The following is a 144179-nucleotide window of genomic DNA, read 5'->3' as shown; positions in this document are numbered from 1 at the left end:
GTTTGGGGTCACTAAGATTTTTTTTTTTTTAAATGTAATACTTTTATTCAGCAAGGATGCATTAAATTGTTAAAAAAATACAGTAAATACATTTATAATGTTGCAAAATATTTTTATTTCAAATGTTTTTAAACTTTCAATTCATTAAAGAATCCAGAAAATGTGTCACGGTTTCCACCAAAATATTAAACAGCACAACTGTTTTCAACTTGGTTAATAATAAGAAATATTTCTTGGGCAGCAAATCATCAAATTAGAATGATTTGTGAAGAATGACACTTTGCCATCACAGTAATGAATTATATTCAAGTTCATTCTACATATTTTACAATATTACTGTATTATCGATCAAATAAATGCAGCCTTGGTGAGCATGACTTTTGTTTCAAAAACATAAAAAATCTTACCAACTTTTGAATAGTGTATATAATTTGTAAAACGTTTAAATGCAGATTAAATTACAAAAGAAATTCAACTTTAATTAATGATCTACATTTCACCATAAAAAGCCAGTAATTCTAAAAATGTTCAAACTTTTCCAAACCTAAATATAAAGTCTTATATTTTAATACCAACCTAAACTGCCCATTTTGTATTACATATATATTGGAAATTAGATTATGTATAAACATAAAATGAACTGAACACTTGTATTAGTCATTTATTCGTTTGTGTTTTAAAATAAACAATAAATGTCTAAAATGAAGGGATCAGGGATGACATGATGGTTCACATTCAGACTGAAGGGTTCGAATAGCAGATCTAGGATGAGAAGCATCAGCGTGACATCGGGCCTCTTGGCTCTTGCATCCGGTAAGCACACATATAGAAGATCCCTGCAGAGAAACACCAGGAATGATAAGCAACAATAATTACTGAGAGACATTGACCATGTGTTCATGAGACATTGACCATGTGTTCATGATGTAAATTTTCAGTTTTTTTGTATTAATGCTTGTTCTTTAAAGGAATATCCCACAGAAAATATCATTGACTCGTACCTCAGTTTGTAAAAACGAACACTAGACGTCTATGGGACGCCTAATGAACGTCTATTTTAAATTGCACTTATACTGCACTATTTTAAATGTGCACTTTTATACACACATTTTTCTGTACTAGCCAAATATGCTCTCAATAAAACTGTAACTTAGTTAATCACACGCTTTGTCTAGTGTACCTGAAAAGAATGTGAGCACCACAGAAACCCAACCCATTATGTAGGACCAAGAGAACCGCCAGTTCCCATATCGTTTTCCATAGTAGTTGACTGTCATGCCAGTGTAGACAGCCATGGCCAGCAGCACAAAGAAGCCTGGAAGGTACAGCCACAAAATCCAACTCAGGTTCGCAAATAAACTGTGACTTCAGATACATTTAAGGAATAAATAAAACACTCTTACATGAGATGAAATAGAGAATTCCTGCAGAAAAGGTTTTGTCAAAGCCACCAAAGGGGGAGTAATTGATGAAAGCCATGACACCGATGATGATGCCAAAGAAGCAAGCTAGGATAGCCAGGATCATGAAGGCCCGGGTCGCATCCCAGTATGCTGTTCCAAATCAACCAGATACTAGTCAGTCAGTATAAGTACCTTGTACAACATCCTAATGGATACATTTTTAGTCCGTGATGTGATGGTCTCACCGATGCTGTCTGTGTGCGTCATGCATTTTCCAGGCATACAGTAGCGCCACAGACCCTGATGCATGAAGTTGCTGGACTGGCGGTACTGCATCCAGTAGTCTGTGGCGGTGGAGATCACCAGGAGTATGTTCCCTATTCCTGCGCAAAACAATCCACCTCCCATAAAGCTGTACATCTTGCACCTACAAACAAAACAAAACAAATAGTCAATGCTAAAATGAATTCATCAAGGTGATATATTTTTAAACACAAGATTGATCAATCATGGATTTATTAACTATTTTTGAAATACTAGAGTATTGATAATATATCAAATTATCTTTTATTGTTATGTTGGTAACACCTTACAATAAGGTTTCATTTGTTAACATGAACTGATGAACTGCATTTCTACAGTACTATTTATTAATCTTTGTTAATTTCAACATTTACTAGACATTATTAAAATTAAAAGTTGGATTTGTTAACATTAGTTAATACACTGCACTGTAAAAAATTTCTAACCCTCCCAAATCAAAAATTTCAAGTGACCGATAACATCTATATTTTTCAATTGGCCGAAGTGAAATTCTTGTTGCAATAGTCTGTTAACATTGGCTCAATGAGAAATAATACGTCAGACTAATTGAAAAATTTAGATGTTATCGGTCACTTGAAATTTTTGACTTGGGGATGTAATTTTTTTTTACAGTGTGTGAACTATCATGAACAAATAATGAACAGCTGAATCTTTATTAACTAACTTTAACAAAGACCAACAAATACAGTAACAAACTTATTGCTCATGGTTATAGTTCATGTTAGTTAATACATTAATGTTAACAAATTAACAATACATTTTGTCGTGCTTTTATTAGTTTTCTTTTATATATATATATATATATATATATATATATATATATATATACAATTTTTTTATCTAATATTTATACTTTATTTCAGCTTCATTTCAATGAACGAATTTTAATTTTTATTTTAGTGAACAATAACAATTTATTAGGTTTTCCATCAGTTGTTTAAATAGGCTAAATTCTGAATAAACTAATTTTAAAGTCATTTTGGTTTCATTTGTCCATGAATGAATGATGCCCAAAAATGATACCCTTATATTTTTCTGGTATACTGTAAATAAAGATAAACTAGTTTCAGAACACTATTTACAAAAAATGTACAGCATTTAAACCCCATCAAATCATCTGCGACCACAAAAACGTTATTGATGGCCTAAAACCAACTTTTGTAACCGAATAACCCGAATAACAACCAAACATATAATATGAAAAAGAATAACCTACCTGTTTTTTCCTTCCCCCAAAAAATATTATTAGACTGAATAGTGTGAAGCTCAATTAAAGCCAAGGCAGGCAGATTTCCATGAGCTATTGGCAGTTATTTTTTGTGAGGGCACAGGAGCTGAGAGCTGAGAGGAACAATAGAGCTGTCAGACCAGCAGCCAATCAGAGAGGCCCAATGAGTGCTTAAGAGAATCTGCTGAAAATACAAAACTATTTTGCAGTAGTTTTCACTAATACTGATGACAACGTACTTTCAATTCACAATATAGACGCATCATAGAAAAGTTGACCGCAAACTGACAAGCAGTTTTTCAGGTGATTCAGAAAAAAAACACAAAAAAAACATGACTAATTCTTGTTTCCCATCATAATCATTTTATTTTATTTTATTTCTGTTAATTTAAGGAGGTCCATAAAACAGATTACGAAAGAAGAATTTATAATAATTTGCCATAATTTATAAATATTTATTTATTTTACAGAAAGAATATGTGAATAATTTTAAGGATACAAAAAGACACCAAAACATGGCAAAAAATGTATTTCCCCTCCAAATTAAATATTTATGTATTTACACCGCCACAGTTTTGGGCCTTTATTTTAAAAGCTTCTTCAGCTCCATGTCTTCTTAGACATTAGATGCCACCTAGAGACTTCACATTACAGTAATGCAGTAGACTAGAACATAGAAAGTAATGAACAGATAAAAATAGAGCTCATCTGCCGACAGGAACTAATAAAACATAAATCCTCTGCAGGACATTGAACATAATAGCAGCTGGAATTTCATAAATGAACCATTTACACCTTAATGATATTTTCCCTTTCCGGAAAGAAGATACAGGTTTGACTTTTTTATATTTGTATTTGTGAAAGGATTAAAGAGCAGTGGCACCTTATTCATACACATTATTCATATGATCCAAAACAGCTTAGATTAAAAACAATGTGGTTAAATGGTTTCTAGTTGATGAGGATGCTGTGCACATTTTACCACCAGCAGAGGGAGACTTTTCACCATATATACACTCTCAGGAAAAAAGGTACAGAACTGTCACCTTGTTTTCTGAGAGTGTAGGATAAATAGGGAGTGCGCAGCTTATACATCTGTGGCCAAATGGCAAAGGGAATCCCTGCATGTCCTTTTTTACAGCATCTGTACTTTTAACTGATAGTAGTGCTTCAAAAAAAGTTGCTGCCTAATCAACTTAGATGTTTAAGTCATTTCAACCAGAATTACATTAAACTGACTTGAAAAAAATGAGTTGAATCTTGAAAAAATGGCTAAAAAGCAATGTAAAAACATACGTTGTCATAACTTATTGATCATACAGTGCACCCAACATACCGACACTGTTTTCCTCATAGTGTCTCTGTAAGGGATAGGCCTACTTTTATGTTTTCTGTCTCCGAACAGATCTTACCTGTAATATTTACAGATCAAACATGTTTTGGCTCAGTCAGGTATCCAAAAGTTATGGTGTTCATTTCACTGAGGCCTACCCCAAATTAATGAACATACTGTTTACATAGGGGAGACCGGGGACAGTTGCAACATGGGGATGTTTGCAACATGTCATTTTTCTCCAATCAGAAACAAGCTAGAGTGATGTCACTCATACTGAACATGCACAGTTAGACCCTCCACCCCACCAAGAAGACAGTAGACATATTCAACATCTGCTGCTGCATTTATTGAACAAAACTTGTTTTGGAGGTATGAAAGTAATTTTTTTCATGAGATATATTTTGGTCATACTGTCCTGACATTTTGTATGAATTAATCAAAACTTACTTAGTTTGAATTATTGTTTTGTTGACTTCTAAGTGACATGGTTAGCATGTGTCAAAGTCAGTGTGTCTAGCAGGCGTATGATGTTCTGTCATGGTTGGGGACGGTTGCAATATGTTATAAATTGCATGTTTAATAAAAGTTTGTTGCATTGCAAATTGTTAAATTCTTCCTGTCTGACACTGAAATATGGAGAGATTGAATAGCATCTGTAACACCTGCACACTGAATCTATGTAGGCCTATGTTCTACACATGAACAAACAAAACTCAATAACTGTTATTTGATAAATATGACTAAATAAAGAAATTATAGGCTACAATAATATTATTGAAATAAATAATACTATAATGTTATAGTCGGCCTAAAACAGTTAATATTTTTCAGAATTCTATGCTCATTGAGACAAAAAGCTTAATTAGTGAAATTTAAGGTATTTTTAACGTGTTGCAACCGTCCCTGGGTTGGGGTCAGTTGCAACATCTGGCTTCTTCCATTCAAATAAATACTGTGAACGATATGTCATATATAATCATCTTTAAATGGTATGGGTAATTAGCAGACAGATGCAAGTTTAAAATATACAAATTTGGTTGGTCTAGTCCAAATAGTCTCTGAGTAACTGAGAGAAATGCAAAAAGTGTTGCAACTGTCCCCGGTCTCCCCCTATATAGGTCAACATTATTTTTGAGACTATGAAGGCCTGAGACTTGAGTGCGGAAAGGATGTTGTATTTTTGTGTGGCAAATCCCAGAAGCTAGTTAGCATTTTAACACTTATTATCCTGAAGTCAGTGGGTTTTTTATTTTTATTGGGTTTAAAATATGGTCTGCGGTTACAACAATCTAAGATATTTTAATGTTTTATTAAAAAAAAATAACAGTCAAATAAAATACATCAGTATTACTCTCCTTTTACTTGTCTTGAAAAAGGAAGTTGCTAACAAGTGGTTACAGTAAATGGGAATGGAGCTTGTCCGGTGTCGGACATTAAACACCATCGGGCCAAACAGGTGTAAACTCATCTACACATTAGTCTGCTTTCACAGACTCATTGAGCGCTCTTGGGAAAAAAATATAAATACAATTTTTGTCTGATTGTTTCAGGAAAAGATTCAGATGGCAGTGGTGTAAAGTATTTCAGTAAATATAATTAGTTACTGTACTTAAGTATATTTTTGGCTACTTTGGAGTTTTACTGAGTATCAAAGATATTAGCAACTTTTACTCTCTTCTTGACTACATTTTAAATGTGTACTCTTTACTACAGAACATTTGTGATGAGTAGAGCACTTACTCGTTGCATTTTACATGGCACCTAACTTTTTCTTCAGCACTTTATTTCTGCTATAAAGAAGCCATTAAAGGCACTACATCTTGTGCGTTTTGCCCTTACTCACCCAAACTTGTCAACAAGGCTATACTTTACACAAATGTGTGTGCATTAGTGTAGTTGCTGAATCACAGGTGTTTCATATGAGATGGGGCCGAAACCAGCACATCCAGTGCAAGTAGCTTCACTCTCAGAAAAAAAGGTACTTTTTTTCCTTTTAGGTACTAATTTGTTCCTTTTAGGTACTAATGTGTCCCTTTTAGGTACTAATATGTACCATTAAGGTACCAATATGCACCCTTTAGGTACAAAAATGTACCTTTTAAAAATGTACAGCCCCAGTGACAGCTTTCATACCTTTTTTTCTGAGAGTGTTTGATGATTTCATTTTACTTAACGTTATTTTATTTATCCATTGTATTAAAGCGATCTTTTGAAGGATATTGGTTTACTATGGCCTTTTAGAGCACTTGAGCTCAACTGAGACTTGAGTGTTTGTAGACGTTTAAGAGGCTGTTGTGTCGACCTTGATTTATTGCAATATTGAGGTGTTCAGTTTTATTTTAATTTTAGAAAATAAACATGTGATTTGCTCTCCTTACAAATCAACTGTTTCTTGTTTTTCCCTGGCATCTCTCTTGGGTGCTGAAGACTAGTGCATCTTTGAGCCTACATTCACTATGAGTAAAATACTTAAGTATTGTTAAAATCAGATTCTCTAAGACTTTTACTCAAGTCGTATTGAAATTGGTGACTTGTATTGGAGTCATTTTCACTAATGTAGGCCTACTTTTACTCAAGTAGGTAGGCTACTCTTTTCAGGTCCTCTTTACACCTCTGCTAGTCAGAAGCTTAAGATGGTGAGTGGTGACATTGAAGTCATGCGACCGTGGTGTAGTTGTTTGTTTATAGCCTATTTTTAGGTTTTTACTTCTGGGAATTGTATTTAGGGTTAAAAAATTAATAAGTATCATAGAATATGTAATCACTGTACATTACACTCAAAATTTTATGTTGGATTTAAATCAAGAAATGTGAAAATGTAATAGAATAATAAAGTAGGGTTCATGACTTCAAATAGACAGGATGATTATTAGGTCTACTGAAATACTATTTATACTCTTCACTCCTTTTGTGAAATAAGATCCCATCCAATGTTGTACTTTATATTGGCCTATTGTTTTATCTGTTTTTTTTTTTTTGTGAACATATAAAACAAAATTGTATGTACCTGCTTTGTAAAAAAGAGATGGATGCAATTTTTTTTACTATGACTAGTAATTATAATAAATACACATACACAAACTAGACAAGAAACAGAGCGAATGAAAGGGGCTTTTTAAATGAATGATTTGTGGCCATCGAAACTAGCTCCATGGGGTACAAGAGAGAAATCGGAGCTTATAATGTATAATGCGGAGTTTGTGATGCAGAATTAATTCACTCCTCAATTATACAAGCTTCATTTTATTTGTTCCCAGGGGTGAAATTGTACAAGGCAGGATGCCCTCAGCATAGTAATGCATCCTGACGTCAACCTTTATGTCATAGGCATTAATTTTGAAATGACGCAACAATGGCTAAATGATCACATGCGGCGTAATCCTCCTGTGTTTTGTCTGAATGGCTTCTAAAGGTGCTGAAAGCTCACGTTTGGGAGTGCACACGCTTCCTTTCAGAGCGCTGAGGGAACTGCGGCAAACAACGCTGTGTGTCGGATTCATTAGGCTAAACGTCACTGTGGATCAGTGCTGCTGGCTAACTAATTGGCTAATTAGATTTGTGCTCGTCTAAATCCATTTTACAACTGAAACAATGGCTTCAAGCAATTGAGTTTCCAATCTTCTCCCAGTGCTTTTTCAACGGTGCAAAAATGAGCTCGAACACTGAAAAAGCAAGTAGTGGTAATCAGTAAGAAAGAAGGCCTCAAGAAGACATTCTGAAATATACCTGGTTGAGGAGAGACCCCTGACATGATTGTAAAGCGATTTGGGTGTACAGTACATGTGAAAGCGCTATTTAAATGCCTCATTTATTCATTCAAAACACTTTACATATAGAACATTATACAAATACATTTAAATTAACTCAAATTGTTTCTCTTCAGGTTTATAGCCTAGATCTTAATACATATTTATACATCTAAGCCCAAAGTATACTTCTTTTTTACGCGTACAGCTGAATGCGGAGCCTTTCAAAAGTATAGTCCGTCGCTGCGTCCGAAATCGAATTTTATTTAACTTATTTCTTTTGGCTTTGGGGTAATGATAAACTAAATGATAGATTATTAAATAAAATTATTAAATTATATCGTTTCAAATTATTTTAACTATAAATATAACAAATGATTTACTTTTGCAAACAACATGCATAAATGTATGTATTGCATAAAGTCTTTATCACGAGGTATGTCATTTTTCTCAAACAATATAAATGGATCCGTAAGCAGGAAAATAAACAAATGCCTGTACCTTTTAGGAATATTTTCCCTCACAATCTATTTGACATCAAAAAGATTAAAATGGTAATGTCAGGTGCTGAATTTTTCAGCATGAACAAATTTGACTTTCCTAGCAATACTAAGTGACTAGCAAATTCAGTGCCAGAATGGGAAAATTGTGATATTTTCAGTCTGACTGTTACTTCTGCCTCTAACTGGAACTGTGTTTTTAGTTTCAAATTTCAATAATAAATCAAAAGTAACAGTCATTTACATTTTAGATAGTGATGTAAGTTCATTACACACTCTAGAGCACATTTCCCCATATGTCTGAATTAAGGCTCTGTCTGTCGTTTCTCCTCATTAGTCTATGATCCAACACAGGCCTTGCTGTACTCCGGTTAATCCAAATGAACTGAAATGGGAAATTACTCAAAGTTAGAGTCAACCAGCCTCTCTTCGTTTCCATTTGTCTTGTGGATTGAAAATCACAGTATAAAACCCTGATCCACAGCGCTCAAACATAGTAGAAGTGTTTAAATCAAGTAAAGTTACCAGTGGAACCTGTGCCAATATTACTCCAGTAAAAGTACAATTACTTCTTTTAAATTACAAAAGTACAAAAGAGCTTACTTTTTAATGTAAGCATTTTAAGTAAAATTACTGATTGATGGATCATTTATTTATCATTTACATCAAAGTCAGCATGAAATAAAAATTCACCTTCTCTATTTTCTCAATACATGACAACCTGTCACTCACATGAGATCCACCAATAGCAAACCAAACCCAATCATTTTCCAATGGACAAAATCAAGCCCCGCCCCCAAAATGTTCTTGTTCGAGAAGCCGTTTCACTCTTGAAAAGACAATCCAAACTTCTGTTTCATGCTGACTTTAACAACAAAGGCCTATATTTCAAGTCTCTTCAAGTGACTGAGTATAAGGACAGGCTGATTCACTCAATGACCCAAATTTAACAGCATAACCGATAACTTTACACGTATCCCAGCAACGGCCCATCATCACTAGCATACATTTTCAAATGTTTTTAAACCCAGAGGGCCCCACAGGGTTTTAAATATCACATGCGAGTTAATTAAGGCTGTGTGTTGCCGACTTGTGTGATTTCGAGTGTGCCTCGGCAGCAAGAGGTGAGTGGGGTCAGAATCAGAGGCAGAGAGACATGTAGAGATCAAGTGTTTGTTAAAATTTCACAATGATCTCTAGAGAAAGGTCTCAAGTGAGACACATTCACATTCTCCTCTGGTTCACATTTTTGTGGATGACTTAAGCCACAATACTATAATTAGGCCATAGTTAATGTGCTCAAAACAGGCTGGTGTATTCACTAAACATGTCGTCTAATTCTGCACTTGTTTCTAAGCGACTGAAAGTCTTATTTGCAGTTGTGTTGATGCTCTTGTGCTAATGGTGTTTTGTCCTTAAAAAAGTCTAACAACTCCAACACCAAAATAACAGTCTTTTGATTTATGTGGCAGTTAAGCCATTTCAGGGAGTAAATTCAATTCATGAAGAGAGGAATTCAATCACTGGCTTGTAACTTTCCATCTAAATAAAATAAGTAGGTATTTGGATGGTCACGCGAGACTCTCTGCATTGGGCCATAAATATTTGCCCATTTGGTTTTAGTAAAAACACAAAGATAATTAAGCAATATTACATTATTGATAATGCTGTTGTCAGACAGTTCAATAAACAAGAATTTAAGAGTTAGTAATGTTCCTTTTAGGCACAATATTGCCAGTTACTTTGTTTTTGCTCTGCCAACAAAACTAGTTCCAAAAGAAGCGAAAGCAAAAACCGTTGCTCGTCTCAGAACAAATGAATGAATCAGTGTGTGTGAACAAATTGGTTGAGTTAATGTTTCAATGACTCATTCATGAAGATAGTCGCTGAACTTGGAACTGCATTTTGGCATACTATCCTTACTAATTTACCATCTTTGGCATGAAATAATGATTCAATGATGACTCACTCATAAATACAACATTCACTTGTTTTGTTCATGAATGCATCAGTGTTTTTGAAGAACTGGTTGAATGACTCATTTAAAAAGACAGCCCGCTTGTCGCCACCTACTGGCATATCGGTGTAACTGTAAATAGCGATTAATGAAAAAAAAAAGCTTAATCACACTTCCAAACCAAGCACCTTTATATTTGTAAATGAGGCGAATTCGTATGTTAAAGATTCAACAAACTTGAATCACATGAATTCCAACTGAGACAAATGTTTCTCCCACGGAATTTCAACGTACAAAGGTAAAGTGATCGCACCTTATCAGTGGAATCGGTGCTCCTGTAATCCCGCTCAGCCAATCAAATTCGAAAACGAAAGACTGAGATTTACATTATTCATTTTCCATTCTCCACACACAAGTGCACAGTTATTGACAAAATAATACAATAAGAAATCCATATCAGCAACAGTACTATAAAACATGTCTTAGAACATGAATTTTATTGTTTTGTATGCAATCTGCATATGATTGATGCATTTGTGGAAAACAGTCTGACATGGTGCAAATCATGAGAAAAACCCTTCAGTGAGCACAGGGTAACAAGGTGACAGTCCTAGTGAGGATTTACAACAAGAAATATCTGGTATTCTACAGGTTTACTAATGTATAATGGTTTGTTCACATATCCTGATAACATCTGCTATATTTTTCACGAAAATGTTGAAACAGCTTTTTATCACATGTAGACATTGAGGCATACATGTATGAACCAGATACATTCAAACATCATGTTCATCTAAAATTTAGATTTGTGTTTTAGTTTTCATCATAGTTTTTTTTTTTTACATTTCATTTTCTTTTTAAACTAATAAATACAATAAATAATAATAAATAAAATAGCACACCATCCGGAATGCTTTTTCCTGACACAAAAAAAACATTGTAAAAATATATACATACAGAGGTAGGACAACAATGGATCGTTTAAGGACGTTTTCTAAAAAAATACCTAGACAAAAATCAGAGGGGTGAAGGACCAGAGCGTGGAGGCATATACACTGCATGGCGTATGTTGCATGTAGAGCGGTGAACGACAGGACAACTTCCTCTCCTCATATCATGTTCTGAAAATAAACAAGCCCAAAATGACATCAAATCATCATTTTGTTGCCAAGCAATCTAATCCTGGAATATGAAAGCACATGCAGTAATATTCTTACCGACAAACATGGGTAGTATTTTTATTATTCATTGGAAATATCAATACCATGGAGACATCGCAGTTCTTTAAAAAAGTGGAAATGTAATCATTTGCCGGATTCATTTAGAGTGTTTCCAGCTCTGCAAGCTCAGTGTCCTGAAGCTTATCGATTGCTAATTTACTACCACGCTCCAAGGCCCCCCCGCGCGTGACGAGCGACTAATGAACTTATTCAGACCATGTGCGACCAGATAAGACACACAGTCCCAAACAAACTCATCTAACCTGATTTCTCCTCCTTCCTGCCCCCAAGGAACGCAAGGTTGCGGAGGATTGAGAGGCAGAGCTTCTCACGAGGGAACAGTGGCTGGACATCTGACCGCTGGACAGCAGGTTTGCTTTGAAATACTGGATTAAATCTTCATCTATGCAGGAAAATATTCAATAGTCAAATACAAGAAACAAAAATACAAGAAGCAACACACAGAACCATATTTGTATATTTCACAATCACACGTTATGAAGAAAATTAAGAGTGATGATTGCCTGTCCTAAACTCCCATCCATGATCCCATAGTGCGGACAAGAATGCAAATGTGTACCTTGAAATGCAATGTAAGTCGCTTTGGATAAAAGCGTCTGCCAAATGCATAAATGTAAATGTAAATGTAGTGTTATTTTATATATATATATATATATATATATATATATATATATATATATATATATATATATACACAGTATATATATAAAATAAAATGGTAAAATAAAATAAAAAATGGTAAAAAAATTAAAAAAAATTAAAAAGCATTTAAAAATATATAAATATTTATATATATATATAATTTTTTTTTAAAATGCTTATTTTTTATTTTATTTTATTTTTTACCATTTTTTGTTTTATTTTACTATTTTATTTTAAAACTGCATCCTATATTTTATTGCATTGCTTTGTAGGTGTTTTGGGGCTGATTTTTAGTAGTAACAGTAGTAACCCTAAAGTCTGACCTTCCGTGCTCCACTGTGCAGCTGTTCTGCGGTCTGATCTTCTCTCTCTGTGCTGCCGGGCCGTCCTGCTCCCGCCATTGTCCACTATGTCTGTCAGGTGCTTGAGAGGGTCCTCTGTTAGAGGAGGAGGCTCAGGTGGAGGCGGCAGGTCTGCAGACACGCAGAAACCGAAAGTGTGAATGATCATTTATACACTCCATTATTACAGACAATGGTGGACAAAGTAAGTACACAAATTAAGCACTTGAGTAAAAATACAGATAGCCTAATAAAATATACCTCTAGTAAAAGTATTAAGTACTCCTTTTAAATTTTACTCGTGAAAAAGTACAAAAGTACTTGAATTTTAATGTACTGAAGTATTAATGTAAGAAAGTTTGTTTATTTTGCAAAATAAAAATAGGGGAAATCAAAATGTGTGAAAATGTGAGTTGACAAATATAAACATAAAATCAGAGACGTCACATAGGGCAAAATGTGTTAAAATTTTTAAACGAACACTATACAAACATACTAGTTTCATTATTCATTATTAGAAACTGCTACAGAGACGGGGGAGATTTATGGGTATTCATTTGCATTATCGGATCAGTCCAATTCACAAATGAATCATTCAGTGTGATTTGCGAACCGATTTAACAGGTTAATTGAAAATAATCAGTTTAACAAATCGGACACCGCTATCGCGTCTCGGGTGACGATTTAAATCAAAATAACAAGGAACGACATGCTTTTATGAAATGTAGTCGAGTAAAGATATTAATCTTTGGAATGTAGTGAAGTAAAAATAAATGTTTGCCAAAATAAATAAAAAGTACACTTGAAAAATGTACGTAAATTTAAGTAAAAACACCTTGTTACTGTCCACCACTGATTAGAGAACTGCTTTAGTTGCTTTCAATCAATTATTAACTATATGGGTTCTTACTGCCTGGTTTCAACACTTCTCGTCTCACAAGGCCATCATCCCTCTGAGATTTCTTCTTAGGCCTTGGCTTCTGAATTGAGGATGTAAATGACGTATATTCTCCTAATAGCAGTGAGAAAACAAAGATTATGTTCCCCTTTCATAATCATTAGCAATAAATGTAATAAAAACAGTCATTTTTGCAGTGTTGAAGGGCCTACAGTACTTGTACCTGTGTTGTTGGAGAATAGTTCCTCCATTTCTGCAATGTCTCTCCAGGGTCCGCTGTGGTGGGGAACACTGCCAATAAGAGACTCTGTCTTGGTAAACGGCTTTGGGTTGGAGAGAGCAAACTGTGCTTTCCTGTTGAACAAAGCACATTAACAATTTATTTTTTTGTTTGTTTTATGCCATTTTAGACTCTAAGGCTACTGTCATTGCAAAACATGGTCAAATCAGAAAAAAAGAACAAGAAAAAAAATAGTATTTAAATAATTTAATAAGTATTATTTTACACTACACAACACAGTATATACTTCTGTTCAAAAGTTTGGATTCAGTAAGATGTTTTAATGTTTTAGAAAAAAAGTTTATGTTCACCAAGGCTGCATTTATTTGATCAAAAATACAGCATGAACAGTATCAATTGTGATATATCTACAGTGTCAGTGTCTATTTGAATATATTTTAAAATGTAATTTATTCCTGAAATTTCAAGGCAATTTCAGTATCATTTACTCCAGTCTCCAGGGTCACATGATCCTTCAGAAATTTGCTGCTGTATTGTATCTATTTATTATTATTCATTGATAATGTTGAGCTGTCAAATTAAATATGGTTGGTCAACTTAATGAATATCTTAAATTTCACATCACTTCAAAAGACTTTTAGGATACGTTAGGATGCAGCCTGGATATTCTTCAAAAATTTATGTTCCACAGAAGAATGAAAATCATGACATGAAGATAACCAGCAATTTCTTTTTTTTTTGTCATCATGAAATCAAAATGGACAATTCAAATTATTGAATTTTACAGTATTTATAATAAATGATGTATCCATTGACATCATTATTATAATTCATGTGCCCTTGTAATCTTAAATCAAAATAACTTCCCCTCTATCTTGCAGCAACACCTCTTCTCTTCTCTGATGACATGTTTACTGGCGTGAGGGCGGGACAACCTGTCACTCACATGAGATCCACCAATAGCAAACTACAACCATCTAATCAATTCCCCATGAACAAAATCAAGCCCAGCCCTATTTGTTTTCTTGGTTGACAAGCCGTTTTACTTGGATATACGTCACAATATGGAAGAAAAGACTAAGCCCTGATGTGTGTATGTGTGTTTTTACCGTGGCAGCAGGTCTGGATGCTGCAGGCGTGGGTTAGCCGGGTATTGCTCCTCGCTGGGGGAGGGTGTGAGAGTTGCAGTGGACTGCAGACTGTAGGTTGTGGCCCTGTTGGTTTCCTCTCCCCTCAAAGGCAGAGTGGCTGCGTCCTCCAGACCCTCGATCAGATAAGTTCGCTCAGGCAGAGGAGGACACCACTCTTCATCCTTCTCAGGGCTATAGGGATTGTAATAGATAAGGATGCTAGTTAAACCTATAAACTCAATACACTACTAAAACACAAACTAAGGGTAAAACAAAGCAAGGGCCAAAAAAGCACATAAAAAGAACACATATCAAAAGACTCAGGACCCCTGATGTATCAATCACAGATTTCATTACACGATAAAAGACTGCGGTAAATAAAACCAGACTGTGGTCCTTTGAAAAATAAATAAAAATAAATCATATCAAAGAGAATCCGATGTGGGTACAAAAGACGACATTGTAAAAAAGCGTATCAAAAATTTGTCAAAGCAGTTTCATTCACGGAGGGTGATGATAAAAATTGCTTGTGAAAGGAAGAAAGCATTGAGGACAAAGGCTGGTATGCGTGGATTCGCTTCATTCCAAGCCGTGGCTATTCTTAAAGGTTCATTCTGGGAAGCCACGTCTGGTGACCTGCCTCTCGGCCCCGTCTCAAACAGCCAAAAAGGCTCGGCTCTAAGCGCTAACATCATTAGCCCCTGTCACTTTCAGCTGAAACATCAAATAAGATTAGATAAGACCTCAATTTATCGCCCAGACTACATTTTTCCATGTTGCACAGGTTCCATACTGGGTCACTTTTCAGAGAAGGAGAATTATATCCAAAAGTGTCAGAACTTAAAAAAAAAAAAAAGGAAAAAAAGAAGAAGAATGACAGCTACTGAAAAGCACATATATAAGCTTATGAAATCTTCTTGAACTTGGCTGACAGACTGTTACAAAAAAAGTATCAAAAAATAACATGGTATTACCATGATGTTTGGACATGTACAGTACTATGGTATTACCATGGTTATCAAACATTTGCCATGGTATTATCATGTTTTCTTTTTAAATTGCACTTTATCATTTGTTTTTGGACATGCATCATGGTACTACAATGGTTTTATGACATGGCACCATGGTTTTGGACATGCACCATGATAATACCATGTTTTTTTTTTTTTTTGATATGTACCATGGTTTTATGTTTTTTGACATGGTACTGTGTGTGTTTGGAAATGTACCATGGTATTGCTGTGGCTTTTGAACATGTACCACGGTACATTTTTGGCATAGTACCAATTGGACATGCACCATAGGATGACATTGTTTTTATGACATGGCACTATAGTTTGGGGCAAGCACCATGGTAATACCATGTTTTTTAGATATGTACTCTGACATGGTACCATGAGCTGTATCATGGTACCAGGAAATGTACCATGGTATTAATATTGCTTTTTGAACAAGTACCATGGTTGTTTGACATGGCACCATGGTACTACCATGGCATTTTGGCATCGTACCATGTTTTGGACATTTACCATAATATTACAATGGTTTTATGGCATGGTATTATGGTTTTTGACATGCACCATGGTAATGTAATACCAAGTTTTTTTTTTTTATATCTACTGTACCAATGATTATAATGTTTTGTGGCATGGTACCATGAGTTTGGAAATGTACCATGGTGTTAACCATGGTTTTTTTGGACATTTAACATGGTATTAGCATGTTTTAAAATGTTTAAACATGCACCATGGTTTCACAAAGGTTTTGGACATTGTACCATTATAATGCCATACTTGTCACGTTTGTTTTTTGAGATGCTTGAACATGTACCATGATAATGCCTTTTTTAATTTTTTATCGTAAACTACCATGTTTATTTGGACGTCTACCAATACACTGCCACAGTATGGCGGTGGTTATTACCTGTGTGTTTTGTCTGTGTTTTGAACCTCCTTGTTTTGTGCTGAATGTAGGGACAACACATCAGACCACTGGGGTGAGGAGGTTTGTCCCAGAGTCTTCTGCTTCGCCAGTTTGGCTGTAAAATAGCATGAAACAGTCACGAGGCCGAACTCAAGTCCATTTGCATAAAATTCAGCATCAGCATTTGTTGCAGCACTTGTTGATCCAATCTGTCTGCATAATTAATCCCTTAACCTTCCTGATTGAAATCAATGTCGCTCCTACCATTTTCGCCTCTTGGGTACTGAAGTTTTGCATATTCTGCTCCACTGTGGCTGGACTGAAGGCTCCACTGGTCCAGGTCCTGCTCCATGCTGTAGAGGTCAGTTTTGGAGAGGACAGGTGTGCTGGTGTACGGGTCTGGACCCTGAGAGTCCAGGCTGCACAGGTCATGCCCATCTGCATCGGTTGGGTTGATGGTACAGTATATGTCGCCTTCATTAGAGGCTGGGCTGTACTTCCCATTCTGGTTCAGATAATTTGATAATCCTGAAGCTGGAAAACAGATTAATGAGTTATGGGAGATATGATTTGTAAGTGTGACAGTACCATAATGTAGAGGACCGCCCATGACAGAGATCTTACTGTTGTAGTATTGATCTGTGGATTCAAGTCTGCCTGCACAGCAGTTGACTGAGTCTTTTCCATTTCGAGAGAAGTTGCTGGCGGGCCACGAGTCAGCCAGCCAAGGGTAACTACCCAAGTGGGACTCCAGCAAACATGGCCTGTCAGGAAAAGGAAATATTTTATGTAATATAGATTATTTTACATAAAATATTTGTATATAGTTTTATTAAATTATTTCGTAAAAAATTATAATAATAATAAATAATTTTTAAAGGGATAATATTAAGCCAAGCTTTTTTTAATATACTTTTTCGTGATCGCTTTCCATGTTCTATAAGATGTAATACTGTGAAATATTTACAATTGAAAATAACTGTTTTCTATTTAAATATATTTTCAAATGTAATTTATTCCTGTGATGGCAAAGCGTTACATGATCCTTCAGAAATCACTCCAATTTACTGATGCTGGTGCTTAAGAAACATTTCTTATTAAAACAAAAATGTGTAATATTTTTGCTGGAAACCATGATACACTTTTCAGGATTCTTAGATGAATAGAGAGTTCATGCTACAGACCTTCCATTTATAAGATCTGACCCATCACCATGAGAGAGTGCAACTAAGGAACAAAATATGAGAAAGAAATCATCACAAAGCTCATTTGAAAACATGGTGCACTGCTAGTTTTGTGCTAGCAGAAGGTACCTGCAGGCGTGTATGCAAAGGAAGTAGTATAGTGTCCAAGTTCTTTCCTCCTTCTGTGTTTGCAGTAGACCCAGGCGCTAAAGCCCATTAGAACCATCCAGGACGATACACCAATCCCGGCGATGAAGGCTGGCTGACGGACCACCTCTGTGATCTGCTCGGATAGGCTGACACTATCATCCTTCACCACTGACAAGGACTGATCTATTGCTACTTCTGATAGAAGATATAAGGAGGAAATGGAAAAAAGTGAATAAGAGGGATTATGTAAAATTGGAAAAGAGACAGAAGAGTAAATGCTTCCTGTCTTATACAGGAAACATTTTATCAAAATATATTTCACTCAATCTATCTTCAACTGACACACAACATGGAAATCCCTTAACATTTTCGATTTCTTAAAATAAAATATGAGTAAATGCTGAGATAAGAATCTGTCAGGTGGGATAAATGTCACCATCAGAGTTGTGTGGTAATTTTTTTCCCTAAACCTGCTGGAAAAATCCATCTTAAACTTATAGCTGTGTTTGGAACATAGTAGCAGGATTAATAGCTGGTTATTAGCTGAATTAAGCCAATGATTAGCTGGCAAAGCATGGCATTCGGTGATCCGTGAAGGTTATCAGCTGGTTCAATTTGGCCATTAGTTGGCCAAGCTGGTTATTAGCTGGATCAAGCTTGATAATAGCTTGCAATCTGGCAATTAGCTGGCCAAGCTGGTTAGTAGTTGGATCAAGCCTGTAAATAACTGGCAAAGTAGCCTATTAGCTAGCCAAAATGTATGTGTCTAAAGTTTTTATTAGTTGGATTAAATCAGTCATTAGCTGGTCAAGATGTTCATTCAATAATCCAAGAAAGTTATTAGCTGGCCAAGCTGGTTATTAGCTGAATCAAGTCTGATAATAGCTGACAAAGATAGTAATTAGCTAGCCAAAATGGTTCTTAGTGGGTCTAATTATTAGTTGAAACAAGCCCGACATTAGCTGGATCAAGCTGGTTTTTAGCTGGACCAAGCTAGTCATCAGCTGCTCTGCCTTCTTAAGCTACTATGACCATCTGGTAACTAGTTTGTTGACCAGCTTAAACCAGCTAGAAACCAGCTACTAGATTTTCCTGGGTGGAAAATATGGTGATACTCACTAAGGAGGATGAACACAGGTTGGCTATGAATGCCCACTCCTGCAATTGTCACCGCTGCAACCTGTACACGATACATTGACTCGGGCAACAGCCCGTCCAACAGCACCCACAGCACATCTCCATCCACGCTCTTGTTGACCACCTGCTGAGACTCGTTTCCTACACACCACACCTGTATGACACAGAACCAGACTTCAGCGTTACCATTTTACCTAGTGGCCACAGAGAGGGTGTCTGCATAAAGGCTTCACCGTTCTCACCCTGTACTCTAGTATGAGTTCTTCCGACACATCAGGGGGAGGAGGCTGCCAGGACACTCGCACGGTCGAACTGTTACTTAACTGCACCACGCTGACTCCCTGAGGAGGGCCGATGAGCACTAAAAGCAGAAATATGATGGGCAAATGACAAAACATTAACTTTACAGCAAAAGTTAGAGGGTAAAATGAAAGTCATACAAAGTAAAAGCTAAAGACTAGAGTATCAAAACAAGTCTTACCTTCATCAGGAGTGCGAACCACTGCGATTTCACTGTCAATCCCCTGGAACTCGTTGTAATACGGTCTCATTTTGAGCTCGTATTCCTTTCCTCTGTGTAGCTCTTTCAGGACAGCAGTGTGTGGGGAACCTGCTTTTATGTCCTGGATCATCCATGCGCTCCCCACAGGCCTGTAATACAGCCTGTAGCCTTGAATGTAGCGAGGGTGCCGGTCAAGCTGAAATAATATCATACATATACATATGATATCAGGTCAGGAGATTCAGTTTCATTGGCAATTTCAGCAGACAGTGACGACAAATCATGAATAATAATTTGTATATTTTATTGCAGATAAGTAATATGATGGCTGATATTATAAATGTAACCTATTAATGATCTATAATAATCAAAATATTAAGCCTGGTAAAAATGATTCAAAATGCATGTTCACATACATACGTACAGCACGTCACATACTCACAGTCCATGTGATCTGAATACTGGAAGGGCTCAAGACTTCCAGTGTCTGCAAACGAACCTTCACCCCTCCTAAATCAATCTGTACATGTGCCTGGTCTTTTCCCGGACCATCTGGGCCATCTGAAAATATATACAAAACATCATGCAGATATGCACAAATTATAAAATCAGCCATTACACACACATTACCAGAAACTATTCAAACCTTGTGTTCGGACTGGCTCTGAGATGGGGCTGGGGTCACTCAGGCCGTAGGAGTTGACCGCCCTGATGATGAACAGGTACACAGTATTGGGGTAAAGCCCAGACACTGTGTGCTTCTCCTGCCTCACAAGGTCAGCTACAGTTTGCCATGTGCTGCCCACTGACTGACTGGAATAAGACACACACAATTAACACTACACTAATTCACAAAACACATCTCCAGCTTTAAAAATAGAATGGATTAACCATATTCAAAGCTGTTGATTGTACATCAATTGAATTCTATACTAATATGCCAAGTTGTAGCTTGCAGTTAGGCTAAAGAGCTATATTACATGTACATTATTGAACGCAATTATTTAAAATGAGTTCTTTTTTCTTTAATCTTTGCTATTGATGCCTTTTTATAAAAGGACTAAATCCTTCAAGGCTGTGCCGCTCTGTGCCTTGCATCCTGCCTAACAACATCCCTTTAACTGTAGTAAAATCACTGTGAAGCTCAACCGTACACATAAAAAGAAGTTATTAGAATAATGCATGGGTTCAATTATACAACAGAGGATATGCATATTCAAAGAATTGTGATATTAGTGATTCTATTATGTGTTGGGGAAGCTACTTTGAAACTGTAGCTTGTCAAGTCAAACTATTCATAATTTAAACTATATTAAAGCTGCTCTTTAGTAGTAAAAAAGGAGTTAGCTACATTACAAGCTACTAACAAAGACAATGAAGCAATACTAGGGAGCTTTTTCAGATATAAATGTAGGGGTTTGAGGTCAGTAAGAATTGATTAAATGTGACAGTAAAGACATTTATAATGCTTCTGTTCCAAATAAATGCTGTTCTTTTAAGCTTTCTATTCATCAAAAAATCCTGAAAAAGATACAACATGATTTTCACAAAAAAATATTGAGCAGCACAGCCGTTTTCAACATTGATAATAATAATGCAATCAATACAGCAAATCAGCATATTAGAATGATTTCTAAATGATCATGTGACACTGAAGACTGGAGTAATGATGCTGAAATAAATCACAGGAATAAATTACATTAAAAAAAAAATATATATATATAACATTTTAATAACATCTTACAATATTACTATAGTTCATGTATTTTTAATCAAATAAACTCAGCCTTGCAGAGCAAAAGAGACTATTTTAGCAATCTTCCAGATACCCAAACTTTAAATATAATATAAAATGATGATTATATACAATTAAGTTTAGAGTAAAGACAGTTAAAAAGAACAGTATTTATCAATACAGAAATCAATGGTATAACTTTAAAACGTAATACATACATTTATACTAAACACTAAACTAATAAAACTAAACAACAGCCGTATAGCATACAGACAACATATAACTGAATAACAGTGTTAAATAACAGTATTTATGTTATGGTTTTGAACCAGTCTATTAAAATGAACCATCTGAATGAATTGACTCTCTAAACGAATCTGATTTCCCAACACACTTTGAGAGATAGAAACGTTCTAGTAGAGTCTGTTTGTTTATTCCCTCAGCTTGCTCGGTTGCAAGCCTGTGTGTAGAATATAAACACAGTCATGCTACACCTCTACTTGTCGGAAAAATAGCACGTTACTAGAAAAAACAGCTGAGCTATTCTCATGCAAATGAAAAATGTAGCTAAAAGCTTCACTAGCAAACTGAATTGGACACATTGGCCTTTGTTATTGAGAAAAAATGAGCATGGAGCAGGGTGTGAAGGACAATGAAGAGGATCTGGCCTTGTCTCCATGCACCGTGAGCACATAAGGGCTGCCCACTTGACTTCTCGGACTGTGCACATGACCCTGACCTCTCAACATAGCGAGCTGCAACATAAATCTGAGCGTCTCCTTAACAAGATGTCAGAGCAGAGCTAAATTATGACTAGGCCTCTACTCTCTGCCTCCCATGCTGCTCTCCTGGCGGGACAATAATAGAGCCTTCTGTTCATCTGACCTCTACAGAGCCTAGAGGGACAAGTTCTGCTGAATTCTAACTGTAGCCCCAGGGAACATCCAGCCTGGAAGAGAGCATTGCTTCACTCTCACTTCACCATAAACTTCCATCCGCTCTGACACTCTGAATGACGCCTCTAACTTATCCGGCACAATAATGAGAACGTCTGCCACTCACTCAACCCATCAAGTCACTGGAGAGGGTGCAGAACCCCATTCCTCTTATATTTCTTGTAAATATGCAGGAGACTTTAAATCCATGCAGGAACCGATTGAATGCATTTATGAATATGAGATAAAAGTGCAAAATTTGCAGTAGAGGAATGTTCCAGGCTCAGTACAAGTTAAGCTGTATCGACAGCATCTTTGACATGCTTTTAATTACCACCAATCTCGGCCCGCAGTTTGTAAATCATACATAATGCATGCAGGGTCAGAAATTAAAGGTGGCTCAGAGGAAAAAAATGCCCATGAAAAAAACAGAAAGAAAAAACAGGGACAAGAAATGCTCCGTAATGAGTTCCTCTGTTTTTCTCATTTGTAACATCTGACATAGCTCTTAAAATTTTATTCTAGGCCTAGTTATCCATAATATGACAGAAAATACGAGTTCATATTGATTTAGTTTTACTGGTGACACCCTAACATCCAATTATAAAACATATAAAAAGATGACAGAGTGATTTGATATGGTTAGAAATAAACACAACCTCATAAAGGTAAAAAAAAAATGCCTCTGAAAAAATCAAATCCAGGGGGCCAATATCGTCTGTTAATGGAAAATTGGATTTCTGACACTGAAAGTGTGTATAGTAATGCATTACAATGGAAGTCTACAGGGCAATGTCTTGCACTGGAATAAACCGTCTCATGATGCACATAAAGATACTAGAGAAGGGTTGTTTACACTGAGAAAAAAATCCAATAGGAATTAAATATCCAGAAGTTCGTCCACCTAGAAAAGTATTTCAAAAACCTCAAAAGGATGATTTATATATCATAGCTCATATAACACACTTTTCTATGAAAAAAACTGAAAGCTGCACATTTCTACTTTTAAACTCCTTGGTGGATAAAGAGAAAAAGGGAAATAAATGAAAAATATGATATAATATAAATTATATATTGTTTTGAGCCCTTTAAATGAAGGGAAAAAAATGAAAAGTTATTAAAAAGTAGTAAGTTTGTGTTAATGGTATCATATAAACCTGAAAGCCTCGATGATGTAGGAAGTGACAGCAGCTCCGCCCTCATGTGGGTTGGGCTGCCAAGTGAGAGTGACGCTATTTGAGGTCACATCTGTTACCACAGGCTTCTGTGGAGGACCAGGCAGCTGCAGGGACTGCGAGACCCGCGGGACAGAGGACGTTCCAGTCGCTAAACACAAGAAACAGAGTCAAATGTGACCGCCTGACTACTCCGTCAAGGGTGCATTCATGTCCAAGGACGTTTGACTGCACATTGAAATCATCAGTACAACGTGTTCCTTGAAGTGTCAGCCTTTTCAAAGTCTTATAAAGAGCTGTGTTACAGTGAAGAATGCTTGTATGCTACCTTTCACTGTCACGGTCGCACTCCAACTCGTCTCACCAGTGGAACTGGACGCGACACAGGTGTACGTTCCTGAGTCGGTCTCCTAGCAACAGAGAAGACAAAGTCATTTCTGAAAGACGACAACGATAATTGCGAGCATGCAATGTTTCTGAAGTAGTTCTACGCTCTCCAAATGATGCGGATCAAATGTATTGTTTCAGCCGATCAGTTTGCTTTCAGTTAGTTAGAGGTCAGGACCGTTAGAACTCCTCTGAGATCATTTTTGACATCCTCAATGCCTGTTTTATATTCTGCATACTGCAGTGTAATCTGTCAAATGTCTCAATTAAAATATACAGACCTGGTACCACAGATGGCATTCAGTTTATCGGAATGTTTTTGAAATCCGAAGCAAATAAAAGCTGTACGAGACACAGCTGCTTCTCTTACTTAAAAGAACTTTTGAATGACAAAGTCTTACATTTACATTTACATTTATTCATTTAGCTGACGCTTTTATACAAAGCGACTTACAATTGCTATATATGTCAGAGGTCGCACGCCTCTGGAGCAACTAGGGGTTAAGTGTCTTGCTCAGGGACACATTGGTGTCTCACAGTGGATTCGAACCCGGGTCTCTCACACCAAAGGCATGTGTCTTATCCATTGCGCCACCACCACCCCGTCTTTTGAACATTAATATCAGCATTGAACAAAACTATGAATTTCAGAACTAGCTCCCTTTCGGTATGAATTTGAATAGAACTGGCGACATGCTACAGGAATTTGAATTGGAACAACAGGAAAAGGAGTTTACTGAATTGCAATTAACACAGAGACAGAGGAATATCAATAGTTCAACACAAGAATGTTGAAGAACTAATTATGACTATTTATTATATACCCTGACAGGTGGAATATATTTTTCTCTTATTAGGCATTTTAATACCGTGAAACACATTCTTCACTTTCATTAGTTTTGAAACATAAAATCAAACAGTGCAACAAATTACAAAATAAATAGGCATCATTTTTGACTAAATTAGTGCATACTGGGAAATGATGTGTTGCTCCACTCTGGTCCATAAAAATGAAAGTTCATTTATTAAATAAAATGCACATAGAATTAAACACAACCATATTTAAATAATTGATAATTAATATAAATGTTTATGTAAATTATAAAATGTTTCTGGAAGTACTCCATATGCTATGTGTATGAAATTATTTTTTATAATATAATATAATATAATATAATATAATATAATATAATATAATATAATATAATATAATATAATATAATATAATTATTATGACCCTACTACCACTTCTCAATGGCACACAACCTTTCTTATACTGTTATATGTTATGATATATGATGTATGGTAGGCTACTTTAACATTCAAAAGAGCTCCACAAAGTTATATTTGCTAATTAAATATTTCAGTCCTATATTTGATTATTTGATAGGCTAATATATCTATTATGTCAAACACTATATCATGACATGACTGATTTGGCTGGTTGTTCAGATGTATGGAACCCAGAGCTTTAAGTCCTCAGCTATTTTTCCACTGAACCTACTTGATGAATGAATGCCAGAATCAATTAAAACAAATCTTACTCTTTACTCCGATCTTGGAAGGAAACTGCAGATTAGTGTCACTTCCACTTTATCAGCGTAATTTTGTGTGCGTAATTACATTTGAGCTAAATGTACGCAGAGCTTCTCAGAGCGATCAAATCTGTTGGTTATTGATTTATGAACATTACGCGGCTAAATGTGTTTTGCATGCGTTGATGGAAACCCTGCCTCGAGTATAAGAAACGCTCAAGTGGACACCATTATTTCAGGTGTGCTTGTGAACGTCTCACTCAGTTTGAAATGTTTTCTCAGAGCCTCTCTGTCCAGGGAGATTTTGCCTTTCACAGCCCTAATCAAAGCAAACAATTCACATCTTTGTCTGAAGCGTCTGTCAAATACCTTCACACCGCTGATGTGTAAAGTGCCGTTTTCCATTAGGCTTATGTGAATGTCATCGCTCAGAACGCTTTGCCCATCCTTCTCCCACCTGACGCTGGGGATTGGGCTGCCCATCACATGGCACTGGAGTAGGGCGCTGGAGCCTAAAGCGAGCGTCTGGTTGGCTGGACCCTGTCGGATAATTGGAGGGACGAGATCTGATGGGCCTGGAGGATAAACAGCAGAGTGTGTTTGTGAGGAGTGTGTTTGCATCTGTTCAGTTGTCTAATAGTGCCTCTGGCATCCAAAGATCAGCCTTACTTACTTGTACGGCTAGGGAAGCGCAACTGGCAGTCAGAGTTAATCACACTTTGAGAACACAATGGCAAAGAAGATGGAGATATTCTGGAATTGGGGTGATGGGTCAGGATGTTAGACTAGAAGACTACACTGTGTTTCTTACTTTGTAAATTTTTCTTGTTTTCTTGTAAAAATATCTAAACATTCTTGAATCAAGATACATTTACTTGAGATAAACAAAATTACTAAAGATATTAAGGGCCAGATTTACTAAAAAGGGCAAATCCCATAAAAGCGCCCATGGGAGTTGAAAGTTCTGCGGGTGATCTACTGACAATGTGCAAATTAAAGAACACAGACACAACTGGATCATTTCCATAATGACCAATGCAATCTATCAAGAGCAGCGCAAATCTGTGTAGGATCGCAAACAAGCAAAGCCGATGAAAATCAGGTGCGTGTGATCTACTAACAACACAGGCGAAATTGGGTTAAGACATGCTTTTTTGGGGCATTTAATAATGGCACAAATACCAGTAAATTGACTAGCACCAAACCTTAGTAAATCACGTTGCATGATTCATTTAAATACTCTCCTCCCATCATTTTTTTGTCTGAAAGATAAACTCCAACAAATGCATTTGTGATAAGGACACATACAAAAATAACTGTCCATGCCTTTTCATTGCAAACATTTCACAGCGTGTCTTTAGTAAATCCTGTCATTTTTTTTAACACCAAAAGAGGGTTTGCACTGATGCAAGCTGTTAGTAAATCTGGCCCTAAGTCTTGTTTTTTGAAAAAGTCATTACATTTAAGCATGTTTATGCTTAAAACAAGAAAAAAAATCAGTCAGGGGAGTCAAAAAGATATTGGCAGATATTTAAATTTTTTAGAAAATGTAATTTTTGCTTAAATGTATCTTGATGTAAGATTGTTTAGATATTTGAACTTGAAAACAAGACAAAAAAACGCAGTAAGAAAATTGTCAACTATAAAATATATATATTTTTAGGGGGGTGAATTACGAGATACTGCAAAAATGTAAAAAAATAAGTTAAGCACACTTATAAGCACAAAGTAATATACACATCAAAATTGAGAGCTGTGTACACTGTGCGTTCACGCTCAGGCGGTTTGTTAATACTAGGGGTTTTCTTCACAATTATCTCCGGAGACGCCATTTGCTGGGTGGGATGAACAGTAATCCCAGATACTCACCAGCTTCCACTTCCAGCAGAGCCTTGGCGAGGACACTTCCTGCCACGCTGATGGCCTGGCAGATATAGTGGCCTGAGTCTTCAGAGTGAACATCAGAGATGGACAGCTCTCCACTCATGGACACAGAATAACGGCCCGACTTGGACGGAGGTTGGCCGGGGAAAAGCAGCATCTACAACAGAGGACAGACTCTTGAGTTCACACCACACCGTGGGCAAAATACCCAGTGTTCAGAAGCATTGAAAGTCTGTTTTACAAGTTACACATGGCCATGGAAAACAGGATTGTCTTTGTTCTTTTGAAGTGAAAGAGTTTGAATTGATTGTAATTAATTGTTTATTCTCATTTCCTCTGATTTTACATTTAGATTATATTTCTGTCATCCAACGCTCACTTAAAAAGGTAATATTTGAAAGCACTAATCATTTAATAACTGTTAATGTACTGTTAAATGTAATCTTTACAGATGTCAAAATTAATATAATTTTTCATACTGTACATAATGCTGTGATGCCTAAAATCACTTATAGCATTTAAAATAATTAATTTTGGTTTATTTTTCAAATATTCAGACAAAAAAAAAAATAGAACTGGCCATAGCATGAAAATAATTTTAATTTTAATTATTTTAATATCCACCACTTATCATTCATCAGCCATAACATTAACATAATTAGGATTTTAATCATTTTAATATTCATTCATCCATCCCTATACTTTAAGACTCAATTCATTAACATCAGTTTATGCATCACGATCAAACAATGAACAATATTTAAAGCATTTATTAATCTAGGATAATGTTAATTTATAAATAAACAATTGTTAATTTTTCATTTATGTTCACTCATGTCATAATACATTTACATAATACAAATCATACCGTGCTGTTCAAAAGTTTGGGATTTTGGCAAAAACTTTTAATGTTTTTGAAAGAAGTCTCACATATATAGTAAAACAATAATATTGTGAAATATTATTAAAATGTAAAATATAACTGTTTTCTATTTGAATATATTTTTAAATGGAATATATTCCTGTCTGTGATGGTAAAGCTGAATTTTCAGCATCATTACTCCAGTCTTCAGAGTCTTATGTGGTCAATTTAAATGTGGTCAGTTTTTTTCAGGATTTGATGAATGGAAAGTTCAAAGAACAGCATTTATTTTGAAGTTTAAGTTCAAGTTCAAATTTTATTGTATGGCACATTTAAAAACAACCACAGTTGACCAAAATGCTTAACAATGTCAGGATACCCAATAAAAAAATTAATTAAATAAAAACACAGAGAACACAGAGCCTCTGAGAAGGCTCGGTCACCATTATTTTTTAACCTTCTGGATCTCGGAACATCGAGGAGAATCTAATAAGAAATCTTTTATAAATGTCTTACATATTATAAATGTCTTTACTGCCACTTTTGATCAGTTTAACGTATCCTTGCTGAATAAAAATATTAAATTTCTTTAAAGCGGCGCTATGCAGTTTTGGCAATTTCTCTATAGAGCTCCCCCTACAGCTTCAGAATAGATATTTGACAACACTGTTGTAAAAACTCATTGGCGACTCTCCCCCCTCCCATCTTCTCCCTCTGGAAACCGACGAATGCACGGAGTCATGTCCACTGAGGTATGTATGATACACAGAAGGCTAGCATATAAATGTATGTGTGCAGTGCCGTAAAGCAATTCGTTACATCGCGAGACCTGATATCACGCGATGCTTCCTGATGCCCGCCGGCCCAAAGTTGCAAGGGTGGTTTTTCCGCTCACAGGCGTTAGGGAGAAGCGAGACGGTCACCATTCAACCCGAAAAAAGTAATGTAACCATTCCATTGACTCCGAAGCTGTTCAGTTAAAGGACAAGTTCGGTATTTTACACTTAAAGCCCTGTTTACAGATCGTATCTGATGAAATAGAACGGTTAAGATTAAAATTTGGACACATGCTCCTGTCCCGAGAATTTTAGGTTTATTTCGCTTTTGTGGACCTATTTTGCCAAACGCGTCACACCCGTGATTCTTCCGTTGAGAGCTTGAATAATAGACACTCCAGCCCAGTTGGTGGCGATAATGCACCTTTGCCAATTGCAAGCAAACCACGGGCATTTCATTGAATACACAGAAGAAGCAGAAGAAGAAGCGGCGGAGTAATACCGTAAAGGTGCTGCGGTCTCACAGCACGTCCTATTAAGTCAATGGAGCTGGACAAAAACTACGATAAAACCTGTTGGAATGCATCTTTTTCAGCGATTTTTGAGTGCACATATCAGTGAACACCCCCTGACCACTCGGTGAGTTTCACGTCTTTGTAAACGAAAGTTTAATGTGTTTTTAGGACGGAATCTTCCAGTGCATATAGACAACCATTGTGGGGGTCGTGGGGGGAAGCGAAATAAACCTAAAATTCTCGGGACAGCAGCATGTGTCCAAATTTTAATCTTAACCGTTCTATTTCATCAGATACGATCTGTAAACAGGGCTTTAAGTGTAAAATACCGAACTTGTCCTTTAAGGTAAATTTAGCTAAAAAAAAACCTGCATAGTCCCCCTTTAAAAAAAATCGTGCTGTGAACATAATACAAACTAATGCACTAAAGTATACAAACAAATATTAGTACTTTATATATATCACATTAGCCTACATTAATAAACCAGGGTCATCGCTAGAGGGGCGAAAGTTGGTGAGGATTCTCCCAACACCACAATCCCCCTAAAAACGTGATTTCAACTGAGGGGAACCCCTACAGCAACAAACCGCACTGGGGCCCCGGATACCCTAGCTATGGCCCTGTGTGTTATTAAATTATGATGCTGACTAACATACATGTACAAATCTAAAAAATGAAAGGCATTAGATATGGTGCCGATTAAAGATCTCATCTCCATCACCACTGCACATCAGCTGATTTGAGTGCTTGGTCATGTGTCTTTCTGGCAGTTTAATGCGCTGACCGAAGCTGCTTGCTCCTTTGTGGGACTTCAGTAAGGTTAACTCGGGGTATATACATGATGGGGAATCCATCCACTTCTCTTAAGAGGCTTAAACTGGGCAAGTAATGGACCATGGTGAAAAGGCCACAGCATAATCTGGAACACAGCTGCAAATGGTTTACAAACGTGAACACGGGGGACGTGCTATAAAATCCATTGCACAGGCAACACCCCAAATCACTCAAAAATGATGTGAGCCATCAAGGCTGAGTGGTCTTTAGCTCTCCTCTGCACTGACGGAGGTCTATTTTTAGAGTGGAAACAAGCTCCTGACTACCATTACACTGAACGCTACGCTTATTGGAGCTACTCTGACACCTGATGTTCCTCTGTGTCAAATTTTCTCTTCCTACTCTTTCACGAGTCTCTTCTTTTTCCTCTTAGGAGGCCCAACTCTCACCGGTGGTTTCCCATAATGGCTCTGAAAAAACATGCTGCCTTGAAGGGCCCGGCTCCAGCAATCCAACGCTCTGAATCATCTCTTCAATGCAATCAGCAATACACAACTAATCAGCATCAACAAGGGTAAATATAATCATCGAGAGGCTCTAGACTTGTTTTCAAGCTCTGGCTAAGTTAATGAGTCACCGATAAACATGCTCTGAGATGCAAATACAACATCTTTATATGAAGAGATCTCCCTTTGATCTCCAATCAGGCTTTTTAAACCCACGCATGACAAACAGAGAAGTATTGGATTATTGACTGACAATGCTGAGCAATCTCATAAGCTGCGTCTAAAATCCTGTACAAAAGATTGTGTACTTGAACTATACAATATGTACTTGACTATATACTGCATGAATTTCAAAGGGTAATATATTCTATACTGTACATACACTATCGGCAGCATTTATTTAATCAAAAATACAGTAAAAACAGTAATATTGTAAATAATGAAAATAACTGTTTAATATAGTTTGAAATGTAATTTATTCCTGTGATGGCAAAGCTGAATTTTCAGCACGTGTTTGGTTGGTTAGATCCTGTAGGTAGGAAGCATAAGTTGCACACTCACCTGACTGCCTTCTTTCTTCCAGAAAACTGCTGGTAGGGGGTTTCCCTGGGTGCCACACTGAAAAGTAACAGTCCGTCCTTGAACAGCGACTTGATCCAGGGGACGTACATCAATCTGCGGAGGCACTGAGACCATAGAGAACAGAATGGGACTGGTTAGAGAATTAGCAAATGCTTAATGATTTTCCTGTATGTTTGTCATTTTTGCTACCTTTGTTTATACAGATACTGGAGGAAGGACAAAACATAATGGCAAATGGTGTTGACAAAATAACACAAGCTGCTAAGCACTACAAGTGCACACATGCACCACCCACTATGGCATGGACAGAGGAAAACTGTATTGCCCAGCAGACTAATACTGCCTTCACGTGCTGTCGGAATTATCATAATACAAGTTTCCCAGTTAAAAATTGGACACGAATGCCCTCTCAAGTCGTATTTACCACTTGGAAACTTGGGGATAATTTTGATACCCAAGTTCCCGAGTTGGGTGGACCATCAATTTTAAACATGGCGAGAAGGGGGGCGAGAACGATTGCTGCTGTGACTCGTTTTTTCCACAACAGCTAAATCACCTTGTTTTATTGTTAAAGTAGTGCATATTTATATATATGAATAATCATTTGAAGCATATTGTATGTTTTATACACAGTGAAAATAGCATGTATTTGACTGAAATTCCAGAATTGTCAGCTTGCTTATTTTAATCTAAATCTAATTAGCAATGAATGTTTATAAGGTTGTCAATGAATGGGATGCGAAATATAATTTTGGCTTTAATAAGACTGTCCCAATAAATAGGCAAGAATAAACATGGTGTCCTCCATGATTCCTGTTCTTCCAGAAAACAAAGCACTTGAATGCAACAAGCTCGTAATCACAATTTTAGAAGTGGGAAGTAGAAAATTTACGATCGTAGGTGAAGCCAGCATAAATCTACTAAATCAAAGAGATATTAATTATATTTTGTTTAAGTAACAAACATACACTAGGCCTATCATTTAAAAGTTTGGGGTGAGTACAATTTTTACAAATAAATTAATACTTTTATTCAGCAAGAATGCATTAAACTGATCAAAAGTTACAGTAAATATATTTATAATTGTACAAAAGATTTCTATTTCAAATAAATGCTGTTCTTTATATTACAGGAATAAATTATGTTTTTAAAATATATTTAAATAGAAATGAAAGTTTATTTTAAATTGCAACGATATTACTGTTAATATTACCGTTTTATTATTTATCAAATAAATGTAGCCTTGGTGAGCATTAAAAAAATAATATAAATGTAATTAAATATAAAAAAAAAAAATTTTATATCACTTTTGAACAATTTAATACATTCCTGCTGAATAAAAGTATTTAGAAAAAAAACCTCTACTTACTAAACCCCAAACATTTGAAGGGTGGTTTATATCAGAAACAAATAAATACAAATTAAATGAGACAATTCGTCCCCTTGGAATTATAAGGTTCTATCTGCATTCTGAGCAGTTTTGAGATATTGAGCTTTAAAGTTTTTGCATTCCATTCGACTGTGTAGAAAGAACCTTTTTATTTTCTAAATAAAAAGTTCCAAAATGTACACAACTTAAAAAAAAAAACATCACATAATGTAAAGAAGTGGTCACAGAATAAGAATATGTGAATAACAAAATTTTGACAAAAATGTCAGATAGAACCTTATAATTCCAAGGGGACGAATTGTTGATATTCAGTAAAGGTACAAAGCTATAAAATGAACATGGATAGCATAGAATTTCATAAGAAATATTATGAAATGGAAATTATTGAAGACTTTGGCATCTCAGCAAATGCCAAGTACAAGCAGTTTGTGGCATTGCTGAGAAACATTCTGAAAGTTCTAGAAGAGATAAGGCATTTTTCTCAGAAACATCTGTGAAGTAGAAGACAAGCAAACGTCTCAGGGGAGTCATTTATTTGCATACTCTGTGTTGTTTTAGCACTTGATTCACTAAAGGAACTATGCTAATGGTAACAACAGGTAACAACACCCTAAAATCAGTTTCCAATCCAAAAGGATACAGCAGAATCCCTAGATTTGGCTTAATTTACTGACACGGTAGTTTGCAGCTGTTTTGTGAGAAACACGTTTCAGTTCGTTTTTTTAATCTCACAGCTTTCTAGCAATTGTGATGTTGAAGACACATCATTAGTGATTTGTCTTTCCTGTGGGTGTCTCTGACAATTACGACTCCTACTTAAACTTGGTTTGATTGAATTGAACCCTCACCAAATACCATCTATGAATAACCCACTATATGAAAAAATGAAGTGCTTTTTCCAGTATTTTAAATCACTTATCAGTTAAGTGCTGTCTTCTGTGGCTCATCAGCTCTGTGATTTGCACATTAGTGTGAGAGCCGTTGGATTAAAACATATAGAGTCTCCACTCAGCTCAGATTAAAGCAAGTAATTAGTTGTGACCCCAAAGTAGATTCCGATGCTGGAGTCCGTGGCTCATGCTGGGACAGCGGCGGATGAACGGTCTTGAAAAACATCTGTTTTTAACTGCAATGTTTGAGGTGGCTACTGCTTGGTTTATCGCTCGGTAAGCCAAACAGAACCACCAGCGTTATCCAGCAGCCATTTCCCACACACTTTTTAGTACGGCGCTGGGCTCAGAGCTGTGTGTCTTTGTTTAGATAACCAGACCGCTACCCTGCTGTTCAGAAACTTCACAGTAGGTTTGTACACCAGATTTAAGTGAGAGAGCGTGAAAGGCAGACAGGGAGAAAAGCGTGAGATCTGACTCATCCGTGTTGTTTCTCCATTTTCACATTTTTTTCTGATGGAGCTACGAGCTCCTACACAAATAACAGCTTATGACGAGAAGCCGACAAAGATCACTAAAACCGGAGGAGAATAATAGTGTGTGGAAAAGTGGCTCTGGGCTAACGGAGCTACTGAATGCTTCTGCAGGAGACAATTCCCATGCGACAGCATTTTTTGTATGTATGAATGTCAGCTTTGGGGACTGAAATAATGAGTGAAAGAAATGCTTCTGTGTAGAATGCGATTCTGGAGCCTTAAAGGGACAGAATATATATTTTTTAAATGTCTCAGTGTTTATTTGTCCATTCAATGAAAGTCAATTGGCTCCAATGGGAATATTGTTTTGCACCCTATTGACTTTCATTGTTTGGACCAAAAATACTTCTCCACAGAAGAAAGAAATTCATTCAGGTTTGGAACCTCATAAATGACAGAATTTTCATCTTTGTGTGAATTGTCCCTTTAAAGGTGTAGTTCATCCAAAAATGAAAATTCTGTCATCAATTAATCACCCTCATGTCGTTCCAAACCCATAAGAATTTGTTCATCTTCAGAACACTTTTTTTTTTTTATATATATTATTTTCTGTCCCTACATTGAAAGTCTATTCACCAAAACCTTCATAAAAAAGATAGTAAAATAAATCCATTTGAATTGAACAGTTAATCTTCTGAAAAGACACGATCCCTTTATATGATGATTTTATTCACATATTTGTACATATCATATCATAGATATATTGGTAAATAGAATCTCAAGCATTCTGAACTAAAGTCTTATGGGTTTGGAATGACATGAGAGTGATTATCTGATTATTCCTTTAAAAGCCACAGAATTAAAAGCCACCATTTCCTGTTTTTAATACAGGGCACATTTGAGATGATCCAGTGAACGAGGATGCGTTTGACTCACGACTCATCCAGTAGGCATTTTGTTGTTGGGCTTGGTAAAAGCTCTCATGCACATGACCGCTCATCGTGTACACTTGTCTGATGAGTGTAAAAACAGCAGATGTGTGTGGTCAGTCGTAATCTTCAGCGCGTTAAGTCACTGATGCCGTGGCTTTGCTCCCTGGTATGTTGGGAAAATGTTAGGCTAGAAGGCAGCAAACATCTGCTGAGAGGATCAGAGAAGACAGCTTTCTCCTGACAGCCACAGGCCCTGTCAATCTCATACGAGCACAGGTGTGCTCATAATACCACACAGGAAATGAACGTTGACAGACTGAATACATAACTATTGGGGCTTTCTCGCACAGGGTAGTTCTAGGAACTTAGTTCTAGGGACTAGCCACTAGGGTGGTTCCCTAAGAAATAAATGTTCCCGTAGGGCAATTTTTCTGGTTTCTTCATGAGTTTTTTATTTGTTTAACAGTCCTGTCTAATACGTTATTAGATAGAACTGTTATGCAAAGAAAGTAGACAATATATGAAAAAGTATTAGCGTTTGCCATGTGGTCGATGCCTAATCATGTTTGGTCCCTTCAAAAGCCGCTTTTCCACCGTCGGGCCGAACGATTCTCGTAAGGTTACGGTTTTATTTTGCACAGTGGGGCTGATAATGGCCTCTCTTTTGGAATGTAATACTCACATCAGTATCAATATATCGATACTTCAGTATCGATACGCCCATCCCTATCTTAGAACTAAAATCGTTTCCAGTTCCTGCGGTGCGAACACACCAAAAAGCGGCTACTTCCGCCATTAGTTGTAGAAACTATGAAAAGTTTCCTCTGGTGCGAAAGCCCCTTATGTTACTTAACTAAGTTCCTGAAAAGAAAATGTTACTGTGTATTAACATATGGGACTGATGATCAGGTCCAAACTTAACATTCGCCAAGTGAGTAAAAACATTTTTGGAGAGTAAATGAAACGAGTTACTCAAAGTGGCTGGAGACTTTTGCATAATACTGCTGCATAAAGCATTTGTAAATCTGTATGAATTATAGCCACTTAAGTGGAATATTTTTTACGTTAATCCACAAAAAGAAAACGTGAAGAGTGAAATCCTGATATTTGTGACAGGAGCAGTTCTACTGAGAGAAGGATACTGGCTCATGTCATAAGTGAGCACTAAAACAGTGACACAAAATCAACACAATGGGATTTTGTTCCTCATATTTTAGCTTTTGGTGGATTAATGTAAGGAATATTTGTCACAAATATGCTAGAAAAAAACCTGCAAATTTTGCTCATTTTACTCACCATTAACAGGAATGTCAAAAGAAATTTTGGATCTAAATATATAATTATTTTGTGTAACTGCTAGTAAAATTGATTATTTTAATAGTTTTATTTAAATTTTTTATTGATCTAGACAGTGAGAGAGAGGAAAGGATGAGGAAGAATGTGTGGGAACAGGATCAGTAAAAGTCACAAATCAGATTAACCCCAAAAGCATGGGAGCCACAAATGAATGTGGTAAAGCATGTGGACTAATTAATACACCATGTTAAAAAAATAAATAAAAATTGTACCTCTATTTTACACCATTTTTCAATAATCTGATATCATGGCACATCACCTAAATTCAGTCTCAAAATCGTTGCAGCTCAACTAGTAGAGAATGATGCAAGTTCGATTTCCAGGTAATACTAGCTACTGATACAATGTTCTGCTTAAATGATTATAGGTTGTTTTGAATAAAAGTGTCTGCCAAATACATGAAAATAAATGTGAAATTTGCTTAAAGCAATCACTTCAGTTATAAAATTTAGTAGTCTCTCTCTTTTTTAAAACGTTTGAATGTTCATGTTTCAATTATATAAATGTTAAGCGGCTGCTTATTTTTTTGAGCTATAAAATCCCCATTAATCTAATGGCAGAATCATAGTAATGACTTAAAATGTCTTTTTGAAGCATTCACACACACTATGCAAAGCAGCGGACATAAAACAGCCTGCATTTGACACCTTGTGAGATGTGGCAGCATGCAGTGAAGAGGAAGGAAAGGTTGGTAAGGATGAAATGATGAAGGGCAACAAAACATCAAGGCAAATGAGACAGAAAATTCACAAATGAAACATCAAGAAAATGGCCCTGAGTCAGAAAATGGAGAGAGAGAGAGAGAGAGAGAGAGAGAGGGAGGCAGTAAAAGGAGGCAGTAGGCAGGAGATGGAGGCTTGGTCTCATCTTAATTGAGACTGGCAAAATAACTGGAGGATGAATTGAATCAGGTCTGCTACAGCTGCTTCCCCCGGCTTGTGCCAGTTAGATTCCCATCCAGTTCTTTCTTGCTCAGTCTTTCTCTCTCTCATCTCTACACACACGCAAAACACACATTTTTCCACGTTCTATTAACACTGCCTCTGCACTCCGGCAGTTTGCTAAAGCACACCATCTCTCTATAACAGCTGTCAGATACAGTAATCCACATGCTTTAACATAAGCTCCACATAGTTGCTCTGTTCCAAAACATAGTGATCCACCTAAGTAGAAAATTCTGCCTTAATTTACTCACCCTGATGCTGTTCCAAACCTGTATGAGTTTCTATCCTCAGCAGAACACAGAAGAAGATATACATTTTGAAGAATGTTTCAACTGTTTTTGTCCATACAATGAAACTCAAAGTTCAAAACAACATTTGGTCTCTATTAGGGTTGGGTATCATTTGAATTTTAGTGATTCCAATCCTGCTTATCGATTCCGATTCTTATCGATTCCAATTAGGTAAAAAAAAAAAAGTTAAATATTTAGATATCAAACATATTTATTCGGTCTTTTGCAAAACTTTTTGTTGCAGCTGACAACCATGAACAAAAATCAGCAGCCTAAAGAATGCTTACACAAGGAACTGTGTGACTGTTTATGAGGATATTTTGACATAACTTTGTGTGTATTTGTCCATTCAAGCGCAAGAAGATGCGAATGTGAAACTCAATTTAGTATTCGCGCACAATATGAGATTTGTTTTTTTGTGTGCGCAGCACAGAAAACAGAGCAAGAGTGCTGAATTGAGTGCTCTTTCACGTCTTCTTGCACTTGAATGGTTTAAAATCACATTAAAAAGTAGCAAATGTCTGTCCATTCTAAGTATTTTTATACGCATTTCAGTATTGTGTTGTTAGCTTAGCAGCATACTAACGTCAATTGTGAATGGAGTCTCTCACTACTTGTGTTGTGCTTTGTATTGCTGCCTATGAAGAGGTTTCTAAATCAGTCACTTCCATGACAGTTAGGATTCCACCTTAAGCTTAAAGTATACTTTGGTTTTTATGTGTATGCTAAGGTATGTGTACAGTGCTGTGTACAGAGTTTTGTACATCAGCATAGTTTGTGCAATACTATACACATAGCCCGAAGTCTCTAACTGTACTCTGTATGAGCAGCTCACACATGCGGAGGAGGTGAACCCTGTGCCCTAATATGCCAAATCCCATTCTATATATAACATACTATATTCTGCTCCCAAAAGGTGTAAACTCTGAATGCAAATTCCCATTGTTAGCAAATGTTTCCAAGTGAAAGAAGTTTCTGTATATATAAAGAAATGCAACAAGAGAGGCTCAGGGCGATTTGTAACTCAAATTAGCCCGTGATGCGGAGTGTATGCAAGACACTCCGCATCATGTATTTTATAATGTCAGGTTCACATCTTATCTCTTTATTCCAGAGCATTTGATGTTTTGCATTTATTATCTTTGAACTGATTATGAAATTGGCATGATACATTTACCCGACATAATACATTTGATTTTATTCCGACTGGCTCTGAAATTGTTTTCCCAAGTAGATTAAACGGATTCGTATGTTACCGCAAGTTTTGCGTCAGATTAGTGATATTTTTTAGGCACTAAATAATTCAAGTGTACGTGGTTCGCAAAGACAAGAAGTGAATTTTTGTTTAGAACAGCAAAAATACAAATCTAAATTTGAGTGTCTTACCTCTGTTTTAATTTAATGTTACTTTAGATAAGTGTACGTGGGAAACAATGGCATGGCCAATCCAAAGCTATTATAAGAGGAGTAATGTTGGTCAACTTATATCTGTAATAGTGGCCATACCTCTGCCTGAAGTAAATGTTTAATTTCAAGTGTATGCAATCACGGGGGCTATACCAAAGTATCTTTGATTGTGTAAGCATGAATGCGACCAATCTCAGGTATATAAGTAATTACCTCTGTTTGGTGACCAAAACTAACGAGCTTGTGATTGTGAGACCCACTTTAAGCAGAAGGCGTGAGGACCTCAGAGCGACATAGCTTCCTAATATGAACGGGTAAAATATAAGTAAAGAGTTAAAAAAAATAATCAAACATTCGCTCACATTTAATGATGCTCGGATATCATTAAAACCTTTTTCATTCATGGAGTCAGATGAAATAACGAGGTAATACATATGAGAAAAAGTATTTAATTTAATCTTGTTGTGTTGCGTGAAAGGAAAGACTGTAACACGCAGAGACCTTCACCCGCTTTAGCGATTTAGATGGGCTTACAATGATCGATGTAGTACGTCCAAATTTCATTCATATTGAAAACATTAGAAGAATAGAATAGAATAGAATCGGGCATTTATATAGCGCTTTCATATGTACTACTGTACACCCAAAGCGCTTTACAATCATATCAGGGGATCTCTCCTCAACCACCACCATTCATACTATATAGAATGTACTTTTTTATTGGTCATGAATTAAAGGAGAACTTGGTAACTTTTTTAACTTAATAAAACTGTCTAGAAATCATTTGGATGGTTAAACAACCTGTTCTGGTGATATTGATGACTTTCCCAGCTCCCCCCAGCATTCCCAGGCGGAAAACCAACCTTGAAACTTGGGGACTACCGTCCCGGCAAGATAGAAATTGGAAGTCTCGTGAGAAGCGAGAACTAGAACGAGAACGAGCGCGAAACACGAATTGCTTTATGGCAATTCGACATAAACACACACGCATGTATGATGTATCACCAGATTACCCACCTCGGTAGACATAGCGCCACGCGATACAGTTGGTTCACTAGGTAGAATAGAGCTAACATTTAAGCAGAAACAGAGGAGCTGATAAACTCTTCCATGTGACTTCACACAGATCAGACTGATCGTGCCTGACAGGTTCAAATGGCTGCGGTGAGGTCTGTTTAATGGAGATGAGCAACACCATATGCATGAAGCTAGGAAAATCAGCTCACTTCTTTGAGATTCATATTTCATGTGCTCTGTGATGTGTCGACACACATGTAAAAGGCTGAGAATGCATGCATGCACGTCTTACCATGGACCTGCAGCACGGCGGAGGCTTCGGTTTTGCCCACGCTGTTTTCAGTGACACACGTGTACGTGCCCTCGTCTTCCGCTCTGACCCTCATCAGATGAAGGCTGTTGTCACCACGGATCTCAAATCTATTCAGCCGAGAGGGTGAAAAGAGACAATGGTTGTCCGTGAGGAGAGTAGATTGAACAGTCATCACACCTTTCTCCTACACCATGTCTACATCCTTACACTCTCTGAAAGGACATTTCTGTGTAATTCCGCCGTATATACCATATATCTCATAGTATGAGATGATGAGATAACCCTTATCACCCCCATCTGCTGCCGACAAATTATTACCACAAAAATTTGAAACTTAAAGGGTTGGTTAATACAAGGATATTTTTTTAATATAACTCCAATTGTGTTTGACTGAAAGAAGAAAGTCATATACACCTAGGAGGGCTTGAGGGAGAGTCAATTATGGGATCCTTTTCATTTTTGGGTGAACTAACCCTTTAATGTTGATTCATTTCCAGTTAAATATATGTAAATATAATTATCATATTGCATATTACAAATAACATTATTTATCAAGTTATCGCATATCTCATTTTTCTTCAATGTCGTGCAGCCCCACTTTATATGTGAATAAAAGCCTAAATTAAATCTGTTCATCATATAAACATCAATCAGCGCACATACATACAGTAGAGCTCATCAAATATGGTAAATGGAAGCTCAACCATACTGTCTGACAATGTCTTTATGACCTTATGAGCTTCATTAAGTTTTAGTGGAATGGACTTTCAATGGAGTGACAGAAATCTCTCAGGTTTTATTAAAAATATGTTCATTTGTAAGGGTTTGGAACGACACGTGGGTAAGTAAATGACAGAATTGTCATTTTTGGATGAACTATCCCTTACATTTTTTGTTGTATGTTGTTGTATAATGCAATAAAACATTTCTTTTCGGATGTTGTATGTATATAAGGTTCCATCCAATTTTAATATTTATTGAGTTTTCTCCTTCTCTAACTGAACTATAACGGAAAAAAAGCATCACAAATGTTTTTAAGCAGAGTCTTGCCTCCCCCGTGGTAGTTCTCCCTCGTCTCTGTTCCAGCGGACAGTCGGAGCCGGGTCTCCATGAACCTCGCACAAGAAGTCAACAGTCTCCTCAGCCAAAACAATCTGATTCACAGGTCTGCGGATGAACACTGGCCTCTCTGCTCCCACAATCACACAGACAAATCACACTGTGCTTATTTTCACCCTTTTTTCAAACAAACAACAACAAAAAAACTAGCCAGGAAATTGAACTTACCAAAAACAACGAGCTCGGCTGGATCACTGTCTCTCTCGCCCACCATATTGGTGCCCACACACACATACATGCCTGCGTCACTTTTCCGAGTGTGAGAAATCATCAGCTTACCACCACGCATCTGAAGAAAAAATTAATAAAAATAATAACATCTACATCGCCATATCATCATTTAACTTTGACAAATATGTACACATACATAACATAAAGACTTATTTCAGAAGCCTAATAAAAGCCTGGTTTTATTTTAAATGGTCACATGACCAAACAGTTTCTTTCAGTAACCAGCAATGTTATTTTAGTATTATTTATATACTATTATATATGTTGAATTATCCTTTTCTTTTTATATTTTCATTTTAAATTTAGTTTAAGATTTAGCCTTTGACATTTGTAAAAAAAAATATATATATATTTACCTTTCATTTATTTTAGTTTTAGTAATTTTAGTACTAATTTAACGTATTTATTTCAATTAGTTGCCAAAGCAACACTTCAATTTTTTTTTCATTTCTAAGTTTTTAATCTTAAATTTATATTTTATTTTAGCTTTTTTTACATTAACAAAAAATTTTTTTTAGTTTTAGTTAACAACACAGCTAACCAGCACAACATAAACATAAAAAATAGCTAAAGTGCACCTTTCTTTTACACACTCTCTCAAACTCACGAGTGATGTCATTTGTTGGTGGAGAACAGGACGTGACTAAGTACACTGATTTATGTTCCAGTCAATGCTGGTTGCAGAGTAGAGTGATGTCACTGCTACACTACAACCTAATCATCACTCCTGTGCCAACATTGCACTTTCTGCTATTAACTCACAGAGATCCTGCCGTCCTTGTCATTGACACGAACATTGTTCCTCTTCCAGGAAACAGTGGGCTCGGGGTGACCCCTGGGAGGGACGCACTCCAGTACAGCAGGCTCTCCGGCTGCCACCACCACGTCATTGGGAGGCTGGCGGAAATCATCCCTGAGAACTAGGGGAGATTGAGACAAGTGTTAGCTCTATGTAGAGTTGTTTTTTTATTTTGTTTGTGCTCCCCTGTGTGAGGTGTTTTTTCATGGATATTCATTGAGGAACTTGGGAACTATGAGTCAGAGATGAATGAGTCGTCTTTTTCTCAGCTCCTGTCCTCAAATCTCCTGTGCTCCTTCCTGCATGTAATGCCTTGGCTTTCTCATCTTATCAATTATAAAGTGTTTTCATGACAACACATTCACATTAAAATACAGCTGAATAATTGACCAAAAAAAAAAAAAAAAAGAGACATTACATGACTGGGGGTCTGTTCCAAAACCTAGTGAGCTGCCTAATATTTACACTACCGTTTAAACATTTGGGTTCAGTAATTATAAAAAAAAGTAAAAAATTGATCAAAGGTGAACTTAAAGACATTTATAATGTTAAAAAAGATTTCCATTTCGAATGAATGATGTCCTTTTGAACTTTCTCCTCCTCAAAGAATCCTGAAAAATGGTTCACGGTTTCCAAAAAATAAAATAAAGCAGCCAGCTGTTTTTAACACTGATAATAGTAATAAATGTTTCTTGAGCAGCAAATCAGCATATTAGAAATGGAACTGGAATAATGGCTGCTGAAAATGGAATTGTAATTACATTTCACAATATTAATGTTTTTACTCATTGTAAAAACACTGATAATCTTACCGACCCCAAACATTTGAACGTGCATAACCGTATAAGTGACCAATATGGAGAGCTCTAAATAGGCAGCAACTCTGTGTGCCACACAAATAGTGCTCTGCATGAGAGATTCAGCACAGAATTTATGTCAATAGAGTATGGCATTAGCCTGTTGCTAATCTAACAACACAATTCACAAAATAAGCATACAATACATAGAACCCACATTTACTGTATTTGGCAAAATTATGCTTTTTTCTTTAGTAAAGAACTACAGCTACACTAAAACCAACATTTAACTCGCGTTTACTCAGAACTGTTTACAACAGAGTTTGGCATTAGCATGTTTGCTAACCAAACAATCAGTTTGTCAGACTGCCTTGCTGCAAATGTTATGTAGCAGCTGGACCTATCAGAAACACAATTATTAATTATATTTAATGAATTATCCAACAGACAGACCCCTCGCCCAACAACAAAACTAGGTGCCAAGATGTCTGTGACAACTCCCAAAGGCAGAACAGGCCCCTGGTTACCATGGCAACAAAGACAAACCAGCACAGATAAGACAGTTTACCAACCAAAGGAATGAAGAGAGAGTCCGCTCTCAATGGAATTCCCTATTAAAACAGACACATGAGGCTCATAAAAATGGACTATCCATTAATTCATAGACAAACCTCTCTATGAATGAACAAGCATATTCCCAGTATATTGTGTGTATTATCACTGTCTTTAGTATTGTATACGGTTTTATGCATGCCTTATGATATAACTATTAGATAATGTAACCCTATTGATATCATGCTTCATATAAAAAATCCTCGTTTAGTTTTCTTACCCATTGGTGTATATCACCTCCTCATAATGTGCATTGTATGCTTGATATTTGAACTCTTTCCCCGCCATTGACGAGTTTTCACGTGTTTTATGAGAAAACACTTCCCTGCCACTGATGCGTTTTTACGGCTTTCCGTGTTATCATTGTTATGGTAGAGGGTGTTATTACACATCTCCTAAACGAGTACAGCATCTCCTGATCAAAACACAGGCAAAAAAGAAGCAGAAACGTGCGATCACATATGTAGGCACTAGGCAGATGCATATGAAAAATAATCCGATCATCAACAATAAACAGCATTTAAATCAGAACGGCCTAATGTTATCGAATGAAATGTCGACCCAGGAAGTGGTCAGGACTGTGCAAGCTTGTGGGGTTTTGATGGACTCGATCTACGAGTCGATCTCGATCTGGACTCTCCATCTATGTTTTGATCATCATGCTGAATCTGATCCAGATGTAGTCTTTGACAAAAACAAGATTTTCTCAGCTTTTTGCTCAAAATGTTGCTTTTTTTAAAATGAAACTTACCCACATTCAAGTGTTGATTAAAAAAAGAATGCATGAAGCTAAATAAAACAGATTTTTTTTAAAGCAGAGGGTCTGTTCTTTCTTTTGATATATTGCATGTTCAGATATTCATACAACAAAATATTCTGGGGGCCATTTGAAAATGACCAAAAATGCTGCCGGTGGCTGGCAACTAAAAAAAATTAAAATAAAAAAAGGCAGGGAAAGAGTTAATAGGGGCTGAACATTTCTGGTAAATTTCCAGAAACTTTCTAAAAGTTTCTGAAAATTTCCAAATAATCCTGAAAAGTTTCCACAAATTCTGGAAACTTTGCAACCCTATATTAATCAGAGTATAAAAGGGACACAAAACTGCCAGCCCACTCGGATCATGCACATACATAACAAAGAAACTTTTTCTGCTTGAAATTACACCCTCTTCAATGGTCAAGCCAAACTCAGGAGGTGTAACCTTGCAGAATTTAAAAGGGCCTCTATCCCAGTGACCCCCTCTTTTCTCATTGCTGTTCGTGTGGAAAAGACTGGAGACATCAAGCAATGTTGCAACTTTCTGTCGGGGAGAGAGAACTCAACAATTCCTCCCTCAACCCAGATGAACCAGACTGAAACTTCACCTATACCATCAAACTTTTAACTATCAAGACTTTCTTCTGAGACTGCATACCTGGACACTCGTTCAACTCCTGAGTAGTACTGTACCCAGTAAGAAAAAGTTATTTTTCTGTGTCCAAGAAAAAAAGCTTCCTGAAATTTGTAAGATGATTAATACTGAGTGTTTGCTGGATGAACAGGTTAATTGAATGTAATATTAATTCTGCAGTTAATTCAATTAACTGATCAAAATATTTATAATTAATACATTTTTTAAATAATTAAATACTCATATGCCCCTTTTGAGCTAATTTACAATCTCCTAATAAGCATAAAACTATGTAGCACAATCAAATAATTTGTAAAAGTGTTCCTTTTCTAAATAGTCTAAACTATTATTTATTGAATGAATTATATTTCTTGCACTTTGTCTGCCATCTTGGATTTGTTTCTCCACTAACTTTGCCCCACAGCATTCTGGGTTGTCTTTCTGTAAAAACTAGTGTGATGTTGCCTTAGAATTCAGCTAACACAAGATATCTTATGGTGCATTCAAATCAAGCTGAAAGATCGTATTTACAAGTTCAATGCACAAAGACACTATGGATTTTCTTTTTTTTTTCTTGAGTTTCCGAGTTGGGAGCATGTCAGTGAGAATCTATTGCAGTGGAAGCAATAGATGCAGCATCTGTAGATGATGGTAAATTTGTAAAAAAAAATTCTTTAAAAAATAAAACTATCTAAGTTGTATATACAAAATATGATAGTATAATTCAATTACTATATAATATATTCAGTGTACAGCACCTTAAATTTACTGAAAACAGAGCAAAAACACACCTGATATGCATTCTTGCTGTATTTTTTGAACAAAAGGTAACCTATAGGGTTGTGATGAGCTCACGAGCTTAGCTCACGAGAAGAGACGATACACAATATAGGGTTCACAAGAATACGATGAGTACATTACATTATTTGTTATATATTTTAACACTATTTTTAAGAAACCTTCAATGACTAACTTTATGACTGGAAAAATAGTTTTTTATTTGACTAAAAGACACAAAATGCAAAACAATGCAGGTGCATTTTGAAATGTATAAACTAACCTAGCACTGTCACAAATGATTATTTTGGTAATTGAGTAATCGGTCAATTATTTTGACGATTAATCGGGTAATCTGACATTTTTTGTGGTCATAAAACTAGACCTACATAAAAAATAACCTTTAAAATTACTTAAAATACATATCTAACAACAATGAGGCAATAATAATTGATTCAAATAAAGTAAAGCAAGTAGTCATATGGTTTTATGAACAACACTGTTAAAATACATAATGTAATCATATTTAACTTATGCACATTATATATGTTATAACAAATGCCTGCAGAGGGTGCCAACAGCCTAGTGATTATTGTTGTTAAACTTTACAGCATGATCAAATCCGTGCTTAATATTGGCTAAACAACATTTAATTCAAATGTCCATTTATCTTTAATATTTGGTCACTTCTTTAGGATAGAGCTTGAATGCTTGAACAAGAATATGTGGACATCAAAACATGCAAACTCAGAGCTATAGGGTTTAAACTTTTATTTTTGAAATTGCGATGAACAATTCACATATTTAGAAAAAGCCTAATATTGATGTATTTGAAAGCTGATTCTTGTTTCATATCAAAAGCAACTTGCTCTGTTTAGTCTGTCGGCGCGTTGTCAGTGTCCTCTTTTCTCTGCGTGAGAAAATGGACGTGTGACGTGAGAACAGCCCTGCATGTGTGATAGTTGTAGCCCTGCAAACACTGTAAAAGGTTTTGCCAGAAACTCAACTCTGTCATCTTGTCTAAAAATATCGCGAGATCTCATGGCACGACCAAGAGAACTCGCCGTCGGACGTCAGAATAACGACTTCCCGACTTGTAAATATGAACTTCCCAGGAAGATTTAAATGCACCATTAGTAGGTAACTCACAAGGTTTTGGACACAAGTCCTGCAAAACAAAAATCCAACAGGAAAGCCAATTCTTTAACTCTGCAGACAGCCAAATTCAACAATGGTTGGTTATGTCCTGACTCTCTGTGGTCATTAAAAATCCCAGGATGTCCTTCGAAAAAGAGTAGGGGTGTAACCCCGGCATCCTGACCAAAATTTGCCCCTTGGCCTCTGTCGATCATGGCCTCCTAATCATCCTCATATACTGATTGGCTTCATCACTGTCTCCTCTCCACCAGTAAGCTGGTGTGTGGTGAGCGTTCTGGCGCAATATGGCTGCCGTCGCATCATCCAAGTGGATGCTGCACATTGGTGGTGGTTGAGGAGATTCCCCCCTTCTATGTAAAGCTCTTTGAGGTCTCAGAAAAAGCACTATATAAATGTAACAAATTATTATGTTGACCTTACTAAGCATCAGTGTTAAGAGCAAACATTGTGAACTCTGCCCCCTTCTTTTTCCTATGCCTACTTATCACACTGAGAGCAAACGGCAGAATGATGCATTCCCCACTGCCTGGCTTGGCAGGAAAAGTTACCCATAAATCCCCAATGGTGATTGACAGATTAAAAATGCGACCCCTGCCCTATGGCAGCTGCCTCAGGGGGCTCTTTGAGTTTCCTACATCAAAGGGTGAGCTCCTACGGGGCTGTAGACTCACAACAGCGGCTGGTACAGAGCCTCACACACACATAAATGCCACTCATATTCTCATCTCAGTAAATTATAAATGCATTTCGGTAATAAAAATGTACACCAATGTTCACAGATTAATTACGAGTGTGGCAGCATTATCTTCCTATCTTATCTCTTAAACAACACTTTGTGGATGAATTTTTTCGATTAACACCTCAATTATAATGTGTAATTTCAGCGGCCACTGGCTGCAAGAGGAAACCGAAGAATGTAAAGCATGAAAATGATTCTAAATAAATACATTCAGCCATCGATTCATAACTATGATATGACCTCTGCAGCAGTTCTGCTATAATACAGAGTCCTGGCTACACCGTCCTTTGGCAGACTTTTATAAATGCAATGACTTGTGATAATTACTTATAAATATTCATTGAAATGTCATGTTATCGGTGAGATCCAGAGAAGCGAGTGCTCCATTTTCTTTGTTAGTTAAACTCATGCTCATCTCCCACCTATGAATATTCATATCTTTCAGGCTGGGACAAATGGTGCGGGTCTGTCTATGGGCAGTAAGTGACTCATGTTAGGATTTGAAGTGGTCGTCTGGGCACCCAACCTGGCCATAAACAACTTTACCACTTCATGATCCAACCCAATCTGCCATATTCTTGTTTACTCAAACCATCTTCACATTTTAGATTCTTTAGATGCCATGGTATTTCCTGCGTCCTATTCACTAACCACTCGCAATCCAGTTTAATCAGGTGGAAATGTGTTGAAATGTGCAAATGTGTATCCTTTCTATGTAAATGAACCTTATTGTGCAGCTTTACTCATAAAAGCTTATAGAGTGCAGCAGTTGGGTTCTGGAAGTAAAATTTCAATTAATTTTCTCCATAGGGAAACAGATTTTTAACAATAACTCGTAAACCTTTAAAGACAGACCTGTTGTGAGCACTGAGGTTGTTAATTTCTGGTAAATGCTTTTGTTAAAAAAAACTATGAGTGGCACCAATAGGTTAATGCTCTTTCATGTTTGAAAATAATCTACCCCATGAAACCTAACAAAAGCAAACATGGACTAAAAATGCATTTACTGAAACAACCATGCCCTTCTACAAGTCTTTGAGCTCTTTTATCGTGATTTGTGTTGTGTTTCAAGGGACTCATACCAGTGTGCTCCACATCACAAATGTAATGCTATACCAGGTAAGCTACTGAACAAGTTTACTACGCCATACTGTCACAGTGTCTGGTTTGTGTTTCCCTGGGTGTCCACTAGAGGTCTCTTCCCCATACTGTCACCATTACTCCTGGAACTGCATTTCCCACAATCCCTGTCTGGACTCATCACTGTTCATTCATTGCACTCAGCTGTTCCCTATCACATTGTTAGTTTCTGTGTATATATACCCTGTCTGGTTAGTGTTTGTCACGGAGTCGTTGTTTAATGTCACTGCACTTCTGAAGTCTGTTTCTCGCCTGTTATTGTTTTGTTTCTCGTGTTTGGATTGATTATATGGATTTTGACCCCTGCCTGGATGACTATGATTTGGATTACACTTTATTAAATACTGCTTTTGGATCTACTTATCCTGTGTGTGTTCCGTGACACATACTAATATTTTGAGGTCATAACGTATTGTGGAAGAAACCACGCAAGTCTTTATTAACCAATAATCTGCCCCTGTAATCATAATTTGTGTGAAGAGGAATAAAAATAGTTGGTATTTTACTGCCACTGGGATCGATTTCAGCTGAAAACCGCAATGAATTGTATGTAAATGTACATTTTTGAAGGAAGTCATGTTTTTCCAAGGATAATTTCATTATAATTTATAAATGGCCATTTTAAAACAAAATACACTAATAAAAATTAATACTATGTGCCAAGAACCAAAAGCCAATTCCATAACATAGGCTACTTGACATTTAAAAATGCTATTACCAAACAAATAATTTCATCCCCTAAAGCTATGTTTTTAAACTATCTTACTATAAAATGATTCAGTTTTCCTTTCCCCCCGTTGGCCGTAAGACCTGCTGACTCCATCATGGTTGTCTGTCACTGTTAAATGAGCGTCCACTCATTCCCTTGGGCCACTCTGACAGTGTACAAAAAAAGCACAAGGCAAGCCATCCCTAGCATATAAAAGCATGTTTTACGAGAGAAAGAGCACAGATGTTGCAGAAAAGTGGCCAACCGACTAACGGCACACCCAGTGCAGGCATCTGCCAAATTCCGCAAAACCCATCCGATGCGACACCCTCCAATCAGTGCAGATCCGATGGCCACTCTGATAATGATAGTTAATACTGAGGATGACTGGTGGCCCCAAAACAGAAACATAAAAACAGTGGGGTAATACATACATGCATGCATGAGCTTACAAATTGGCAGTGTGCATACATTCTCCGTCCCCTGCAGTCCACTGTGGTGGCCCGTCACCTCCTGAACAGAATTTAACTCGCAGGAGGCATATGCACAAGCAAGGACAAGGACAGGCTGTTCCAAAACAGCCCACAGCATGTTGCATTTTTCAGGAGACGAAGCCATGTGTTATTCATGAGTGGTTAAGAAAAGAGAGGGTAAAATAGTGTCACCGTTTACCTAGAGCCGGCCAGCCCGCACACAAAACTCGTAAGTGCCCTCGGCCATACCACTTGCCTAGTTATGGGTAAGAATGATACACGCTTGGCTCTGACAGGGTTCGTCCCTCTTGGCGGTGTGTTCGGGAAGCCATTCGTTCCCCCTCTCATCCTCTACACTTTTACACAATTATGAAGCATAAAAAAAAAAAAGCAATCTGATTTTTAATCATCTGTGAGATGAGTGACATGAGCAGAGAGACTCATTAGCTACAGCTGAAAGCCCCGGTGGATCACGTGACTGGCATAAAACGTTATGGTCATTCTCTTAATTCTGCTTGGCTTCCTTCCACTGAGCAGACCATGCAAGGCAAAATCATCATCATCCCTTACATATGCTGTGCAAGCCAATTACTGTTGCTGCTTAAATTATGTACGGAAATAAATCCACATGAATTAGCAGGAACTGCTTCCTTATACATTGGCTATGTCTCAAAATATAGCGAGATGCTTTCCAAGACAACATTCAGTGCCCAAAATGCCCAAAAATGCTGTTTAGGCTCATTTTAAAACTAGGTGGTTGCAAGTTGGTGGTTGTCGGTTCGCAGAAAATTTCGGAGAATTTTTTTTTGTAAAAATCAACTTAAATTTCTGTTTAGGTTTATACAAAAAGTGTTATGGTTCACTAAAACTAAAAGTATTAGATTTAATTTTTGTTAATTGAAGGGAAGCTGAAATAAAATAAAACATAAGTATTAGATTAAAAACTTAAACGTAAAAATCTTAGAAATGTTGCTTTGGCAACTACTGTATCTAAAACAGGCTATAAAAAGTTTAGTTTAAGTGCTAGAATTACTAAAACTAAAACAGTAATACAAATAAATTAAAACAAAACAAAAACGGAAAAAGCACAATAAAAATAAACTGAAAATATGAAATAAAAGCTAATTCATAATATTAATAAATACTCCATAATACTTTAATTGTCACATTCAGTTTAGTTTATCTTGTTTCATTTTCATAGACTCTTAGTTTGGTTAGTTTCATAGACTCATGGTTTCCTGTTTCCTTTGTTCTCATTTTTACACCACTTGTTTTTCACCATGGTTATTGATGTATGGAAACACACCTGTTTCTATTTTGTTCATTTTTTAGGGTACGTTTACACGACAACGATGTGCTAAAAACGGAAAAGTTTTTCTTTGTACAGATGACAACATTATAAAAACGATCCCTGTTCACAAGAAATCTGGAAAAAAGACTAATAACGCTGTATTATGCATGCCACGCAAGTAGTTGGCAATGTCACTTTATAAAGAAAGACTACGCGCTCGCACACATTTTTACTACAGTGCACTTGAGCCGAACGCACATGCCTATAGACACAAATTAAATAGTTTATTTAATTTTTTTGTCCGATTTTTTATTTTAAGGATGTTAATCTTGATAATACTGTATTATTACTTTGTCTTCTGGGTAAATTTCATCTTCACAAAGCCAGAAACTTCTCCTCTAATATAAAGTCCCTTTTTACTTCCTTTAAGAAAATGTCAAAACTTTTGAACACAAAGGCATCAAAAACATGTATCATCCTTGAGTCTATTGTAAGGAACCTTTCATTTTTCATGATGACAAAATGTTATATTGTGCTCTGGCCCGGATCTACCATATGGGCCCTTGTGCAGAGAGGGGAATTTGCTGAATTGCCGAACTCACCCGAATTTGAGCTCTCTGGGTCTTCGCGTTGCAGAGATACGAGCGACAGACCGCTGACGGACGCCAATTTGAAGCGTGCCCGGTGGTTTTCGGCTAAGGATATCTCCGCGAAAACACCACCAAAATTTCTGGTGCCTACTTTGGAGGGTGTGGTTGTCAGGTAGGGGAGGGGGGCGCAGTGCCCAATAATTCTTATAACCACTAATAGACTAAACACGTAATAGCCTACACATGTGCATGACGTCACCGTTTTCACAGATTCACGTTTTTGTAGTTTACACGGAGATGATAAAGGTGTCATTTTCAAAAACTTGCACTTTGAAACCCGTTTTCAAAAGTTTGCGTTTCCAAGCCATCAAAACGCCATTGTCGTGTAATTGAATGGCCAAAACGCATAAAAAATGTGTGTATTGTTTGTGCTAAGTACTCTGTTTCGTGGACTCTTGCTTTTGTATGTACCTGAGTGGATTCCATTTAAATAAATGTAACTTTCATTTTGATTCTGGATCATCTTCATTGGAAACTAAGATGTTACATTATTAATCTCTTTTGGCATTGGTACAATATAAATGTAAAATAAAATTAAAACAAAACCGGCATATGTATATACTTGAGGGTGTATATATACACTTGATATACTGTTTACTATGTTTTGAGACACAACCATGAAGTTATCAGTACCTAATCATTTGAGCATTTGACCCATTTTCATTTGTTAGCGTGTTAGGTTGTTAGACATGACACCACGTGGAGACCCTGCAATGAATATAAACATCATCACTGCACCCAAAAACAGGGAATTTGTCTACATGTGATACTGGTATTTCCACAACTCATGCGTTTGACTTATGGGAATGAAAGGACATTTTTTGAGGTTGAGCTCATTTCAAAAGGCCAGAAGTCTTTATTCTCCGGCCCCCTGTAGAGATCATGGAATGATTGTAAATGACAAGCCTGTTGGGATGTACATTATTAATAGCCCACCACTGACTCACCACGCACTCTGTCTCCTTCCTTACACACGGCCGTTCATTCGCATCCCCCACTATGGAGGACCCACAACACATTCGCCCATTTGTGACTCAGGCGTTGGTCTTTAAAGGATAATCATTCTAACCTGAAGAATCCATGACGGTTTTGACAAGCGGCCATCTGTCGACGTGTGTGTGTGTGTGTGTGTGTGTGTGTGTGTGTATGTGGAAGTGGGAGGAGAATTGTGAAATGTTTCAGGCTAACTTAAGCACTCCTACACTTTCAGCCTGACAGTGACAACTACATAATTACATTTAACAACGTGTAATTATATGGCGGAGCATGAAAGTGGATGTGGCTGCGAAGGGTTGCGACAGGCCGGCATTGCGACACATGGCTGGAAGTGTGTGTGTGGACTACAGAATGTTGTTATTGTTCATTTCAGAGCCACATAAATAAATCCATCCCAGAGGTGGGCTAATCCCACGCCACGTTACTCCCCGTCTCGAGGCTGGGCTAATCGACCCACCCAGAGAAAGGGTGACTGGGTTAATCCACACATCGTTTGTGTTTACTTCCTTTCGGACTGATAACATCCCATTTAATATCGCTTTCCGGCTTCTACATGCTTTCTTGAACAATCAATAACTGGACAGAACTTGGCGTCACAGAGCCAGAGATTGTCTTCTGAAAATTACACAGTGCAATAGCTGAAAATGTTATGCATATTACATGATATAGACAAAAAGAATGGAAGATGTGCGAGATAAATAGTGAGTGTGTTATGTTCAATAACATTGTGCATGCAAGAAACCCCATAACAGCCCTTCAGAGGGTTTAGATAAGAGCGCATGGGGAAAGATGTATTAGGGAAAAGCTGCCATGGAGCATCATTACTTTATAATCCCACACTGGGAGAAAGAGGGACAGCTGGGCTAGAGCCTTTTAAGCAAGTTTTATTTTTCATTTGTCCTACTTTATCTTAATCCAGGCTCAGGGAACGCGGCAGTTTGCTACCCCAGACAGACTGCCACATTCAATGCTTTGAAATAGATACAGCTTTTCTCTTGCATAAAAGCTTCAACACAAAGCTGCTATTTTAAAAGAATACGTGAATGGATTCGTATTCAAGCCGAGAGCTAAATATCTACCTCTGCTAAAAAAAATAATAACAGGCACCACTAGTCGCACTTGCCACTTGTCATTCTGCCTTTTTGACAAGCGTCAGATTAAGCATTGGTCGTTTGGCATACATATGTTACATGGATAATACTATATCCCCCAATATACCACAGTCTAGCATGGGATGGATTAATATATTAGTGTAAGACCCAGATTTAACCTTCTCTCACTGGTGCATCCTTTAATATTACAGAACAACACTGGATGTTCACAAAACGCAGATCTTTTGTTTGTCAAAGCACCTTGAAACTCATGAACAACAGAAGTGTTGCATTTAGAGAGCGATTTATACTTGCTATGGCTATTTAAACCTTGAAGAATAAAGTCGCTTTTTACATATTCTTGAGGAAATGTGACTGTTGCTTGAAATTCACTGCAAATGGCCTTTGTTTGAAAACACGTACTGTCAGTATGTACTGAATTGGAAGAACCTACTTCTCGATTCTATGCATGCATGGCCATTTGACCTTGTCCGCCATTAAAAAATATGATTTCTCTCAGTGCTTGAAAAAGAAAAAGTGCCTGGCAGTAACATCGAAGTAACAAATTAACATGAAAGTTGGCCTTGCCGTTAAGTACCGGCAACATGTGAGATGTGGTGGTACGCAAGAAAAGTGAAGATACGCTTAAGATTAAAATACGGTATAGAAGTGCCGATAATGCGTCCTAGTACGCACCAGCCCACTTCGAGCACTGGTTTCTCTATGATGTTGAAAAAAATGGTAAGTCTGAATGCATAAAGGAAAAGTTCACTCAAAAATGATAATTCTGTTATCATTTACTCACCATCATGTTGTTCCAAACCTGTGTTGTGCAACTAGACCTTGAAAATATTAAAAATACGCTTAATCAGTAATTGAAATAATGATAAATATATATATATATATAAATTATTTCATCATTATTTCTAAGATAGAAAAAAAATAAGTTGAAGCACTAAAACAGAAATAAAAATAAAAATAAATGAAAGCTATTTAAAAATAAAAAAATATTTAAAAAAGGCAAAAATATAACAAACAGCAAACTTATACTTATATCTATATCTATATATTAAAATAGCACAAGTTTCCAACGTGACTTACTTTCATCTGCAAAACACAAAAGACGATATTTAGAAATTTTCATTATTGCGATTATCATTCTTTCTTGGTCGAAAATGCTGAAAGTGTGGCCACAGATTAAACTATTAATGTGGTTCCAAAACTTCTCTCACAAAGGATGTTCACGACTCTACTACAATATCACACGTGCCGCCTAATACTGAAAAACACTATTGACTCACCAACAAAAAAGCACAAGTGAGCACAAGTGAGTACTTATGAGTACCATAAGATGAAATATGTAACAGATGGACACGGCCGCATCAGACTTGTCATGGTAAATATTGCTCACTTATCACAAACAGGCTGATCCCATGTATACGATATTTTTTTCCCACCTCAATCCGCTTGCTACCATAATCTGACCAGCAGGACATGCATGCGGTCTCAAAGACGTGTGAAGGATCGCTCACTCTCGCCCCAGCCTTCACCTGTTGTACCCCTCAGGATCCTCCGTCTTCATAAACCACCCACTCTGCCCTCATGCAGCGGTCGCGCTGGCAACTGTCCAGCTCTAATTAGCACATTAATCACTGCTGAGGAGAAGATACGGCCAGCGGTGAGCTGGGTCTCCCGGTGTATGACCCCAGTCTCATCTTCCACAAGGGCGAACACTTAATTCATGAGCATTGTGCAGCACGAGCTAATATCCAGCCTGATTTGAGGCTCAAAGGAATGCTGAGTGTAGATCTATATGGACTCTAGAGAGCTATGAGTCCTTTCTCTTTCTGGCTTTAATCGTACATAATAAATCATCTTGTAAGTCTTGCTTAGACGACATATTTTCTATGCGGTAATTATGACTTGGAATTAAAGGCCATGTAGCATCATTCAGTGAATCTTGTGCCTGAAAAAAATCCACATTCAGTTTTATTTTTGAATGAAAAGTGAGATTTAACGAGATTTAGGTCTTAAAATACTGTGCTGAAGTCAACTAGTATTCCCCCTCTATGCTATTATTAGGGAGTGTAAGTATGCAGATTTCAGGATAGGATCTACCACAGAGTGCATGATTGCAAATCATTTTCACCCAGCATGCTCTGCTACTCAGCGTCCTCTGGGACAGTAAGCAAAAGTCTGTAATGGCTCTAAGGGCTTGACTCTCCCTCAGCAGTTAAAGATGTCTATTTTAAGATCTCATTCCGCTTCGAATGGGGAAACAATTTAATTATTTATTTTGGCAAGTCGGGAAAATGCATCAAAACGGGCTTGCCATGACATTGACCCATCAGATCAGACTCCTGAAAAGAACAGGGAGATACGAGAAATGTAATTGTGTACAGTAAAAGACACAGTTTGTATAAGAGGAAATTAGATCATGTGGAAAACAGGCACCAGAAAAATGAATGGCTTGTTTTGTTAATGAGCAAACTTTGTTGCATTCCCATTCTAATCAATAAACTTGCTAATCCAGTTTCTTCTGGCGGAGAAGCTGGATATGGTGCCTTTCTGGAGCCAAGGAGCTGGATTACGACTGAGCCAAAGGCCCAAAGCAGAGTCACGCAGCAGGAGGACACACTGTCACAGCAGGCAAAAACTCAGCAGCAGCCTGCCACAAAGAACTCAACAAACAAAACCTCAGGACATGTCTGAGAGGAATAGATTACTTCTATTTCAGCACAGATATGCTCCATCTAGACACACAGAATAAGGTGGAATTTATCAGAAAATACTTACTGGCTACTTCCAGCGAGGCATTTCGGCTAACAGCCTCTCCTAGGTAATTGCGGGCGACGCAAGTGTAAACACCCTCGTCGGGTTTGCTGCGGCGTCCGTGAACGATGCGCAAGAAAAAAAGGGAGCCGCTTGGCAGCAGCATGCGGTGGGAGCGAGGGTCGTCCTTATCAGTTTCAACGTGCTCGCCGTCTTTATACCACTCCACCGTGGGCATGGGACGACCCTCTGCCTTGCAGTTCAGGGTGGCTGGCTCACCCTTTGACACGATCAGATCTGAGGGATCCTCTACTATCCTGGGAGGAGCATCCTCCAAACGTGGACGGGACCCTGCAAAAAATCAACAGTGACAGTTAAAAGCATATACATGACATACTGGAGGAATGTTTGGCACTTTTAGTGTCAATTAATGAACCAAACCAGGCAGTTAAACCTAACTTCTTGTTAAAAATAAATTTGCCGGCGGGCTTTAGCATATCATCCTCACTATGCTGTGAAGCAGGGGAGTCTCAAGAGAAGCCAGGTTATCCCGGTATATTTTTCTCTTGATATAAATAAATTGTGTACATTTAGTAATATAGCCGGAAAAGTATGTATATGATGTGTATTACGATGTTATAATGAACAATAGTACATTAATAGTAGCCTTTGTTCAAGTTGTTCAAAGCATTTCTAAGGATGCTGATTGTTAGAAGGCAGCTGTCTGACTCTGAGATGGCGAACAGGAAAATGGTTTGTGTAAAATTAGCAACACATTATTAGCTGTTTGCTGTTATGAGTCTGACGTTGTAGAGAGCGATACATCAAACGCATTACTATTCCGATACATCGACTTGTAGAAGAGCCTGTATGAATGAGGGTAGGCGGGACTCATATGAATATTCATGAACCGCGTATTCTTAATGAAGCAAGGTTGTAGAGTTACATTCATAGCCAATTTAAGGCAATTGAAATAATTTAGGCTATTTTACAGGAAAAAGACATTTAAATATGCCATTTTGGTGATCAAAGATGAGTTTTAAGGGACAAAATTATTGACTACATTATTTATACGGACTTTAACCTTCATTACTTGAGTTTATAGCCATAATCAGCTTTCTTTACTTAAACACAAACATAAGCCCCTTTCACACAGAGGGTTAGGGGTGTGTAGTAGATGACGGCTGAGATCATTCGCCAGCTTAATGGAACGGTACGTGATACGCTAGTTTATGATCGAATCAGAAGAAAAAAAAATGCAAGAGCGTGGTTTTTCAAGAGATGTCACGAGTCTTTACAGGATGTGTGTGAACGCACGCACAGATTCCAGAAAATCACTGGCCGTGTTAATGAACCAAAATCAAACGGCCCCGGGACACATTATCAGTGTATTTTCCGGAAATTCTATGTGGAAAGGGGCTATATTGAAATAGCTAAATGCATGTCTGTTAAATAAATATACTACATCTGATGCAGTTTTCAGCTTTGAGAATTCGTAGAGTACTACAAACTAACCAGTGCTGAAACTGGTGTGTGGAACTTTTTTGTTTGTTTAATTTTTACAAAACATTTTGTGAAAAAAAAAGCCTTTCATAATAGAGTACCAGGGTGTACCATTCAACCACACAAATAGTCTTCACCAGCATCAGTGAAAGGATGGAACCAGCGGAGAGAGGCTTCTAATGGCCAGTGGGAAAGGGAGCTGGGGATGAACCTCTCAAAGGCTGATGACTCAGCACCTATTAAGCTTTCAGCCCAGAGAGCCAGATGAAATCCGTGCGAAGTTAAAAGAAGCTGACATTAAGGCTGAGTCTAGCATGGCTGCGGCTGTTGAATGAGGCTCCAAACCTCACCGCCCATTAGTGCCGAATTCTGCTCTGGCCGGGGCTACAGAACTAACAGAGAGGGTTTCTTATTTATGTGTGAGGGCTTTAAAGAGGTGGAATACTTGCAGTGCAATGCACAGCAGTGGCCATGTGTTGGGGTTTTCTTGCCATTAAAGGGGTGGAAATTCTCAAAAGTCGGTGAGTGTGTGCAGCAATAAAATAATATCATCTATGGAATGGAAAACTAAATACTTAATTTGTCTGAAAATACTCAAGTGGAAGAAAACAGTTCTTAGATAGCATAATGTGTTTATTCTTGGTGAAGTTAAATCCAATAAGTTACTAATGACTTTCATAAAAACTCGGTCATGAACACCTAAATAGTTCATCAGCCTCCCGCTGCACATTACACTCATAAGTATGTTTCCATCCGTTCACAACACTCGAGATTATAACTCCCCACTACTCTGAGGCATCATCATTTTTAAAGTTATGGCAAGCTAATTGGTCCTTGTGAGAGAATGAAAGGAACAAATAAAAGCTGGTGGTTTTCAAACCCATCACACATGAAAAGCCATGCTGATTTGAAAGGATAATTATCTGTCAGTGATTTCACGACATAAACAGTCGCTGCTTCCTTTCGAAAGTGTAAATGAGAGGTATAAGACCACATTAACAGGTTCATATCTTACAGGAAAGCAGGTTACATTCGGAGAAGATTGTGCCATGCAGTCACCCATAGAGCTGTACAATATTTACACACACAAATCACATGAGAAATTTCTGAGAGATTATTCTCACAGCATCTCTCTCAGTGATTCCTGACTGGTGGGAAAAAGTATATTTTTAATGGGTTTTCGGATATATTTTATTAGCTGAAAATGTACCTCGCATTCTTAAACCTAAAAACGTAGAAACTTTGACGTGTCAGAACAGAGCTGGGAGAGAAGAAATCGAATATGCTGGTAAATGAATACTCAGGAATGAATAAAGACTGGCTGTCTTTTTAGGTGAGCAGAAACTGTACAACACAGTTGTATGCACCCGTACCATTCAGAATTGAGGTAAGAAATGGGATGAAATTGATGAATTGACGATGAAATAATACAGAAATTTTGATCGCAAGAAAGAATTCAAATGAATTGAAATAACTGATAAGTTCATACAACAAACTAAGTTCAAACAACCATCATTTTAAAATAAAAAAGTAAAGTTTATTAAAAGAAACTTTACGCTTAATGCCTGAAAATGTATCTAGACAGAACAATCAATTATAGACAGACAGACTGTCTGACAGACAGATAGAAATGTCATAAAAACATCTGCTATTCTGAACACAGGATTATCAAGTGTCTTCCTTTGTAATATTGTTGACACAAGTTATATTTAGTGTATGACTACGAGCTATGGTGTTATGTAAAGCATTACAGTAATTAATATTTACAAATATTAGACATGCATGCTTCACCCTCTTTCCCCTTAGGGCTTAAATGTACCATCACTAATGCTAATGCGTTATGAAAAACGGTGCCCAGTTGAATTTTCAAAACTGTTCGCCTCAAACATATTCAAATAATATGAGCATCAACCTGGCTCCCTGGGATCAGTAATGATCCAATGCTTTTCTCAACAGACATTACTAATGGGTGCGTATGGTGTACACTGATCAAAGAACAAAACAAAACATTTGTTCATGAAAGAGATCTGATGGTATGAATCCTAGACCCATTATTACACCAGGCACATCGCTTTTCACAGCGTAGCAAAAACTGTTCTTTATCGACTAACTGTGACAGCTTACATCTCTGCTGGGTGATCCATCTCAGGCCATTTGTCATCGTTTCAGAAACGCCATTATCTCCGTCAACCCCATTCAACCTCTTGTAGTTGGCATTTGCCCTAACCTGACTGCAACTGCTAAGCAACACAAGCTGAACAGCTTTTGTTTTGTCATTTCTAAGCTTCAGATCTCTTACATTAATTAATGACAGTTGCGGGAGATTTTGCAGTCTGCAGTTTTCTGCTAATGAACAAACACAAACACACACACAAACAAACACAAACACACCCACATGGCTGCTTATTTAAGGAACAAGCACATTTACTTACGAAAATTAAATCTGGAATGCTTATTTGTTAAGTGAAAAGCAATAAGCCGAATGAATCATTGGTCTATAGAGATATTATGTGATGTTGTTACTGTAAATGGTGTCAACATGTCTTAAAATAATCACTGGATTTAAAGAGGTGCAGTTAATCCATGTATATACTAGATATACTATATAAATGGACAATACATTGGATTATTAAAAAAATATATTTTCATTAACTTTGTCATATTTGATCAGATTTAGACTAAGGACACCTTCAAAAACAATTTGTGAATTCATCCTACTAACAGCTCCGCCTGTGGTACAGACGTCTCTTAGCAACCAGACTATGTCGGCTATTATCTAGTATTATCAATCATCTTTCATAGTATGTTTTAACTCTGAACTTTCTCCAAGTAAACAATGCTTTTCATATTCACAGCTGACAGTCAAATTGATAAACCCGCAGCATATTAATACAAGCACTGCTCTATTTTGAGCATCCTTTCAGCTCGGGCACCCCCACAATGTGGAGAGACAGATGCATAACTCATAAATTCTATTTCTAAAGCTCGCAGCCGCTGTCTCCTTTAATGCAAAAGGCCATTAAGCTGGCCTCAGCGGGGGGACACATCATGCCGCCCGCAGACTGATGATACAGCAGTGGCATCCCTCTTTGCACCTGCCAAACATTTTCGGTCAGTCTCTTACAGGTCATTTCACTGCAATCAAAGACGGTAAATATACTCCAGGCTATAGGAGATCATGGAAACAGCTCTTGTATAAATATTTACTCATATAGTGTAACAGTTGGTGTCATGTCCAGACTTAAGACACGTCCCCTGTGAGTACTGCCATAATGGATGAAAAAAATAAACACCATCTCTAATAACTAGAAATGCCTTTCTTTACACAATTTGTATTTACACTGCTGTACTCGTTTTGTATCATTAGCTACCAAATGAAGAAATCAAACACAGTAGTCTTTCTTGTAATACGCTTTGATAAGTGCCTGAACATGAATATTTTATAACACAGCTGTCTTATGTTAAATCCAGAGTGATTATGATCTTTTTAATGTTTTAATGGAAACTTTCTCTTATTATTGTCTCACATTTCACTATAAAATCCATTACGTAAAAAAAAACATTATTTATTTAACTTGTCAGATTTATTTGAGTTTCAACTTAATTTCCTTCATCAGAAATCACAATTTAGGCCTAAGTGATTAAAAACGTGTGCAATTAACTAATATTAATGAATTTATACATAAATGTCAATTTTTTACAACGTGCAGTCAGTTGACAGTGGTTACGTAACAAGATGTGACCTAATGTAACTCAACGTTGGTAGTAAATGGAAGATTTTCTAGTGCAAAATAAATAGATTTTTGTGGATTTGTTTGAATATATGTTCCATTTTTGTTGCTTCAACAACAGTATTAAGAATTCACATTCAATAAGTTAAATATCCAACAACTGAAAGTCATCTGGCTGTAGGCTATATTCAACAATATTACTGATCTGCATGCATTGACACCATTGTTTGAAAACTGAACAGGGCTGGACGATGACATCACTGTTTTCTCCAGAGCGGCAGTAGGTCTATATAAATGAACTAAATTAATAAGTAATGATTTTTACAACAGAAATGAATCAACACTGAACTTATTTGAGCTGGTCAACATTTTCTTCTAGAGCTGCAGTGCAGCCAAAAAAAATAAAAACTTTGTTGCATTATTTTCCTAGTATCACTGTAAATCTGCTTTGAAACAATCTGCATTATGCGCTATATAAATAAAGGTGACTTGACTTGACTTAGTGACCATATAGGCTAATAACATGAAAGTCTGAGACTTAAACTAACAGATTAAACTTACTCTGCAGTATTGAACCAAAAATAAGACCAATAAACTAGTGTTTTAACTCACCTGAAGAGCTGTAGATGTTAGAGAGCATCAGTAACAGGGTTCCTATGACAACAAAAGCCATTTGTCCGGCTTCCAACAAGACTTGCGCTGTTATCTACGGCATTAGTAGTTTCTAGACAAAAGACATTCTCATTGGAACATGCCAAGCGAAACAATTTTAAACTCGTAAAATAAAACAAGAGCGGGAAAAGCACTTCAGCTGCTCTCTTGGAGAAATTCTAGGCAGCGCATTACGATAAAGTCAGTGATGCTTGATCTAAAACGCGCGGATCTTTGTATAAGGCATTGCATGATGACTCTGATGTCTAACTATTTTGTTCACTCCCTCTGTCACTCATTTGGCTGTAATATCGCACAGACTTCAGAAGCTGTTCTCCCATTCAGCTCACTGCATGGCGTTTGAATAAGATGCTCGAGTGGGTCGAGTGTGAGCGCTCTGCAGAATGAAGCGCGTGGAGCTTCAGTCCGCCCGCGAGACTAGAGCGCGCTTCCCAAAGACATCTTAAAGCGACAGCTTTGTTTTGCTGTCCTTGTCCATCGGTATTTCGCTTTATGATTTCCCCCCCGCTAAATAACAAAGAACAAATAATAACTTTATTTGTTATTTTATCATTATTTATTTGATACTTTTTAAAAATAAATATACACTATATTTAAAATATATGTTATATTTATGTATAATTCAATTTAATATGTTCTATTATACCAGTTAGGTAACGGGTACACACCTTAATTTTTTCTCCTGACCATAGGTGGCACAATATCTCATCTCAGCACTTTTGATTAATGGCTTTTTACATTTTTTAATTGCATCTGAATACCAACATTTGTGAGATTGGGGTATTTGTCAACACATTAATGCTTTTAGATTTGTTGAGTAAACGTTATAATTTTTATTTTTAAGTAAAGATAAAATTAGGCCCTTAGGGTATTCTGCCTGTATATATGTCATAGAATCATTTTACCTTTCAGATGAATCTCTTTTAATGGGATTCTGATTTGTCGGTCATCGGTTAATCAATTATTCAACTAAATTGTCAAAATAGCATTTAAAATAGTATAGTTGATTTAGTATTTTACATTAATGACACTTTGAAAAATATAAATATTAATCAGAATTATATAAAAAGTAATTTATACATTCTGTAAAAGTTTATCTAGGTGGGGCTTCTTACCCCTATATAGGGGCCATCTTACCCCTCTTTTAATATTTGACATTTTGTGCTATAACAACTAAATTAGCAAATGTTATTTATTTCCTAATAACACATTGGCTGATGCATCATCATCCTGCACATGCAAACCTTATACCTAAATCCACACTGTTCTTTAGGGGGTCATCTTTCCCCATGTTACGCTAGGCACTTTTGTTTCCCTTCACACACTTTTAGAAGGAATGTGTAGAAAAATTACACAAATTATGTGTAACACTCTAATTTACACATTTTGTGTCAATAACAAAAAATGTGTAGAAAAATTAAGCTATTTTACACATATCTATTTGTAGTTTAAAAGTTAACACAACTTGGGAATTTATTAAAAGCATTTAACACAATATGAATAGACTGATGTGCTTACACACTTCATGTGTTATTTAGTTAGTTGAACTGAACCAATAAGGTCTATTGACTTTGAGTGAAGAGAATCCAGTTCCAGTCAGTTCAGTAGTAGATAATAGTCTGTTAATGACAACAACTATTTTATTTTTACTTCTATTGAAAATAAAACATTTATAACATATCACTTCGTTATCAACTACCCCTCGCGTCAAACTGTTTGTGAAAACCATCTGGGAGGAGATGATTTGCGCCGAATCACGCCGGTGATGCTAGCAAGATTCTTGAGGTAAGCTGTAACATTACTTGAATTCATATTTTTACTTATGTTTATTTACAAAAACAATATTTTCTGCTACGGTTATTTTAAAACTGGTTTAAATGCTAGTTTACGATGAGATTTTGCGGGCAAAAAAACTTCCATTGTCAATAGTGTAGCTGAAGCATGGCTAAACCAAGCAGCTTTATTTTGATCAACGCTGCGAATTTGCGTGAAAAACCCGATTCAAAATCAACATAATTTTTAAAGGGTGTTACTTACAAATTAATATTTTGCATGATAGTATGATGGAGATTAAAAACAATTTGATGATTGTGTAACTTTCTCCTCTCTCTCTTTCCCTCTTATATTTTTTTATGGTGTTGGAACTGCGATCTTCTCTGAAGAAGAACTGAGCACATTTGTATTTGTGGACACGTATGCATCCAGGGAACAGGGGACTGATGCATATGTCACACTTTTCTGGAAACACTTCAGGAGTTTCAAAGTCGCGATCTGATTGGTTGAATTCGGGTTGAATTGAATCCTACAGGATGTCCGGGAGACGTGCGTGTCGCGTTCTTTATCGGTCCGCCTGGAAACAAATGCTGTGACACCAAAACCCCTCGTGGAAGAAAAACGCCGTTGTGTTTACAACTGTGACAATGAGCACTTACCAGGATCAACTAAACGCTGAATTTTCAAAAGTATGTGAAGTTCGCGGCTCCGTTGTTGCAGTAAACTTGTAAAACATGCTTGAATGAATCATTAATTAGAAGTACGCCAATCTGTTGTTGTAGGGACATCGACCGGCTTTATATTGTCACGCCCCTAAACATGACGCGGAACAAAACGAACTGTGATTGGTTGCGTTACATGTCAGTCAAATGTCCTCTTGGGCAGTCCTTGTTCAAGAAAAGCTGCGATAGTCTACTCAGTCTAGGGATAGGTCTGGCTACACAAGACTAAGTTCTGAACAGGAGAAGTTAATTTAGGTTTAGGTTCATTTTCTTTTTCCCAAAGGTGGACAAAATATGCTGATTCCCAAAGGTTGGCTTTTTAAAGACGGTTTTTATGATCACTTTTACTCCTATGCTGTGGAAAAGATGGAGGAATACAGCCATTGATAATAATCAGAAATGTTTCTTCAGCATCAAATCATCATATAAGAATGGTTTCTGAAGGATCATGTGACACTGAAGACTGGAGTAATGATGCTGAAAATTCAGATTTGTCATGAAAGGAATAAATAACATTTTAAAATATATTCAAATAGAAAACAGCTGTTTTACATTGTAATAATATTTCACAATATTGCTATTTTTACTGTATTTTTTTGTATAAAATTAAATATTTGGTGAGCCCAGGGCCGGCTCTAGGTTATTTGGTGCCCAAGGCGAGAGTGCCTTACAAATTATACAAATTATACAAATATATACAAATTAAACAGGCTAAACAGTGCTTTATGTTTTCAGCTACAGTAGGTGTATTTAACAGTAGCATCGAAGAAAGTAATTAAATGAACAAATATGAAAATAAAACAAAACAGACTTCACTGTATAAATTATACATTGATACTTATTAAAGCTACTATTAAAGTTATCAGTCAAGAGCAGTGAGTGATTTTCTCTTTGCATTTTGTTGTTTTATTCAAATTATCATAAATTCAAATTATCATAATTTACTCTCTCAAGTTGTTTTAAACTCGAATAAGTTTCTTTCTTCTGTTGAAAATAAAAGTTATTTGGAAGAATGTGGGTAACCAAACAGTTGATATACCCCAGTGACTACCATAGTATATTTTTCTCCTATTTAAGTCAATGGGGACCAGCTATACTGTTTTGATAGCCACATTCTTCAAAATATTAATATTAGAAAAATATTAGAAACTATTAGAAGGAAATTAAAACAGGTTTGGAACAACATTAGAGTGCGTAAATGATGAGATAATTTTTATTTTTTGGGTGAACTATCCCTTTAAGGACAAGCGGCAGCGTGTTTACTATTGCTACTGTCTCTTTAAGAGCTGCACGCGACGCGTCTAATACACGCATTTGACAAGCAGATTTTCTCTCAATTTTCTCAAGTTTGCTTTCACTTTAGACATAACCGACTTTGTTTATGTAAACCTTGTGTGTATTTAACAGTATAAGCACAATAAGACTCGAAAGATAACTTAGTCCAGTATAAGGCGCTGGTAGACAGGCTTTTAGTGCATGCGTGAGCTTCACATGTAACGTTAACGCACACGTTAGAACAGCGCATCAGCACGCGAATTAAATGTTTAACCGACAAGGCATTAAAGCACATGCAAATATGAACTTTTGTGAACTGCAGTGTTCTGCTGCGTTAACATTTTATGTGAATATACGTTGCGTTGTTCAGTATGTTGGGACAGAGGCGCCAGAACAGATATAATGCACGATTCTACGACATTTTAATTGTCCACGATCAAAAATCGTCATATCGCACACCCCTAATTTAAAGCGCTAAAACCAGCTGTCAGATGTTTTCGCGCCACTCCCGGTTGCTGAGCAACGCGCGTGAGTTTGACAGCTGCCTGTCAGAGTGACTCAGTCGTTTTTTAGGATTGTAATATAATCTAGTAAAAGAAATGGACAAATACAAGCAGTGTGTGGACAGTGCACAGTAAAAGTGTACAGCGTGTGCGCAGCTTTCATAATACGACACATACATTTAATTAACTTTTTTTTTGTTTTTTTTTGCGCCCCGTCCAGCAGAGACTTCTTTAAAAAACATTAAAATGTTTAATATTTTCTAAACTAAAATGTACCAATGTACATCCAATCCAAAAATTAAATTATTTTGAAAGTGGGGTTATGTCATGTTCCTTTTTGACTGCTTTAAATTGTATTGTTCTATTCTGGATTGAATTTAATTGTTGATATTTTATTATAATAAATAATCCTTTATTCATTATAATAAAGGATAAAGAATAAAGGATCACATAATGTGGTAATGTTACACATATTTTACACATCTTTACGTTAACCTTTCTGACACATTTAGTGTGTTAAACTCATTAACACAGTGAATGAGTTCAAATGAACACAAAACTAGTGGTCTTGGAACTCAATGAATGTGTAAAAATTAACACAGGTTGTGTCATTTTTAACACATTCTCAGGGACTCACTTTAACGTATGTCAGTGTATTCTGAAGCAAAAATGATCTTTGTTTAGACAATCTGGCTATCCTTTCAGGGATGCATTTTGATGAATATATATGCGGCTATATTTTACAGCAACCCATTAAGTGTGGACTTTATTTCCAATGCAATCAGACCTCTCATTGATCGGCCTTCTTGAGATTTACTGGTGCTCTTCTCCAGGGCTTTCCTTAAGCCATGTGCCATTTTTCTTTACTGCATTGACTTTGTGTCTTTTGTGAAAGACCACCATTATTGAAGTGAGAAGCGAACATTTGTCTTTCTTTGAAGCCTTAAAATGGGCTGAGAATCAGAGGACAGACAACAGTTGTGAGCTCCAAGGAAACCAACTGTGCAACAAATTGAAATTCTCCTCACCTCGGTTGAGAAATTGCTCTGAGTAATAGCAAACAATGTCTGAGAGGTCCGAATGAAAACCTTCATCAAGATCTCAGTGCATCAATAAGTATTTTGAAAACATGAATTTGCTGTCCACGCATGACGGGTTCACGCTTCTGTGCTCACATCAGAAACAACGGCCCTGTCAATATTCTAAAAGCAATGCTTCATCTGGTTCCCTAAATAAAAACAGTTAATTAATATAATAAGTCCCTTAGATTGAGATGAGATGACATTTTCTTTCAGCCTTTTCTCTGATACTCTCAGTGTCATCAAAATGCACCTACATGTCAAAGGAGCATGTCAGCTATGATTGCCTTGCAGATGACACACAATTATGTGTTTAGACATATTCAGACTATAGTGCTGCCACAAACAAATGATCATCCTGCTATACTGTAATCACAAAGCGGATGAGTCATAGTTTCTTTCTGCCACAGAAACTATGGTCCCTTAACAATGTGTGGCACATTACAAAAAAAACTCGACAGCATAAACAATCAATGTGTCTTACTAAATGTGTATCTCCTCAAATGATTTCATTGACATATATGGATGTAAACTGCACAAAAAACCCGAACTACAATTCTACGCTTTCTTCCAATGTGCCTTCATAAGCTGCAAGCTTTTAGTGAACTAAAGTATTATTTTCCCTTTAAAAACTGCTATTAATCCATATGCTGTCTCAAAGGAACACTCAGCAAAGCAGCAAAGTATTTCTTCTAGGAAAAAGCATGACTATGCATCACCAGTTTTCTTCAGCCGTAAATACTGTTTAGATTCCCACAACATTTCTTTTTTCACCAAAAGTGACGCATGGCACAAATAAATGGACAGAAAAGAAAAAGCATAGTTCAAAGGTGACCCAAGTTATCGCCGGTCTCCTCCGGTGGCTTCCTGTTCTTTCAGCACAATGGCACATGATAGTAAACATTGACTCATCCGTGCTCTCTTACAAAAAAAAGGATAGTTGATGCTTGGAGAAGCTTTGACGCAAATGCATTTGAGTACTTTTGATCAGACCAAGCACCTCCAGATACAATTCCATGTATTTCATGTAAACACACTGCGAAGAAACAACAACAGCATGACGGTAAAAATAACATAACTGCTGCGAACCACAGACGTATTTGTGTTCTTGATGGCCTAAGTTGGCCTATAGCCCATGTTTCTGTTTCTGCTGTCCACAGTTCCTGTCAGTGGCGTGGCAGTGCCATATGGCCCTGGCTCCGAGTTTCTCCTGGATTCTGGAAAGGGGCGGGAGAGGTGGGGGACGAAGACACAGACTGCGGGTCACTCCGGGGCAGGGGCGAGCTTTTCATAACAAAGGGCCTGCTCCTGGGACGTGTGCTCAAGTAGATATGCCTACTGTGAGGACACAATAGCTTTGTGATGATTTCCTGTGGTCTGGCACTACTAAATAACAGCTCAGTGACAGAAGTGAGGGCGTTAATCTGATGATAAATGCAGGAGTTTGGGATGAGGATAGTGATGAGGGGGGATCTGGGGTCAGTTGAGATCAAAAGAGCAGACCGTACACCTGCCTGGCAACATCAATAAAACTTCACAGTTTGACCTCTGGTCGACACAACTGTGACCCATGGGAATAGCATGATTGCTATGGTACAGATGCTTTTGTTTATTAATTCACTTGAGGATGGAGTGGTTTTTCACAAGAATACAAACTCTTGAGGTTTTCTGTGCAGAATTATAATGAAAATGGTCCAAGAAACTGTTAGTTACTGAAAGTTGAGAATAGTACCTAAAATGTATATATTTACTGCCACCTACTGGAGATATCAATGCCATGAGTGGACAGAAGGGTTGGGAATCAAAATCAGGGCCTCATTTATAAAGACGTGCGTAGAATGATCCTATGTGAGCGGACAAAAATGTCCATAACATCCGAATGCACAAAATATGTTCCTAAATGCTTCCCTCTTTTGCAGTTCATTTAATTCAAGCACAATGTGAACAAGCGCATCAATGTGTGTGTGTGTGTGTATGTGTATGTGTGTGTGTGTGTGTGTGTGTGTGTGTGTGTGTGTGTGTGTGTGTGTATGTGTGTGTATGTGTGTGTATGTGTAGGTCTTTGTTGTATTATTTTAATTAAAGTTAATTAAGTATGGTTAGTTAAGGTATTAAAATGTCAAAATTATTTGGCAAGAAAGGCAAACTCCAGCATATAATTAAACATGGGTTATATTATGCAACAAAAAAAAGGCATAGACAAACAAAAAGCTCACATGAAATAAAGTATTGACGACAATGTAATGTTATTAATTTTTTGGGGGGGGGGGGGGGGGGGGGGGGTCTCCCTTGTTTTTGATTACAGCAGCCATTCTCCTGGTCAATAACTCACTAAACTTTGCACATGTGTCGTACTCAACTTAACTTAACTCCAATCCTCCTTAATTTCTTCCCAAAGTTGAGCTTCATTGTAAGACCTGCATGACTTATCACAATTCAGGTTTATAATTTTCCAAAGGTTTTCAATGGCTTTAAGGTCATGGGCCACTTCAAAATGCTGAGCACGAACACTTTCATTGTTTGTAACTTTATTGCATTTGCGATGTCTTTGGGATTGTTATCGTATTGGAAAATACACATTTTCTCTCCAAACAGATTCTCCATACTCGGCTACATTGTGTTTAGCAGGATTCCCAAGTATTGCAGTAAATAAAACTAATAGCCTAAATGATTTCTTGACTACACAACCTCTCAATCCAGCCTCTTATAGCCAATGGCTTACAGTTCAAGATGCAATTGGAGGTTGAAGGTCTTATCCAAATCTTTAGAAGCTGTTTTGAGGTGATCCCACATTCAGGTGATTTTTATCCTTTGGTCAAAATGCTCTCTAGTCTTCCTTGACCAGCCACAGCACTTTACATTCTGCATGGTAGTGGTCTCATTGTTCTTTGAAATAATTCAGTGGACGTTGTGACCATTTACATCCTGCATATGACAAATCCAAAACTGATTGACCAGATTTAGCCATTTCAACAATATCCTTATTGGTTGCAATGGACAGCTCCTTCCATCTGGGGATTTTCACTAAAACCCACAAAATTACATCTAATAATATGGCTAATAGGTCTACCTGCTACATCATGATTTATTGAATTATATGCTGGGAGTAATGAGTGCAAGCTTTGTTATGACCATTTGACACACAATTTGGTATGTTTCATTGTGTCATGACAACTGAAACAATTGAAACATGTAACGCGGACATAAGTTTTACACTCCAGGCACAACTTCACAACATACATACAAAATATTTAATAAACATTTGGAAAAAGTTTGAAAAAAGTGTGAAGAAGAGAATTTTTCTAGGTCAGACACCACTTTAGACCACTAATGTATGAGGGCATAAAATCAAGTCAATTTCTGCCTTTATAAATCCCAATTTGTTCCTCACTTTTGATGTAGGATGAAATCAATGGAATTTAGTAGGCTGTCAAATCCGATCATACGTACAAAACTTTTTGTTTTCCCAACCCAGTTCATTAAAAACCGCTATCTAAACAGCATCTTTAACATTGGATGGTGAAGGCGATTTCTATTGCATACAAGAGTAAAGGGTTGGCTCTGCCTGCAGGGGTGCATGCATATTCCACAAGGGGCATGACAAAGTCATTGTTTAGAGGGGTGTCTGTAGAGGACATTTGTGCGGCGGCCAGTTGGGCATCACTGCACACGTTTGTTTGGTTTTAAAGGCACACTATGCAAGATTTGTACCTTAATATAACAACTTCGAAATCATTTAGATGGTAAACTAACTCGTAGTAGGGCGAACTCATAGTGTGTGTGTGGGGGGGGCACTAGCCTCTGGAAGACACTAGCCCACATTTCAGACGTGAATCATGGCAGAGTCGACGAAGAAAACGAAGAAAGCGCGGTCGGAAGAGTCAAGGAAAAGAAAACGACAGCTCTGCGTGAGTGGTATTTACGACAGTAACGTTAAATACAAGTACTCCACAACGACTCTAGGGGTCGCTGTTTGAGAAAAACGGAAACTGCATAGTGTGCCTTTAAAGACTAGATGTCACTGCGGTGATCAGTCTGTCACTCCCTTGAAAAACATGGGGATATGTGGTGGTGCTGGGGCGTGAATATATGTCCCATAGTCATGGGTTGTACCGAGTGAACCGATTGAATGAAAACACTGAGTTTTACATATAACTACTGTTCCCAGAAGGAAGGATACAAGGTGCAACAGGTAATCCCGCCCACGTTGGCATGTGTCATTGGCCTTTCAGGCCTGAATAAAGGTGTCTTCAGAGAATGACGCGAGAGAGCCATATCCCATAGTCATGTGTTGTACCTTGTTTCCCTCTTTCTTGGAACAGTAGTTACATGCATATCTCAACGTTCTTTTTAGTGAATCAAAAACATACAGCGCAACAAGTGCAGTCTGACTCCCCAACGAATGACTCCTATTAACCAATTATTTTTAGTGAATCAAACACACCAGATTATTTTTGGTGACTGATTGCAATTTATAATTCAACAAATGAATGGTGAAAATATACCAAAAAATTATTAAAAAGTTAAAGGTTGAAGATGCAGGGAAAAGTCATATCTCTATTGCCCCAGGGTCTTACACTCTGCAAATGTACAAAAAGTAGTTGAGGGGGAGGGGTCTCTTCAGCTGTTGTCATGGCAACACCTGAGAAGTCCCTTGAGGCTGCACCTGTTTTAGCAGTCAGGTGAATAAAAGTAATTTTTTGGCTTATAGCTTTTGTGAACACTTCAAACTAAATGCAGTCAGTTTAATAAACAAATATTTATCATTAAGTGCATTTTTATATTTTAAACATATACTGACAATCAAATCTGTAAAACACCTAAAACATTTCGGAAAATTAACTCACCACTAACGCCAGTAGTCCGCTCCAAATCCAGGTGTGACAGACTCTTTGAAGTGATTGAAGAAAAGGTGGGTGTGATATCTGTGTCTTTAGATTGTGTATATATGTTTAGCTGAAGAAGTGCTCTGAGTAGATGGAGCAGCATCTTTCTTCTTGTGCACAGAAACTTTTTGCTTCAGTCCTCTATTCTTCAATGCCCAGAGGTATTCAGTAGATCAAATTATCTAGCATAAAATAAATCCATTCAAGTAAGTCCAAGATATTTAAGATATACTGTTGAAATAAAATTTGGATGGACTTATCTTGGTCTGAAAGCAGAGGTGAAACAAACGCATCAGTTCCAGCTATGTGGCTATTGGAAATGATAGTGCCACTGGAGCTCCAAGTCTTTATCTATCTATCTATCTCTCTCTCTCTCTCTCTCTCTGCCCATCTGCATCATTTGAATCCAAAGATTCCCTAGAGAACCTGTTCAACAGATTGTAATAAAGAATCTATACAAAACATGCTTACTAACAGATCGCTTCTTTCGTAACTCTATGCAATTAAACGAGTACCTCCTGCAAAGAAAAGAGTGCTGCACTATTTACTAACAAAAATAAAAGCAAGGAATGTGTTTATGAAGGCAGAATATAGAAGTCTATTGTCCCTGTGATGAGGTACATTCTCACAGCTGAGGTTCACCTCATTGTTTCTTTACCCTCCCTTTTGTTAGTTTTGTTGAGTCTGAATGGCCAAGGGGCAGTTAACAGAACACGTATTGCCCCCAGCAATCCGTCCACTTATTGATTCCAGATACATGGATCTCTATAACAGATGTTTAATTTGAAGAGAACTGCTCACTGTTGATATTAAGCACCATAAAATAAGGATTTGGTTGATGTTCAAAATTTTAAATCACTGTCTTTTGAACACAGCTTTTATATCGTAGTACTTACTTGGAAAAGTCTAAACCCATCTTCCATTAAGACATACACATACTCATGTGTCTGCATTTGCAATATACTCCTCAAAAGTCAAGCATCAGATAGAATATACATAATCTACATTTAGCATAGCCTAACTTTTTTTAGCATACACATTTGGCATGTAGCCTAGTATTTACATGTTACGTTAAATAGCACAACTTGTCATTCAAGAGCCAACAGTACAAGAAATGCAATGCAAAGTGAGTAACAAAAAAACTGAAGAGAAAAGATTCTGGAAAGCAATTTTGTACCTCGTTGTTATGGCGGCGACTGACTGTTCCTGTCCTGATTCTGAAGGCCAGAGGCGAAAACATGTTGCTGGTGGCCACAGTTAGCAGAGGGTGGCCATTTGACCAAAAGACAAAAGCAGCCCTATGTACCTAACTTTGGAGGCTTCAGCACCATTTAAAATTGTTTTTGTATCACTACAAAGATTGTTGCTTATTTGTAGCCTATTTACAATCCAGTGTCCACGTGTAAAATAGCCTCGCTGTTTTCATCCCAGGTGTGCCTGTGAATCGGCGACCATTAAACGAACACAGACACTGACACTGACACACCAGCACAGACACATCGGCACGGACACCAACGTCTCTAGCACGTCTCCACCGTCTCGGAGACGGTGAAATGTCGGAGACGGTGGTGTCCGTGCCGGAGACTGTGGTGTCCGTGCCGGAGACGGTGGTGGTGGTGGTGATGATGATGTCCAGGCCGGAGACGGTTGTGTCCTTTCCTGAGACGGTGGTGTCCGTGCCGGAGACGGTTGTGTCCTTTCCGGAGACTGTGGTGTCCATGCCGGAGACGGTGGTGGTGGTAGTGATGATGATGATGTCCAGGCCGGAGACGGTTGTGTCCTTTCCTGAGACGGTGGTGTCCGTGCCGGAGACGGTTGTGTCCTTTCCAGAGACAGTGATGTCCGTGCCAGAGACGGTGGTGTCCGTGCCGGAGACGATGGTGTCCATGCCGGAGACTTTGGTGTCCATCCCGGAGACTGTGGTGTCCATGCCGGAGACTTTGGTGTCCTTTCCGGAGACTGAGGTGTCCGGGCCGGAGACTGAGGTGTCCGGGCCGGAGACGGTGGTGTCCTTTCCGGAGAAGGTGGTGTCCGTGCCAGAGACGGTGGTGTCCATGCCGGAGACGATGCTGTCCATGCCGGAGACTTTGGTGTCCGTGCCGGAGACTTTGGTGTCCATCCCGGAGACTGTGGTGTCTGTGCCGGAGACTTTGGTGTCCTTTTCGTAGACTGAGGTGTCCGGGCCGGAGACGGTGGGTGGTGTCCGTGCTGGAGATGGTGGTGTCCTTTCCAGAGAAGGTGGTGTCCATGCCGGAGACATTGGTGTCCGTGTTGGAGATGGTGGTGTCCTTTCCGGAGACGGTGGTGTCCGTGCCGGAGACTTTGGTATCTTCCAAAGATTTGAATTTTGGGGCAATTTTTTCTTTTTCACAAAGTTTCGTCATGCAAGCATGTGTGCAAGTATTTAAAACAAGGGTGTTACAACTAGTTGTGCCCCGCTCTCCCCTATCCCTGGGGGTACGTGAGGTGACAGAAGGGGGTACGCGAACAAAATGCTGAGTTTTGCGTTCATTTAATTTTACCGCACCTTAAAATAACATTAAAACTGAGCATATATTTCTAGAAGGTAAAATGCTGTAAATCCGATCAAATTACCTCATCTTTTGCAGTCAAAACTGACTGCATTCACTCAACAATGCTGCCTTGGCTAATCGCGCTATAGCCTACTGTCATTCTCGACCCTGTAGCCTACCTTTGTAAAATTGGGGATTTAGCACTTACTAGCATGAAGAACAAGACAGACTGTGCATAGAGATCAATTTAAGATTTAAACTCTCTTCGATACAAAAACATATACCCTGTATGAGTTCCTGTGTGTAATGTAGATCACATTAATCGAATATCCACACCACTGCAAATGTGACATTAATTGTATACAACAGTTCATCAAACGAAAGGTATTAAAAATTCAACAAATAAATAGCTCCACGAAAGCCACAGCAGAACAGCAGCACATAGCAGTGTTTGTGAATGAATCTGCGGCTTTGAACAAATCGTGAGAGTCAATGCTTCAATGATTAATTCATAATTACAGCCACTTGCTTCGTTACTGAATGAATGAATGACTCGATGACTCACTCATAAAGACAGTGACTTGCCGCCACATAATGGCGGTTTTAATTTAATATTTAAAAGCGTCACTTCGTTTTTTACCATCATTGCATATTTCTCTACTGAACTTTAAAAAAAAAAAAATATTTAAAGCATTATTTATATTATAAAGGAATTTTTAAAGGTAAAAAATGCACTGGAAAAATCGATTTAAGGGGGCAAATATTAATTGCCCCTTACTGAAAAAGGTGTGACTGCAGAGAGGGGGTACACAGAAGGATGTTAAAAGCCTTAGGGGGTAGCCTACGATACTCTAAAAAGTTTGAGAACTTAACTGTACAAATGGTAGCTAATGTTCCCCACCTTGGCCTCGCTGTGAAACGGCGACCATTAAACCCGTTTTTTCGGGTTTTGCAATTGGAAAAAGGAATTGCAAAAAAATCAAAAAATTAATAATAATAAATAAATAAACAAAATAAAATTCTGCGTTGTCAAACATGTTGGGGACGATTTATCTAGCCTACTTACAATAATGAGCTTCTTGTAAGCGCCGTCAGCATGTCACGCGGAAACAAAACAAACTGACGACTCTGAAGTTGAAAAACGTAAACATTTCTTAGTGATTCCAAACTTTTGTTTATTATATTTGTGTAAAATATATTTTATATTACATATTAAAATGATATAATAGCCTACCATTAGCCTATCATTTTATCAATAATTATACTTAGGCCTATTTAATAAATTTTTGTTGTTGTTATTATTATTGTTATTTTAATATTAGTAGGCTGTATTTATTGCTTGTTCTGACAAAAGTAGGCCTATATAGGGTCAGTTGCTTCCAGGCTCCTATGCCCCATGTCTTTGTTTACATGAGCTGCACTGGATCAAAAACTCACAAAGTGAAATGTCTGGATTAATGGTTGTGTAACATCACTGAAATCTATAGTTTTATATCGGCAGAGTGTTCTATTATTATGGGAGTGGTTAAATGTCAGTAAATCTGTGTATGTTTGGCTTAGAGTTTAAACGGATTTAAAACCATTTATTGTACAGATTGAAATTTTACACAGTAGCCTATCCTGTCCCAGTTGTCAAACATTTATATTAAGCTAGCCTAAGTCTTTTAGAAATATCTTTCTCTGAACTGCACTTATAATGACCGTCTTTCCTTTGGAAAATATTATGTGCAGTGTTGAATTTTTTGAGAGTCTACCTTGACCACTAGGTGGCAGAGAAGACTCACCAAATATTTTATTTGTTCAGAAATGCAAAGGTTCAAATGAAAATGTTACATCTTTTTTTTTTAGTTAAAAGCTATAAATAATTTTTTATCTTTAAATAGACAGGTAAAAGAAAGGTACCACCAAAATAATAAATTCTATAGAAGCCAAATAGTGTAGGTTTATGTTAAATCCTAATTATTATTATTATAGAAAATGTTTTGTTCTCATTTTATGTATTTACGTTCTTGCCTGAACTACTTTTATAAAAACAACATAAATGCAACTACAGTGCCCATTAAATGAATGGAAACAAAAGGCTATTGGCTTAAAGGGTTTGTTCACCCAGAAATGGAAATTATCCCATAATACTCCCCTCAAGCCATTAGGTGTGACTTTCTTCTTTCAGCCAAACACAGTTGGAGTTATGTTTAAAAATATCCTGACTCGTCCAAGCTTTATAATGGGAGTGAATGGTACCTTAGATTTTGAAGCCCAAAAAAAGTGCATCCAACCATCATAAAAGTAATCCATACGACTCCAGGGGGTTCATAAAGGCCTTCTGAAGCGAAGCGATTTGTTTTTGTAATAAAAATATTAATATTTATAAATGTATAAACTATAATCACTGGCTTCCGGTAACGGCCTTCCGCAAGTTGAGAAGAGTGACCTCTGACCCTTAACCATGACCCTGAGTGTTCAATGCCATGGAAATCCAACTGGATATTATAAAACTGAATGTGAAGAAAATGTTGTCACGTTGCAATATTTTTCTGTCAAATTTAGTTTTGCACGCACATTATGAGCAGGTTATCCTGTCTCCCTCTGTGTTGCATACACAACAATGACAGCCTGTAGAATCTTTGTATATATTGTCACTGCTTCATCAATCAACAACCCTAAGATCGGATCATTTTTGCTCTTCTCTCTGAAGCAGCGGTGGTGACAGCATCTGCCACTCTCTATTCTCTGTTTTTAGACACCCACAGACAAATATATTTCCTAGTATTGTATTCCATATTTTGCTAGTTGTAAATCTATATTTATACTATAATATCATATTTAAAAGGTGTTGGTTGTGTGAAAGTTCATTTGACTTTGCCCAAGGTATTCAGTTGTTTTATAAATTTCATAATTTAAAATAAATTAATGTTGCGATTTGAAAATGATTGTCAGGAAATGGAGCTAATTTGTACGGCAGGCTATAGTTTATAACTGAATAACTGAAGCGTACACCACGTGTTTGACCTTCCACCAAAACTTATTTGACCATTTTCTCTTAATCACAGTCTTTGTGCCAGACACGTTGTACCTGTAGTTCCAAGTTAGATGTAAAGCTCAGACAAGACAATCAAAGACCTGAGCTCACCAGTCCCCAATAATTGAGCAGTGCTAATGCATGAACTTCGGATGTGTTTCTATGGCAACCGGCCAATTGGAGAGGGTGAGAATGAGCTTTGCTCAGGGTCTGTATGCCGTCTCCTGTAGCCTATACTATAGCCTAATATCACAGATCAACTTATGTCACAATGCATTCGCCATAATTGGTTGCACCAATTCAGTCTGAAAGAAACGTACACTGAAAATCATTCTTAGGTCAAATATCCTAACCATAGAAAAATCCCAATTAGGATGCTGTAGTCCGATTTTTAAATTGTAACCAACAAACAGATCAGGTGAGGATGAATGCATTGTTTTTATAGTTCAAATGAACGTACAGGAAAGAAATTGTTTTGTGGTTTAGACCCATTCACCCACTGTAAAAAATATATTTTCATGATTTGTTATCACAACTTTTTATCTTTTGGCAAATCAACTTAGATAATATGGTTCAGATAACATAATTTTATATAAACAATCTCCATTGTATTAACAAAAAAAAATTCATTTCAATGAACTCAAATTGTAAGGCAGCCAGGTAACTTACTTTTTTTTAAGTTAAACCAACAATATTTTTGTCCTAGGATGCAGTGCAGAATGAGTTATTAATGTGCTTGCACTTTTGGTTTTGTTGCACGTTTTGTTGTTGTCTTATGCAGGATGAATTTATTAGTTGATTTTGTGCGTGTTTGGTCCTGGTAAACCCAGTGTTCTTTAAGGACTACCATCTTTAAGGACTAAAGATGGTAATTTTAATTTTTCATTTTTTAACTTAACTTGTGGGGAAATATTTTGGTCCTGTATGAGGAAAACAGCTTATAAATTATAATCCAAATGATGTTTAAAAAAAAATGCAAAAAGTTTTCTGTTGGGATGTGTTAAAGGGTAACGTTAGGGTTAGGGGATAGAATAGGGGAAAGTGGGGTGAGTTGTGCCAGTTTTTACTCAAAGTGACTTTAAAGTGAGGCCATGGCAGTAATGCCTTCAACTTAAGGATGTACATATATTTCAGGATGTGGTGCATCCCTGAGAACAAAAACTTTGGATCTGAAATAAATTGTTTCAGAAATATAGCTCTTGGGAAAAAAGTGGTCTCATGGCACAACTTGCCCCTGGTGCGGGGGAAGTTGTGCCTTTGGGGGAATACATTGGGGGTAAATTGTGCCAGTGATTTCTGAAGTAAAACAGAACATTTTAATGTTATGAACCGTAATGCTATATGAAAGCAAGATAAAGTCAATACAAAATTACTCATTTAAGGTTTATTTAGATATTGTCACCCTGGAATACTATAGCATGTGTTTTTCCTTCTATGGTCAATTGCATAGGGATTTTGTATTGAACATAACTCTGGATCACAGTGTCATAGAGACAAGGGGGCGGGCTCATTTTACTCAGACGACCAATCAGTCTCTCAGGATCATTGTGAAGCTATCAAGCTACGCCCTAGCAACCATTTAGAGCACCATAGCAACACAATATATGATATTTGTGAATCATTTCAGGCAAAAAGGCTTTGGCAATAGATGCCTGTTGACATAGCGCTGTCTGTCAATTATGTAACATATAAGAATAAAGTGACTAGGCTAATTTCTAAACATCCTATTGTGACATAGGCCACTTAAAAACGGAATAAAACTTCTCTTTAATAACATAGTGCAAACTTAAAACTGAAATCAGTGTTAGCTAAATTTAACAAATAGCAGGCAGGCCTAAGTCAAACAATGATGAGGCATGCCCATCTCCTCACTTCTCAAGGTTATCCCCTGTGAGTATATAGGTCTAGGTGGTCTGGATCTGGCACAACTTAACCCAGGCCCTTTGGCACAAATCACCCCAAACCCACAAGTTTGAAAAACTAGCATGATCCAGCAGTTAAGAGCTAACATCATGCTAACTGTATAGACTCATTGTGTAGCCTATAGCACTAAAACATGTGTGAAATGTTTTCAAACTTGTCTATAATTGTTCAGACACTACAATCAAAAAACCTTAATCATAGAAATGTTACTTTGAAAGGGAAAAAACACTTTTTTGCACTAAAATGTCCTTAACTCTCATGCCATGTGTCTCTCTTCTTTGGAGGACGAGTAAAAGTGATTGCTTTTCAAAATTATGTGGTCACATGACCAATTTCTTCTATGGTTCTATGGATTATATATATATATATATATATATATATATATATATATATATATATATATATATATATATATATATATATATATATATATATATATATATATATATATATATATATATATATATATAATAAAAATTACAATAAAATAGTTTTTGGATTAATTGGCTATTCCGGGTAATGCAGAGAGGGAATGATCGAGGAGCTCGTAACACCTGTAAAGGGAAAGGGGCGTGGCTTCATGCACACATGATCTAGACTTGCTAGTGGAAGGTGACAGACTCGCTTCGTACCCTCCAATAACTACTAAAAACTTCAGTTATGAATGAAAATACTTGACTAAATATCCACAGAGTTCATTTTAAGGAAGGAAGCACCGAAGCTTTAGACAAAGAGCACTTCTCCAAATGTCTGAGCTGCGCGGATGAGAGAAGAGGAGGGAATTTACAAGCTTGACTCGGGTTCTTCTGTCGGGGTTGAATGATTTGATCTACTCAAACAAAATATTAATTTTAAAGAGCGAGGGAAGACAGAAGACAGCTCATGCAGAATACGAAGAGCGCGAGAGTATCACTAGATGCTGTATGAGTTGTCGCGCGAGCGGGCGCTTCGAGAGGAGCGATGGAGAGGCTGATGGACTGGAGACCTCCAACATTTCTTCTGCTTCTCACCTTACTGTGGGTGTTTCCAGGTGAGAGAAATATCAACTTACTCATACAGTAGAAATAGCTTCTAAATGAGCAAATCTTACGTCTGTTGATGGTGTGATGAACTGAGAAAGTTAAAAGAGGCTGTATCATTATTGAACTCTCAGATCATATTTATTACATAGATTTTGTTTATATTACGTGATTACATTTTTCTTATACAATAAGATAACTTTAACATTGTAGTGTTTAATAATGTGTTAACATTCAAGCAAAATTTCAAATAAGTTGACATTTGATAGTAATAGCTAACATCAATAATAGTGCCTGTTCTATTTTTTTTTTTTTTTGTGTGTGGTTATGAAATATTATTTTAGAAGTTTTAAACAGATATTTACTTCTTACCAACATATTTCATCCTGAAGTATAAAGCCATGCTATTCATTGCTTATGGGAAGTCATCACATGACTTGAATCTTGAAATTCCCTTATACAGTATAAATAAGGTGTTAAAATGAAGATTGTTGACATGATAGAGCCATTTGTAGCCAACGCCTGAAAGTAGTGACAGTGATTCCTGGGACTGTGATATGACCATTGTCCTCCTGACTAATCTCCAACAAGCCTCAAGTCAGAGGAGCTTGTAATCCGTTGATTTTTGCACGCAAGAACAAGGTACGAATTCACTTTTAGTGCTGGCTGACGAGATTAAACTGTGTCAGTGTGCTGCAGTTTTTCCTTTAGAGCTCCAAAACTCATAATTCTTGTTTCCTTGACAAGGTTGAATATAACAAAATTGCATTCACATGCCCTCATAACCTTTGTGATGTTTTGAAATGTAGTGAGATATATTAAACAGGTATTGGTTGCTTTGTCAGGGTTTTGGTCTGTGTTTCCAACATGGCAAGTTGCTGATGTGGTGGTGTTTTCTGTACCTCCAGGGAGGCACCATTATGGCATTATATGGAGAATGCGCCATATAATGGTGAAACTGCCAAATGACATTGCTGCTGCCTGCAAATCTTTAGTTGTTTTGAGTGACCTGTCTTGATGACCCCCAAAAGAATATTGCCACCTATATGCTGCCTTTCAAAATTACTACACTGCACATTCACTTTTATCTGGTAGCCTGTAGAATATAGCACCTAAGTAATGACTTCATATGTTGACAAACCTCAAGGTTTGAAGGTGTTCTGAAGGTTGCATTTTATATGTAGACTGCAAATTTAGGCACAGACCCTTATTTATTAATAACAATAAAACTTACGTTTGGCTTATTAGTGCCTGCTGTCATCTTAAAATTTTCTGAAAATGAAAATGCCCAGGATTTATATGCCATTTATCCAGCGTTTTTTAATCCATACCAGCTTAAATACACTCCACACCGATTTAAAGGAAAAGCCCCACAGGAGATGGCTTAAGTCCCTTGAACAAGTATTCAGTTGTGATCAATGTGGCTCTCTAGTCCCTGGGTTACATCTACTTGTGATCGTACAACCTTTGTGCAAATATCTTAACTGCTTTCCTAGAATGTACAAGGTCAATTGTGATTATATTTTCAGAGAAGATAGTTTGAAATAAGTCTAACATTTAATACTCCCCATACTTATGTCGTCCTTACCAATCAAAAATGTTTTAAAATACTTGTTTTCTCTAAGCTCGAAACCACCTGTAGCAAATTGCAGGATTTTTAAACAAACTGTTTCATCCTCTGAAAACCCGGAGGTGGATAATCAATGGCTGTAATTGAGTGCGGATCACTGGGCCTTCACAACAGACATCATTAGAAACAGTAATGCTCACCTACCAGAGGCAATTATGTTTGCCCCCTGCACAGCAAAGAACATTTTAATAACGGCAAAAAAAAAATCCATGTTTCAATTCATTAACCCTGACACCAATCTATTGTTGGAATCAATCTTTTGATTTGTACTGATACAGATCATTATAAGATCGATTTTGGCACTTAGGCGTAGATTTTACATGATGGTGGTAACAGTTTATATCACTGTAGTGTATAATTTGGGGAAAAAAGGTACAATTTAAGTAACCTTGTGACAATGCCTATTTTTGGATAATTGAGTGAATTAAATACTTCACAAATAAAACTTAATCATTTGATTACTTTCTCTTTTTTAAACTTGGATGGAAGCAAACTAAAACATTGGATTATTCATAACAAATAAATGAAAGTGTGACACTGCAAGAGCAGCTGCACATTATGTAACATTTGAGCTAAAACAAAGACTTAAAGGAGTCATGAATTGCATTTCTTTATAATGTTTCCTTAGGTGCACTTATAATGTTGGTATGATTTTAACATCAAAATTGTTATATTTTAGAAATTAAAGGCCATTTTCTACCCTGATTTTGGCCGATTTTGGTCGCTCTGTTTGAAGGGGTGTGTCTGCTGAGACTTCAGTATAAACGCCTACTGCTTTGATTGGCTAACATCTTTGCATGTGAAATAAGTATTACACGTGGAACTCTCTCAAAATCTTTACTACGTTTTTACTGTTACAGCTGTCGAAATGAACTAATTGTGAAAAGTGTTGATTTAGATTTAGATCTACTCCCATCAAATGAAAGGTTGCAGCGATGAGCATTGTAGCCTATGACAGATATGTCAGTTGAGCGCATGAATGCAGCGATCTCGTCAATGTAACTCAATTTCTGGAATACTTTCATGATCATAACTAACAGTGCGAACACTGTGTAAAAAAGAGATTCATTGTGCAGTGTAGACAGTGTCATTGATTATAACTGGAGTTTTGGCAAGAGTCTCAGTAACTGCTCCAGTGATTATAAAGGGAGGGTTCTTTGATCACTTTCTATAGATAATTTAATCAATTGAAATAACAGATTATTTTCATTCTACTAAGTGAAACAATGTGAAGCTGACCATTTAGTCACTGACTTAGTTTACTTACACTAAACAGCAAGACAAAGAACATCTGACTTTACATGAATCGTTACATATCAGATATCACTGATCACAGACTAGGCATTAGAATGAACACGTTTACTTTCATGTTGCGGCATTACTGTCGTGTCCATATCTTGCAGTAAAAGTCTGTTTGCAAACTCTGCACCGAAATGCGACTGATTTGCCTAAGAATCCACAGTGAAATGTACCGAACAAACAAGTAATGCTCTACTGAGACATTCACATGTAGTTGAAAATAAATAATCACTTTCCTAGCATTAGGATCCTTTGGAAGAGATCCGCGGATCTCTCCTCATCTCACTAATGCGCCAGTGGGCCGGGCCAAAGATGCGATGATGCATAGAGATGCATAGAGATGCATAGAGATGCATGATAGCAATAAGGCATTAATCTGATTCTGCAGAGTTGGTCTTTCATCACACTATTACGTCATAATGTGACAAAATCCAAAACAAGTCGATTTCGGAGCTTGGCTTCAATAAAAGCTGTTTTGGGACTAACAAGGAAGTTTTGAGTTCTGAAACTTACATGATGTTTTTATATACGATGACCTCTTGCATGTTAAAACATCAAGGAAAACTTGATATCTCAATTCATTACCCCTTTAAAATGGTAAAGCTAATATTATAAAAATAATTCTGAATCTAAATTCTGATTGGACGAGCCACAGCTCGCCTGGAATTTAATTTTTGTATGTTGTGCTATTGCTCTGCGTTGTGTAGTGCCTAATAACATTTTATGTTGACATTTGTGGAACACGTCCCAACGTATTTTTGCATTACTCCCTTTTTTCCGTTGCTTTAACATGTGATAAGGTCCTTCCCACTATCTGTGCGAATATATCTATGATAGTATATACAATATATAAATATAAGTCTCTATTGGATGGCATGTTTCTGCAGTCCTATTTACATATATTTTGAATTCCCTATTTGGCCGGCTGTTTTTGCTTCAAATGTTACTTACACTACAGTGTCTTTTACTCTGGATGTGCTGCTCTTATGAACTCCAGGATTTACCAGAAAAGTATATGGCTGAAAACCATTATGCTCACATTCATCTGTCAAGAAACAACCTGACAGATCTGAGACAAGAGATAGATTCAGCTCTCATTAATGCTTTAGATCATCTCATGTAAGTGCTGCCATATATCACACCTGCAGCCCTGTTGCCCTCCCCCTCTCTCTGCCACCTGCGGGAAGTAGTGCAGTGAAAAGAACTGACGCCCCTGCCATACAGTTTCTCAACATGATCCTCAAATAATTATAATTGCAATCTGTTTATAAACTTGCATACAATTTCAACAGCGGACCAACATGGCATCATAGTTGCACTTCCCTTGAGAGCCCGCTGCATGTTCAAAGGTGCTGTTGTGTCGCTTTCCGAAGCGTAGGCGAGGTCGACGCTGTTTTACAGCAGGTGTAAGTTGGGAGAGTGGATACAGTAATGAGGATCTCAGCCATCTAAATGAGGCCATGGGTCCTCTAGGCACACTGCTGTGCGCCTGTGTGGGCTTCAGAGACACCTGGGGAAACTGCAAACTAGCTGACCATACACTCCAACGCTTTACAGCATATGCCATAGGCACTTCTATAGCATCATTATATGATCATAGTATGTTTTATGAGGATTATTGAGAAGAAATAGCTATTTCAGTGGTATTAGACACAGATAAGCTTATCCTTTCGTTAGGATGGACAGTTAGATCAGCTGTCAAGGGCTATATGGACCCTTTTCACAGACTGATGATGCGTTTCCACATTGTAAATCTAGCAACAACTAAAAAATTATATATATATTTTTTCATGTTTATTATAACACTAACTATACTGTTAAATTACATTGACATTAAATTACAGAAAACTGATGCTGCTGCGTAAGTCTTTCTAATACAACATTTGACATCTTTCGCTCTTCTGATCGATCTCTTGATTTTTTGTACTCTTCTGCAAAGTCATAAAAGTGCTATCATGGATTTCTTTATTTTGCTGTTGGAGCAAATTGGAACGTAAAAATTGCATTTGTTGTAGTATCCATTTATCATAGTTTACCCAACTATGACAACTTTCGTTTCTGAGAACCCCGGAAAAGTGAATAGGGTCCCTTGATCTAAGCACTACAATAACACGTGATATTACATGTGTTATTTTTTTTAGCCAGTGGTTTGTAGGACTAATGTAGTGAAATTGTAAATAATCCACCCAATATAGTGAAATATATAGAATTTAGTCAATGCTATTCATTACTGTACATGATCCTAAAGGATGTACATGATCCTTTAGAGTCAAGATTTGTCCTAGAGGTACGTAATCCTCGTTACCCTGGATAGTCTGAGGGGAATGGCAGGAATCTTGTTTTTTTTAGGAGGTGTGACCTGGATTTAGGCATGCTAGACCTGGTCGAGCGAGGCTAATAAGGGCCTAAAGGATCCGATCCGGGCCAGCCACCTCAGAATACACCAGGAGCAGCTGTTACACCTTGCAGATTAACGCCACTGATTGTTTTAAGCTTTCATCTGCCTTTCCCCCCTGCTCTCACTGTCCCTGATCTGCCATGGAGACATCCGTTCTCTTCTCTCTTATCGTGATGGAGCATAACATCTCACCCCCATCTCTCCTGAGCTCTTATTAAACTTCCCCCTGCCCTACTGCTACATCTGTGCAGCTGATCCACATCCATCTGTCCGTCCTTCATCGCAGTGACTCAACGTGATAGACATCTTGTGAGGGGGGCCGCATGTGTTTAACTCTTATCTATGAGGGCTTTTTATTATGGCATCCCTCTGGTAGTTGTAGCAGCAATTACTCTGATGTGCCCGAGGATGAGGAATAGCAATATGAGATAATATCTGAAGTTGAACCAAGGTTGGCCATGCTGTGCACCCATCACTGCAAATGTAATTAGAGAGAATAATCAGCCATGATGGGGCCTGAGCTCGCAGTCATCTGTGTGGGGCAGCAGTCAGCACCTGCAGCATGAATCACAACAATGACTTCATTTTGGATCCCCAAATAGCAGTTAAAGTTCCAAAGACAGTAATTATTAGATCCGAAATTAAGCTACATCACACAAGCAAGAGTGCGTATGTGTTGATATACAACAACATCATGTGTGTGAGTGTAATATATACAGCACAACAGTTTTATAAACTGATACTTATATTTTTATAAACTAATAAAAACTAATTTGTTGGTGAAATTAATATTATTTTTTTTTAATAAATGCTGTTGAACGTTCTATTTATCAAAGAATGCTGAAAACAGTATAATGATTTCCACACAAATATTAAGCAGCACGACTGTTTTCAACATTGATAATAATAAGAAATGTTTCTTGAGCACCAAATCAGCAAATTTGAATGATTTCTGAAGGATCACGTGTCAGCTTTGCCATCACAGGAATAAACTACTTTTTAAAATATATTAAAGGTAGGGTAGGCTATTTTGGAGAGGCTAGCAATAGCAAGCCATCTTTGAAAGCATGAGATTCCACCCTCAAATGGGATATTAAAGGTAGGGTAGGCATTTTCGGAGAGAGGCTAGGACATAAACAGCTCCGGGTAGAATATCATGGGTTGCCATCTCGTAATTATGGTTATGACATGGCGTGAACGCAGCATAAGCTCGCTGTTTTGGTTTAGGAGGAACTGTAAAAGGCGGCTGCTGTGTGTTTGCGGCTCTCTGTGACTGTCTCTCTAACTCTGCATAGCACACACGGAGGTATGGAAATACGTATGTTGACAGGCAGGTAGGACATTGTATCATTGCATTCGGAAAAGAGTTTCAACCAGAATAACAAAAAGTGTTTATAAAAAAATTGCCTACGCCACCTTTAAAATACAAAAAAGTTATTTTAAATTGTAATAATATTTCACAACATTACTGTTTTTGCTGTATTTTTTAATCAAATAAATGCATCCTTAATGACCATAAGAGACTTCTTTCAAAAACAAATTCTTACTGATCCCAAACAGAAGCATTTGTGTGTCTGTGTACAGTATGTATGTATGTATTTATATTTTTGTTTTTTTAAATATAGCATTTTTTTTATGTTATAAACTACTCAAAAGTTAACTTGGGCTCCATAGCAAATGCTTCCAGCTGAAAATTATTTGTCATCTTCAAAGTTGTGTTACCTTCTCATTTCTATGTCAGGCCTCAATTTTCCCCAGCTTGGTTGCTAAATTGATGTAGTCCCAGTTCCACGCACAGAGCAGCATCTGTGAAACCTGCTTGGACCTGATAAGCCCGGCATCCTAGTCTGTGGAGGTTTGGAGTGCTCTACATTCTGCTGTGGAAATTGTGCTGTGTACATTGGGCTCAGTGAGTTTATTAACCATTTGCCCTTATTAATAGTTTGATTGTCAAAGTTTGTAACATAAAGCCTGATAAATAGCAGTGAAGTCAGCAGTGAGCTTCTGTTATGGTAAAGAGGAGCTCACTATTTTGCTTTACAATTGAGAAGTAAGCAGGCTACTTGGGTAGTGTTTTTTTTTCTAGAGTGCCTTACATTTATCTCACCTATGTAAACAGCTTTCACATAAACGTGAAGTACCCTGGATATTTTCCTCTTCTACATTCAGAATTTCTGTTAAAAGTGTAACTTTGCCAATTTTCAACCCGCTTTGTATTGTTATTACAATGTCTGTTGTGTATTTAAATGGAAAAAGTTTACTCATTCTCTGTGTTGCATGGACAGAGAAATTCACGTTTATTCACGTTAGCTCCAGGGGTTTAGTGAAAACGGATTATACTTCCGTGTTTTTGTATCCCGACCCACGGACAGTCGGATCGACAGAGGGTTATTAACAGAACAGTTATTGTAAGGGTAGGTTTTTCACTGAAAATTGTATTGTACTATGTCTACTTTTTAAACCACATTATGGTGAAAATGGAAGTCTATGCTAACAGCTTTCTTACCTGTACAGCGTTTGCTTCGGGTAGTTGGGTGAAACTGACAGAATCCTTCACTGTGGAAACCAAAAGTAGCTCACTCCTGCTAAACGTTTAGCCTACTCTTTGAATTCTTGCATTCGGGAACAATACAAGTCGACACCATTATGACTAAAAGTTTGCATAAATGCTTTTGTGCCATTTTTGCAGTGGTAAGACTTAGACTTTTTTTTTGACAGGCATGCCTCAGCGTTGTGTAATACAATATATATTTTTTATAATACAAAATCATTATGGAATTCATTATTACTGTTCTTTTGTGTCAAAAGTTTGTATGTTTTATTTAGTTTTTATAAAAACATTGTTCAGGAATCTGAAGCAGAATCGCTAAATTCTTTGTGATTTTCTAAGTGAGTGTCATTTTAATATTGAAATGCATATCTCCTCAGGCTTCCCTCGTAGACTTAACATGGACTATCTTTGTGGCAAATGAAGTAGCATCTATTATTTCTGAGCAGCAGACTGTTACTGTCAAGCAGAGAAGTGAGATGGAAAGGACCATTAGGAATATGTTTGGGAAAATGTGTGGCTGCAGTAAATGCTCACTATAGGGTATTTAGTTATAGCAAGATCCGACTTTTCTCTTATTTTATGTCATTGTTTAGTTGAACATGTCTAATGCGAATAGCTCAAGCTAGTACATCTCAAATGCAATGAGAAAACATTGTTGAAGTCAAAGTGAACTGATGGTGTGATCAATTATTTAGGGGAACATGTTGCCTCACCAGACCCCTGCGTATACTGTGAGGAATTGTTTGGTTGTTGGAGGGGAAGTGTGCTATTCTTTTTCAATTAAAATAAAAAATGACCATCAGGTATATAAAATAGGTTTTCTGTCCAAAAAATAGGGCAAAGGATGCACAGCCCTTTTAAATTATTTCCTTCTGGCAAAAGAGGACATCTATCCATCATAGCTGGTGTGACAAATTTCCATTCATTTCAGTACAGATGGCAGTTGACAGGTTAGTTTTTTAGACAGACTTGTGCGTTTTCCTCTTCCTGATCCATTTAAATATTGCATTTTTATTGTAATAGTTCCAGATAATATGTCTTATTTTAAAATGTTGGCTGGTAACCTACATAACCAAGAGTAGATCTGCTGAAATCCTCCATAGCATGTGAAAAGGGGTTTCCACCCACTCTCTGAAATATTAGCAATGCCTAATGCAATTGTACAGGGAATTGAAAAGTCACAGATTAAGAAATGTTGTTCGTTAAGGCCAGAATCGGCCTGTCTTCTTCCCCGTAAAGACAGCTTGGGCTGGTAATGGGATTATAGTGTGAAGAGGCAGCTTAGCTACATGGCCTAAGGAACATTGTCCAATCCCCTAAGGATCCACAAAATGCCCCTGGAAAAAGTAGTCGGGGGAACGGTCATCGCTCCTGCTCACACACACTCGCATAATATAACCCATTTACCATAATCGTACTGAATGCTATTGTCTCTCACACCACAGAACGACAACAGCTCCCTGAAATAATGCTTGCAGAATTGACACTTGACGGCTTTATGAACTGACTTGGCCAGCCTTATTTATTATGTATTAAGTCATTTATATTAGGTAACTCAAATGATTAAAGGGGTGATTGATTATGATTTCACTTTTTTAACTTTAGTTATGTAAAGTTGCAGTTTGAGCATAAACAACATCTGCAAAGTTACAATGCTCAAAGTTCAAAGCAAAGGGAGATATTTGCTTTTAAAGAAATCACTTTTTAAGGACTACAACTGGTTGGGACTACACGACATTCCTCCCGAGTCAGTGACATCACCAACCCTAAAATTGACATAAACCCCGCCCTTGCTCACCCTCAAAAATTGTCAATTTTAACATGCTATATAAAAATATCTGTGGGGCATTTTGAGCTAAAACTTCACATATACACTCTGGGGACATCAAAGACTTAATGTACATCTTGTGAAAAGGACATTATACCACCCCTTTAACAGTTGCTGTTTGCAGAGAGAAAGGAAAATTGCTGCTTTTAAACAACTGATCATGTTTGCTCTGTGTTATTTTAGTATTATTATACTATTATATATATATTTTTTATTATTTTGAATTTGCTATTATTTTGAATTGTGTTATTTGCCTTTTGTCATATTTTTTATATATATGTATATATACAAATATTTGTATGTAGCGTTCATTTATTTTATTTCAGTTTTAGTCATTTTAGTACTTTTAGTGCAGTTAGTTGCCATGGCAGCATTTCTTATTTTCTGTTTTAAGGCGAGACACAGGCAAAAACACAGTTTTTTTCAGATTATTGGAAAGAAAACATCCAAAATACTCTTTTGATGCATCTTTTAAAGCACCTATCTGTTTGCGTCTGTAGATTTCAGTTACACTACTTTTTACTCTTTAAAGGCCGTTTTCTCAAAATGAGTTTTTTTCTCCTGCACTGAGCCAGAAATCTCCACTTCAGTAGCACTTACACACACCAAACTTTATAGTTTTATTCCTATCTATATTCTGAAGGTTTTTACTGAGGGGTTTGTTCAAATATAATTTGCCTGATTTTATAGATTTTATTCCTAAAGAAATGGTGAACATTTATTTTTTTCCAAAACCCCCTCTGTAAAAACCTTTGACTCTAATATGTCATAAAAAATTAAATATGAATTTTGAACCCGACTTCATCCAATGTTCAGATTTTTCTTAGTGCATATTTAATTAGACAATGCCTCATTTGCGTATTTAAACATAACATTTCATAAAACTTGTAATACAAATTTTTTTTTGCAATTCTTAATGTAATCAATCAACTGGATAAGTATGGTATCTATATTTTTTTTTATTTTTTTTTACCCTATTCACCTGGGGTGTCTTGCCCTAAGTTTTCATTTAATATTTAGATATGATTTTTTCCAGCTTTATTTTTAGTTAGTGAAATTAAAGTAATGTAAGGCAACAAATGGTTTGAAATCCACACTGTACTAATGAATGTTTGATACATTGGCTTGATGTAAATGTTTAGAGAAGCCACCAGTCTACACTCTAATATTGAGTCATGTAGAGCAAGAAGAGCAAAACATTTACATTTCATTTTTTGCTGCTTTGATTTAGAATACAATTAGCATGTCTAATGAGACAAGGTTAATGAGTCAGGGCATTTGTTTCGGTTTCAGTATTTATGGTTTGTAAATCCGTGATGCTGTGAAGCGGCATCATTATAAATTTGACTCCATATTTATCCTCCTCATTTTATTAGTCTCACTTACCGTTCAGGCAGTATTTTCATATGCATCAAAATATCCACTTGTTATGTCTGTTATTGTCTGTTATAGAGTTTAGTCAGGACTGGGTTATAGATGCCATATGTAATTTAACATGAACGAAAACAAGGCTCACAGAAAGGACTAAAAAATAAATATTGTCAGTAAACAAAACACTTTGCATGCATGGGTTGTAAAATTAGATGTGACCTAGATCGGTATGTCAAACTGCACTGAAGTGTACCGCCGTCCCTCAGTGCTTTGTTTCCATCAAATTAAACAGTGTATTTCCTCTGACCAAGGTATATTGCAGGACATACAGTACAAACCTATTGTACATTCATAGCTTTGACTCAGAACTCGGTCTAAAAGGAGCGCTATCTAACGTCCTTGATGTCCTTCTGTGTCAGTGAAACACCTGCAAATTTCACAAGATTCCTTCGCCTTGAGACATTGTTGCATATAGAGAATAAATAGACTTGTGTGTGAGCATAATTTAGGCCAATAGTTCATTCTTCTACACTAAAAAAATCTGTGACATTTACAGAAAATTCATTTTAGCGTAAACATTTTATTTGTAATATTTTAGGTTTTATGTATTGAGCTTAAATTTACAGTAAAAAAGTATATTTTATTAATTGATTTAATGTTCTATCTACCGAAGTAAACTCTGTACCGTTATATATACACCTTTATATTTATATTATAAACACAGCTGATGAAAATGACACTTGTAGAATCAGAGCTCAGTATTATATCTTTTCCACAAACTTAGGTAAATACTAATATATTGTACAGAATGTCCATAGTGTTTTGCCCACAAATACAAAACACTATAATGGTAACACACATGACACTAAAATAATGCAATAAACATAATATGTAACATGAGACTCAAATGTACATAACTAATAACATAGAACTAAGAAACAATTATTTAAATGAAAAAAACATAAAATTTGAAGTGTCCCAATTTAAATTTTTTTCATTGTAGCGTATATTATAAGATGACTTGTTCTTTTTCACTTCTAACAACTGTACATTAAACAATATTTTACTGGGAACATTTACTACAGTTTTTCAACATATATACTATGGAATCTTACACTTAACCAATTAACAGGTTTTTACCGTGGCATTATTGCAGTCTTTTACTGTTATAATTACAGCCATTTCTTAAGTTTGAATTAGCTCATACTAAACTAACCAATATCCAAGTCATTTTCAACATGGCACACTTTGGTCTCAGGACCTAGGTGTAGGCAACTTGAGAGGAAACCTATCACTCTTGTGCCCTTGAGCAAAGCATTTAACCTCAGGTTTGCTCCAAGGAGACTTTCCTGTGAATGTCTAGTAACTAACTAACTACATAGTGTGTGTCACAGTTAGAGAAAGGAGACGTTTCCTGTGCCGTTCTGTCCTGATTCAGTCTTTGCTAGAGCTGGTATCTGCTGACAGATTAAAACACAACTCAGTGTGACAGTTGTGTGGCTCCTTCAGTGTGAAGAGTGAAGGCTGTTTTGTTTAAACGTGCATGTTGTTTATGTCTTGCAGTAATGTATTATGGATAATGTGACAGGATGCAGACATCTGTGACACATCTAATGACTTGAATTTCATGACTTACACAGATAGCAAAAAACTTAATAAGAAACATGTCATCAGCTTATGTTATGACTAATAGTTGCTTAGGATTCAGCAACAGATCAACCTGTTTTATATATATATTTACTATATTTTTTACATATTAGGCTACATATATAAACTACTGTATACAAAAGTTTGAGTTGAGTATTCCTGCAATACCAGAGGCTGCAGTTTCAGGACCGCAGTCATCGGACCACATTTTTAGGAGCCAATTTTTTTTAAATTTGTTTGTATGTACTAGAAGTTTATAGGCTACTGCAGAGCACTTACTATTCAATTCTGCATTTGTATTATTAATTTTCAGGAATTATTTAGTTGCTTAATTATTTAAATGTTATTGATATATTGTCCTAACCAACCCCTAACCCTAAAAACAAAAGTTGGTAACCCTCTTGAAATATTTTACCTAATTTATTTCAATATATGAGGCCCTATGTTTTTATTTTAAATTAAAGTTCACCTATTATGCTTTTTAATTCCTAATTTAGTTTTTTTTTGTCTCCTACATTAGATTTACATCCATTAAAGTAAAAAAAAACACTTAAATTTTTTCATAATATACATTGCACATCACCTAATTTCTCAAAAAATCTGAAAACGGTTTGTTTGAGGAATCAGTCTCTCCAATCCCCTTATTTCCGAGAGCCTACTCTGCTCTGATTGGTCGGACGGTCCAGTCTGTTGTGATTGGTGTACCGCTTAGTGCATGTCAGAATCGAAACACCTATTACCATATCTGATTTTTCCTCAGTGTAGGAAAACAATGTTCCACATGTTTCCGTATCAATTCCAGCTTGAATCCTCATCCTTTTGAAGTGCATGCAAAGTGGATTTGCAGCGCTGAAAACAGCATCTTCTCATCTCAACATGCCGGCAACAGACCATATGGCTGGTATTATACAAATTTGTTACATTGTTGCATACTGTAGCAGGTTATGCACTTCATGGTTATGCAGATTTTTACATTCACAAACAACTATATTACACACTGCATTTAACATAGTATTCGAAAAAAGCATAATAGGGGCACTTCCAGCAGTTTTGCTGGAAAGATAGACCTTATTTTTTAACACAGAATCAAGATATTTTCTGTGCATGTACGAAACTTCCTTTTCAGTAGCATTTCTTATTATTGTTGAAAACACTTGTGCTTCTTTATATTTTTGTGTAAACTGATACATTCAGGATTCTTTGAAAACAAAAGTTCAAAAGAACAACATTTATTTGAAATTGAAATCTTATGTAACATTATAAATGCCTTTACGGTCCCTTTTGATCAATTTAATGTGTCCTGGCTGAACTGAACAGAACAATAGTGTATTTATGATTTTTTTTTTTAAGGTATACCAATTCACATGAGAGCCATAAGTGCCATCTGGTACCACCCTCTCACAAATATTTCTTCTAAGAACTCATCATGATAACAGTTGTATTTATTATTTATTGCATTGTGTTTACGGTAGCATATGTGGAGTGTAAAAATGGTCTGTTAGTTTTATACTTTGTTTTGTTTGTATATCTGCAAAGCACTGTGACAATATTATATCTCTCTCTGGGTGTCCTAACCTGTCCTTTCAGCAGAGTCATAAACATGTCAAGCATTTAATAAGATTCATTCATCTTCTAAGCTCATTCCTGTGGTTTATCATCAACAGGCAGCATGTGTCTCTGGGAGCAAAGCAAAAGATTTATCATCCTTGCATTAATGTGTTTCTCAACTCCTGTAGAAGCCCCTTCACCTGATTTGCATCTGTTTTCAATGCAGTCAACTTTGACCCTGCTTGCCGCTGACCTTTCAGATGATTACTGTCTAGACAATTTCTATGGTGTATGTTGAGAAGTGCATTGCAACACTGACACAAGTCATGAAACAGCAATGTTGTCCTTGAGCAAGGTATTTTACCACAGGTTTCTCTGGGGGAAACGTCCCAAAGCAATTCAATTCCTTTCTAATCTAAAGTTGGATTGGAGATTTACTCAGACTTTACTAGTTTTATTTCTAAACTGAGCTAATGACCATTTAAATGAGTCACTTTAAACTTTAGGTCTCTTAATGCAGTCTTAAAATGATCCACATGATCAGGTCAGACTAATGGTTTCGGTCAATGACGCACATGATGATATGGATTCACAGTGACTCATCATCTACCATGAGTCAACCATCCCAGTTCTCCAGACAAGTGAGGTGTCCTTGTGTTATACACAGATCAGAAGAGATGAACCACCATACCAAACAGATAGGTGAACAGTTTTGGTGAATAAAAACTTAAATATATACTTAAATACTACTACTACTAAAAATAATAATAATAATACAATCATACAAATAAATAATAGGCTACATAATATTTATTTCAAATATATGCTGTTCTTTCTATTCTTCAAAGAATCCTGAAAAAAAAATGTGTCATGGTTTCGTCTCCATACACAAAATATTAAGCAGCATAATTGATTTCAACATTGATAATAAGAATAAATATTTCTTGAGCACCAAATCACTATATTAAAATGGTTTCTGAAGGATCATGTGACACTGAAGACTGGAGTAATGATGATGAAAATTCAGGAATAAATTACATTAAAATAGAAAACAATTATTTTAAATTGGAATAATATTTCAGAATTTTACTGTTTTAGTGGAATTTTGATCATATAAATGTAACCTTTGTTGAGCCTTCTTTCAAAAACATAAAAAAATCTCACTGACAGCAAACTTTTGAATGCAAACTTGCTAGCTTGAGTGGCTGTATTTTGCATAATAATGTGTTTCGTACATTTAAAATTCCAAACTTTTGTTGTGTTATCTAAACTCCCATCCCAGGAGGGTATTCTAGTAATGGCACTAAAGGAAGGCCTGATGGTCTGCTGTGGCGAGAGAGCTTTCATATTTGGATGTGACAATATTTTGAAGGTTTTCCAGCTCTCCACTGGAGCGCATGACGAAACACTCCATGTTTCTGTTTTCTAGCTTTGAGTTCCTTTGCTCTTGCTTGGCAACTGTATGAAACACCTGAGTCTCAGCACGGGGTCCACTCTGTCCCACAGCTGTACGGGGCAGCCCTGTGGGATTTCGGCACAGACCTCTCGCATCCATCCCAGCTCCCAATGGCCCTCTTATTTGTCTAGGTCAGATCAAGCATTTTAGATCTATTTTTGAGCCTTATCTCAGACATGCACTTGTAAAAAAAAAACTGCACCATCCATTTTAATGGTGTTTTTTTTATGTAACTTATAATATGAGCTATGTTTGAAATCACTATATACTATCCCCTACATTACTCCTCTAATATAGCCCACTTAAAGAAGTGAGTGAAAATGAATCCAGACACTGAGTGTGCCGGAAGGGCTGTCGCTTTTGCATAGTTTGTGCTTGCTGTTTAATAATCATTTGAAACTTATCAAACTAGCAGCTCCAGTAGTAATGAAAAACAATATGTTGTAAAAAAAAAAACTCTGTCATGGAAACTAGCATGTATAAACCTTAATTTAATAATCAATTAAAAAGGAATTTATACCTGTATGATGTTACGCTGTACCCACATTGGACCAGCGGTTTGGAAAATGGATGGATGGAAAATTGCCATTTGCAATGATTGTTCTGCAGAAATATCAAGAGGGGGTAGCACAGCTAATAGTTTCAACACATCCAATTTAATTTGCCTCAGTGTTGCCAAGAAAAAAAACTACAGCCTTCCAGAGTTCCGACACCTTCTGTGGCTCAGGTATTTGAAAAAGTAAAGAAGTTTACTCAAGACAGCATCAAAGCAAAAGGCATTACCCAATGTAAGAAATGTATCGCACTAAACGATCAGCCGTAGGGTGTGCGACATCACGATTTTTGATCATGGAACATTAAAACGTCTCCACGATCTGCTTTTTAAGAAATATTGTAGTATCGTGTTACAGTGCATTCTATCAGTTGCAGTTCTGGCGCCTCTGTCTCAACATACTGTACAATGCGACGTACATTCACATCACGTTAACGCAGAGGTAGAGTTACACTGACAAGCGGTGTGTCACGGCCCTTACACAACTGTTCAAAAGTTTGGGGTCAGTACCATTTTTATTCAGAAAGGACATTAATTTGATAAAAAATTAGAGTAAGGACAAAATGGATCATGGTTTCCACATAAATATTATACAACTATTTTTGGCATTGATAATAATAAATGTTTCTAGAGCTGCAAATCAGTATATTAAAATGATTTTTGAAGGATCATGTGACACTGACGATAGGAGTAATGTTGCTGAAACTTATAACTGAATAAATAACATTTTAAAATATATTCAAATAGAGAAGTGATATTTTTAATTGTAATAATATTTCACAATATTACTTTTTTTTTTTTACTGTAGTTCTGATCAAATTAACTCAGCCCTGGCGAGCATAAGAGACTTCTTTCTAAAACATAAAAAATATTTCCAGTGTGTACTGTATATATTTTCTGTACATATTTTGGAACAGCCTAATTAACCTCCCAATGAAACTTTCAAAGATGATGTCAGCCCTGAGGTTGCCATAGCAGCTGGCTGATCTCCCTGGAAATGATACATCCAAGAGATGAAAAGACATTGCATCCTTTCCCCTCGCTGACATCTAAATATTTATCCCACAGCCCATGGCTGGAGAGTCTGATTTAAGGTCTCAGTGATTTAGTCTAGATTTGCCTTATAGTCTAAATTTTTGTCTAGATTTTGTTCTTTTTATAATCCAGACAGCCCACTCTGAAGCCGAGCTTCACAGACCTGCGTATGATTAGATGATGGACATCTGATAAGTGTGTGCAGATGGAGGGTGTCTAATAAAGCCAATTTCATTACTGGACACAATCAGATCCCAGTATATCATCTCACTAGTATTTGCTGATTAGAATTCTTATCCATATTTTAAGTTTTTCCCCTTCTCATTTTTTATGAAGATCCTGCAGGATGTCAGTTGTGGTTCTTTGATCTGTGTCTGAACCTACGCTATGACTGACTAGACTTCCTTTGATTCAGATCTTTTGGGCTTATTTAAACAAAAAGATAAACGTGAAGCAAACAAACCAAGAATCTGTGAGTATAGTTTACTGTGAGCACACTTTGATAAAACGTTCTCTACAGTCTTTTTCAGAAGGAACGAGTGAACTGCTTTCCATCCATGCTTATTTTCAGGACCCGAGGCAACATGCGGCATCATCTCTCCTGATAGCCTTTAATGGCCATTAAATTTCCTCCGACACTCTGTGTATCACATCCCATCCACAGAGTCCATAATGATCTTCTCTCCTGACTTTCCTTCATGAGAACCCGATAAGCATGATTTTGATGTTGTACGTCAGATGTGCCGCTAGACTGCTGGAGTAATTCTTTTGCTTGAGCTTGCGCTCTATACATAATTCAAGCCCGATCCATCTGCCTGTTGCATGGATTAATATTTTCTGCACAGATTTGTAGGAGGAGATTGTGTCCATATGCCGGAGGCTACGGAGAGAGTAGCTTTGTGGAACGGCATAATTTTCTTCCTGTGGACCTGAGTGGCAGAGATGGAGAGCACTTCAGGCCCATCACATTCAGGCTGATTGATGCTCTCCACACTTTAGATTTATAGCGCTCTCCAAGACCAACACAGCAATCAAAACTAAAGCACGTGCAACAATTCAAGAGCAGTCAGACATGTAAACAAATATAATGATCTTGGTTGCGGCTCAGATTATTCAAAACAACTTGTAATGTCCCCTAAAGGTGTTTATTGAAAATCTATATATCTGTCTGTCTGCACCACAGTCTACTCGTGTTTTTTTTTATCAGTTATTTATTGAACTTGTAGAGTCTATTAACTCTCTATGTACTGAGGTATTATTTCAGTTTTTTTCAGTTTCTCTGAAAGGCCAGCTGACAATGGGTCATGATGACTGAGAGCAAAAAAGAGTCACATTGATTTAAGACCATATTTATGGCCGATAAGTTTTTCTCAAGCCCTGCAGTCATTCTATTTTAGCATCTCCCATAATGTCATGTCACAATATATGGCCTCCATCTTTTTTAAGATTAATATTTGTTATTATAGGGGTGTATGTGTGCAAAAAGAGAGAGGAAGAGTGAATTGCTGAGAGGAAGAAAGGTAAAAGGCTCTGTTCAAAACTAGTGAGCTGACTACCTAGTGTAACGGTCACCAGCTGGAGTGCCCTTGAGAGCCACCAGAGGGCACTCCACATCAGACTGTTGTCATTCCCTCACAAACTACATTTCCCATAACTCACTGCCCGGACTCTTCACCCATTATTACATTCACCTGTGTCTCATTATCTTGTTTAGCTCACCCCATATAAGCCTGTTTTTCTCATTGATTATCTGTGAAGTCTTGTTTAGTGTCACACTGCAATTCCGAGCATTCTCCCTGGTTTCATGTCTCTTGGTTTTGGATTTCTTGCCTGTTCCGTGGATTACTCTTTTCCCTGTGTTCCCTGTGTTCCCTGTGTTCCCTGTGTTCCCTGTGTTCCCTGTGTTCCCTGTGTTCCCTGTGTTCCCTGTGTTCCCTGTGTTCCCTGTGTTCCCTGCCTTGTTGTGTTTGTTTGTATGGACTGCCTGCCGGACTGCCTGCCTGTGTTTGACCTTGCCTGTAATTTGGATTACGTCTTTGGATTACTCTGTTAAAAAAAATACTGCATTTGGATCCTCAACCTTCTTGTCTCGGAGCAGTTCGTGACACCTAGACGGGATTTTTATCATCATCATAGGCACACTGCTGACCTGAAGCCAGTTCCAAAAGATTGGAAGTTTCTAATATCCCTCATTTTGGTCAAGTTCAGCAGCATGACATTCATCTTTCATGGACAAAGCAATCCCAAAATTCATTGTGACTGAGTCAGTGAAAAATATTTGTAAGACGACAGTTGAGTATATGTGTATATATATATATATATATATATATATATATATATATATATATATATATAATACTTTAATTGGCAAGGACACATTAAACTGCTCAAAAATGACAGTAAAGACATTCATAATGTTACAAAAGATTTCTATTTCAAATAAATACTCTTTTTCAACTTTCTATTTATCAAAGAATCCTGAAAAAAAAGTACATTTTTCAAAAATAGTTAAAAAGCAACTTTTTAACACATAGTAACAAATTGTATAAGTGTGCATGTATTTTTTATTCTTATTAGTATATCAAATTTGTTATCTTAGCAACATACCCATACCCTTTGCATGAAAAGCATTGATTTAGGTGAATGCAGAGTTGCTGCCTATGTAAAGTGTTCCGAATAAGTCACTTAAAGGGTTATTAGTTGACCCAAAAATGAAAATGGCCCCATAATTTACTCCCCCTCAAGCCATCCTAGGTGTTTATGACTTTCTTCTCTCAGCCAAACACAGTCAGAGTTATTTTTTAGAAACATCCTGACTCTTCCAAGCTTCATACATTCTGTTTAAAAATACAACCTATAATATTCGACAGGCAATTTTCGGTCCATTTTATTTCGCTTTACAAATTTGCTTCCACAAATTCAGTGGTTCAAATTCGACAGAAAATTCAACATTTCACATCCGGGAACTGCAGGAATAGCAGTAGATTACCGTTTTGAAGGGCCCTATCTTGCACCAAGCGCAATTGACTTTGAACACCGATGCATGTATCATTCCTATTTTGCACCCGACGCACAGCGGACTTTTCCCTCCACAGACGCACGTCGGTAAATTAGGGAATGAACTTGCGCTCCCGGGGGTGGTTCAGCAAAAAAGAGGCGTGTTCCGGCGTGTTCCCTGGTGCTATTTTGCAGTTTCAGAAAACAATTCCGCCACAGACCAGGAAAAACCTAGTCTAAAGTCAGTGGTGCGTTATTCAGATGCTATTTTAAGGGCGCATGCTTGGCCATAATGTAGCGTGTGCTCAACGCGCATACACTTTGCTTCTCTCATCTACACAGACGCAGCAGTTCACATTTTTGCAAACCATACGTAATTACAAGGAAAAAATTTACAACACGAGGGAAATAATTGTGGTGTCCATGAAGATGTGAGAGTTAAGAGTGCTGGCTATGTACAGTAGGTAGTAGATACTATGCTATGGCTGGACCATTGCTAAAATCCACAGGGCCTGGATGAGTAGGCTACAACCTAAAAGACCTTGGTAGGCCCAGGACAATGTTTCTGATTGTCCTCCCCTGACGACGGCCTGTTTGTGTCCATGTATGCATGAAGAATTGATCTAAACTTAAAAGAAGGCCCTTTGATGTGACAAAACACAGAAAATTGCTTAAAAAAGCACTAAAGATTAAACTGATGTAACCCAAAGGAACCTTCACCAAATGTTTATTATTCAAAAGAGCGCATTTATATTTACACATTATGAGCCCTTGCAGACTTCAATCAGTGTCACTGTATACTGCAGACTTCGCTCTCAGCACTCAAGGTAAACTCTCTGATAATTAAACCCAGCATTCCCCTTACAATGGATTTTAAAATCAAATGGGAAGGGTTAGTCGTACTCATCAGACCTGAGCTGCATCGCTCATACCTCAGTAAAGTGCTTTCTAATGTGCAGCTGCCCAAGATTAGCAGGTATTTTAAGGCTGGCTCTGATCGCTCATGCTAAAGCTTTATCAGACAACCCTTGTGAGCTGGAGACAAGCAAAAGAGGAGATTATATTAGAAGACAATGGGTCTCTGTTTAATGGGAGTAAGCTCCTATCAACACCCGGCTCAAGGGTTTTTTCTTTTCAGGAAGGACGTTTGATAAAAGCTTCTTGCCTGCTTTTGAGCACCTGGGATGTACTGGGAAATGTCAGTTCTTGCTTTTAGATAGGCCTACAATTGTCAATGAACCTTTAGATGAAGTTAGTTACTTGTAGCCTATTTGTTGCCTAGACATGCTCTTACTTGTAATATTGTCCTTATTTACTTACCCTTTTGTCATTTCAAATTTTGTGTGCTATTATTTTCTGTGAAACACAAAAATTTAGAAGAATCATTGCGCCGCTTTTATAGCTTAGTGTGAGGAACAGACATTCATTCAGTTGTCATTCTCCTCCAGTAAGCTGTAAACTTGAGATCTGCTTTCACTGGATCACTGAGCCAGTGAATTGAATCAGATCAGTCTGATTCTTGAATTGGATGAATCAGACTGATTCGACAGTTGTTGAGTTAGGGTGTGTTCACACTTGGCATGTTTGGTTGGGTTAAAACGAACCCTGGTGTGATTGCTCTGTTAGTGCCGTTCATTTGAATTAGTGTGAATGCTGCCATCTGAACCCTGGTGCGCACCAAACAAGCGGAGCGGACCCGAGACCGCTGAAAAGATGGGTCTTGGTCCGCTTCCACGTGAATTCTGGTGCGGTTCAAATGATATATAAATGCAACACGGACCAAAGACATGTACCATGTACCACACGGACCAAAAACGGGACATGATGTCACAAGTTGCGAGGCTAAAAAGGACATAATGCTCAAGCATACCTGTTTTTTCTCGTCATAGCATGGTACAGGCATCAGAACCGCGTCTACTTGCAGCATATCTTCGTTTGTGTGTGACGGAGTGATTCCTGTCGTTGTTTGACTCGAGTTCACGAGTTCTCAGCTGGTCAAAATACCATCATATGTAATTGTTTTATTTTTGTAATCCAGACTACAAGTGTGAACACACCCTTAAACTCACTGACTCTGTGATCTGGTCACAATAGTTCTTGAGTTAACAGCTTACTGGAATAGAAAGATTGTCAGTGAATAGTGACTCTTTGATTTATTTATAAACAAAATTATATTCTTATTGATCCTTAGACAATTAATTTTATTTAAATAAACTATTTTATTTTTATATAATATATCGAATTTTGTGGTGTTTTTGTCTTTTGATACAAATTCTAAGTACACTACATAAAAATTTGCTTTGTTGTCTGATCTGGATTTCTGATTCCTTTGAATGCACATAAGACTCAGTAGCATTGATATTTACCCTGTTATGTCTGTTTATCTAAACTCATCTATCATCTTTACTTGCATCCATCAGTATTCCGCTGCCCTCATTAGGTGGCCTTCTGTAATGGCAATAGACTGTACAATAATGATCTCTTTTTCCATTCATTAGTTAGATTTTTAAATGTAGGGGGTGATATTTTCCACACATTTCCAAAAGATGTCCCTCACCCATTGCTTTTGTGCAGCTTCTCCTGTCTTCACCTTCTTAATGTATAAAATACTACTGTGCACTTTGTTAGACTGGTGTGAATCAATGTCAGTGTTGTTATCATGCATAGCTTGTTTACATATATCAGGATGAAGATCTAAAGTTTTACACGTGTTTACCTGGTCTGTGTATAAATATACATGCATCATGTATTTGTGTGTGCAGTGTGTCCATGTAATCCTCGAATCAAGGTGTCCGTGTCAGGCTACCCACCTTGGTACTGTGTGTGTCTGTCTGGAGTGGCACAGATGGAGCCAGTGACGGGATTAGGGACGATTTTCCTTGATTTAATAAACAACTATGGCTCAGAAATGTAAGGGATAAACCTGGGCACACAGAGGCACATCAGAGAGCCGCCACACATCGGCGCAGCGCTTTCATGAGCCCAGGCGACGCATGTCCTACTTACACTCCCTCCAAAGTCCCAGGGTGGTACGAAGGGGAAGATTGAGCTTTTCCCACTAAAAAGATTAAGTGCAAAACAAATCTGGCAGACAGAAACAAATACAATACTGTTTTGGGTAATATGATTGAATCAGAGTCCGAAGTAAATTTTGCTCTTCTAAATATCTAAGGAAAGCTTTAAATACACTTTTATGCTCGTCTTTATTTAGACTTGTATGTTTAATATATTGTGCAAATTTTGGGGTCGGTAAGTCTTTAATGGTCTCCAAGGCTGCATTTATTTGATCAAAAATACAGTAAAAACAGTTATATTGTAAAAAAAAACAAACAAAAAAAAAACAGATTTTCTGCTCAATACACATTTCTTATTAATAATAATAGTATTCTTTGGATGATGATATTATGTACTAATGTATAGTTCCCTCTGTTAGGTGAAATAAGGATAAATGATAAGGAATGTGGATATGTTCAGATCAGTTTCCCACCAGATCCTTTAATCTGGTAGGTTTATCTTTCTGTGAGAATATGAATGAAGGCAATCCAGCAGTGAAAGCGTTTGTCAAAGGAGCTGTCGGTTACATCATCTTTAAATCCAGCTGAGTTTGACTTGTTTCACGTGAGCCAGGAGAAAGCGTTGCTAAATTGAGCCGTGGATTGTTGAAGGATTACTAGTCCAGATCCACAACAGAAATTAAAAAATGGAGGCGCAGTCTCATGAGCAATAACAAAGCAGCTTGAGGGCAGCGTTCAGCCTAAAGCAAGAAACCGGCGTCTTTACGTCACAGACAGATTCAGTTTAAAGCTGAAAGTAAAGGGAATATAGCAGCAGTGCAGCGCAGCGCGGCTCAGCAGAGCTCCACCACCACCACGTTTATCTGTAAGTGAGGGATCTACTGCCAAACTGGCTGACCAGGACAGTTGGGAATGCTGGGATCAGTTGATCCACCTCCAGCTGAGCAGCTCTGGAGACTTCCTGCCCTGTGAGTGATCCCTGCTTAAATTAGTCACCTCAGGGTATCATTTAGCACTTTTTCTTCAGTGGAACCATTGCGTGTATGGGCAATATATGTTCTTATTCAAGGAGATCGTTTTTTTCCTAATTAACCAGTTAATTTTGTTTTATTTTTTCATATTTCTTGTGTGCTTTTTCTTGCTCTTTGCGCAAACTAGGTTGGCAATTCATTGTGGCCTCTGAGGAGCACTTCAAATACTTCAATTACTTTAATTAGTTATTTTCAAATGAAGTCATACCACAGCTATGCTCGGAAATTATGGATGCATTTATATTTTGCTCTTGTAGAATATGCATTTTTTTTCTACAGAGTTTGCTAAAAAGAGTTACCTTATATGAACTTATTAATTTTTTCAGTACATGATTTTTGGGATCTGAGGGGCTGTAAAGGTTCCCTTTGTGTGTGTTTTTTTGGGATGGATTAGGAATTTTGCCTGTGTAGGATTATGATTTTTATTTTTTTTCTAATGTACTATTTAATGATGTCACCTAAAAGTCAAGCACTGTTGCCGAACCTGCCCTCTGATCTCCAGAATAAGTCCCATCAGTGGCTGTTTCACTTCTATCACAGGTGATTCTCAGCAGGTCGAGGTGCCACGGAAAGACATGGAAGTAATCATGGGACAAATGGTTGTTCTGGAGGCCTGGTACACCCCCACCACCTCCATCGAGAAGAACACAATCATCTGGACCTTCTGGGGCAATGATTCCAAACAAGTGAGTAGGTTTGGAATATATATATATATATATATATATATATACTTTTGATGGTGAATTTCTTAAATAAGTCCATGTTATATATAAATAATAATATATATTGAACCTATAATCCTGATGTTTCATTTGAAAATAAGTCCATGTTATATACATATACATTATATTTATATGTATGTATATACCCAAGTAAAAACTTGATCTAGTATATATAAATAAATAAAAATCTTACAATCTCTACAAAAATTTAAAATACATTTATTTCATACTAAGTATACTTCAACTATACTATTTATTGAGATATCACTTAAGACTAAAATTAAAGTTTATTTGGAGTATTTCTTTATTGTACAATGCACATTTCTTTATATTAAGCCTAAAATGTGCTTTAATATCATTATTAATAAGGATTGTATGCTCTCTGTATATCAAGTATATGTGCATATATAAATGTGTGTGTGTGTGTGTATGTGTGTGTATATATATATATATATATATATAAACACAATATCTTAATGTAAAGTTAAGTCGATTTTATTTGTCAGCTGACCATTGCCTGTCCCCCTTTTACTGTCATTGTGAAAAAAAAGGGGCAGATTACATGTGAGAACAATCTGTTGTCCTCCATCGGCAAACTAATAAATGACATGAACCTAACATGTCAGACCCCCTCTGCATCCTCTATCACAGACTCACTCAACAGATGGGTTTCACTTTAACGTCACAGCAAAAGTATGGAACACTTGAAAGGTCAAAGCCTGCTTATGAAATTACACGCAATGAATTTGATGGATGGCCGAGAAGTGGATTAACTCGAGCCGTTATCACTGAAGGTTTTAGATTGCGATGTAAATGTCAGCTAATACACCCTCGAGGTGTGATAATGTGTAAGGTTACACTGCATATGCGAGACATCACATGCATGTGTTCAAATGATATTTGTGATGCTTATCATAATCTGTAGTTGCACTTGTTTCCCTTTGCCTGCTAGCTTATCATAAATAAATGGAAAATCAGCCTAAAATTCTAACTTGACCATCTGCTCTTGGACCCGAGGATTATCTTTAGCATGACAGTTTACCTCCATCATTATCATCGGCCACTTGCTAAGCAGTGCCAGAAGACTTTCATTTTAATGTTCTTGACCGTATGAATACTGATATGCAATGATAGAGGTCCTATAAAAAATGATAGTTTACCTATACTGTGGATTTTAATTACCGGTATTTTTTTTAGCTTCATATTCTTAGTGGTGCCTTTTTTTTATAGCATTTTTAACCTGTTGAAAGGCTGGCCATTTTTTGCATTTAGTATGTGCTATTTTATTCTTCTTCAAGAAATTAGTGTTATTCAGCAAAAGTGACACTAAAGACTTTTACATTATTGAAAAAAAAAATATCTATTGCAAATAAATGCTGTGCTTTTGGCCCTGTTTACACTAGGTATTTAGATGCTTTTTGGTCGGTCGGATCACAAATACAGGGGTAAACAGGGTCTAAAACGTTTTGAGCTTGTCCATTTTTGACCACTTTCAGAGGTAGTCGAAAACACATTCGCCTGGATTGCTTGTGGTCAAATGCCCATAGATTTGACCTGCCCATAGACCCTCCCCTCGAAGAAATGAGGACAGAAGTGTTTGAAAGTGGAATAAAGAGATAGATTAAAACACCAGGTGTAAACGGGAATGTGTCTCTCTCGTCTAGTTGTGATTCGATCGACCAAAACGCATCTTAATACCAGTTGTAAACAGGATAGAATCCTGAGATTTTTTTTTTTCATGGTTTACACAAAAAAAATGTGCTCCCTTTACTGTATATGAACACATCCTAAGAAACATCTGATTGGTTCAGACAACCAATATGCAAACGTGTGAAATATGCTGAAGCCTAGTTGCGTGTTAAAGTGTCTCTGTGTGCTTTTGCACTGCAGGTTATCTCCTACTCATCTGGACAGATTGGCATCGGTAGTCCTGACTTTCGGAAGCGGGTGGGTTTTTCCATGTCTATGCCTTCCGCCAATCTGTCCATCTACATCAACAACACACAGGAGTCCGACTCCGGGCGCTACGCCTGCAATGTCGTCATCCCAGGAGCTATAGGCCTGTTAGGGGAACTAAACCTCAATGTTAAAGGTACATTAACAAAATGTAATATTTATAATAGCATATTTAACTGTCTATCTCATGATTGCTTTCTCTGTTTGTTCTAGTTCCTCCATCCACGCCCGTATGCTCTATGACGGGAAAACCTGTACTGAGTGGCAACGTAACGCTGAGCTGTAAATCCAGCTACGGCAAACCTGTTCCTCAGTACAAATGGACCAAAGCAGCTCCTCTCTCTGAGGTCTTCTTCTCTCCCATGCAAAGTGAGTCTCCTGCATCTGTATGAACGCCATTGTTTGCTTCTCTTTTTTTATTTGATCTGCGAACAAAATCAGCAGCTTCTGTGGATTCATTTAAAGGATTTTTGCATCTTTCCATCTACTAAGGATAGTTTCACTGAAAGGATTTGCTGTATGGATTTATATATGTTTGAATGGTTGAAATGAGGTTAATTAGATGGTACACTACCATTCAAAAGTTTGGGGCTGGTAAGATTGTTTAATGTTTCTTATGCTCAAGGCTGCATTTATTCATTTAAAAAATATAGTCATTTTGTGAAATATTATTACAATTATATTTGAATATATTTTAAAATGAATGTGTCCTTGCTGAATAAAAGTATTAATTTATGTGTTTGAATGTTAGTTTAGTTAAAGAGATACACTGACATTAAAACTTACTATACTAAAGTCATTCAACTTTAGCAAACTAAACAAAGTGCTCAAATAGCATAATTGTGTGGCTAAAATAAAATTGAACACTGGATGTAAAATTGAAGGATTAACATTGATAATCTTGTTACCTCAAGATCATCCGGTCATCAACAATTTAGAATTTAATAAGCAATTATATCGTGTTGCAAAGCTAAAGAAGATGTTGTAATAGACACCCATTCGGGCTACAAATTATTTGTTATGCTGCATTCAAATGATTTATCAATAACCAGGTTCTACTTAGCCTTACACACACACACACACACACACACACACACACACACACACACACACACACACACACACACACACACACACACACACACACACATGTATATAGTATATAAGTGTTTATTTTTTTCTTTTCTAAAATTGTGTATAGCTGTTTTCACATGTAGCACAACGATAATATAAAAGGAATTAGAATATAATTATAATGCTGTTCATTTATGACATCAATTTGTAGACCAACCCCGAGGGCTAATTCGCCATGTGTTCCCCCAGGAATCGTCTGAGTTTACATGCTGTACAAATCAGTCAACCGGTTTAGACTTTATGTAGCTACAGTACTTGTTAGCAGCGAACATTTGAAGTCAAACAACAGTTTCAAAATTCATGTTATTTGACGGTGTAATTGATGTTGCAGAACAAAACGTGCAAGTCTCTTCAAGTTGCTTATTTTACTCCATACTGCAAATCAAAAAACGCTATTTTAAAAACTCCAAAGGGAACCCATGAGTCATGACACTAAATGCTAATTCTATTGTGTTTTAGTGTTTCAAAACGAACAAAAGAAATTAATACTTTTTTTCAGTAAGGATGCACTCAATTGATCAAAAGTTACTGTAAAGACATTTATAAAGTTACAATAGTAAAACTTACTATTCATCAAAGAATCCTGAAAAAAAAAGATATATCACAGTTTCAACAAAAAAAAAATTAACCAGCACAACTGTTCTCAAAATGTATAATAGTAAGAAATGTTACATAAGTACCAAATCAGCATATTGGAATGATTTCTGAGGCATCATGTGACACTGAAGACTGATGAAAATTCAGCTTTGCCATCACAGGAATAAATTACATTTTAAACATAAAATTGTAATGATATTTCACAATTTTACTGTATTTTTGATCAAATAAATGCAGCTTTGGTGAGCATAAGACTTCTTTAAAAATCGTACTAACCCCAAATGTGTGAACAGTTATGACTGTGTTATTGTAGTATCATCTTGAGGGGCTGTTTTTCTCTGTACTCAGTTTATTATCTTGATGAGATTGGCTAGGTGCTGTGTAGAGAGGAAGAGCACAGGCATCATTTATCACTGCTTTAGCAAGTCTCCCTCTCATTGGCCCGAGAAGAGGTGAAATAGCTCTGTTATGCTCAGAGCAGCCAGATAGACACATTCCCATCAGCTTCTGAACACAACAGGTTTGACCTTGACTGAGTGCCAGGAATGTCTTACAATGTTTCTTCAGTACTGGCGCATTCTCTCAAGTACAAAGCATGCATGACATATAACAGTTGCAGAACTAGAAAGAAACATGCATTTAGTTTCCAATGTGTTTTTCCAAAATATATCATGATGATTTCTGTTGACATGTCAGTTGTGATCAGCACAAATCTTTGGTCGAAATACACTGCGGTGCCAGCTGTTCATGAAAGCAGGCTTATACTTATCAACCGTGCTGCAAATTTCCTCCTTGATCCCAGGCACGTGGGTCTTCCGTTTTTTTCTGCTGACATGAGAGTCCTGAGGGAGGCGAGGTGCTCAGTAATACTCCCCTCAGGAAAGAAAAACGTATCGTGTTCTCCTGGTCATCTGTGTTCCTCTCGTCCTCTCTCTGTTACTCTCATCTGCACATTCACAGAGTGGAGGTCCTGCCCCCAGCCTGTGCTTGTACTGGGATACCTGGGTAAGGGAACAGACCCTAGGATAGAGAGAACTCCTTTAGAAACACTCTTTAGAGCCACATTAAATGTGCGGTTCACTCTTGCAGTGTTGCTCAGTTCTTTACTTGAATAAAAAACTGCTACTGCGTGCACTACCATTCAAATGTTTGGGGGTCAGTTTTAATTTTTTTAAATTTTTTTTATTAGAGTAATACTGTACTTTTATTCAGCAAGATTAAAAGTAACAGTCAAGACATTTATATTGTAAAAAAAAAAAAAATTGTTTTCATATAAATGCAGTTATTTTGAACTTTCTGTAAATAAATAAAAAGTACCATGGTTTCACAAAAATAAGTAGCACAACTGTTTTAAATATAAAAAATAATAAGAAATGTTTCTTGAGCAGCAAATCAGTATATTAGAATGATTTCTGAAGGATCATGTGAAGACTGGATGCTGCTAATGATGCTGAAAATGTAACTTTGCATTTTATTTAATTATATTGCGATTTAAAATATATTCAAATAGAAAATTGTTATTTTAAATTGTAATAATATTTCAGAATATTATTGCTTTTACTGTATTTTTGATCAAATAAATGCAGCCTTGGTGAGCATAACTTCTGAACCCAAACTTTTGAACGGTAGTGAAATTGGTTTTTTAAAGGTACATAAAAAAAAAAAAAAGAAGTTTTACACATAAAGAAAGTGATAGTACTTCAGAGAAATGTTTAAAATTATGTAACCTCCCTTTTATGGGACATTTTCATTTGCAGTATAAATTAATCATGGCTGACTGTGAACAAAATGCTGTTGATAACCGAAAACTAATTTCACATATGCATGAGTCCGTTAGTCCACCTTTAAAGATAATGTTATAATGATATAATATATGATGTGATATATGATATAATCTTTGTTATATCATTGTTAAAATATTGTTTGAATCTGGCTAAGGTTATTTCCCGATCCCATTTGCCATATTCATTTCCAGTCTCAAAACAGTGGCGGATCATCATTCTGTGAAAAACATGCAATGCTCATACACTATTTTGATAACCTTCACAGAATGAAGTTTACCATCTGCGCAAAATCTGTCAACAAAGACTGCAAAAAGGACAAAACCAACAAAAAAAAGCTTAGCTATCAGCCATTTGTATCAATGTGTGTCAGTGAGATTAGAGTCATTCAATATCCCAAACATATCAGTCTAAAAGCATATTATCAAACATCATCCTACCCCTTTCATCTTTTTTGTTCCCTCCCATTTTTGAAATTATGAATCATGTGGTTCTGTACTATTTGTGTATTTTGTTAGAGAGCTAAAACCAGTCCTGTGTCTTGTTGTTTGTTCAATGTAGAAACATCACATCCTGAATCAGCCATCATCGCATGGTTTTTATGAACATACCATTGAAGAGTACATTTTATGAAGCCAATCATTTTAAGTGACACTTCATTAGTATAAAAGTGCCTGTAAAATCTGTAAAGCCCAGACTCCGGTCCCTGGGCGTCTGTCCTGGGCTCTGGGTCACTGAGGAATTTGAGTTTGGCTGCTCTTCACTGCAGGCCAGTCAGTGTGGACAGAAGCTACAGCAGCAGATGGTCCCACTGCACTCTCTGCCAACACTATCTATAATAATGGCCAAAATGTAATGTTTGTTCTCTGTGTTTGTGGTTTTAACTTTCCATCCTTCTTCCCACTGTCATGCAGTGAAAATAGGAATAGTATTCTGTACATAATTGTAGCCAGATCTTTAACACATACTGTATGTCCTGTATTTGTGTCCTTCAGCTTCCTTTAGAATCGCGACAAAGTGGTTTCTTATAGGGCTTTTCAAAGGATTCTACTCGTATTTCCTGTCTTTGTCAGAGGTGTTTCTTCAAGTTTGGGTACTCTTATGTCCGAATATTTTTTTTTTTTTTTTTTGGGGTATATTAAAGGGATAGTTCGGCCAAAAATGATATTAAACCCATGATTTACTCACCCTCAAGCCGTTCGAGATGCATATGTCAATAATTTTTCAGACTAACACATTTTCAGTTATTTTAGAAAATGTCTTAGATCTTTCAGTGGTTATAATGTCAAGTTATGGGGTCCACCTCCTTCAAGTCCCAAAAATGTGCATGCATCCTTCACAAAAGTAATCCATCCGGCTAAACGAAGGCCTTCTGAGGGTAATCCGTGCGGTTTTGTCGTAAAAATATACATATTTAAAACTTTATAAATAAAAATAACTGGCTTCCGGCAACGGTCGACGCGCGTTCACAGGAGATGGATTCCGGCGTAGGACGTAGCGTAGGAAGCGTCGTGACGTAGAACGAACGCGACAGCGCAGCCAGAGAGCAGAGCAAAGCAAAACTCCACTCAGGATTTCCACGATTTAAAAAAACGTGTATTTAAAAGAAAATGTCGGAGTTTTGGGCCCAGCCCTATCTGTTTGAACCGGAGTACAGCGATGACATTCTACGTCACGACGCTTCCTACGCTACGTCCTACGTCACTATCCCTTTAAAGGGATACTTCACCGATTAGCATTAAGCTTTGTATCAGTTGAAACCCGGTTGTATTTTTGAATGACCGTGCTTCCCTCCCTCATGTCCCCTTGAGATGAGAGATTTCTGTATTGTGTGTCTGGAAAAAAACCTCAGATGACGCAAAAATCTTAATTTTGCGTCATCGGAGGCTTTTTTGGCCAGAGGTGAGAGACTACAGCCAGTAGTAGGAGCTAGTTCCACATGTTTTCAACCCGCCCATAGGGGGTGGGATCTCTCGATAGAAACTCTTTTCAGTTTCGTGTCAACTAGTAGCCTAGTTGTATCATTTCTTCCGATACTGCCCTCTGTAACCGGTAGGCGTGGCTTGGGAGTGGCCTCGTAGGTAGGGCTGGATGATTAATCAAAAAGTAATCGAAACCGAAATTCAGAGCCTATAACTGACGTAATTTTACCAAGTCGGTTATTTCGGTTTTTTAATCCTATTAATATTTCCGCCCACTGTGTGTTAATGTACTTTCCCCTTAAAACATATTACCGCGTGTGTAGACACGTGACCCCACCCCGTCCAGTCTGCGACATTGAAGCAACATGGAGGAGAACTCAAACACAGAGTCAACTCAGCAACAGCTGCATTCTGCATTCTGGCTTCTGAGTTGTTGTCTTTCATCCACATGAGCCCAAAAATTTTTTTCTGGCTTTTCTCAGTCTAGAAGGCACCAGCTTCTAAAATAATTTCACATTTCTACTACATAAATGACCCAATTTAAATACACATTCATCTTTCCAGCGGTGAAATATCCCTTTAACAGATTTCAGCTGTTTCTTATATGGTCACATAAATCTTTTTAACATGCCTTCATAATTTACTTTTATTACTTTATCAAACGCATATTAGGTTCAAATTAAATTGTATTCTTTTACCTTTTCGATCTTAAAATATATATGAATTTTCTATTTTCCACAAATTATGGAAAATATATCAATTGTGGTATCCTTTCCACCAAATCAAGTTGGTGTACCTGTTTAGATGTACCTTGTACCTAAATAGAAAAATATTTTAAATTCTAATAATATTTCTCAATAGTACTGTTTTATCATATTTTAATCAAATGAATGCAGCCTTGGTGTGAGTTTAAAATACTTCTTTAAAGAGAGAGAAAAAAAATCTTAGCCTACTAACCCCAAAATTTTGAACAGAAGTGTATGTTTAACAATGTTAGTGAACAAATTAGTGAGAGTGTGAAAAGTATATTTAAGAGAATTTAATTTCTTAAAGTCCTCAGGACCAAAAGTGCCCAATAATTGAACAAACACCCATAGAAGTAGAATAAGCAGTCATACACTGTCTGCAATACCTTTCAAATAAAGGTCACAACAGCCGAAACATAGATATGGAGTGGTGAACTCTATTGGAAACACTTATTTGATGTTCAGTGATGGCAGTATGAATGATGGATTCTGTTTTCAGATGAGAGGCAGGGCACCCTTCGACTTAGCAACCTCACCAAAAGCATGTCCGGCAAGTATATTTGCCGTGCCAGCAACACGGCTGGAACTGACAGCTGCCACATCAATCTAGAGGTCTCCAGCCGTAAGTATCAGTCACAAAGGTTGATGTCACATTTAATATTGGCGATTTCCACACTCTCTATATTTGTAACTGAATTGTTCCTCGTGTGGCCGCAGCTAACAATGTTTGGGTCGTCGCGGGGGCGACGGTGGGGTCTGTGGTGGGTCTGATGGCTCTCGTCTTATTCCTGATCTTTATCCTGAGGAGAAATCATGACACTGAGGATGAGATAGCCAATGATATCAAGTAAGAGCCAGTCTTATATTTCTTTAATACAGTGCTGGACTGAAACGGAATACTTTTACTTAATTTCTGTACACAAGTACATTTTTCAAGTATCTGTACTTTATCAGAGCGTTTTTATTTCGGGAAACTTTTACTTCACTACATTCCAAAGTGTAATATCAAACTTTTTTTACTTGACGACAATCTGTACATTGTATTTTTATACTATTTGTCACCACATATTTACCCAAATTTAGTTTTTCCTCATTTTAAGATACTATATGTATATTATTTTACTTGTTTGTACACTTGAATTATCAGTAACTTAAACTGATATTTTAGAACATTGAAGTTTAAAGGTTTAATAGTGTATAATAAGTTTTGGTGATAAATATGTTTGCTTATTTGCAGCTCAATACATATTAAATGTCTACACTAATATCTTATTAGTACTAAATAATGACTAGTCTGACTACGGTTGGCTAGAATAAATAAACATGACTTGTATTTTTTCTCAAGTAAATTTAAAAAAGATATTCTGTGTGATATTTTATATGAGATCTGTACTTGATTTGTGTACTTCGTTCACCACTGTCATAATGCTACGGATTAGATGTGTGTATTACAGTATCTGCTTTCCATTGCTTTAGGGAAGACGCACAGGCCCCGAAACGCGTCTCCTGGGCTAAAAGTGGCACAGGATCAGACATCATATCAAAGAACGGCACATTGTCCTCCATAGCCACCAGCCCTCCAGCACAGGACCCTCAACATCCACTCCAAAACAACCATTACCCATACCCCCCAGGTGCCTTGGACACCGCCTCCATCCTCACCACCTCGGGTAGCACAGCCACTTACCGCCTCCGCCCAGGGGATCCCAACCCACTCCACGGCCTGCCCGGATACAACGTCAGCAGCACACCCAATCACACGCTCCGCCACCATCGCCATCACAGTCCCGACAGCTCCTCCACACACAGGACTGAGGGCCCGCAGCCGCAGGCCCCGTGCCCGCTCAACATGCCTATAAACACTGCTACTCTGTCCCGCATGGGGGCGGTGCCAGTCATGGTGCCCACCCAGAACCACGCAGGCTCACTGGTGTAATGTGCTAAAGACTTACAAGACTTATGACGGAGAGTTTAACAAAGGTTTCTATAAATATAACAAAATTTGGCTTAGTTTTTATACAGAATAAAGTACAGTCAAATATAGTTATCTGTCAAAACCACCTTTGTTTTATAAAGTATTCTATGTGTTTTTTACTGAGCGTAATTTGTGTTTTGATGTGTTCTCGTCATCTTTTCAAATCGTCACACTGACCAAGAACAGTATTTTTCATTTATTTTGTCAACTTTACAGTGTTATTATACATTTATAATACCTGATGTTATGAAGGGATGCAGATATCACTGATGATGTTCCACTGTTTATAACAGTTGTGTTTATGGATTCAGATTTATCCAGTTATTTAGTCATTCTTTTAAATTTATGGTTTTAGTTCAATAGTTCACCAATTTAGCATCGGCTGTTATTGTGCCTCTTGTGCCTCCGTTTCTCTCAGGAGTTTTCTTTTTTTTCTTTTCTGTCAAGCATTTGACAGATTTCTAAAGAGCAGTGCTTTTATTTTCATATTAAAAAATTTCTGGCCGTTCAGAGGAATTTATAGCTTCGGTGAGAAAAAAGGGATGACTTTAAAATGTAAAATAAAATGAATGCCCATGAAAATGCTGTCTTAAAATGTCTTATGATTTAGAGTTTAAAACAAATAAATGCCAGAAACTGCCGTGCTTGTTTACTGGAGCAAGAAGGACTCTTTAAGTTATGATTTGATCATGTAAGTTACATGGAAGTGGTAGATTTATTCATTCATGTGTACATGATAATATATGAAAAACTAGCCTTGTGGTTTAATGACTTGAATATTGGAAGCAATGTATTATCATTTTTGATAGTTTGATATTTGTGTTAATGCGGAATGTTATTCTCTGTGCTTTGAATAATGTGGTTGTCTACTCTGTTATTAGGCCTTTTTCAATCATTTTGTTATTTTAAAATTGGCATTATATAAAATTGAACGCATTATGATGCTGTAACTGTCCACATGAAGGAAGCGGTAAGACGAAGGCTTGGAGTGGAAATGCATCAGTGAGGTTCAAGTTGTGGTACATGTTTTGATCACTTATGTTCAGCATAATTTAACCAATACAAAATTGCATTGTAAAACATTGTTTAGAATTTTACATTACAGTTGATTAAAACAAGCATAGTTCTTTCATGTGGCATTTGATTGACCCTGTTAAACTGTATTAACAAACGTAATTTTGGCTGCATCATTTTTATTTATTTTTTTACTTGCTTTGTGTGCAAGAGAGCGCAAGTTGAGATCCCGGACGAGCCCCCAATTTCTATAATGGCCATAACAAAATTACATTTTTCTTGTTAACACAATAGGAAGCAACATTTCTTTAGGAGTAAGTATAAAATAAAATACAATTGGTTCAGAACAACATTGGTTGTCTAAGCTATGGAATAGGTGACTTTCATTGGTGGTTTTTCTAACCATTTTTAGGAGAAAAGGGGCTTCAGTGAAAAACAATAAGAAACCACACCTGCATGCCTCCCTTTTTTGCAAGCACAGTCTGGACATTGTTGAGCTCTCTGTTAGTCAAGGCCGAACAGTTATTATGAGCTACTCCTTCTCAGTGCAGGGACAACACAATGTTAAAAGCAAAATGGCATTTGGTCACACTGTCCACACAACATGGTTTTTATTCCAGTACTTTGGTGAGTTATTCCATCAACCTTTTCAGTAATTACATATGGAATTGAAATAGGTTTATAATTAGATTATGTTTTAATTAGTTTTTTAACTCACCAAGACTGCATTTACTTGATCAAAAATACAGTAAAATACAGTAAAAATAACTGTTTTACATTTTAATACATTATTGTTGTGATGGCAAAGCTGAAATTTTCAGCATTATTACTCCAGTTTTCAGTGTCACATGATCCTTCTGAAATCATTCGAATATGCTGATTTGCTGCTTATTATTATTATCAATGTTGAAAACATTTGTGCTGTTTATTTTCTGTTTTTGAAAACTGTTTTTTTTTCTTCATGATTCTTTCATGAAGAGTAAATAACAGAATTGATTTGAAATATAAATCTTTTGTAACATTATAAATGCATTTACTGTTTACTTGTGACAATTAAATGCATATTTTCTGAATAAAAGTATTATTATTATTATTATTATTTTAAAGCCTTACTGACCCCAAACTCTTGTAGTGTATGTTGTACATACTTGTAGTGAATTTAAGTATTAATGTTTCTCAAGGTAGAGCATAACCTCCAGATGTTTCCTTTGTGTAGATGTAGTGAGGTCACGGCATGCGGTTGTGGTAAAGCCCTCAGTGTTTGTACGGTTGGGTTCGTCGGCTGAGCTGACTTGCACATATAATACACGCGTCTCAGAGGGCTTCACCATGGAGTGGCGTTACGCTTCTCCAGGAACTCCTGCTGTCCTAGCCAAGAGGGTGAGAATGGGAATATTCAGAGTCAAACCACCAGTCTGTTGATCTCAATGTCATTTTTGACACAGCTGCTGTACTACAACGGGAGGGGGTGTACTGGTGAACTCTTGGGACGGAAAGATTGCTCTTGTGCAGAACCCTCCAGTGTCAGGCGTCGCTTCCATCAGGAGTATCAGTGCCGATTCATCTGATGCTGGGCTGTACATGAGGTCACCAACCCAAACGACTCATCTCACCTCACTCGTCTCATCAACCTCACTGTGCTATGTAAGATGGCCCATATCATGGGTTTATTATAATGATATTATATTCACCAGCTAATTACTCTTCAATATTAATATACAGAGCTTCCACAAAAACTGAAGTTCAAACACAAAATTCTAAACATTTGCCCCTTTTTTCTGGCGCATAAGGTCACCATGTTATCAGCCACCTTTCTCTATTGTAGCAATTGTTTAAATCGATCACTAAAACTCATGTCTCATTTGTGCTTCAGATCAGCACACCTGTTCTCTGAAATTGCGCACACTACACTACCTACACATGTAAAGCGTCTAATGAGCTCGGTCAGGAAGTGTGCAACATAACCCTCAGTGTGACCTGTGAGTACCACACACACACACACACACACACACACACACACACACACACACACACACACACACACACACACTGCTCCTCTGACATCATTTGACATGCGGTTCTATTCTACATGCGGGAAGAAGTGGAGTTTTGATGGGAATCTTCATGGTTTTTCTGCTGATTGGTGCGATCAGAGTTTCCTGTCACCTAGAATAGGGAGAAGCACATCCAGAAAACATATGCAATTAGCTTAGGTGTGTATTTAAACCTCAGTAAACTAGATGTGATGTTCCAGCATGATTTTTCATTCATCGGTTTTTCTTCAAAAGCCAGGTGAACAACAATTCAGCACCTCATCGGCAGTGGAGGGAACGTACTTCCCTGAAGACCAAACAGACATGAAAGTGTCTCACTTTACTCCACTTGTTTAATCTCCCCAGACACTTCTTTTGCATCTCTATGCTTGTTTCATTTTTGAGCCGATAAAAATACTTTTTAACCTAAGCATACTTCTGTACATCAATACTACTTTAATGAGGAGTTGAAGATATTATAACCTTTGTAATATAGGTATAAACAGTGTTTTGATTCTTATCTAATATGAGAGCATTATAAACTCATGTTGAGAAGACATCCACTAAAAGATTTTCAGGTGAAACTCAAACAGCCTTTGTGGAAAGCTTCATCAAAACAATTTTATTTCACAGGAAGCACAAGACAGTTTAATAGAAGACACAACAGTCATTTTAAAAATTACATGAGGATCATATTTATATACTCTGTAATGAGGACAAACATTATAAAGCCACAGTTGAATTGTTATTTGATGATCTGTGCTTTGTAAATGATCTCACAAAGAAAGCTGTCTGTGATAAAAAGTGTTGAATATTGAATATATTATTGAATATCTGATATCCATTTGTACATAAATTGACATAGATTTATTAGTATTTGTCACAATTATGATTTCAACTAGTGTTTCAGTAACTTTTGTAAATGTAACCTGCCAGAATTTTTACCCTAAACAAACTTAATTTCTCAGTGTGTTATTATAATAAACACTGTAATCTGGATTTACTAATTCATGTGTTTAAGGCATAAACTTTCTGAACATTCCACACAAAATACAGTCGACAGCTCATAATCAAAATCAGCAGATGCTGGAGTGTGAAAGATCAGTAATCTCTATAGTCACATGTAGGATATACAGTCCTGTATATGAATCCATTCCATTCATGAACATCATGATTCAGTGAGCAAACTTCTCGCAATGATCATCCTCATCACTTCATTTGTACCTAAACAAAAGAAAAAAACAATGTTAAATGAAAAGTGATCATGAAAATAACACTGCATTCCTCCCAACCCCATATAGAACAATAATAAATGATATTAATAAATTAAAATTGGTATTATTTAAAGAAAGATTTATATGTATTAGTATGCAATATTAATACAGATACATTACAACTACTATTAAAGGGATACTCCACTTTTTTCGGAAATATGCTCATTTTACAACTCCCCCACAGTTAAACAGTTGAGTTTTACCGTTTTAGAATCCATTCAGCCGAACTCCGGGTCTGACGGTACCACTTTTAGCATAGCTTAGCATAGATCATTGATTCTGATGAGTCCAGTAGCATTTCTTTCAAAATGATTATTTTCAGGCGCTGCGTCATATCATTACGCCTGCTGGACTTATGGTATGGCAGCAAAGTTTCTTGATTATTACGCAGGAATGAGAGTATAGTTCCTAGCCATATCATCCTAGAAAATCGCAACTTTTCATTTTCCGTCGATCTTAGTACACGGTTTAACTACAGAAGAGTCAAGTTTTAAATAGGAAAAATATTGAAACTCTTTGGTCATTTTGAAAGAAATGCTACTGGACTCATCAGAATCAATGATCTATGCTAAGCTATGCTAAAAGTGGTACCGTCAGACCCGGAGTTCGGCTGAATGGATTCTAAGGGTGTACTCACACTAGGCACGGTTGCCATGAACCGGGCCCGAGTACGATTGTCCCCCCTCCCCACTCCCCCTCTGGCCTGCACTCACATAGGGTTTCAGCATTCGTGCCGGAGCACGCTTACTTCATTATGGTGCGACGGTTTCGGGATAAACAGGAAGAGCGGCGCTCTCACTGAACACAATGGAGTCCAGCACGGTTAGCGCTCACACTGCATGCGAACCGCGCCCGAGTCCAACTGAACCGTGCTCTGGCCCACCTCTTCCAAGCGGGCCAGGGCCGGCTAATCGAGCCGCGCCCGGGCACGGTTCGGAGCACTCACACTAGTCAAACGAACCGCGCTTTGGTGGTCAAACGCACTCGGGCACGGTTCAAACTGGCTAGTGTGAGTACACCCTAAAACGGTAAAACTCAACTGTTTAACTCTGGGGGAGTTGTAAAATGAGCATATTTCCGAAAAAAGTGGAGTATCCCTTTAAATGAGTACTACTAAATGATAACACTTTATTTTACAGTGTCCTTGTTACACATGTAATATACATGTAGTTACTGTAGTAATAACCATCAGTAATGCATAATTACATGCAAACAAACAATAATACAAACTCTAACCCTATGGTAAGTACATGTAGATAAATGATATTATTCAATTACTTTTTTTAAAATAAAAAAGTCATTACCCTCCAATATCTGATGTACTCTAATGTCTCTGACATACTGCTGCACTGCATAGTCCTTTAGGTAACCATAACCTCCATGTATCTGTAAGGCCTGGTTACATATCTGAAAGAGATGATCACAAAAACTCTTATTTCCGTATTTGTGTTACAACAGCACTCAGGTGACGGAGCAATGCGTGTGTCCACTTACTGAAAAACATTCATCTGTCACGAAGAGCTTGGCCATTGAGCAGAGAGAGACCGCGTCCGGTCGGCCGTCCTGCAGAGCTAACGCCGCCTGACGCACCAGCAGCCGAGAGGCGACCAGCTTAGTGGCCATCTCAGCCAGCTTAAACTGCAGGAACTGAACACGGGCAACCATTACACCTTCCTATTTATGACTGAGACCTATTCGAAAGATCAGCGCTAGATAGATCAGCTGGTACCTGGCTGTTCGATAGTGTTTCTCCAAACTGTTTACGCACACACATGTGATCTCGAGCCAGAAGCACAGATGCATGAGCTGCTCCAAGAGAGCAAGAAGCTGTGGGTACAAGAGCACTTGCATTAAACAGTCACCAAAAAAAAGGCTTAAAATAAATAGGATATCAAAAAGGTTTCAAATCAAAGTTATGAAACAATTCACCAATATTAATTCTGCCTCCGTTTAGGCCTTTCATGGCAATGCTGAAGCCCTCCCCCTCTGCTCCAAGCCGATTGGTCACTGGGACAGCGCAGTCCTCAAATATCACGGCTCTGGTTGGCTGGGAGTTCCATCCTACCTGCAGTTTATAAATAAATAACTCAATTCTGCCACCTGCTGGACAACCTTTAACACTCTTTTGAAAGTCACTGGGTTTTTTTTTTTTTTTTTTTTTTTACAGTGGCCCCTCCAGGACCGAGTTTGGACAACCCTGGTTTAGGCTGAAAACGTCCATTACCTTCTTCTCTTTTTTGCCAAAGCTAAGTCCAGGGGTTTCTTTTTCAACCACCAGGCAGGAGATCCCCTTAGGTCCCTTTCCACCTGTCCTGCACATGACCACGTACACATCTGTGTCTCCACCTCCACTGATGAACGCCTGACGGGAGACATGGAAAACTGTTGGGAAGCTGCATGGAGATTTTTGTCAATGTCTCAATCATTTCTCCATGTACCTTGGTGCCATTCAGAATATAATGATCTCCTTGGAGCTTCGCACTGGTTAAAAGAGAAGCAGCATCACTCCCGCTACCTGAAAAAGAAAAGAAAAAAAGGTTAAAAATATGACATCAATATATATACTATATATAGACTATAGTATATATGTAAAGATCTAAATTGTCCTAGGCCCAACATCACTTTTGGTATATGTGCATAGATACATTTTTTAACTAATTTTCATGTGCTTTTGCCATTTTTATTATCATTTTCATTATTATTCTCTCTATTACAATCTTTAGTAATTTTAGTACTTCAACATAATTATAGTTAGTTGCAAAGGCAACATTTTTAGGTTTTTCATCTGATATTTATTTTTCATTTAATTTTGAATGAAGTCATTCTGGTTAAGGATAACACTCATATAGCCCACAAAGGAATACAGATTTTTTTTATTTTGAACTTACCAGGTTCTGTGAGACAGTATGAGGCGAATTTCTGCATAGAGCAGAGATCAGGACAGTATTTCTCCCTCTGCTCCTTGTTTCCAAATGTGTCTATCATCCAGGCGCACATGCTATGAAAACACAACCCATAAACACTATGTAAAGCCCAATGAACCACAAAGAAGGAAAACAAGATGCAAGCACATGTGTTACTTTATATAAAAATTAATTTGTTCCTACATTATGCATTATTACGAGGCAAAAATGACTTTAAAGTATTTTATAAGTAAGCTAGTAGGGACATTTAAAGCGAGTGTGTGGCAGGGCAGACTCACTTGTGAATACTGATGTAAGCGGTAGTGCTGACACAGCCTGTGGATAAAGCCTCAAATATGATAGAGGTGTCCAGACGAGAGAGTCCAGAGCCCCCAACATCAGGGTTCACGTAAATCCCACCAAATCCCAGCTGGGCGGCTTTCTTCATGGTATCCACGGGGAATATTTCCTAAGTGAAAATATGAATTGTGTTTAAATGTACAGTAAGGTTTCAGCGTGATATATAAACAATAACCAATATTTTCAGATGTTCAGGTTACCTTTTGGTCCCACTCCGCCATATGTGGTGCCATCTCGTTGGCAGCAAAGTCAAATGCCACCTTCTGAAACTCTTTCTGTTCATCTGAGAGACCTATAGAGGCTGTGGAAATAATGCAGTGTGTGCATTTATACAGCATATATACAGTATAAGTACGTGTGTAATTGTTAATTGTGTAGTTTATGTACTGTATGTATTAGCAGTAGCATCTGTTGTAATGAGATACATGATGAGCACGGATCAAAGGAAACGGCGTCTGATATGAGCCAATCAACTGCGCTCGACACCCACCCCCAAATATGATTGGTTGAGCGCTTTAAAAGCAATCTAATGACGATCGCTTTTTCAATTTGCATTTATCTGCTATTAAAATTTTATAACATAGCTAAATATAATAAACAAAATTTGTTTGTACATTTTACATATTACTGTACAATTTCAGTAAACTGTCAATGTTGAAACTCCAGGAACACTGACGTTTAATGAAGCATTATATTGACTCAACAAGCCTGCACAACTGAGTTTACTAAACAAAACAAAAAAGTTAACTAAAATGAAATTTTAATGCGTTATACAATGACAGGTATAGACAGATCCCCTTTTCAAACTTTCAATCTGTGACTCCATATCAACAGAAATTAGGCCATCAACAGAGGTTCAAAATAATACATTTGCACCAAATTTGACATATAATCAAAACAGAGATTAAATTGATTAAAATATACATTAGATCTTACTACGTTAGCTCAATAAAAAATATTTAAAACATACTGTACATCCACTCTAGCAGTCCTAAATGACTGACTTTTTGTGTGGTTGTCTCTCAAGGAACATTGTTATTATTATCACGGTCTTTCAATAATTTGACTTACGATCAATGCACGCTGCTATTCCTCGTCTCTGTACACTGTTAAATATTAAACTGTGACTTCTACCGATGTTATATGTGCCCAATCGGACACCTCTTACGAGTGCCCTAGCCGCCGCCATGTTGGTTCAGTGACGCGTCCAATCGCCGCGGTGATGATGGGTAATGAAGTTCTAAACAGACCGGACTTGTAGTTCAACTTCAACAGATATCTTCATGTGGATCATGTATGCGCAGCATTAACGCAATTGTAGGTACAATTTAGAAAGTTATTCAATTTAAGTTGCAATCAGTTTTAATAGTTATTAAGGATCTCTTTTTATACCCCGCATTCTGAGTTGGGGTTTAAATAAAAGCAGACTAAATCCCAACCCAGTTATGATTCTCCAGACCGCATGCGGTCTGCCAAGGCGCTGTTTTATCACGAGTGCTTGTGTTTCCTCGCTCGCATTGCAAGTGAAACATGCCACCCAAGAAAACAACACGAAGCAGCGCCAAATCTAATAAACACTGTAAGTAATCTGCTTAATGTAAGGGTTGCATCGTTTTATAGTTTTATGCGAGACAAGTCTTTACTTTAAATAATTAATTGCTACATTGTTTTAGCTGATGCAGACGCCCAACACAATAAGGAGTCTGATGGTGTTGCACAACTCAAAACTGGCAAAAGAAAAAGGTCAGCAGCAGTAAAAAATGATGTGGAGAAAAATAAAAATGATGACGCATGCAAAGCATCTTACAACCACTGGCTGATGAAGTCTGAACCTGAGAGTCGAATTGAAAATGGAGTGGACGTGAAGGTAAATCTCTCATTATTAAGGTACAATTTAGTACTACTACTACTAAACTACAATTTAGTACTACTACTATTATTAGTAGTAGTAACTCCAACAATAACAATACAACATTACAGAGAACTACAGAAATCTTGACTTTCCTATCATAATTATGACATTAAAAGGTCATAATTTGAGAGAAAATCTCGACTTTTAACTTATAATTATGACCATCTCATAATTTAGACTTTCTATCAAAATTATGATTTAGTATGTCATATTTTGATGCCATAATTAGGGCATATGACTTATCTCCTTATGACCTAGTATCTCATTTCTACTTTTTATGTCGGTTCTAAACATGATACTGATCTCATAATACAGCACTCTATACAATGCCATACATATTGTTGCATTTTTGCATTGTGACCATGATTGACATACGATATTGTGAAAAATGATTTTTTTTTCTTATGTAGTGGAAGTGTACAATTTAGAAAAAAAAGAGAGAAAAAAATCAGTAATGAGGGATATTTTAAATGTCTTTTTTTGATTGGAAGATACTTTTTTTTAAAGTTATGTTAATAGGTGAATGTAAACCTAATTAAACAACTCAGATGTGAAGTGGTGCTAGCCTATAACTTAACATAACATAACATCTTGTCAACTCCAACTACAGTTTGGAATTGAGGACCTAAAAGCCCTTCCCAATCAAACGGGATGCTGGGATGGAGTGAGGAACTATCAGGTAGACTGATTTAATATTATGTTTATCAAGAAGCACATGCAGAACGATCACTTCAGCTGAAGACTTTTCCCCTCAGGCACGTAATTTCATGAGAGATATGAAGGTGGGCCAGCAGGCTTTCTTTTACCACAGTAACTGCAAAGAGCCAGGTATCGCTGGCCTCATGAAGGTGAGTCACCAGTCCAATGGAAGCTTAACATTTTTACCACATACATAATAACAGTGAGTGAGAATAATTTTATGAATTATTTCTTATAGATCGTAAAGGAGGCTTATGTAGACCATACGCAGTTTGACAAGAAAGATGTTCATTACGACCCCTCCAGCAAAGCAGACAACCCTAAATGGAGTATGGTGTGTCTTTACACAAACCACAAAAAGACATAATATTTCTATTTTTGCCATAAAAACTGACCACTGATTATCTCGGTAAAGGTGGATGTTCAGTTTGAAAGGATGACCAAGCGTTTCATCTCTCTGGCTGAGCTGAAGAAATATCACTTGCAACATAAAGCTAAGGGTGGCCCTCTGAAAGATATGGCCCTCTTCACCAGGGCCAGACTATCAGTTCAGCCCCTCACTGCAGGTTACTTATATTATATTTAATACACACCAAACCAGCTGATTTATTGTTATGCATAAGTAAAACACTGCTTATTCTCATTTTCATGTTGTGTAGCATTGTTTAAAATGTGATTATAAATGTAAAATACATTTAATTGTAACAATTAAAAAATAACAATATAATAATCTTAAATATAACTTTGAGCTAAACATAAATTATAAATATTAAATCCACATTATAAAAAAATATATATTTCCAGCTGTTCAAATATATGTATTTAGTAAAAAGTAGCTTTAATATAATTGTTAGCTTATGATTAATGTAATTTTGTTTTATTTTCAGAGGAATTTGACTTTGTCCTGAGTTTGGAGAATGAAGATCCAATATGAAGATCGTCATGAAAGTTTCCTCCCATCTTACGATTCTCTCTTCTTTAAAACTTGAAGTTTTATAGTCAGTTATTTCTTTATGTAACCTATTTTGATGTGATCAAATGAGTAAATAAAACATTCCAAGTATTTTGTTATTAAAATGTGTGCTTTTGCATCCTTCAGACCACTTCATAATACAGATTTCGCTTCAGTTTTGAGAGGTCACTTATCAGTTTATTTAAATTTTGAAGAAAAAAAGGGAAATCATCTTGAATGCAGAGGTTAGTCAATTTTATTACAATATGGCTGATCAAATGAGCCTTTTGCAGAAGGTTTTTTTTTTCACGATTAATAGTCATACCTTATTACCTGAACAGCTAATATGCCATTAAACAAATATTTAGTAATAGAATAACATCCACATGTAAGAATAGAAAAGTCACTTTAAAAATGCGTAGCAAACAATCACATAAAGAATTTTCTCTATTCCAGCATTTAAATGCACTGTTGAGAATACTGGAACTGTGCTGCCGTGATGATAATTGATTCATTTTAATAGGAAATAAACACTTAAGATGATAGATCAAAAGATTTTTAGACAATAAAAGTATTCATGAAAAAGACAAAAGGCATCGCCTTGCATAAGTTAGTTGACAAGATGTTCCCTTGTTACACATTTCTATGGAGGTCTTCATTCGTAAAACCCTAAATGACAGAATAATACTGTGCAGAACTCTATGAAAAGTACATGAAGCGCTAGATTTATAACACAAAAGATCACAGTAAATCTCATTTTGGGCTCGATTAATAGCACAAAGTATAGACTTTTCAGTGCACTAGACTTGAGCATAACAAGAGGAATGTATTGAGGCTCACAAATCAGAACAGAGTAGAATGAAAACAGTGGCCGACACGTGAAAAGATCGATTCTGGCATTTCAAAGCCGTTGGTCACTATTGTGTAAAGAAAATGTACGCAGTATTGGAAAGAGAAATAAAAAAATAATTTTGTAATCTATACACATTTAAGTAGTTAGACTGCTTTTTACAAGCTTGATTCTCATTTTTGTTCTCAGCAAACGTCACCCGTCACATTAATTCCTTCGAGACTTATAAAACATTATTTGGACGTAACAAGGTTCGTTTGAACTGTTGAGGGAACGCACATCGTCTTGCGTTTAATTATTCTCCTCTTTGGCTTGTGCTGGTGCAGTTTCAGTGTATGATCCTTCGAACCTCTGGGCGGCAATGGTGGCCTGTTGGGACATACTTCTCCTCACAATATCTCCTTTCCTCCAGAGTGTGATCTCCTATTGGGAATTAAATCATATTTTACTCATGCTTCAAGACGGATGGAAGAAATATGTAATATGTTCCATTATGTGTAATCCCAGACCTGTTGTTTGAAGTATCGTCGCTCTTCTTCATCTATAAGCACTAGGTTCAGGTAGTAGCGCACAGAGAACTTCTTGTTGACGTCCCTCATGGTGGGGGTCATCTCGTATCCAGCGAGAAATAAGCGGATGGGGATCGACTCACCTGGAAAGAATAACGGAGCAAAGCCATAACCTTGTTAAGTGTGTAAAATTGTAAAAGTGTTAGAATAGAAGCCACAAAAAGATGACTATATATCATCATAATGTAATACAGATCAAGACTTAGGCTTTACCTCTCACCGGTGCCCCATCCATGATCTCATATTTGGCGATGGTGTCATTTTCGTGGTACACACTGGGTCCTGTTCCAGTTGTTTCCCGTTTTATTATATCGATTTCCATGTGCTTAATCTTTATCCTCACTAGAAGGAAGTAAATCTTTCCCACGATAACATCCCTCAGATGGTACCTAAACAGGACAGATTTGGAAAATGGAACTGGAACAGACTGGAACATTCACTTTCATTTTCAGTGAAAAAATTACTCATTTCTGTACATATTCATTAAATAAAAGACGAAATGATATTTTGAATAAAAATAGCCCCTTTATGACAATATTCTTTTGCATTGAGACTTAAGCATATATTACAAGCTTAATTTGAATCTTTATTTATTTATTAAGCACATATTACAAGCTTTATTTTGATCCTCTTGTGCTTTTGACACAAAATTTTAAACTTGGTAAAGGTTTTAGCATGTGCTATGCAAACAAAAAAATCATGGACAAAAAGGTTAAATGGTCCTGAAAAAAATTGTCACACTTGTAATGTTCGCAGTCCATAATTACACATTGGAAATGAATGGGAGACGAATTGTATCTAGTGGAAACGTTTGGTACTGCGCACAAACAAATTCTTACTGAAAGCTCATTTTCTGAGATATTAACCTCAAATTTGGAGCAAAACTTGTTTAGATTTATGGCTTTGGTTTTCTCACAGTTTTAGAGTAAAACATGTTTGGCAAAATATATATTTCATAATTTTGCTCTGCATTTTTCATTATACCGGTAACATTTTTTAACTTCAGCAATAATCTGCCACGTGTCTTCTTTAAAAAGAGACCAAACTTAAGTCTACGCTCCAAAGCATTCAAGATTTGCGACAGTTTAAGTAATTAAATGTTCAGGTCTATGCTCAAAAAGTGATTAACACGTAATAAATGGATCATAACTATTCCATAAATATAATTTAGTACCATCAAATCCCCTAAAAATACAAAATATTAAATAAACAAATTATCGAACTAAAATGTTATTGAAATAATTGAATATGTTTGACCGCCACACGAGCAGCACCAGAGGGTTAATTACTTGACTAAATATAATAAAAATAAATAAAAATATATAATTATATTATGAAGCTCATATATTATTCTTTTACAAAATACTAAATTCAGTTGTAAATGATATCATAAAATGTGCTATATATAATATAAAGCATTGTGCAAGCTTGCTTTTCAATGTTTTAAAAATATATATAATTATTAAAATTACATCATATATATATATATAAAAAATGTTAGGGGTTAATTATGTGAAACACTGCGATTCATCCAAAATGTTTTAACTTATGTTAATGTTATTCAGCATGGAAACTTACTTGGATTTGTTGTATTCAAACTCAATATGGAGACAATCTTCAATCCCAACTTCCATCTTGATGGAGGAGTTGAGCTCTGGGTATGAGGACAGCGTCTGCACTACAATATCCATCTCTTTACTGATATCATTGAGTCTTCTGCTGATTGTCGCTCGCAGAAAGTATCTAAAAACAGAACCAAGAAATTCAAGTATATTTTGTTTCTCCAAAATGGACACTACACACTGTACATTCAGATTCATACTGTAGTGTATGTAATATTTCCCCAAATGTTCTGTGTTTACTGTCATGTTTACAGTTTCACCAAAGAGTTTCTGATAGATTAGTAACTTTAGAAAAGAAGGAATTAACAGATTTACCTTAGTTTGACATTCTGGCCAGTGTAAGATTCATAGGGCTTTTCCACATGGGTGAACTCAAAGTCAAAGGTCTGAGACTGTGAAAGCTCACCAGGTCGAGCAAGATCCTTCACTAGTGACACAAACTCATGGTGGTTCCCTCTGTCATAGTACAGCTCTGTGAATCACACGACATGTTGGCATAATGTATAACACTAGGAACTGTTTCTAAACGTCCATTCACAGACCGACAAACTCACCAATCTGCCCGACAAACTCGATTTTGATCCCATAGTGCTCAAGCCTCTTTCCAGGAGTTTTGAGAGTCACGTTAACTTTCCCACTTACAGTCTCACCGTCATAGAAGAGGAAATATTTGTCCTTTTTCCCATCTTCAGTTTTGTGCTCAGCTTTCTTCCTGGTCTCGGCGTCATTCAACACGATGTCGATGTCGGCGGTCTGTCCGAAGCCGAAGAAGCTCATGTCTGATGGACGTTTGCTGTCACTGCTGTTCGATCATAGATCACCTGATTGATTGACAGCTGGGCTCAGCTACAGGTGGCTGTGCGATTCTCTATCGCTCTGATACCTTTTACCAAGTAGCCTTCAAAAACAAGTGCATGCGCTATTTTGTTGTTTAATATTCGCGATTAAATCGAAATATCAATATTTTGCGCTCGAAACCAGACGCATATTTCTGCCCGAGTCGATTATAGTAGCTCAATTCACGCAGGACAAGCAGTGAGGAAGGATATCTGGCCATAAAACAACTCCCGCACTTCCTGGCGGTTCCTCTAGGTGTAATTTCAAAATAAAAGTTTGGATTTATTTCAGAATAAAAGCTTTTTAATAGCAGTTCTGGGATTGGAAAACAACAAGGATGAGATTAATTAATATAAGTTTTTCTTTATTATTAAATAACAATAATAAAAGGGAACTGATTACATGACCACATGAACTGTATACATACATGGTCACTTCCTTTAACTGTACCTGAGAATATTATAATCTAAGCATTATATAATGGATTAAGTATTGATAGTACAATAGTGTAGTGGCATAGAGAATTAAACATCTCAGTGATAATGCTATTCAAATGGCATTTCATCTCTAATAATGTCTTCATTTCACATCACACAAACCACACATTACAAAATAATTGGACAACAGTTTAACATGTGACAATTTTTCTTGTAATACACTGCAAAAAAAAAAAAAAATCTTAATCAGTATTTCTCGTTTTACATCTAAACATACTTAAAACAATTATGAATTTACTTGACAAGCAAAACTGTGCAAGACTTGTTTTCCTGAATTCTGTTTATTTTTATTTTGCAATTTGCAAATAATTCTTGGCTTTTTTATGCATAAACTTGCAATTCATGTTTAAAACAAGAAAAGACATTTTGCCAATGACAATAAAAAAAATAAAAAAACATTTAAAAAATACTGGTTAAGAAAATTATTATTTTTATTTTTGCAGTGTAACTTTAAATAGTAAGGATATACATTCAACATCTAACCATTGCTGGAATGTCAGATAATTCATTCTATGTTGGTTTTTTTTATAGTAAATTCAAATACAGAATTATTTGGAAACATGTGGCTGAGCATCACCTGGGTTTATTATTGACTGCGTAACAACACTAAATCAGATTCTGTCTGCCCATTGACTGGCACCCAATAGTATGAATAGGTAAACAATTGTATAATACTGTGCTTAAAAATAAATAAAAAAAAACAACAAAAAAAACAGGTACATTGAAATGTTTTCCATCAAACATTTTGAATAATTCGATAAGAGGTACTGTCATTACATTTGTTTACATATTGGAATATACCGTATCTGGCACCAATCAGTTCTGATAGGACAGGTAAATTTGCATAGGCATATCTATTATATTTGCCTATTCATTAAATTAGACTCTTTTATTAAATTCAGCTGCATCACATATAAAGTACAATTACAGAACCCAGGCTCTCTTTTTCATTTGTTTTCCTATAAATGGTCTGTTGTTTTTGACAGTGGGACATGCCATGAGGAAGACTATATATTGTCATAGTGCGTCAAATTACTTATAAAAAGTGGAAGAAAGATGAAAATAATGAGTTTATTTCTTGTTCATCAAGCTAAGTTCCACTGCGAGTATTTAAAAACAAAGTAAATTTGATGGTCCAATTGCTACATTTTAAAAATCAAAATAAAAGGATAGACAATGTTGATTGCTTCCACATAATCATTTTTATTCATGTGACACGGCCCACAGTCTATCTAACTACTACTCTGAAGAAGTGAACTACAATGTATGCAGATATTATAAATAGATTAAAACAAGAACACAAAAAAAGTCAGAAAACCTGGACAATATGTCCAAAACGTATAAAACAATTATAAAGTATTGAAGGTCACTTAAACACAGAAATGGCACTCTGAAAAAAACACAAGTGCATAATCTGTATCTAGAGGAATATTTCAAAAATGAAACCAAGTAAAATTAATCATCTTTCACAACTAAGTCTACTGACTTTACGGAGATGTTTGGTCAAATCTCAAACTAAAATGCTACAAATGTATAGTTCATGAACTAAATAACTACTACTAAAACACTAACACATAAAATCCTCTTATCAAAAGTGACCCAGATAAAACAGTCTTGGCATGGCATTGTACACATTTACACTGACAGGGTTCTTCACATAGTCGCACGCTATATTTCCAGTGGGAAATAAAATATTTACCTTGAATTCTTGCACTGGTATTTTGTGTTGACTACTCTGGGGCAAAAATACAGCAGCACCTGGATGCAATTTAGGCCTTGCTACCATAACAAAAAATAAATAAATTAGCCTCATTTCAAGTCTGTCACTGACATTCAAAAATTCACAAGTATTTGGAAAGACTCAAAAAACTCATCTTTAAGTTCAGTCCTTTTTGATTCACTGAAACAATGCTTTTTTTTACTTGACAAGATGCATGTAGAAGCTATAAATCTGAGCACTGATCAGTTGAAAATGTAATTTTTATATATAAACTGTGGAGTTTTAAGTAAAACTGTGTTCGATTCCTGTTTGTTTAAATCAAAAGGATGGGAGTAAAAATTCCCTGTTTAACACAGTAGTTTTCGTTTTTGTAATAACTTTGGCAAGCCATGAAGCTCAAGTCGCACCTCTGCATAAAATGCACAGTTTGACAGTTCAGAGGTCGGCTCACAGGGCCTTCACAGCTGAAGCGCTCGTCTCCTCATCTTTGATTTTATATGACAAAAGAGGACTTGTGGCGGAAATGTCCCTGAGAAAAAACAGTGATAGGAAAAACAGTGAGCAAACAAAGGATTTGTAGTTAAAACGTAGCACTACATAAATCCAGTCGAATATTTTTTTCCATGTAGAGATTTTACTGAGAGATTATTTTGAGGATTGCACTAATACCACTTTGAGCTTTGCTTCCATTAATAAAAACTAAATATCTGCAGTGAGAGAAACGCTGCAGTGTAATCTGAGAAGATAAACCACCAAATCTTGGATGATATTCCATCCATCCTTGTAAGAACACTGCAAAGTGTTGAGTACAGCCTCTAAACATGCACTAATGCATGAAAATGATCTCTGTGGTGATTTATTATGTCACAAATCCACAAGGACTCACCTCATCTGGACTGGTGTAGTCCATCCTATTGTCATGTTGGGGTACTTTGTAACTGTATGAAACAGAGCATTGTAATCTTAGCAAAAGTGTATGAAATGCCAGATCACATCAGATGACGCATGATCTTTCTAGTGCACTTATAGTGAAATTGGTGCATTCATTTTGTGGTTATGGGTTTTACTCACTTGGTTTCCCTGTGATCCTTGCAGGAACATAAGCCACTTTTCTGAATTTGACAGATTCCCACAATGACAAAACAAAATGCTGCCACTCCACCTAACACCTTCAGGAAAATCCCCACAATGTCCACATCATCTAGAAAGAAATTATGTGTTTGAATAGCTCACCCAAAAAAAATACTAGCACTATATTCAATGCCTTCTGCTAATTTTTTATACTTTTATATTTTGTGTACACTTGGTGTTTTTTGGAGCTTGATAGATATAGTCAAAATGAACTGTCAGTGTATGGAAAAGAGATGAGTAGTGAGTTGTGCTATTGTGAATAAATAATTGTACTATTAAAAGCTCAATCACTAGTGCAACTATTGAGCAGCATATTTAAAGGGCCACACTTACACACTTCCATGGGCTGTGGACTGCATTTTGACCACCCTGCCTCATTTCTGGCCTGGCAATAATATTCACCCGCATCCTCTTTCTTCACCGACCGGAATTTCTGTGGATCAAATGTAAGTCATATTATTAGCAAAAGCACAGTTAATGTAAAAACAAGTAAAATACAACATAATCGTAAAAAAAGAAAAAAGAAAAACTATAAAAAATATGTGATGATTTGCTGATTAGCCATAAAAAAACAGTTAACCCCAAAACTTAGTTACCCTAAGCCTCTTGTATTTATTGAAAAAATATTTGTTTTAAATGTATTCATTGCATTTTATTTTTATTATTTTATTTAAAGCCAAAGTTTTTTTCAGTATTAAATTACTTTCGCCTACCCCAGTTTGGTGCTTTAAAGGGTTAGTTCACCCAAAAATGAAAATTCTGTCAGTAATTACTCACCCTCATGTTGTTCCAACCCCGTAAGACCTTCGTTCATCTTCGGAACACAAATTAAGATATTTTTGATTAAATCTGAGAGCTGTCTCACTCCTCCATAGGCTTCTAAGACACTATAACTTGCTGGCCCAGAAAATGCATTAAAGACATCGTTAATATAGTCCAAGTGACTCCAGTGGCTCAATCTTAAGTTTATAAAGCGACGAGAATACTTTTTGTGCGCAAAAAAAAATAAAAAAATAACGACTTTATTCCACTATTCATTTCCTTCTCTCTGGGCCTGGAGTTAGTTCACGTAGTGTAACTGCGTAGCGCTTCTGTGTTGCACGTCACACACATGACCAGCGTCGGCCAATAGTGTGAGGTACAACACAGACACGCTGCGCTAAAACACTACGTGAACTAACTCGAGGCCCAGAGAGAAGGAAATGAATAGTGGAATAAAGTCGTTATTTTTTTTGCGCACAAAAAGTATTCTCGTCGCTTTATAAACTTAAGATTGAGCCACTGTAGTCACTTGGACTATATTAACGATGTCTTCAATGCATTTTCTGGGCCAGCAAGTTATAGTGTCTTAGAAGCCTATGGAGGAGTGATCCAGCTCTCAGATTTAATAAAAAATATCTTAATTTGTGTTCCGAAGATGAACGAAGGTCTTACGGGGTTGGAACAACATGAGGGTGAGTAATTACTGACAGAATTTTCATTTTTGGGTGAACTAACCCTTTAATAAAATCAGCCTGTAAATGACTAACATTCATTTTAAGTTTATTTAAAGGCTCATGACTTGAGAAATCAAATTTGCCTTGACCTTTTGAAACATAAGAGGTCTTTGTACTGTTAAAACATCCTGCAAGTTTCATAGCATAAAACCTCCTCATTACAAACAAAGCATTTATTTAATCAAGCTCCAAAAAAGGCTCGTTTGGATATTGTGTGATCTGTAATGTCACACAGGCAAATAATTGGGGACTGGACTATCTGTTTTGAAGGGGAAGTGCTCCAGAAAACGATGTGAAATCAATCATTATATTTGCAATCCCTTTTGGTGGCACAGAGCGTAATCCAAGCCTCTGTTTTTGAAAAAGAAAATAGGAGGTGTTTTTGTTAGCAAGATAGCACAAAACACTTACCAGCGAACCAGTCTCAGTGTTCATGGTGTATGTAGAATTGTAGAACTTGCTGCTGGTTTTTGGGTCCTCTGGCAGCTCCTCGTTGTTTTTGAACCACTGGTACAGTGACTGCGGAAAGCCTTCGTTCTCAATGCAGTGCAGTTCAGTGCTTGAACCCACTGTAACAGCCTCTGGCACACTACACCTGGGCATCACTGGCTTCACTGCAACACATCCACAGCAAAGCAGCAGCTTTTTTCCATTTTTCATTACTAAAACCCTTTCCCAAAACAAAAAATGGAAGAGACAATAGCTAAAAGTGGCACTAACTTTCTGCCATTTTTTCTTGTTTTCTGCAATAATCCAAAAGCCAATGGAAAATCCTATTGGGGTTTTCTCTGGAGGTACCAGGGTTATGCTAACTTTTCAGTTGGCCTACAAATATACATCATCACTGCAGCACCCTATAGTGACATACATCAGAGTGAAATGGATTATCACAAAAAAGGCAAAAAATGTCAAATGTAGCGTGGGGACTTGAATCGGTTGTTGATTGGATTTTTTAAGATGTGGCCAATGCTATCAAAAATGGAGGCAGATGAACATGAGACTGCAGAGGTGGAGTTTAAGCGAACTAAATGATTGGAGAAGTCCTTCATATGGCAACTTAGATGTTTTCACCAGAAAAATCCAGTTATTTATTATCTATATTTTACCTCTTGGTCATATTTTTTGCACTTATGGCAGCAACTTTAACCCCTTTAGGTTCAAAGGTTCACCTCACATTAAAACAACACTCTTACTTGATCTGGACAAACTGAGTATCATTAGAAAGATTATAGATTCCAACTTCAATATTTGACCACTGTTTATGATAAAACTAGGCTGCAGTAAAGGTGATGATACACAGGGCAACTTTTTGAGCAATGTTGCTGGGCAATGTTGCTGTCAACGGGCAACCAGATGAGACACAGGGCCCACGACCGATCTAAATTATCCAGATAGAAATGTATTGCCCATTTTCAATGGGAAAGTGCCCAAGCAACAATCGCTCTGCGGGATTGCTCAAAAAGTTGCCCTGTGTATCATCACCTTAACATTCATTTCTAAATTTATGTCAGGAGTGCGAAATAATCGATCTGTAATTTTTATATTTTTGAATAGAATATCAAAACGAATATGAATTTTCTCTCATCTGCTCCGGTTTATTTGTGTTTACATAGATAGGGTTCTTTTGGTTCTAGGAGCTTTTAATTGTGCAGCACCAAAATGATGGAATTGTTTGATTTTTATGTTTGTGTTTTGTATTGCTTTGTATTTTATTGCTTTGTTATTACGCTGTAAGGTGACCTTGAGTACCTTGAAAGGCGCCTATAAATAAAAGGTATTATTATATTATTATTATGAGGTAAAAAAAAACTAAGCATGGATGAATTGTTCACAATAAGATCTATAATATGCATTTAGAAAGTAGTTAAGGTGAGTTTTCATTTCATGTAGGGCTGGGCGATATGGGCCAAAAGTCATATCGCAATATATTTAGGCTGAATATCGATATACGATATATATCCCGATATTTTTTTCCGCAAAGTGAGAGAAAATGTTCAAAGTCAAAGCCAAATATGACGTCACAAATAGTTTTATTGAAACCAACTATTTCAGTGAACAGTTGCAAAATCAAATGAATAAATAATAAACAGGTTTCTTCACCTAAGTTGGGGCTGCACTATTACGAGAAAAATCATAATTGCCAATTATTTCCTTCGAATTGTAATTGTGATTTATTAATTATGATTATCAAAGTTTACATTCAATATATATAGGCTATAAACAAATTTGTGTAAACATGTTATAATTTGCCTACATATACATATATATATATATATATATAACATAAATTGTAAGAATATGACTAATAGTAAAGACTAGTACTAATAAATAAACATTAGGACTATGTTAAAGTTATTAAATGGCAGTCCCAAACTAGTTTTTGTTAATACAATGTTGGTATGAGCCACTACAGTCATTTAAAAATATAAAAAATAACACAAAGAAAAATAGTGGCATTTTGGGGTTAATATGGAAAGGACAGTTACCATGGTGAATACACAATATTAACAATAACTGTTAATGAAACATGGAAACTGCTCCTGGTGAATAGAATGAAAATCATACCTGCATTACTTTTATTTCGTGTAATTTACAACGTAACGGCGTTGCATGCTCGTAGTTTCTTTTGCACTTGATCAGTGAGGCGATACAGCGCGCGCGCCGTCGCATTTGCGCGTGCAATTGAAGAGTGTGCGCTACGAGAACAGGATAACGGCTGACAGGACAAGAAAGTCAGTTTCTCTGAGGTGAAAAAACTTTATTTCAGCGTACACTTATGTCACTGCCTGGCAGTTCCTATTGTGCTGGGTTTTCTGAAGTAGTCATGATTCGCCTCTCATAACATAACATGCTCTAAACACGCACGCAGAGTGGAAAAGGAGGCGCGGGGAGCAAGGATCACGGCGCAAATTTGAACTATATCGATATATGCGATATGGTCTAATTCCATATCGCATTTCAAAAATATATCGATATATTTTTTATTTCGATATATCGCCCAGCCCTAATTTCATGCCAACTTTAAATAAGGTTTAAGAAAGCTGAAGAACGAAAGCAGCATTCACATTAAACCTAATGCTACATGGCATTAAATTCACTCTCAGTTTTATGTTCCAAACAGCAAGACCGTGATTATAATCTGAGACATCTGAGGAATCGTTTTAATCAGCTCAACGGATTCATCTTGCCTTCAAGTCCACTGAAACCTCTTTGTCCGGATAGTCCAATCATTGTTCTTACGTGGCACTTCAATGTAAAATCACTTAGAACTATATCCATGGATTAAAACTTGAATGTTAAACCTATTCCAACAGTACCTCTAACAGCGAGACTGATAAGTATTTCATCAAAGGGCTTCTGGTCATCGATGGCCGCCACCTCACAGCGATACTGTGCTGTATCTGATCTGCTAGTGTTCAGGATCAGAAGGTTTGCAGGCTCTCTCAGCAAAGCCCTGTGCTCCAAGTCACCTGAGAACATAACGCAGCTTAGTTCAGTTTAACTTAGCTTATAGAAGGGTTAAATACTGTCAACAACTAAATTATGGCATTTTCTGAGAGAAGGAATGTTACCTGAAATTTTATTTTGGAAATACACATAGCTGGGTACACCGTTTTTAATTTTCTTCCATTCAATTCTGGGATTGTTTGTAGAAATGGACTCTATCAAGCAGGTCAATTCAATCGCTTTAAAGAAACAAGATATATATGATCAATTTATGCACACATTAATGATGTAATCTAATTAAACAGCATCATATGAGACTTACAATCAAATTCATTTGCCCACACAGATTTTTCAGTTGTTCGGAGTATTACAGCAAAAGCTGTACTGTTACCTGCAACAGAAAAAAAAAAGTCTGTCAATAACTTTCTTTAAAAAAACAGCTGCTAAAAATGTTTAATAATCTTAATTATTATGTATTTCAAAGATAGTTGATGTCATCGAAGAAAAAAATCTTCTGAATTTCAACAAAGGGGGACTGACTTTCTGTGGATCATCTTTTCAACTTTTTGTAATGTTTATGGAAATCATAATGGAAGAATAAACTTTGTAAGTATCTTGGGGAAAATGTACCCAGAGCTGAACAAATTTCTGTTAAAAATACATGGACAGATTTAGAAGAGCCTGTGTGTTTTTTCAGTGTCAATCTGTCCGCACCAACTCAAAAAAAGACACACATTGTGACATAATGAAAAGGCAAATATGAAACAAACTATTTGGCAAAGCCTGACAGTCCCGGTAGACTTTGCTCATGAGAAAACAATTTGGGGTTTGGGGCATTTGCTATTTCTAGATGCATTTTCCACTTTCGCATAATCTCATGAAATCCACAGAATGTATTTACAGTGATCCATATGTGATAATCTGAGGCTTTAGCATCAGATTAAAATCTTGCCATATGGACTTCTGCAAAGCATGAGATAGTTACAGAAGCCAAACATCTGTGTCGTTTTATCATCACCTAGACTGTCAGCTCAAGGAATGTACATGCACATGGGGCAGTTCTGAATTCTGCCGCATTTAAAGAGGCACTTTATGGGAGACAAGAGCAAAGAATCATATTGCCACAGCTGGAGGACTTCAAGGTTTCCGGTGACGTCTCCAAGTCTGACTTTCCCATCGCATGATGCATCATGGTCTATTTTTACATCTGCTGTTGACATTTCCCGATCAGACAAGCAACATTATCCACCACTGAGAAGCATGCGTTGTTAGCAAGGTCCCTATTTACATCCAACAAAAGAATGTTTATGCATAAATATCAGATTTTTTTTTTCAGACAACAACTTTTAAGACTTGGGAAATCGAATATCATGTTGGAAGAGTAAGTGTATAAAACAAATCTACGCATTTTAAGATTCATTTAGTTTTGTTTTGATTGAATATACAGTATAATGCATATGTTGTAATGTTTGTTTTGTATCATAATGGGTTAATAAAAAAATTAATCTATGCAAAATAGTCATAATACATTTCTGCATTTCCATTCTAAACAACATCACCCTTTATAATAGTTGTGTTAATTATGATAGTTGTTTTAATTGGTTAATTAGCCTACTCCAGCAAGACAATAGCTGATTGTTGTAGCATTTCAAATGTGACATACTGTATAGGCTAACTAACTGACACAAAAGCGACCTAAAAAGAGACAGGAAAATAAGTGGGAGAGAAGGGGGTGGCGGTGTGATCTTTGACTTAAGACATTCTTTAACACATGACTGTTTACAAAAACTCTTCTCCACAGTTCTAACAGCACTTATTAATTTACAAAGACCCCGTCACTGGACAAAGTGAAAAATTAGGCTGAAGTTGAGCCCTTTTTTTTTTAAAGTAGTTTGGTATTCAGGGCACTTTGTCCAACAGTTGCAGCTTTGAGAATTCAAAGAGCAGATGAATGTAGCTACACCTCTTCACACATCACACATCTTACACAAAGGCACATTGTGCTGAGATGAATATGAAAAGATCTGGTTGAGTCCCATCTAAAATGTGACCTGCAATATCTCAACAAAATGCCAGCTACAGCAAAATAATTCAACAATAAATAATACAACAGAAGTGTGCTTAAATGTACTGACTGTGCACTTCAAATCTCGGTTACACTTTATTTAAAGTGTCCCTGTAACAGTGTAATAATATATAAGTACTGAGTAATATTAATTAACTACATATACCTACTATAGAGTTAGGGTTTGGTTTAGGGTTAGTTGCATGCAATTATGCCTAATTTGTAGTTATTACTATAGTAAATACATGTAACGTGTAACAAGGACACATTTAAATAAAGTGTTACCTAAATCTCATTTCATGTACTCAAAAGTACATTTTAAATCATTGTTTTAATAATCTTTTGTCGTGATTTAAACAGGTACACTTCGATGACATACTAACATATGTCTGACATACTACGGCTCATGTAAAGTACTTGTAGTGTTTATTCATTATTATATTTATAATAAATGTACTAAAATGCAACTTCACAATTACAGATGTGTAATTAATTACAAATACATTTAAATACATGACATACTTTAGGCCTACATGTTTCAAAAGAAATGAAATGACATTTTAGTTCACCATAAATACTTGTCATTCGGTAAAATTACATATAAAGATAAAGTCTTACTTAAGTATGTCAAAAAGCACTCTTACATTCAACTAATTGCATTTAATATAGGCTACATTTAAACTATAATACATTTTAATTTAATTGTAAGAACATGCTGTTGAGTATCTGAAAACATTTCCTTCAGATAGCACTTAATTGTTTTAAAGTATGTAATTTCCATAATAAGTACTCTTTATAAAAGTATGCTAAAGTGTACTTCTTTTCACCTCTAAATTAGGCTATAAACACAGAGACATCACACAAGATAATCACACATGAGAAGCATGCTGAGGAATACAAACTAGAGCTGTCTCAACGCTGCTACTTAAACACCATTCTTGAACATATGATGTTCATATTTGAACGCGCCCAAAAACGCTGTCAGAGGAGGCAGCTCATTGTGTTTTGAGATATATCCGTTGTATGTAATCCACTGCTGGGAGATATCAAACCAGTTACACCAATAGCGAATAAAACAGCCACCATACTAGAAGCCACGAACTGTGTTTACACTAAAATTGAGCGTGGCGGTAAATGGCTACTAACGGTAGTAAAGAAGCAGCAGCGGGGGTCTGCGCGAGATGCCATCACACGGATATACACGAACGCCTATTCAACAACAACTACTCACTCATTTACAGCAATTAAAGAAATATTACTCACACAGACAGGAAAGGAGCACCAAGAAAGGCGTTTCACGCCAGAACGCCATTTTGAGTCGATTATTTAACGTGCAAATTTAGCTTAGCTGTCCAGTCGAAGGGGTGGACAAGCTGGAGGATGCTGGCTGCCGCTGATGAGTTTCCATAGCTACAAGGACATCTGAGCGGAAGAGAGAGGAGGGGCTGAGACAGCACGCGTGGACTTCCGGTTGACGATGAACATTGATCATGAAAACAGAAATATGGATTAAATAAGAGAGGGTATTAAACTGTACTTAAGCGTATTTACTCATGTCCCCTATGTCATTTTTTTATTATAAATAATTAGCATTAGGAGCATTTCTCGGATGTACATGTCCACTCGGGTTTATACATTTTTTTCCCCAATAGATTAAATGGGGATTCGGTAGCCAGAGT

The 144179-nt window shown here is 36.8% G+C and overlaps 7 protein-coding genes and 1 pseudogene across 8 annotated transcripts in view; 3 read left to right on the top strand and 5 right to left on the bottom strand.

Moving 5' to 3' along the window:
- Window positions 1-3083, bottom strand: part of lim2.3 (lens intrinsic membrane protein 2.3) — a 3296-nt gene extending 213 nt beyond the window's left edge. The window contains exons 1-5 of the mRNA XM_082179608.1: window positions 2944-3083; window positions 1649-1830; window positions 1404-1553; window positions 1181-1315; window positions 1-836 (exon numbers count right to left, since the gene is read on the bottom strand). The exon at window positions 1-836 is cut by the window's left edge and continues 213 nt beyond it. Coding sequence (XP_082035734.1) covers window positions 778-836; window positions 1181-1315; window positions 1404-1553; window positions 1649-1823 — 519 coding nt within the window. The 5' untranslated portion in view covers window positions 1824-1830; window positions 2944-3083 and the 3' untranslated portion in view covers window positions 1-777. The remainder of the gene's footprint in view (window positions 837-1180; window positions 1316-1403; window positions 1554-1648; window positions 1831-2943) is intronic.
- Window positions 3084-10674: 7591 nt separating this feature from the next.
- Window positions 10675-63624, bottom strand: LOC309505479 (roundabout homolog 2). Its single transcript, XM_082178852.1, has 27 exons — window positions 63157-63624; window positions 57335-57661; window positions 42678-42835; window positions 41853-41973; window positions 41616-41754; window positions 40545-40672; window positions 31530-31654; window positions 27520-27691; window positions 26020-26225; window positions 24057-24138; window positions 23711-23879; window positions 20530-20696; window positions 20326-20444; window positions 19863-20079; window positions 19624-19742; window positions 19364-19535; window positions 18224-18439; window positions 18095-18137; window positions 17535-17674; window positions 17175-17444; window positions 16911-17025; window positions 14967-15179; window positions 13840-13970; window positions 13629-13730; window positions 12701-12850; window positions 11978-12117; window positions 10675-11615 (listed from the first exon to the last, which is right to left on the bottom strand). Exons 1-27 carry the CDS (start codon window positions 63215-63217, stop codon window positions 11604-11606), a joined length of 4014 nt encoding a protein of 1337 aa, XP_082034978.1. The 5' UTR covers window positions 63218-63624; the 3' UTR covers window positions 10675-11603.
- A 17897-nt stretch (window positions 63625-81521) lies between these two features.
- On the top strand, window positions 81522-118257 carry esamb (endothelial cell adhesion molecule b). Its single transcript, XM_082179601.1, has 7 exons — window positions 81522-81939; window positions 106827-106972; window positions 108899-109100; window positions 109178-109333; window positions 115644-115766; window positions 115862-115991; window positions 116621-118257. Exons 1-7 carry the CDS (start codon window positions 81870-81872, stop codon window positions 117078-117080), a joined length of 1287 nt encoding a protein of 428 aa, XP_082035727.1. The 5' UTR covers window positions 81522-81869; the 3' UTR covers window positions 117081-118257.
- Window positions 118258-118519: 262 nt separating this feature from the next.
- LOC309505890 (V-set and immunoglobulin domain-containing protein 2-like) lies at window positions 118520-120059 on the top strand (annotated as a pseudogene). The gene is made up of 4 exons: window positions 118520-118760; window positions 119350-119513; window positions 119579-119777; window positions 120007-120059. The product of its transcript is annotated as a V-set and immunoglobulin domain-containing protein 2-like (transcript).
- Window positions 120060-120773: 714 nt separating this feature from the next.
- Window positions 120774-125931, bottom strand: acad8 (acyl-CoA dehydrogenase family, member 8). The gene is made up of 11 exons (XM_082179573.1): window positions 125775-125931; window positions 124904-125004; window positions 124643-124812; window positions 124329-124438; window positions 123879-123955; window positions 123665-123802; window positions 123370-123505; window positions 123170-123267; window positions 122935-123087; window positions 122745-122847; window positions 120774-121390 (listed from the first exon to the last, which is right to left on the bottom strand). The coding sequence occupies exons 1-11, from the start codon at window positions 125890-125892 to the stop codon at window positions 121335-121337; spliced, it is 1260 nt and encodes a 419-aa protein (XP_082035699.1). The 5' UTR covers window positions 125893-125931; the 3' UTR covers window positions 120774-121334.
- Window positions 125932-126078: 147 nt separating this feature from the next.
- thyn1 (thymocyte nuclear protein 1) lies at window positions 126079-128391 on the top strand. The gene is made up of 7 exons (XM_082179576.1): window positions 126079-126282; window positions 126377-126570; window positions 127226-127294; window positions 127371-127463; window positions 127553-127648; window positions 127730-127880; window positions 128202-128391. The coding sequence occupies exons 1-7, from the start codon at window positions 126234-126236 to the stop codon at window positions 128246-128248; spliced, it is 699 nt and encodes a 232-aa protein (XP_082035702.1). The 5' UTR covers window positions 126079-126233; the 3' UTR covers window positions 128249-128391.
- Window positions 128392-128499: 108 nt separating this feature from the next.
- Window positions 128500-132344, bottom strand: vps26b (VPS26, retromer complex component B). The gene is made up of 6 exons (XM_082179574.1): window positions 131862-132344; window positions 131623-131779; window positions 131264-131428; window positions 129899-130074; window positions 129626-129768; window positions 128500-129539 (listed from the first exon to the last, which is right to left on the bottom strand). Exons 1-6 carry the CDS (start codon window positions 132082-132084, stop codon window positions 129408-129410), a joined length of 996 nt encoding a protein of 331 aa, XP_082035700.1. The 5' UTR covers window positions 132085-132344; the 3' UTR covers window positions 128500-129407.
- A 147-nt stretch (window positions 132345-132491) lies between these two features.
- Window positions 132492-143921, bottom strand: jam3a (junctional adhesion molecule 3a). The gene is made up of 9 exons (XM_082179575.1): window positions 143764-143921; window positions 140758-140826; window positions 140561-140674; window positions 140306-140458; window positions 137400-137602; window positions 135826-135925; window positions 135433-135562; window positions 135248-135299; window positions 132492-134890 (listed from the first exon to the last, which is right to left on the bottom strand). Exons 1-9 carry the CDS (start codon window positions 143810-143812, stop codon window positions 134855-134857), a joined length of 906 nt encoding a protein of 301 aa, XP_082035701.1. The 5' UTR covers window positions 143813-143921; the 3' UTR covers window positions 132492-134854.
- Between the last annotated feature and the right edge of the window lie 258 nt (window positions 143922-144179).

The sequence above is a fragment of the Leuciscus leuciscus genome (genome assembly GCF_965113295.1).
Source record: "Leuciscus leuciscus genome assembly, chromosome: 9".
Taxonomy (NCBI): Eukaryota; Metazoa; Chordata; class Actinopteri; order Cypriniformes; family Leuciscidae; genus Leuciscus; species Leuciscus leuciscus.
Note: the sequence above shows the minus strand (reverse complement) of the source record. Positions and strands in the feature narration are given on the sequence as shown.

What these genes read in the sequence shown, in the direction of transcription:
- LOC309505479 (XM_082178852.1), bottom strand. Translation starts at nt 63,217, where the DNA reads ATGGCTTTTGTTGTCATAGGAACCCTGTTACTGATGCTCTCTAACATC. An exon ending in TCTGCTGGAAGTGGAAGCTG is followed by an intron (nt 26,226 to 27,519) that starts GTGAGTATCTGG and finishes TTTATCCTCCAG; the next exon opens with GCCCATCAGATCTCGTCCCT. An exon ending in CTTTGCATACACGCCTGCAG is followed by an intron (nt 18,138 to 18,223) that starts GTACCTTCTGCT and finishes TTTGTTCCTTAG; the next exon opens with TTGCACTCTCTCATGGTGAT.
- esamb (XM_082179601.1), top strand. Translation starts at nt 81,870, where the DNA reads ATGGAGAGGCTGATGGACTGGAGACCTCCAACATTTCTTCTGCTTCTC. An exon ending in ACTAAACCTCAATGTTAAAG is followed by an intron (nt 109,101 to 109,177) that starts GTACATTAACAA and finishes TGTTTGTTCTAG; the next exon opens with TTCCTCCATCCACGCCCGTA. An exon ending in CAATCTAGAGGTCTCCAGCC is followed by an intron (nt 115,767 to 115,861) that starts GTAAGTATCAGT and finishes GTGTGGCCGCAG; the next exon opens with CTAACAATGTTTGGGTCGTC.
- acad8 (XM_082179573.1), bottom strand. Translation starts at nt 125,892, where the DNA reads ATGGCGGCGGCTAGGGCACTCGTAAGAGGTGTCCGATTGGGCACATAT. An exon ending in CGGAGGCAGAATTAATATTG is followed by an intron (nt 123,268 to 123,369) that starts GTGAATTGTTTC and finishes TTGTACCCACAG; the next exon opens with CTTCTTGCTCTCTTGGAGCA. An exon ending in AGTACATCAGATATTGGAGG is followed by an intron (nt 121,391 to 122,744) that starts GTAATGACTTTT and finishes TCTTTTGTTTAG; the next exon opens with GTACAAATGAAGTGATGAGG.
- thyn1 (XM_082179576.1), top strand. Translation starts at nt 126,234, where the DNA reads ATGCCACCCAAGAAAACAACACGAAGCAGCGCCAAATCTAATAAACAC. An exon ending in ATGGAGTGAGGAACTATCAG is followed by an intron (nt 127,295 to 127,370) that starts GTAGACTGATTT and finishes TTTTCCCCTCAG; the next exon opens with GCACGTAATTTCATGAGAGA. An exon ending in ACAACCCTAAATGGAGTATG is followed by an intron (nt 127,649 to 127,729) that starts GTGTGTCTTTAC and finishes ATCTCGGTAAAG; the next exon opens with GTGGATGTTCAGTTTGAAAG.
- vps26b (XM_082179574.1), bottom strand. Translation starts at nt 132,084, where the DNA reads ATGAGCTTCTTCGGCTTCGGACAGACCGCCGACATCGACATCGTGTTG. An exon ending in TTTGAATACAACAAATCCAA is followed by an intron (nt 130,075 to 131,263) that starts GTAAGTTTCCAT and finishes TGTCCTGTTTAG; the next exon opens with GTACCATCTGAGGGATGTTA. An exon ending in GGATGGGGCACCGGTGAGAG is followed by an intron (nt 129,769 to 129,898) that starts GTAAAGCCTAAG and finishes TATTCTTTCCAG; the next exon opens with GTGAGTCGATCCCCATCCGC.
- jam3a (XM_082179575.1), bottom strand. Translation starts at nt 143,812, where the DNA reads ATGGCGTTCTGGCGTGAAACGCCTTTCTTGGTGCTCCTTTCCTGTCTG. An exon ending in TATCAGTCTCGCTGTTAGAG is followed by an intron (nt 137,603 to 140,305) that starts GTACTGTTGGAA and finishes GATGTGTTGCAG; the next exon opens with TGAAGCCAGTGATGCCCAGG. An exon ending in AAGGATCACAGGGAAACCAA is followed by an intron (nt 135,300 to 135,432) that starts GTGAGTAAAACC and finishes TGTTTCATACAG; the next exon opens with TTACAAAGTACCCCAACATG.